General features: G+C 43.6%; 5 protein-coding genes across 8 annotated transcripts in view; 3 read left to right on the forward strand and 2 right to left on the reverse strand.

The window, feature by feature from the left end:
- Nucleotides 1-18,782: 18,782 nt before the first annotated feature.
- FAM89A (family with sequence similarity 89 member A) lies at nt 18,783-33,060 on the forward strand. Of its 2 annotated transcripts, XR_003987386.1 has the most exons (3): nt 18,783-19,222; nt 23,594-24,001; nt 32,878-33,060. XR_003987386.1 is itself a non-coding variant. In XM_030447975.1 (2 exons), exons 1-2 carry the CDS (start codon nt 18,971-18,973, stop codon nt 23,750-23,752), a joined length of 411 nt encoding a protein of 136 aa, XP_030303835.1. In that variant the 5' UTR covers nt 18,783-18,970; the 3' UTR covers nt 23,753-25,604. The 2 variants fall into 2 exon arrangements, 1 of the variants encoding a protein (XP_030303835.1); XM_030447975.1 differs by lacking the exon at nt 32,878-33,060 and having other exon boundaries at nt 23,594-25,604.
- Nucleotides 33,061-38,408: 5,348 nt separating this feature from the next.
- Nucleotides 38,409-51,766, reverse strand: ARV1 (ARV1 homolog, fatty acid homeostasis modulator). Of its 2 annotated transcripts, XM_030448362.1 has the most exons (6): nt 51,714-51,766; nt 51,346-51,495; nt 42,538-42,657; nt 41,027-41,180; nt 39,580-39,804; nt 38,409-38,982 (listed from the first exon to the last, which is right to left on the reverse strand). In XM_030448362.1, exons 2-6 carry the CDS (start codon nt 51,442-51,444, stop codon nt 38,876-38,878), a joined length of 705 nt encoding a protein of 234 aa, XP_030304222.1. In that variant the 5' UTR covers nt 51,445-51,495; nt 51,714-51,766; the 3' UTR covers nt 38,409-38,875. The 2 variants fall into 2 exon arrangements, with proteins under 2 accessions (XP_030304222.1, XP_030304221.1); XM_030448361.1 differs by lacking the exon at nt 51,714-51,766 and having other exon boundaries at nt 51,346-51,518.
- On the forward strand, nt 51,646-91,633 carry TTC13 (tetratricopeptide repeat domain 13). 2 transcript variants are annotated; one of them, XM_030448360.1, is made up of 23 exons: nt 51,646-51,911; nt 56,816-56,910; nt 59,125-59,200; nt 61,565-61,635; nt 63,799-63,864; nt 65,789-65,881; nt 67,950-68,066; nt 68,837-68,947; nt 70,516-70,598; nt 71,631-71,772; nt 73,686-73,860; nt 74,263-74,419; nt 76,180-76,310; nt 76,632-76,764; nt 77,228-77,320; nt 82,386-82,469; nt 83,098-83,182; nt 85,560-85,666; nt 86,302-86,437; nt 87,095-87,174; nt 88,328-88,406; nt 90,498-90,577; nt 91,397-91,633. In XM_030448360.1, exons 1-23 carry the CDS (start codon nt 51,692-51,694, stop codon nt 91,518-91,520), a joined length of 2,538 nt encoding a protein of 845 aa, XP_030304220.1. In that variant the 5' UTR covers nt 51,646-51,691; the 3' UTR covers nt 91,521-91,633. The 2 variants fall into 2 exon arrangements, with proteins under 2 accessions (XP_030304220.1, XP_030304219.1); XM_030448359.1 differs by having other exon boundaries at nt 85,557-85,666; nt 91,397-91,619.
- Nucleotides 91,634-97,437: 5,804 nt separating this feature from the next.
- Nucleotides 97,438-118,746, forward strand: C3H1orf198 (chromosome 3 C1orf198 homolog). The gene is made up of 4 exons (XM_030448580.1): nt 97,438-97,880; nt 104,530-104,580; nt 114,626-115,177; nt 116,974-118,746. The coding sequence occupies exons 1-4, from the start codon at nt 97,533-97,535 to the stop codon at nt 117,028-117,030; spliced, it is 1,008 nt and encodes a 335-aa protein (XP_030304440.1). The 5' UTR covers nt 97,438-97,532; the 3' UTR covers nt 117,031-118,746.
- An 18,232-nt stretch (nt 118,747-136,978) lies between these two features.
- CAPN9 (calpain 9) overlaps nt 136,979-141,263 on the reverse strand; it is a 24,154-nt gene continuing 19,869 nt past the window's right edge. The window contains exons 16-20 of the mRNA XM_008502397.2: nt 141,201-141,263; nt 139,732-139,810; nt 138,996-139,112; nt 137,899-137,957; nt 136,979-137,104 (exon numbers count right to left, since the gene is read on the reverse strand). The exon at nt 141,201-141,263 is cut by the window's right edge and continues 6 nt beyond it. Coding sequence (XP_008500619.2) covers nt 137,078-137,104; nt 137,899-137,957; nt 138,996-139,112; nt 139,732-139,810; nt 141,201-141,263 — 345 coding nt within the window. The 3' untranslated portion in view covers nt 136,979-137,077. The remainder of the gene's footprint in view (nt 137,105-137,898; nt 137,958-138,995; nt 139,113-139,731; nt 139,811-141,200) is intronic.

The following is a 141,263-nucleotide window of genomic DNA, read 5'->3' on the forward strand; positions in this document are numbered from 1 at the left end:
GAAGGGATTCTGCCCCTGTGCTCAGCTCTGGGGAGGCCACAGCTTGAGTCCTGTGTCCAGTTCTGGGCCCCTCAGGAAGTTCAGGAAGGAGATTGAGGTGCTGGAGCAGGTCCAGAGAAGAGCAAGGAGGCTGTGAAGGGATCCAGCACAAGTGCTGTGAGGAAGGGCTGAGGGAGCTGGGGGTGTTGAGGCTGGAGGAGGCTCAGGGGAGACCTCATCACTCTCTCCAACTCCCTGAAAGGAGGTTGGAGCCAGGGGGGCGTTGGGCTCTTTTCCCAGGCAACTCTCAGCAAGACAAGAGGGCACAAAAGGTCTCAAGTTGTGCCAGGGGAGGTTTAGGTTGGAGATGAGAAAGAATTTCTTTCTGGAGAGGGTGATCAGGCATTGGAATGGGCTGCCCAGGGAAGTAGTGGATTCTCCGTGTCTGGAGATCTTTCCAAAGAGCCTGGATGTGGCACTGAGTGCCATGGGCTGGGAACTGCAGCGGGAGTGGATCAAGGGTTGGACTTGATGATCTCTGAGGTCCCTTCCAACCCAGCCAGTTCTAGGATTCTATGCTCATTCTTTTGGCAAAAGAACAAATTGTCCAACAGATCCCTGCTCTGCTCCCTCTCCTGCCTGCTTCAGGGCACCAGGTTATTTCTGGCCTTGCTGGCAGCCATTTCTGCTCAGAGGGTGACTGTGGGTAGCAATGCCAGCTCTGACATTCAGGCTTAATTGACCCTCATCCCTCAAGGACACAGAGCAGAACAAAGAAATGCTATAAATACACTGAAATAGGACAAGCATCCTTGTCTGGAGAGTCCTTCATCTCTCCTGTCATTATCTTGCCCAGGGCTTTCATCAGATTGGAGGTTCTTGATGTGGTGCCTGTCCCAGGCTGAGGAGCAGCCAGGGGGCTTTGGAGCCCACCTCCAGCCACCAGAGATGGCTCAGCCCCATCACTGGTTCCTTCTATTCCCTCCTGAGTGCTGAAGGACATTCCCCTGGTTTTCCTTCTCTTAGGAATAATTACTAACCCTGGATGGCTCACTTCAGGGCTGTGTTCAACCATTTCTTCAGTGGAAGCCATAAATACCAATATTTCAATTTAAAGTGCAGCTGCCACCAGCAAACATCACCCCCTCAAGCAAAAAACAGGATTTTCTAGGCTAAAACACTGGGAATGCACGGGATGGCCTGGATCTAGAGACATCACAGATGGCCCCACATCTAGAGACATCATTGGTGAGGTAATTATTTGAGACAACAGAGGGCTCAGCATATTAGCTGATTTTTTTATTATTTTTTTTTATGTAAACCTGTTCTACGTCAGCACACCTGACATCCCTGCTGATCAGCTCCAAGGAATTTCACCCTGATTTCCCATAGCTCCATCACAACCCCGAGAAGGTGGATGGGGATCAAGGGTGAGTGAGGTCTGCAGGAATTCTGGAAGAGGCTGCTGGGGGTTTTCCCAGTGAGAGCAGAAGGTCACTCACCTTCCACTTGCTTCTTCCACTTTAATATTTTAAATTTCTTTTATTTTTACTGAACCATTTGTCACTTCACTCCTAATAATTACAGTGAGGATTACAAGACCACTGTAAGTTTTAAGTGTGTTTTTCTAGTGTTCTAAGAAGCTCAGTTGAATGGCATTCAAGAGTAAGAAATCCAAGCCAGTTTTCCTATGCATCTTTTTAAAAATTATATCTCTATTTAAAAAGTAAATCTAGCATGCTTAGAGTCTGTAATTTGAAAAAGTGTTCAAGCAATACACATACAGCTTGGCAAAATATATATATGTATAAATACACCCCTCCCACCCTGCACAGCTGTTAATAAACATTTATCTTCTATTCAGCCAGCAACTGCTGCTCAAGGTTTCTCTCCAGATGCTGAGGGACAAGTTAAACATCCCTTTGATTACAGGGTGGTGCATTCCCCATATCAAAAGCTCCCAAAAGGAGCTCCTTTGCTAGCCAAAGAGACAGCCAGGGCTTATTTAAACAAGCAAATGCCCTGGGGATGTGTTTTTTGAAGTGAACTGCAGACCCTGATCAAAGCACAGGTGATGTGAGCAACATCAGGCTGATAGGAGGAAATCCTGCCTTCTATTAGCCCAGCAGACACTCTTGGAGGAAAAAACAGGCATTTTTTGATAAAAAGATCTTTTTTCTGGTCTAACAGTCTTGTGTCTCCCTACCTGTGTGGCTTCTCTTGTTCCCAGCCCACTGCTGAGCCAAGCCTCCTGCTGCTCCAGCAGAAATAATTCTGCCTGGCAGATGTGATTGATGTCACACCAGCTCACAGTTTAGGGGAATAATCTCAGATCTTAATTTTTCAGCACAGAAACACATCTCCCAAGGAGAATTTCTATGAATTATTCAAAGAGAGCTCTGTCAGAGGAAGAAGATACAAGCAATTGAAAGACGTGGCTGTCAAAGCCCAGCACTTCTTTTACAACTATGGTTAAAAAAAAAATAATAATATTTTCCAACATGGTGAAGGCTATCACAGAGTGAAGCTGCCTGAAATCTCTGTCTCATAATCTCTGGCTTTGTGCAACTTTATTCTAGTGACCATTACATGACTTCAGATATATTTTTTTTTAATTTCTTCATCTGTAGCTACACATCTCCTGCCCTACCTGGCTGTCTGATTCCTGCCACATTGAAAAAAAAAAGATTAAAAATCCCTTCTGCTGCTTTCTGAGAGCAAGCAGAGGGCTGAGAAGAAACCTCTCCAGGTCATGTTTGTCAGGGGTCCACTGCTTCCCAGCTTTTCCTCATCTCACAGCAGCAGCAGCTCCTGCCCCCTGAGCATTTGGGAGCTCCCCAGGGCAGGAGGTTGAGAGAAGGGAAGGGGGAGGTAGAGAGTGGGACAGGGAAGGAGGAGGGAAAGGTGATGAACTGAGGTGTGAATTTCTGCAGAGAATCATGGAATAGAATCATGGAATCATTCAGGTTGGAAAGGATCTCTAAGATGAGTCCCAACACCAACCCAGCCCCAGCAGCCAACTCAACCATGACCTCAAGTGCTACAGGCACATTTTTTCTGAAAACTCCAGGGATGGAGACTCCACCACCTCCCCGGGCAGCCTGTTCCAGAGCCTGACCACTCCTGATGTTAAGTTTTTCCTAATATCCAATCTGAACCTCCCCTGGCACAACTTGAGTCCATTTCCTCCCATCCCATCACTGGCTACACGGGAGAAGAGACCAACCCCCCCTTCACCCCAGCCTCCTTACAGGTAGTAGCAGAAAGTGAGAAGGTCTCAACCCCCTCTCCCCCAGATTAAACAATCCAGATTCCCTCAGACAGTCCTCATAAAACTCCTCAGAAGAGCCTTCAGCACCTTTGTTGCTCTTTGGAGATGCTCCAGCACCTCCATGTCCTTCTCCTGCACACAGTATTTGAGGTGCATCCTTATCACTCTGAGTTGAGGGGACAGTCACCTCTGTGGTCCTGCTGGCCACACTGTTCCTGATGCAGGCCAGGATGCTGGTGGCCTCCTTGGCCACCTGGCCACACAGCTGGCAGCATCTGACATTGAGATGGGCAACAACCTGGGGAAGGAAAAGCTTCAGGTTCATGTTTGGGCTATCCAAGGACATAAAACTGGTTTGGGGAATGGAATTGATTTATCCTTAATGTCAGCTGGGTGCCTCGTAGAGTGGGATTGAACTGGGGGGAGAGAGGAACAGGTCCTGGGAAGGACTCTTGGTGAGAAGAGTTCTTGGTGAGCAGCCTGTTTGGAAGTCCCTCCCTGTCCCTGTGGTGTGTGCAAGGAGCAAGACAGGGGTGAAAGGGCCAAGACATTAAGCCAAGCTTTATTTTTGTTTTGTGCTACTAAAGGAACCCTTTAGCTCAATATTTTTGCTGAAGGTCAATCTGCCACTTTGCTTCCAACCCACCTGTGATCAGAGAACATTTTTCACCAGATTGCTCCAGTGCCAGGCAGGGGGGAAAGCAGGATTGAGACCAGGAGGGGATGAATAATGTCCAAATGTCAATGTTTGCCTTCAGCTCTCCCAGTTTTCCAGAGGCTGCCCCTTGGTGAGGGCAGTGCCTGGGGAAGAGCATTGCTTTTGCTCTCAGGACACTGGCTACCAAAGCAGAATGCAGGATCCTCAGTAATTCCTGAGGAAAATGTCTTCAGCTGTTTCTTGAGAAGCTGCTTGGTTGGAGTTTTTTTCCAGTCTATTATTTAATATTGTCTGAGAAGCTGCTGCAAAATCCTCAGCAAACACCACTTGTACTTCCCTTGTCAGTGAAGAGCTGAGCTCTTGTTACAGATCCCAGCTTTGTCCCAGCAGGTGCCTGTTTATTCCTCTTACAGGCAGATAAGGTACAAGGTGTACAACACTCCAGAGAGCACCTCTACAGTCTAACAATAACACATAGACAAAGCATTCCCTCTCAGAAACAGGAGAAGAGAGTATTTCACAAAATAAACACATCCCCCAGCTACTCAGTCTTTCCATGTTCCTGTAGACAAGGGCCTGGGGAAAGAGATGACCCTGTAGCCTTTCCCTGACAGCCACCCCAAGCTCCTTGCCTGACTAGGATAGGGTACAACAGGACTAGCACTAGGAAAAGGTCCTTCCTGGGCATATTTTGCATGACTAGAACATCAGCCCTGGGCATATGACTTGGGAACACTCTCTTAATGAAAGAAGGGTGCTGTTTTTCTCAACACTGTTTGCAGCAAACTTTTGTTTCCCTTTGCCACGTGTTTCCTTTTATTTCTTTCTTTCTTTTCTCACTGGTTACACCCCTCACCCTTCCACTGGGGTGATATCCCCCAAATGCACACTTCAAACCTGCCTCTTCCTCCCTGTGATCTTCACTCCAGATAAAGCCCAAATGATCTTTGAACTCAGGTCAAAGAATCATGGAATGGCTGAGGTTGGAAGGGACCTTAGAGCTCATCTCCTCCAACCTTATGTCCATGGGCAGGGACACCTCTCATCCAGCCCAAGTTGCTCCAAGCCTTGGTTTCCCAGCACAAATTAGAATCATAGAATCATGGAATGGTTGAGGTTGGAAGGGACCTTAGAGCTCATCTCCAGCCTCATGTCCATGCCCAGGGACACCTCTCATCCAGCCCAGGTTGTTCCAAGCTTCATCCAACCTGGCCTTGAACACCTCCAGGGAGGGGACAGCCACAGCTTCTCTGGGCAATCTGTTCCAGAGTCTCAGCACCCACCTGCTGAAGAACTTCTTCCTGACATCCCATCTAAACCTCTTCTCCTTCAGTTTCAATCCATTTCCCCTTGTCCTGCCACTGGACACCCTTAGGAAAAGTCCCTCTGCAGCCCTCCTGGAGGTTCCCTTCAGGAACTGGAAGGCAGCTCTAAGGTCCCTCTGGAGTCTTCTCTTCTCCAGGCTGAACAATCCCAGCTCCTCAGCCTCTCCCCATAGCAGAGCTGCTCCAGCCCCTGGATCAGCTCTTCACTCCCTGCTGACATCTGAATCACACAAGAAACTCTTTTTCTCTCTTTACCTTTTTTAATTTTCTTTCACTGCTGCTTCTTCCAGTCATTCTCTCTTTTTTCACCACCAACACAACCACCTCAAAGCTGCCCCTATGCTCCTTGTCTCCCAGCCTCTCCTGAGACTCTCCTCACCGGATTTCCCATAAGGATCCCTGCGAAGATCAGAGGAAAGGGATGGAATATGCATGGACTCTCCCTGAGCTGACAGCAATAGCCCCTTCCAGCCTCCCCTGTCACTCCTGAACTCTCTGCTGTTCACATGGGATCCTGCAGGGACAATAAACTCAGCACGGGCTCCTGCAGGGCAAATAAAAAGCCAGAAGGGCTCCCCTGGGGCTTCACATCACACTGAAGCTTCAAAAACCTCGGGTTAAATGTATTCAACCTTTGCAAGAGGAGAAAGCACAGGAGAATGTTGCAGAACGGTTCATGTAAAGGAGTGGCAGAAATGGGGAGGAAATGCAGAGCCCTGGGTGAAGAGAAGTGATAGAAACACAAAGACAGAAGAGATAAAAACTTTAGAAAACTTCAGAGAAAAAGCAGATGGGAAGGAATTATAGTCTGGAAATTCAAAGTTAGCCCCAAGTGTTACACATCCAGGCAATCAGGACTGAGTTGGCTTAGGAAGGATTAAACCTGTCCCAGCACCTGGCTGCTCCAGGCTCTCTCTGATAATAATATTATAATAATATCTATAATATAATCTATTATATTATTATTATCTATATATGTAGATTATATATATATAGATAATCGATAATATATAGTATAATCTATTAATATTATAATCTCCATAAAAATAATATTATATATCATATATAAATAATATTCAGTGTTTGTCCCCAAATTATAAAGTATTTGATCAGTACTATAAGTATTTGACACCCTGAGCCCTCTGTAGCTTCATCAGTTCCTTGGCCCACATTACCAGCATCCTAAACTAGGTCTAGCAGAACTGAAGTTGCAGAGGACACACATCAGGGAATATCCTTGCCCAGAGGGCTGTAGCCTTTTTGGAAATGATAAAAGCTTGAAGTAGTTTGCAGTTTCCCAGGCAGTGACATCAATAAATTATCCTAGGAAAGTGGGTTGGAAATGAACTGAATCTTTGGAGAAGAAAAAGAGGGCAAGGAGACTGCTGGTGTCTCATCAGAATGAGGGCAGGAGAAAAAAACTGATCTCCTGATGGTTCTTGGGATGGTTTTTAGGCACAGCTGGCTCTGGGGCAAGGGTGCTGAGCAGAGCTGAGGAGTAGGAAGCCTGACCAGCCAGCTCCTGGATGTGTCTCTCCTCCTGCACTGACTGCAAACATGGGACACGTGGCACCACCATGGGCATCCTGGGCATTGCCCAGGTGGCCAAGAAGGCCAATGGCATCCTGGGCTGGCTCAGGAACAGCGTGTCCAGCAGGTCCAGGGAAGGGATTCTGCCCCTGTGCTCAGCTCTGGGGAGGCCACAGCTTGAGTCCTGTGTCCAGTTCTGGGCCCCTCAGGAAGTTCAGGCAGGAGATTGAGGTGCTGGAGCAGGTCCAGAGAAGAGCAAGGAGGCTGGGAAGGGATCCAGCACAAGTGCTGTGAGGAAGGGCTGAGGGAGCTGGGGGTGTTGAGGCTGGAGAAGAGGAGGCTCAGGGGAGACCTCATCACTCTCTCCAACTCCCTGAAAGGAGGTTGGAGCCAGGGGGCGGTTGGGCTCTTTTCCCAGGCAACTCTCAGCAAGACAAGAGGGCACAAAAGGTCTCAAGTTGTGCCAGGGGAGGTTTAGGTTGGAGATTCGAAAGAATTTCTTTCTGGAGAGGGTGCTCAGGCATTGGAATGGGCTGCCCAGGGAAGTAGTGGATTCTCCGTGTCTGGAGATCTTTCCAAAGAGCCTGGATGTGGCACTGAGTGCCATGGGCTGGGAACTGCAGCGGGAGTGGATCAAGGGTTGGACTTGATGATCTCTGAGGTCCCTTCCAACCCAGCCAATTCTAGGATTCTATGATTCTATGATCCCTGGGTGCAGTTGATTTTGCATGAGCAGTTTTGGGAGGTGAAGCTTTTGCTCAAAGCTGCCTGAAAATGTAGCTTGTTTTCTCCACAGGCCCACTGGAACAGTCAGCCTAAACTTGATTTTCCCCCTATTTTTATATAAGCATTTGCTTCTACAGCAGAGAACAGCTGATGCCTTCCAAACATGAATTTGGGCTGATATGACACCAGTGACTTCAGTGGAAATGAAATCAGTGATGTGTTCAGCCTCGTTTTTTACTGTTCCCTACCTTCTGTTTTTGATAAATTAATCAGTTGCAATCCTGGGTTTTTAATAAACTGACAAGGTCTAATTTCTTCTTAGAGCTGTGGGCTTTCTACCTGGTAAGCATAAAAGAAGACTTACCAATACCACTATTTTTAGCCACCTTTTAACCTATATTTTTGTTGTTTATATTTCACTTGAGTGTTTTGGGTTTTTTATTTATGCATTATTTTATCTTTTTTTTTTTTATTTATTTTGCCGAAGTAGAAATAAAGCAATACATGATGATTCAGGAAAAACTGGTTCAGAAAAAAAAACTTATTCAGAAAAAATTACCATACAAGCAATGTTTAAAAGTATGAAGTTTAACAGTTCTGTAAAGTGGGAGGAGAGGAAGAGCCAGAGGGGAATAATCCTTTGTTCTGGGTAGGTTGTCTCTGTCATCCAAGAGGACAAAATGAAGCCAGTAGGGCATTGCCAGGCTGCTCTTCCACTGCCATCTGAGAAGTGCCCAAGGGCAGCTGTGCTTTGCTAGCTCGAGTTATTTTCCTTCCCATCTGCTCAAGTTGATTTAGAGAAGTGCATTATGCAACCTCTCTGCTGTTCTGCTACACAGAAGTTCAAAGAAGAAGATTTGAGGAAAATGAGTGATTCTGTCAAAGCAGGTTTTCCAGTCTGCAGTGGTAAAGGTACTGAGATCAGGGAAAAAAAAGAAGAGGAAATAAAATAAAGACTTGAGGAATGCTGAAAATTAAAACTGTGAAAGGCTGAAGTACACTTAACTCTATCAGCAAGAAAAGGTAATTGCATGAAACCCAATCAGGACAAGATTAAAGCCACATTACCTGCACAGCTTGGGAGTTTGGCAGCAAAACACTGATGTTATCATCCACCAACAACCCAGGGCATGGTCACCTGGGCACAGTCACTCCTCCACAGCATCTCATGTCACCATCAGGACAGGAAGTCACACCTGCAAATCACACAGGTTAAGTGCTTGCCCTTAGTTAAAGTAAAATAAAATAAAATAAAATAAAATAAAATAAAATAAAATAAAACAAAATAAAATACACAATTGGATCTTTGTGAAATGTATTTATAAGCTACCACTTGTTTATCTTCTGATCTATAGCAATTCACCAGAGTGATGTAAAATTATCATCTTCCCTCATGCTGTCTCAAAGCAGTATCAGAGCAAAGAATGATTCAGCAAGAATAAAGTTGGTAAATAGAAATGTTTTCATCCAAAGAGCAATTGCCTGAGGAAGCAAGAAACCCATTTTCAGAGCACTGACAGAATCATGTCAGCTCTATTCTGAAAAATTTCATAATGGTTGAAACATAAAAAACTTCTTCTCAATGCTTTTTTTTTTTTTTCTTGCTTACAGTTGAAAACAGACATGAATTTGCAGATATCTTAAAGTTATTTCAGGTCACTGATATTCCAACAAGTTCTGAAAGCTCATAATTAATTAAAAAGCAATTGCACTCTGCAAAGGGACTGTGTAAAAATGTGAAGTTGAACTAAAAGCATGATTTGCACTCCAAATCTTATTGCTCATTGCAATTTCAGTAAATTAGATTGTAATTGTGTAAATTACATTGGGTTTACCCTAGAACTGTTTTTTTTTTAAAGAATCTGTAAGTAGAGTGAGAGTAAGTAGAAAGTAAGGAGTGTGAGGAAGAACAAAGTCCTTTTGCCTCTCAGATCTGTAAACTTAAGAGCTGCAGAAGATCTCCAAAACTTTTGTCTCCCTTGCACTCTTTTGGGATCAAAGTGGAAATCAGGTTATTGATGGATCTTAAAACCAACTCTTAGGATGTATTTTTTTACAGTTACCTCCATTTCTACACCAGTCCAAAGCTGCTGGTTACTGAGGCACTATGCACCCAGAAAAAAAGGAAGAGGAGTCCAGGAAAGGTTGTGCTGAGAAGACACAAGAAATGTGATCTCTTTGTTAACGTTATTTGTGCTTGTACAATGTCACATTATCAAAAATTAATTTTCATGGCACAGGTTGGACTGGTCAGCAAATTCCATTTCTGATGGTCCTGTTCAGGCAGTCTCTGTAGGCTTCCATCTTCCTCGACCAATTCAGCAAATCAAGAATCCTTTAGTTTGCATCTGCCCAGGTAGAATGAGTCTTATTTTCTTTTTTTTTTTCAGACTTGCAAAACCTCTTGCAGAAATCCCTGCTCTTTCCTTCTGACTTGTTTGTATAGCTGCCTGTTGCTGGCTTGATCTGCTCTGCTTCCCAGCACAGATGTTTGCTTTGCACAGCTTCCCTTCTTTGTGGGTATTTGTTATCATATTTCCCCATGGAAATGCTTTGTTCTGTTTGGTTTGCTTTCTTTTAGCCTTTTGTTTCCTTTTGCAACCTTAACAGAGACTGCAAACAGCTTTTTGGTTTACAACCACTTGGTTTAAAACCAAGTTGTAAAATGGCAAAGAAATGACTGACCCATCATTTGGTTTGGTGCTGCCTGAGTGTCTCCCATGATCCAAAAGGAATCCACCTGGCAGGGATGGCTGTGGGCATTGCAGTTCTTCTGCCAAAGCGTTTGACACCATCTCCCACAGCATCCTCCTGAAAAAGCTGTCAGCCCACAGCTTGGACAGGGGCACTCTGTGCTGGGTTAGGAACTGGCTGGAGGGCCGGGCCCAGAGAGTGGTGCTGAACGGGGCTGCATCAAAATGGCGGCTGTGGTGTCCCCCAGGGATCAGTGTTGGGCCCAGTGCTGTTCAATATCTTTATTGATGATTTAGATGAGGGGATTGAGTCCATCATCAGCAAATTCACAGATGACACTAAGCTGGGGGGAGTGTGGATCAGCTGGAAGGCAGGAGGGCTCTGCAGAGGGACCTGGACAGACTGGAGAGTTGGGATGATCCCAACGGGATGAGGTTCAACACGGCCAAGTGCCGGGTCCTGCACTTTGGCCACAACAACCCCATGGGGAGCTCCAGGCTGGGCACAGAGTGGTTGGAGAGCAGCCAGACAGAGAGGGACCTGGGAGTCTGGAGTGCCAGGAAGGTGACCATGAGCCAGCAGTGTGCCCAGGTGGCCAAGAAGGCCAATGGCATCCTGGGCTGGCTCAGGAAGAGCGTGGCCAGCAGGTCCAGGGAAGGGATTCTGCCCCTGTGCTCAGCTCTGGGGAGGCCACAGCTTGAGTCCTGTGTCCAGTTCTGGGCCCCTCAGGAAGTTCAGGAAGGAGATTGAGGTGCTGGAGCAGGTCCAGAGAAGAGCAAGGAGGCTGTGAAGGGATCCAGCAGAATTCCTGTGAGGAAGGGCTGAGGGAGCTGGGGGTGTTGAGGCTGGAGAAGAGGAGGCTCAGGGGAGACCTCATCACTCTCTCCAACTCCCTGAAAGGAGGTTGGAGCCAGGGGGGGGTTGGGCTCTTTTCCCAGGCAACTCTCAGCAAGACAAGAGGGCACAAAAGGTCTCAAGTTGTGCCAGGGGAGGTTTAGGTTGGAGATGAGAAAGAATTTCTTTCTGGAGAGGGTGATCAGGCATTGGAATGGGCTGCCCAGGGAAGTAGTGGATTCTCCGTGTCTGGAGATCTTTCCAAAGAGCCTGGATGTGGCACTGAGTGCCATGGGCTGGGAACTGCAGCGGGAGTGGATCAAGGGTTGGACTTGATGATCTCTGAGGTCCCTTCCAACGCAGCCAATTCTAGGATTCCATGGACACAGGAATAGGTTTTATTTTAAAATACTGACAGTATTTTCAAGTTATCCCTTTGCCTCTGCCATCACAAAAGTTGATTGCCCACACTCAGCCTTGTTGCTGTTTGGGTCCACACACTCAGAGGCTGCAAGAAGCAGTGGTTATGGCTCAGCTGGTGGAACATCTGCCTCAGGGCCAGAAATTACCAAGTATATTGAATTTAGGGGTCACTGAGCTGCTGAATGTGCTGTTCTGGTATGAAATATGAAACAAAAATTCTAATCACTCGTTGGCCATTAAATAACTGATGGCATCTTTCATCAGGCACTCACAATAGCTTTGCTCCTTTAACTGTGCCAGGTAATTACCTTCTCTATACCTAAATGAACTTTCAATTACAGGGAGTACTTTTCTCCTCTAAACTGTTTAGCAGTGATGTTATGCACACTTAAATTATTGCCTTTGTCCCACCTCAGAGGCACAAAACAAAGAGATCCAGGCCCATACAAGGATGGTCCACAAATGCTGTGGCTCAGCCTCAACTCAGCTTCTGGATGCTGCACATTGCTGCAGCCTCACCCACATATGGAACCATAGAATAATTTAGGTTGGAAGGGGCTTCTCAGGGGCATCCAGTCCAACCCCTTGCAGTCAGAACACCCTCACCCAGATCAGGGTGCTCAGCACCAAACCTCACCTTGAGCATCTCCAGGGATGAGACCTCAACCACCTCCCTGGGCAATCTCTTCCATGTTCCACTGCCCTAAAGGTAAAGAATTTTTTCCTAATATCCAATCTAAATCTCCTCTAATTTATAACCATTGCCCCTCATCCTATCACTCCAGCCCCTTGCGCAGAGTCCCTCTCAGCCTTCTGTAGCCCCTTCAGGTACTGGGAGGTCACCCTTAGGTCTCCCTGGATCCTTCTCTTCTCCAGGCTGAACACCCCCAGCTCCCTCAGCCTGGCTTCACAAGAGGTGTTCCAGCCCCCTGAGCATTTTTGTGGTTCTCCTCTAGACCTGCTCCATCAGATCCAGAGGATCCTTCCTGTATTGAGGGCTCCAGAGCTGGATGCAGTCCTCCAGTGAATGAAAAGATCCTGCTGGAATGTGCTCACCACTCCCCCCTTTTGAGAGCACTCTGGTAGGAACAGGGACTGTCTGCACCAATGTGACATTGGCATTTGGCCCAGCTGAACTGAAAGGTATGAATTGGTTTTCTTTTTTAAAATTTGTTTGTTTGTTTTTGTTGGTTTTGTTTCTGTTTGTTTAATTTATTTTTCTTGTTTTGTTAATTTATTTTTATGGCCTCTGTTTTGCACTTGATTATTCAGCACTTCAGTTCAGGCACAAATCTGTCTGCTTTCCCTGTGGGAAAGAAACCCATTTTTCAAGAGCACAGGTACCTCTGGGTATAAAATTATGCTTTTCCCCCCCCATCAGAAATCATCAGAGCCACTCACAGCTGAAGTGTTTATTTCCTGAGCAGTGTAATCTACATCTGTCTTGTGGAGATGCATTATCTTACAGATTTCCATACTCAGCTCAAAAAACAGTTTTCATATTTACACTTCCTAAAGGGAGAAAGCAGAAGAAACAAGAAATGTGATCTCTTTGTTAACATTATTTGTACATGACAGCAAGAAGAAACTTCCCTGTTTGCTTACAACTGACCATTTTGCAGCAAAATAAAGAATTATTTTTAAAAAATTATAGACTACTCCTCCTCCTCACTTAGAAATGTTTCAGGGCAGTTATCAAACACTGGAGAATCTGCAATATTTTGCCCTCTGCAAGCACAAATCCTTCTTTCTTCATCTGCAACCCCCAACCACCCCTGTTGAGCAGGGCTTGCTTCCTGACAAGCAGTTTTGCCTGGCGATTTAAAACTCCAGTTCACCTCAAACGACCTCAGCCCAGCTTAGAGAGCATCCCCCAGCTCTGCCCCTGATGCAGAGCTCACTGAAGGAAAGGGGCTGCTCTGTGTCACTGGGATAATGAGACAAAATACCCCTAAAGCCCAGGGCTCTGATCCCTTTTGCTATCTGCTTTCAGTAATCAGATTCCAGAAAGCTGTTGCTGGAAGGCAAGTGGGTGCTGCTTGGAGTAAGAAGAGCTGGGAGGCTGAGAAATTCAACTCACAGCAGAGCAGCAATAACAAACAACCCCCTCAAGGCATCTTTTTGAAGAGACAAACACTTAGCAGAACTATATTAAAAAAAAAAAAAAAAAAGGAGGAAAGGGGTGGGGGAGAAGTATCAAAAGGAACCTTGGTGTCCTTTTCTTTCGTATTTTTGACCCAGTGAAAGGAGATGAAGGGAAAGATGTTCAGAGACACTGAGAGCGGTGGGCATGAGGCTACTTTATTACATCCTGACATCTGTTATTCCAGGTCTGGAAAAAGAACCTGAGGGTGCTGGTAGCCACCCAGATGAATATGAGGCAGCAATGTGCTCAGGTGGCCAAGAAAGCCAAGAGCATCCTTGCTTCCATCAGAAATCATGTGTCCAGCAGAAGGGAGGTGACTGTCCCCCTGTACTTGGCACTGGTGAGGCTGCACCTTAAATATTGTGTTCAGTTCTGGGCCCCTCACTACAGGAAGGACATTGAGGGGCTGGAGAATGTCCAAAAAAAGAGCAACCCAGCTGGTGAAAGGTCTGGAGGAGCAGATGAGGGAATTGGGAATGATTATTTTGAAGAAGAAGAGGCTGAGACCTTATCACTGTCTACAGCTCCCTGAAAGGAGGGTGCAGGGAGGTGGGTGCTGGGCTCTTCTCTCAAGTAAATAATGACAGGACCAGAGGAAATGGGCTGAATTGCACCAGGGGAGGTTTAGAATAGATTTGAGGAAGAATTTCTTTCCTGAAGGAGTGGCCAGGCCCAGGGATGGGCTGCCCAGGGAGGTGGTGGAGTCACCATCCTTGAAAGTATATTTTTTCTTTTTGGGTGAGGCACTTCAGGACATGCTGTAGTGGAAATGGTGGGGCTTTTTTTCTGGGTTGATGGTTGGATCTTAGAGATCTTTTCCAACCATGACAATTCTGTGATAATTATCTCACAAAACTCTGCTGGGTTCTTTCATGCCTATGATCTGCCAGATAACACTGAGATGATTAACTCCTACAACCTATAATTGCTTCTCATTTAATTTTGGTGGATTTGCTTTGACAAAATGCAATATTAAAATGGCTTTCTCTCTTAATTACAGCAGAAATCCTGAAGAGAAGAATATTGCAAGAATATGAATTTGGTGTGGTTTAAATGACAACTCCTTTTTCTGATAAAATTCACATGATGGGGAAGAATCTATGAGACTGGAGAGGTAGGAAAAAAAAAAAAGACTTGATACCACTACACCTCATTTAATGAAATGAGAGGACAGAGTGAGACTTTAAAACCAATGTTGCACAGCACTGAGTGATGTGCTGTGGAAAAGATTTATAGTTTGATCTGAGGTTAAGCAGAGATGTGAACAAGCCAGATTTTGCCATCATCAGGAAAATAAATGTTTGGTTACCTTAACTGCAAGTCCCACCAGCTCCACTACTGAATCAAATTCTTTCTCCTCCTGAGCATGATCCTTCCTGTAATCCTGAACCACAACTTCTCATATGGCAGCCCAGACTTTGAGTCTTTTCTCCCCTTCACAACACAACTTAGACCCCTTGTCACTGCAGAAATGTGACTGCCTGTTTGCCACATCTCTGTGCTCTTCAGGTTTCATAGAATCCTAGAATTGGCTGGGTTGGAAGGGACCTCAGAGCTCATCAAGTCCAACCCTTGATCCACTCCCGCTGCAGTTCCCAGCCCATGGCACTCAGTGCCACATCCAGGCTCTTTGGAAATATCTCCAGACACGGAGAATCCACTACTTCCCTGGGCAGCCCATTCCAATGCCTGATCACCCTCTCCAGAAAGAAATTCTTTCTCATCTCCAACCTAAACCTCCCCTGGCACAACTTGAGACCTTTTGTGCCCTCTTGTCTTGCTGAGAGTTGCCTGGGAAAAGAGCCCAACCCCCCCCTGGCTCCAACCTCCTTTCAGGGAGTTGGAGAGAGTGATGAGGTCTCCCCTGAGCCTCCTCTTCTCCAGCCTCAACACCCCCAGCTCCCTCAGCCCTTCCTCACAGCACTTGTGCTGGATCCCTTCACAGCCTCCTTGCTCTTCTCTGCACCTGCTCCAGCACTTCAATCTCCTTCCTGAACTTCCTGAGGGGCCCAGAACTGGACACAGGACTCAAGCTGTGTCCTCCCCAGGGCTGAGCACAGGGGCAGAATCCCTTCCCTGGACCTGCTGGCCACGCTGTTCCTGAGCCAGCCCAGGATGCCATTGGCCTTCTTGGCCACCTGGGCACACTGCTGGCTCATGGTCACCTTCCTGTCAATCCAGACTCCCAGGTCCCTCTCTGTCTGGCTGCTCTCCAACCACTCTGTGCCCAGCCTGGAGCTCCCCATGGGGTTGTTGTGGCCAAAGTGCAGGACCCGGCACTTGGAATGTTGAACCTCATCCCGTTGGGATCATCCCAACTCTCCAGTCTGTCCAGGTCCCTCTGCAGAGCCCTCCTGCCTTCCAGCTGAAAATTGCTCCTCGCTGCTTTACACTGGGCATAAAATCTGTTTAAAAAATCTGCACCATCCTCATTGTGAAACACAGAGGAAACAGAGCTCTGCTTTTTGTAGCTGCCAGTTGCCAAGAAAAAGGAAAAAAAAAAAAAAGGAAAAAGTCTACAGAATTGCTGTCTGGAAGATGCCTTTAGTGGTGAAACTGTTACAAGCAGAAAATCACATGTGAATATGCAACTTAAAAATTCACCAGAGCAAACTTGTGTGAGGAAATGGTATGAGACACCTTTCTTCTGGCAATTCCTAATTCTTTATGACATAAACCACATGTATTTTTAATGTAGGTTCTTTAAGGTAACATCCTTAGCAAAGACAAGTAACATGTTTCTGTAGTTCAGTTTAGGAACCAAGACTGAGAGGTTTATACAGCTGACAAAAGCTTCCTCTGTGACAACAAAACAGAACTGCAAAAGACTCCAGCTGCCATTATCACCATGTTATAAGTAGGTCAGACTAAATAAAGCAGCAGATTAATATTTTAAAGGGTAGTTATGAATTTAATATGAATGAAGGCTACATAGGGTTGCCACCTGAGAACCCAAAAATGATGTTTTTTAGTATTAGTTTTCAGGTGACAAAGGTGAGGAGAAAGCCAGGAATGATTTTTTGCAATAGTAAAGCTATGGCAACAAGGTGTCTAAAGAACCTCAGTGTGGAAAAAATGCACCATTTTTATCAGGCAAGCTGAATAAAATACTTAAGATAAACCAGCTTAGATAAAAGAGGAATATTCACAAGATTTTCAAAATAGCTGCCATCTGGAAAAAAAAAGAAAGGGGGGGAAGGGTTGGGAGGAGAACAAATAAATGTATTTGCTTTTAAGCAGGAATATAATACAGAGCTTACACCCTCAGCAAACTGAATGAGTATTTTTTCCACCAGGCACCCTTGGCCTGGAAGGATGAAGGGCTTGTTGACACTTTTAATCTAGAGTAGGGATGATTTTAAATGCCTTCAGTTTCATAAAAGCTATCAGCACTGTTTTATTCTTCACAATAGAGCTGGGCACAAGTTGCACTGTGAGAAACAGAGGCAAAAAAAAAAAAATCTTTTTGATTCCAGTGTAGAAAACAATAAAAAGCACATCAGGTTGTCTGAAAAAAGTCCTTAAAGTAGCATGGAGACACAAATGAAGATTGGCAAAAGCTTCCTTTCCTCTGAGTGGTTTTAAAACAATTGTCAGAGTCTGATGATATTTAAGCCATGAAAAAGCCACGAGTCTGAGAACATAGCTGAAAATAAGAGGCTCAGGTCAAAATCACTGTACCTGCTGGTTATTTCTTGAGAAAAGCCTACAAAGAAAGCAGTGTTCTGGCAACAGGGGGGCACCTCTGAACAACCTCTTTGCAAGGGCAGGGCGTTCCCAGAACTCCAGCTTCATATCCTGCTTCAGTTTGGATTTTGAACCACCCAAAAATCGCTGTATTTATTCAGGAGGGTCCAGAGATAGGCTAAAGTGTCAAGGGAAAAGAGGGGGAGGAAATAAAAGGTGAGGAAATGCACTTAGAGCTTAGAAATAAACCAGAGAATTCAATGCTAAGGTTGAACTGTGACACCGGAGCTGCACTGGGAAGCTTCAGGGCATTCCTGGGCAGCATCCCCCTTGCCCAAAAATCCCCCTGCCCTGCATCCTTCACCTCAGAGAGGGTATTTGTGCAAACCCATAGCCGTGAACCACCCCTTCCACCCCACACAGGGTATCTCTGCAGACCAATACAGGCGAATAAACCCGGGATAACAGCAGAGAGCAGTGTCTGGGATGGAGGGAGCTGATTCACTCAGCAGCAACACCGGAGCTGGATTAGCTGCAAAGCTCGGAGGGAAAAGACTTTTGACACAAAGCCTGGGTGTGAAGGGAAACACCTCGGTGGGAAGGGCAGGGCGCTGTGGTGTTCCCAGGTGACTGAAACAACGCCATCGCCACACCGGAGCTGCCCACTCCCCGCCTGAAGCCTTTAATCGGCTTTTCGCCTTGCCTTTCACTGCGCCTCACCTCATCCCAGCGCCTCAAGACCCAGCTGGGAGGCTCAAGGGCTTTCCTCCTCCCCCTTCTCTAGGGCAGGCGGTTACCCAGAGCTGTTTCTGCCCACCACAGACCCTCCGGACACGGCCTCAGAACGCCGGGCCTTGCCCAGGGGGCCGCGGGCCTCCTCGCCTCAGACAAAGCCGCTCCGCTCCGCTGCAGCGAAACCGCCCTGACCGACACCCCCCACCTGCGGCCCGGCCTCCCCGCAGCCGCTCCGGGCCCCCTTCTCCTCCCGGAGCCCCCTCCTCCCTTCCTCCCCCTCCCTGAAGCCCCCTCGCCCCTCTCCCTAGAGCCCCTTCCTCCTCCCGGAACCCCCTCCTCCTCCTCCCTCCGGAGCCCCTTCCTCTCCCGGGAGCCTCCTCCTCTCCCCGGAACCCCTTTATCCCCCCGGAGCCCCTTCCTCCTCCTCCCGAAGCCCCCTCCTCCTTCACCTCCCGGAGCCCCCTTCTCCCTCCCAGAGCCCCTTCCACCACCCCAAAGCCCCCTCCCACTCCTCCCGGACCCCCTTCCTCCTCCCAAAGCCCCCTCCTCCTCCTCCTCCCCGGAGCCCCTTCCTCCTCCCCGGAGCCCCTTCCTCCTCCCCAAGCCCCCTCCTCCCCGGAGCCCCTTCCTCCTCCCAGCGCCCTTTCTCCGTCCCGCAGCCCCCTCCTCCTTCTCCCTCCCGTAGCCCCTTCCTCCTCCCCCGGAGCCCCTCACCCCCCCTCCTCCTCCTCCCGAATCCCCTTCCTCTCCCGGGAGCCCCCTCTCCTCCTCCTCCTCTTCCCGTAGCCCCCTCCTCCGCCCCGCCCGCCGGGCCTCTGCCCCCTCCCTAACCCGTAGGCGGGGCGGGCTCCAGGCAGCACCTCCCGCAGCGGGGCTGAACCGTGGGGGTTTTTTTGTTGTTGTTGTAGTTTTTTGGTTTGGTTGGTTTTTTTTTTATCCTCCCCGTCGGTTCTCGGTGCAGGATGAGCGGGCCGGGTCTGTTGGGTCCCGGTGGCGGTGCGGGGTTACCGCCGCTTCCTAAGAGCCTCAGCGGCTTGCTCAACTCCTCCTCCTCCGGCGGCGGAGGGCAGGGCGGGCGCTGGCGGGACCTGGAGCGGTTGTACGCCCAGAAATCCCGCATCCAGGACGAGCTGAGCGGAGGAGGAAGGGGTTCCCCGCGTCCCCCAAAACCTCCCAACCTGGACGCGGCGCTGGCTCTGCTTCGCAAGGAGATGGTGAGCGGATGGGGCGAAGCGGGGGTGGTAGACGTGGCGGGGGACGCTGCTTGCTGATGCTGCTACCGCCGCCCAAGGGCCTCCCGGTGGATGTGGGCCCGGGATGGTTCGGCCTCCGGTGAACGGGGAGCCGGAGCGGTGTGGGTTGCGGGGGAGAGGAGGAAGCCGCCGGGCCCCTTCGGCAGCGGGGGAGCCGCGTAGCAAAGCGCCCGGTTCCGCGGCGGCCCTTGGGACCCGGCACCCTTCCCTAAAAATAATATATAATACTCTTAAATGTATAGATACATATATATATGTATAAGAGGGGGGCAGTGGTACTGATGCACTCAGCCCAAGTGAAGCGCAGTTCAGCACCGTTTCCTTCAGGGCTTTGTTTGGGTTCTGGCTGCGACCCATCGAACCTTTAGGGTTTCGGTGCTCGGCTGGTGCCAGGTCCCTGGCCGTGGGTAAGCTTTGTGCCCTTCAGGAGTTCCGAAGCTTCTAAAATATTCAGGTTGCTGAAAACCTGCCTGTTTGAAGGGCTTTTTTTTAGGCTGAAAAGGTGCCTGAGCACATGAATCTGCTGCAAGGCTTCTCTGGGGGTTTGGGACAAGAGATGATGCTGAAGTCTTGGTTTCAACAAGCAGCTGGAAATTCATCCAGAATAGGGTCTGAGACACTCCTAAAACTCTCTGTTAGAGTTTGTGGTGAAGCACGGGGAGCACAGGTGGCTCCTGACCACCGGGGCTTTTTTCTACAATGCTCTAAGGGGATGCAAGGCTATGATCTGTCTTAATCCTTTCCAAAAAATCAAAGCTCCCTCGTTATGAAAGGCCGATCTGTTTTTCCTAATGGAAAATCAAATGAGGTCCTCCTTGAAGTCAGTTGACAGCTTGGCTTCCCCTTTGATACTCTGTTGTCCTTGCTGGTAATTTGATGAAACACTTCTGAAGAAAATGCCTCTGAACAACACATCAAAAGCTTTCAAGCAACAATCTCCTTGGTTCCAGGTGCACTCTTTTTCGTGGCCTGTACACATTAGAGAGACTCTGGCTTACTAATAGGCTGCCTTTCATCAAGTAGATGACAGCACTTGATGTTGCACACTGGTTCTTGCAGCAGTCAGAGATAGCATTTCTCCTGGGTAATGAGCTAGCCTGAAATCTGCAATAATAAACGAGGAAATGTTTAGCAGCATCTTTCCCTGCACGATCAAGCCAGGACTCTGCATTATAGATTTTCATGTAGGTGCTATGATAAACCTCCAGTCAAATGCACATTGGTTGGGATTAAAATGCTTGTGCCAGCAGGCTTGGACACTTCTTCAGGCTTTTGCTACCTCAGGGATCATACTTGAAAGTTGTGAAGAGCTGGAGGCTGCATTTTTCTCAGTAGAAAATAAACCTGCTGTTTGTGTTTGCTTGCTTGGCACTAGTGGCAGCTACAGGAAAATGTGATATCAAGCCTAAGTATTTAGTGTTCAGGCTTGCTAAGTTAATTCTGCTGATCAATTTCTATCTTGGATTTTGTTCTGGGTGTAGAACTGATCTTTGCAGGAAGCACTGATGTGTTTTATGGAGCTGGAACAGGTGAGCTCCTGGCTAAAACTCTCATGCTTTCCTCAGGAGATGAAAAGTCCTGTTTCCAAGTTGAGTTTTTTTCTCAGCTCACTCCTCATGGCTCTTTGGACTGTTCTGCACCGTGGCTTTGTCCTTCAAACATTTAGTTCTGATGGGTCTACCTGGTGGGTCTCCTGTTCATATGCCATAGCTTCAAGTCCAGCTTCACCTCATCCTTCCTTACCTGGGGCAAGCAGTTTCTTTAGGTGGAGCAAGCCAGACTTCATCAGCTGCCACCTCCAAGGGTTGATGTTCAGATTTTATTCTCAGGCAGGTAAATAGTCATTAGCTTGACAAGAAGCTTTCTTTCTGTAAAGAAATTACTCCAGCAGGGCTAGCTGGAGAGATCTGGATATGGTACAAATCCCTCCCTTTTATTTTACCTCCTTCAGTCTTGGTTGGTTTGTTTTTGTTTTTTTTTTTTTACAAATAAGGAATTTTACACAAGTGCTGGTTTCCTCTTGCAGAACAGAGCAAGGAAGAGCAGCACATGCTTAAACAGCAAGGGGAAAGTTGTTGTGTGAATCCAAGAGGGTGGAAAGGCTTTTCTGTAACCTCGTGGCAGCTCCTGCAGTGTTCCACATCTTGTTCCATGTCTTGTCCTGAAGTCCTTGTTTTGGGTCTGTATGGGACATCATATCTTGGTTTCTTGACCTTACCAAGTAATTTGTGTTGATCCTGAAAGATCCCATCTCCTATTTTCCAGAGTTTAATGGTGTTGAGGTGCATGGTTGTTTTATTTGCCTCCTTCCATCTTCAGAAAAAAGGGTTGGTAGGATAGTTCAGCCATGCCAAAGGAAGATCTTCATCCTACTTTCTTGCAGGCTGTTCTGAGTGTGTCTTTAGAATTTAGACACATAAGGAGAGATTTTTTTTGTGTGTGTAAGAGTTTCCATTCTAGGTGTATCGTGTCACTCAGGCTGCAGTAACAGCTACCAACCTTTTTATTTATTTTTCTTTTCCCCAGATTATGAGTTGTAGCAAAAACTTCTGTTTGATGAAACTGAGGCTCACTAGGAACAGCCTGTCAGCTTGACACTTACTTAAAAATGTAGGAAGAAATGGCTGCTTCTTGAAAATGGTAAATTGGGGAGTGGTTTTAATTTACTGCAACACAAAACCCACATTTAATTTGATCTGATTTGGATAGGTGACAATATCCATTGACTCTCCATTTTGTTTGCCAGAGAGGGAAAGTCCTTGGAGTGAAGTGGCTTTATTTTGCTTTGCTCTGTAACATTCTGGTTTTCTACCTGCCATAAAGATGCAGGCTGTGAGATAACCTTTTAAAAATATTGTTCCAAATATCAAGAAGCTCTGGAACTAATATTTTAGAAGTTTGGGGACCAAATTGTTTGGCACTGGATTATAAATCAAGCCTGTGCTTGAGTGGCACATGAAAATATTCTGAAGACTTGCAGGCTGCAACGTGTGTCCTTAACTCACTTCTGCTCTACTTTTGCTGCCTTCAAGTAGTGTGCTAGAATGTGCTAGACAAATGTGGGAGTGTCAGATGCTTATGTAGGTTGATAGAGAAAAGAAAATGAGAGTAGAAGATGCTTGGCAGGGAAGTGGAAACCCAGACAGAGCTCCATTTGCAGTTATTAATTCAGGGCATTTAAAACAAGAACAGAAACCCTGTGAGACTGTTTCAGAAAGAGGTGTGCAAGATACAGTATTACTGGAAAAGGATGTCTCCTGCCTAGTGAGGAAGAATTTATCAGTTTATCTGTGATGCTTTGGATGGGTGTGAAGTGCTTGTTGGAAGTTAAGCAAATATCATTGTGTCATAGAATCATGGAATGGCTGAGGTTGGAAGGTTGGAAGGGACCTTAGAGCTCATGTCCATGTGCAGGGACACCTCTCATCCAGCCCGGGTTGCTCTAAGCCTTGGTTTCCCAGCACAAATTAGAATCATAGAATCATGGAATGGCTGAGGTTGGAAGGGAGCTCAGAGCTCATCTCCTCCAATGTCCATGCCCAGGGACACCTCTCATCCAGCCCAGGTTGCTCCAAGCCTCATCCAACCTGGCCTTGAACACCTCCAGGGAGGGGACAGCCACAGCTTCTCTGGGCAATCTGTTCCAGAGTCTCAGCACCCTCCTGCTGAAGAACTTCTTCCTAACATCCCATCTAAACCTCTTCTCCTTCAGTTTCAATCCATTTCCCCTTGTCCTGCCACTGGACACCCTTATGAAAAGTCCCTCTGCAGCCTTCCTGGAGGTTCCCTTCAGGAATTGGAAGGCAGCTCTAAGGTCCCCCTGGAGTCTTCTCTTCTCCAGGCTGAACAATCCCAGCTCCTCAGCCTCTCCCCATAGCAGAGCTGCTCCAGTCCCTGGATCATCTTTGTGTCCCTCCTCTGGACTCATTCCAATAGCTCTGTGTCCATATGGTGGGCACACCAGAACTGGACACAGTACTTGAGGTGGGGCCTCGGAAGTGCAGAAGGGCTGAATCACCTCTCCTGATCTGCTGGCCACGCTCCCTGTGATGCAGGGAATCCATTTTGTCATGCAATAAAAATCTCAAAGAACACTTTGCTCATGTTCTGCTCTGTCACCTGATGTTCCTCCTTGTTCTTGTGTCCGGTGTATCCCCTGGGGAGTCTGTCACCCCAGGAGATTAATTACACTTCCACATTTCATAACTGTTCAAGGCAGGAAGAAGCTTGATCCCCTGGTGGAGCAACAAAAGACAGCTGCCATTCTATTGCCAGTAAAATCACAATTGTAGTAACTGTTTGTTTCTTTGTTTGGAATTCTTTCCCCCTCAGGTTGGCCTTCGTCAGCTGGATATGTCATTACTGTGTCAGCTCTACTCCCTCTATGAGTCCATCCAAGAATACAAAGGTGCCTGCCAAGCTGACTCTAATGCAGACTGCACTTATGCTCTGGAAAATGGGTTTTTTGATGAAGAGGAGGAGTATTTCTAGATGAAGGAAGATTCTGGTGTCTTTCTCTCCCTGTAACACACCTCAGCAAGAACAACTGGAATCTCTATGGATCCCTCTTCCCCAGGAGGAACAACACCCAGCTACCCCAAGTTGTGTTAAATTCACTTGTTTTAGCAGGCTGTCAGTACAAGTTTCTCATGCAAATACCACTTGAGGAGAGTGCTGTTCTCTCACTTTCCAAAAGTCCTCAGACATGCTTGACAAGAGCTTTTCAATTTAATTTGCAAGGTGGGTGTTTTCAACTTACAGAACGTTGGTAGCTTATAACTGGAATTTTAATTGTGGAAGATGGCAGCACCTTCCTGAGTTGTAATAAAGGGGGAGGGAAACCTCTGCTGTGATGTAAATAGCTATAGGTGGTTTGTTTCTTTTGGTCAACTGTATTGATAAACACCTTTGGAACAGGCATCTGGATGCACACACATCCTCAGCTCTACTAAGCTAGTTCTGCTCTTACCAGCTGTACCCAGTTTTGTACTGGGTGGATTGTTTACACAGTTTAATTTAATTATTTTTTTTCTCCTTAAGCAAATTTTGACATTTCCTCATTCCTGGCTGACAAGCTGTACATGTGATAATGAATGTTATCAGCAATTTTATTTTATTTTATTTTATTTTTCTGCTGATCTGATTCACCTTCTTGGTACTGCCACTTGGCATTAACTTTTATACTCATCTGGATTGCTCCCATCAGCATAGCTCTTTGACCTGCTAAACTCTGCCCTGAAATGGTTTGCTTAGCTTTTACTGCACTGCATGGTAAAAGCACAGATCCAAACATTGTCTGTCTGCCACTGTGTGGCTTGGAATAACCTGAACTCTTGTGCAATTGTTCTCAATCATATGAAGACTAAAGAAACCTCTCATATGACACAATGGGACAAACTGCAATATTTTATACTGGGTGAACTTTGTTTTTCTGTAAGGTAGACTACAGCTCTTTTTAACAATGCAAAAGAAGTATTTTGAGCACGTACTTTGCGGATGGTAAAACTTTTTTATACTAACTTGTTCTTTGAAATATAACTTATTTTCGTTTGCAGAATTTGCTACAGCACTTGGTTTAGTTTTTATTATTTCATACTGCATACATGTGATGCTTAATCAGCTTGGAAATCAAGTTGCCAACTATCTCGAGTCTTCACCCTTCTCTGTTTTCAGTAAAATCAGCTCCCAAATGCAATTTTAATTTCTTAACTTTAATCCTAAAGATTACTGTAAAGCACAGTGCCTGAGTCTTGACACAAGCTAATAATTTAAGGGCTTAAATCTCAAAGGGTTTTTGCATGGTTCCTGGCTGGCATGCATGAAATTTTACAAAGTTTACAGAAAGAATTGGAGATCACATTCTGGGGTAGCTCCTCTCAGAGTTTTTAGCAAAGCCTAAAGGCACATTGCAGTGATAAAAGCCAAAAAAGCAGTTTTTGTGCATTCCCTCTAGAATCAGCTTATTCCAGTGGAATTCAAAGGCCACAAGAGTGAAAACTGTGCTGTACTTGTGTATGTGTAGAAGTTCTGAACCTAGTCTGTGGCAATGGTTGGAATTTTTTCAATGTTAATTCTTGCCTAAAACTAAAATGAATGATAAGGCAAACCCACAAATAACCCAAATGGCTATATTTAAAAAGCTCTGTGTGTGTGTGTGTATATATATATGAGTATATATACACACAGATGTACATAGAACTTTATGCTTTGACTTAAGAATGTATCAGCTTTGAATATAATTTGCTGTGCTTTTCATCTTTAGATGAGGCTTTTTCTAGTCTGTCAAAGTACTGCTGTTTTCTTGCTCTCACCCCAAAAATAAAAAGCATGATGTTTAGCATAACTTTTTCATGTTGTATGTATTTTAATTTACCATTTCAGTGAATCCAAACCCTCTCAGCTTCCCCCTAAAAACCCTAGGGCTAGTCATCACCTGAAACAAGCAGTTCTTAAATGACAGTGGAGAAGTTCTACCTGCCTAGATTTGGAATGGGCATTTCCTCCTTCTCTGTCTTAGTTGGATTTAACTTGCTTTTCAATTCAGCAGCAAAATTCCTGCCTCATCCAGAACTAAAGCTCTTGTTTTACAACTCCTTCCACAGTGCCCTTCATTAATAGTCCCACTTGAGCAAAATTCTCAGTGCTTTCTATGAATGAAATGTAAAAATCAAATTATTTATGTTTCTGATTCTGATGCAGCATCCTTGTGAGCTGGGGCATGGGGAAGGTTTGCTTGGGATTTGCTGTACTAAGAGAAGAGTCTCAAGGCATCACTCCACAAAGCAAGGATCTTTTTCTTGGGATCATGAGTGCTTTTTGGTCTCTTTTATTTCCAAGGCTGTGGAAGAGCTGTATGGTATCTATACTGAGATACAAGAGGTATTCAGATACCTAATGCAAATGTTTTCAAGGATACCACTTCATAATAGAGTGGAATGCAATAGGTGACCATCTGAATAACTTGTAGAAAAGATTAGTTGTTGCTTCAAACAGAGTGCTGTCCATTAAAGGAAGAACAAAATTACACTTTGTTTATGGGGAGCTTGGACTAAAGCTGAGTTCATAGTACTCAGTATAGACACCTGAAATTAAAAGACTTAAGAGAATGATTGGGTAAAAATGCCTACTATTACACTATTAGTAATTAATTTAGTTCCTGATCACAGGTAATTTTGCATAACCTTCTAAAATAAGTTGGTTTTTTTTAAAATACATTTTTTTGTAAATAATGCAGACTTCTAAATGCAAGAGAGAGCAGCAGACACCCAGCATCTTTATAAAAAAGTTGGTCCAGTTAGTACCTATTTACAAACCTAAGATATTTAGTTCCTAAGGAAATAAAGCTTATGAAAGCTTTACAAGCTGGAGAGTTGGGCAGAGAGAAACATGATGAAATTCAACAAGGGGAAGTGTAGAGTTTTGCATTTGGGGAAGAACAACACGATGTCCCAGTATAGGTTGGGGGCTGACCTGCTGGAGAGCAGTGTAGGTGAAAGAGACCTGGGGGTCCTGGTAGACAAGAAGATGACCATGAGCCAGCAATGTGCCCTTGTGGCCAAGAAGGCCAATGGCATCCTGGGGTGCATTAGAAAGGGTGTGGTTAGTAGGTCAAGAGAGGTTCTGCTCCCCCTCTATTCTGCATTGGTGAGGCCGCACCTGGAGTATTGTGTCCAGTTCTGGGCCCCTCAGTTCAAGAAGGACAGGGAAGTGCTTGAAAGAGTCCAGCGCAGAGCTACTAAGATGATGAAGGGAGTGGAACATCTCCCTTATGAGGAAAGGCTGAGGGAGCTGGGTCTCTTTAGTTTGGAGAAAAGGAGACTGAGGGGTGACCTCATCAATGTTTTCAAATATGTAAGGAGTGAGTGCCAGGGAGATGGAGTTAGGCTCTTCTCAGTGGTGACCAGTGATAGGACAAGGGGTAATGGGTGTAAATTGGAGCACAGGAGGTTCAAATTGAATATCCGGAAAAATTTTTTTCCTGTAAGGGTGACAGAGCCCTGGAACAGGCTGCCCAGGGGGGTCGTGGAGTCTCCTTCACTGGAGACATTCAAAACCCGCCTGGACACGTTCCTATGCGAAGTGCTCTAGGTGGCCCTGCTCTGGCAGGGGGGGTTGGACTAGATGATCTTTCGAGGTCCCTTCCAACCCCAAGGATTCTATGATTCTATGAAATGACCCTGGTTTTGTCAGTCAGTTTGCTGAAAACCCCACCTGACAGAAGTCAAAGCTGCTCTGTTTTTACAAACCTTGTAATTAACAGCTGGAGGAGGAGAGAGAGACTTTGTGCTCCTTCCACAGCCAGGAATCCCAGGTAAAACTTCCCTTTGGAATTCTGTTTGGCCACCCAGCAGCTCTGCCATCTCACCCGTGGTGTGGGAAGGAGGGCAGAGTCTTCAGGAATCTTTTAGGGAGTGAGGATAAAAACTGGGGATACAGCCAAGGGTCTGGGGAAGACTCCAGGTGCTGCCTTCAGGACTATTATGACAGCTTTGGGGGATTTTTCAAGTTCTTTTTTGACTCATTTCAGACTCTGAGTATCCTCTGCTTGTTACCTATTTACGTTGCAGTCATTTGTTGCAGGTGCAGAGTTTTGCTTAATGGAGAAGAAGGAGTTATTTGCCTGGCTGCCTCTGTAAAACCATTCATCTTGCTTCAGGAATGAGGTTGCTCTGAGGACAAGGGGAAATAATTCCCCCACTCTTGCATTCAGCTGGCCTGGGGAGGAATGTGAAATGGGAGGATTAATCTGGTGCATGCCAAAAGGAACCCTATCAACAGGTTTTTCCTTCAGCTTTGTGTCCTCAGCCACTTCCAAAGAATTGACTGGGTTTTTTTATGATCTTGTCTGTAGAGGTTATATTACCACAGCACTTTGAGGGTCACATTCCTTTTCATCTACTACCTGCATTCTCTGAGAAAACAACCCCTCAAACCTACACCCTGCCACCCATTGTTGGCTTTGGTTGGCTTGAAGCTACTAAATTGAAGTCCTGACAACACTGTATGGCTTAAGAAAACAACTAGTTTGTTTTCCTAGGAAACTAGTGAAAAGCTCTGCCTTATTGGCAAAGTCACCTTCTATGGATTTTCACTTTTTCTGCAGATTTCCAAGCTCCCCAACTAAAGCTAAAGCTTCCCAACTGGCTCTTCTGGGACCATACCAACCATAACCATGCAGTCAGCTTTGCAAACATCCCAGGGCTGCTGCAAGGACTATTTTTTGCTTTGGGTCAAAGAACCTGGAGGGATCTGTATGGACTGGGCTGTGCATGGTGATAAAGTAGGGAAGGGCTGAGGTGGCTCCAAAGAATCCTCGTGTGCTCCAGGGCAGGTGTGATACAACCACAGATGAGATTCCATGTGCTTCCAGTAGGATTAGCAATGGGCTTGACCATTCATTTTGGAATAAAAGAGGAACTTTGGAGGGGGGTGAATGCTCCCAGCCCTGTTTTCCTTACTTTCTTTGGCTCCCCTTCATCTTTTCTATTCAGGAAAGTTCATTAGCTGGATGTGAAAACAACCAGGGCTGAGTAATGAAGCTCCAATCTGATTGCAGAGGAATGTGCTTTTAGCAGTAGAATTCCCATCTCTCAGATAAGGCTGGTATGCAGCTTAAGAGACAAACCCAATTTGCTGTTGAAATACACACAGCTTGTGACTACAACTCATCACTGAACTTTGGCTTGGGTTTCAAATGTGTTCATGCTAAAACATTGTTTAAATAATGTCTTCAAGAGAATGTAATAGTTGAGAACTCCTCAGTTTAAAATGAAAGGAGAAATCTCATGCTAATAGTGGGTTATTAGAATTTTAAAAAATTACCAGAGCAGAGTGGTTATAACTGTGGGTATATAGAGGCTTCCATCCTGTATCAAACCACTGCCTTAAATTCAGGTTAGCAGAGGCAAACCAATGCTCCTTGCTGTGCTGACTCCTCTCAGAAATCACAAACATTTCTTCCCTGGGTCAGAAACATCCCTCTGATTATCTGTACAGAGTTTCAAATCTTCCTTTTGCTCAGGCACTGTCACAAGCAATCAAGTTGCCTGTATGAGCCCTGCCAGCTCTTGCTTAACCCCTTCTGCCTTGTCAAACAGCAGAACCTTGTCAATCAGTCACAAAATGGCAAGGTAATAAGGTCATTGTTTGGGTTGTTAAAGCCCCTGGATGGCAGAAGCAGTGCATTTTGTTATTTTTCTTCTCAGCAAAAAAACCCTTTCTAGTGTCTTCAGTTTAACTGAATCTGGAATTAAACAAAACCCTGTGGCACAATGCAGTTATTTGTACTGAAAGCCCTCCTGGCCTACAGTTTTGTTAGGATTGCTTAAGGTAGTGGGAAGTCGAAGCAGGGCATGCAGAGGTGAATTAAAAAGGAGTGAAGTGAAGTTTTGAAGAGGTGAAGTACAAGCTTGAACAGCACCACGTACCCATCTTGTTCCATTACTACCCAGAAAACATCCCAGGCTGTTCATATAATGGAATAAAAATCTTTTTCTCTTAATCCTGCATTACACAAAAGGTAAATCAAATATTCAAATAGTTGTTTGGATTAGGAGAAGGATATTTTATCAGAATTAGCTGAAAGAAAAACACCCCACATCAGGGTGAGCATTCATTTCTCATAGCACAGAGTCTTGTTACCACTTGGTTTTAAGTCTGTCTGAAGACAGCATGTCTGTACTCTAAGAGCCTCAATATTCCTTTATTCTTTTGTTTGATATTGTACAAATCATACAGAATCTTGGCTTGTATCTTGCTCTGATACTTAAGTCACATTGCTGAGCATTTCCTCAAATACCCTGCATCCTGCACTCTAACCTGTAGAGAAATGGAATATAGAGCATATATTCACTATATCATTTATACCCGAGTGCATTTTTAGGAGAGGAATGACATTTATGAACAAAAATGTATTTTTGGGGCCATCACTGTGCTTGCATAAAGGATTAAATTATAATAATAAAGGAGAGAGGTAGGAATACACAGGAATCTCTGTGGGGAAAAGGAATTCTGTTTTGTGCTTTTCTTTTATCCTGTCTCATGTCCTTCTTGGTAAGATTTGCTTGAGGTCTGAGTTTTCATATGTAAATAGATTTGTCTTGTCTCCAGAGCTTTATGTGGTTACACAATAGGACTTTTTTCTCCTGTGCCAGTCATTCAAAAAGTCCTTTATATTTCTGTTGCAAATGTGGGACTGTTCTAGGCTTTCAAAGTCACCTCTCAAAGAGAATAAAACTCTTTTCTGTGAATTTAAATGCAGGTGTAGACAGACAGAACATGTCAAACAGAGAAGCCAAACATCCCTCACTGTTACCACAGAGCAATTTGTAAGAGTCTGCTTAAAAGTGTGCTGACTCTGGAAGAAATGTACCCTGCAATTTATTTTGCAGATTAGAAGGGAGTCTGTATGGATGTGTTTCTCTTCCAGGAACAGCTTCACACCACTCTCAGCTCACCATGCTCATTTTCTCCTTCCATTCTGAGTGAAACAATTTAGTTGCAAGGCTGTGATCTTATTTTTCTCTCAACTTTTGTGTCACCCAATGTGTAAGCCCTTACAAGAAGCCTGTAGGAACATACAAAGATGTGCAGGCTGCCTTGTAGATCTGAAAACCCTAAATACTTTGGAGTCCTACAGCCAAGGAATCTGATGGATTCTCATGTTGCTGGCAAGAGGTTAAGCAGAGAATTTGAAGGGTGCAACCTGGAGAATAAAAAGAAGACACAAACATAACAGAAAGATCAAGCCACCACCTTCACAGGGGATTCCTTAAGTAAAAAATTCTATTTTCACAAAATCACAGTGCTGGAATAAATGGTTGTTATTGAAAAGCTGAAACACACCTGGGCATCAGACTGCCACTGCACACAGGGAGAGCTGATGGGGCCCTGTGGTTTAGGAAAGAAAAATTAGGGCTGGAGAGAACATCTGTCAGCAGTGCCCAGCTGGAGGAAGGCTCAGCTGACCTCCCAGTTCACTTCCAACCCCATCCAGTTCTCTGAAAATAAAACTTCCCATGGGTGGTGGCAGAGGCAGCTGCCAGCTCTGGACAAAGAGCTGAGCCTTGAGGAGCAGCAGCCACCAGGAGTTTGGAGAAGGCAGCACCCTTTGGGAAAATGGCATGGAATCCTAGAATCCTAGAATTGGCTGGGTTGGAAGGGACCTCAGAGATCATCAAGTCCAACCCTTGATCCACTCCCGCTGCAGTTCCCAGCCCATGGCACTCAGTGCCACATCCAGGCTCTTTGGAAAGATCTCCAGACACAGAGAATCCACTACTTCCCTGGGCAGCCCATTCCAATGCCTGATCACCCTCTCCAGAAAGAAATTCTTTCTCATCTCCAACCTAAACCTCCCCTGGCACAACTTGAGACCTTTTGTGCCCTCTTGTCTTGCTGAGAGTTGCCTGGGAAAAGAGCCCAACGCCCCCCTGGCTCCAACCTCCTTTCAGGGAGTTGGAGAGAGTGATGAGGTCTCCCCTGAGCCTCCTCTTCTCCAGCCTCAACACCCCCAGCTCCCTCAGCCCTTCCTCACAGGAATTCTGCTGGATCCCTTCACAGCCTCCTTGCTCTTCTCTGGACCTGCTCCAGCACCTCAAGCTCCTTCCTGAACTTCCTGAGGGGCCCAGAACTGGACACAGGACTCAAGCTGTGGCCTCCCCAGAGCTGAGCACAGGGGCAGAATCCCTTCCCTGGACCTGCTGGCCACGCTCTTCCTGAGCCAGCCCAGGATGCCATTGGCCTTCTTGGCCACCTGGGCACACTGCTGGCTCATGGTCACCTTCCTGGCAATCCAGACTCCCAGGTCCCTCTCTGTCTGGCTGCTCTACAGCCACTCTGTGCCCAGCCTGGAGCTCCCCATGGGGTTGCTGTGGCCAAAGTGCAGGACCTGGCAATTGGCCTTGCTGAACCTCATCCTGTTGGAATGGCACCTTCCCTCCTGGCATGACAGCAAGGAAGGAGCCATCAGGTTGTAGAGATTAAAAACACCTGTCTGAACTTTCCTATCAAAGCATTCCTGCAGATGAATTTAGATTGGCATCACTCTGCTGGTATTTTAAAATGAAAGGAGATGAGTAACAATGAGAGAAGGGAGACCTGATCTGTACATCTGTCTGATACTGTTTTATCAAGGACGTTTTTTCAAACCTGATAGAATCTGTCCTGTTGCACAACAGACAAAGTGTTGTGGGAATAAGGTGGTGCTTTCCTTTCAGGTGGCCTTTTCTTTCAGTGTAGGGACCACTACGTGGTCAGGAGCTGCACAATTTCATCCACAGAGAAGGCAGAAAGTGCAGAGGATAGAAGATTTAAAATTTACCTTCCCTTCCCATCTACACCCAGGTGTAGATAAATGGCACAATTGAACTCAGCAGGGAAGTTTTCAGAGAAAAATGCCCTCAAACTTCAAAAGAAGTGTAAAAGAAAGTTTGAAAAGCTGTGAATTTTAATACAAAGTGAGATTTGTCAGCTGATTATATGAAGAAATGTATACCTGCCATTGTGGTCATGCACAGCAGAGTTTATCTGTTTTTCCAAAGGAAAGGTTTTGAATCATCTGTCCAATCTTGCTAAAAAAATCTTCACTAATCAGCACTTATTTTCATTTCTCTCAGGATGGAATGACTAAGAAATGGATTGTGTTTCCCCTGTTGTGCAACCCACCTGCCATTTCCACACTACCAAGTAGGAAAAATGTCTTAATTGGGGAAAAAAAAAAGATCCCTGTTGGTAAAAGAATTAATAAGGACTATGCTCAAAATGATCCATTCACTTTTGCTCCCTTGTCCTGCAGAGTCCAAGCCCTTTTTTTCTGGTGCTGGTATGTGGCACTGTGTTATGCAATGCATGCTCTCAATGGTGAATGTTTTTGTCCTAGTTATTATTTCATTTTTGTTGGCTTTTGATTTCTGGTGATCAAAAGAATGCTGTAGCCCTGCTGAGAGAGAGAGATGCTATCTCTGCTGTAGCCAAAACATGATACATCAGTGGCTTTGAAGGGTAGAACCAAAGCTTTACACTGGAAGTGAGAGACCAAAGAAAGGATCAAAGTTAAGGAGTGAGGCAGAGGTGACAGCATCAGATGGGCTGCAGCATGTGTGGCAGGGAGTTGCTACAAAGGTAACACCCACAAAGGCTTAGAGTGTGAATCAGCTGTTCTGAGAGGAGAATATGGGGTGAGCAGAAGCACTTCTGTCATGTTGAGATTGTTGTTTTCTTGTTTGAATTTGTGCTATGTTACTGGATTAATTTCCTGAAAAGATTATCAGTGGTTTCTAATTATTTTTTCATTTTTATGCAAGACCTCCCTGTGCTTTCTACCTCAAAGCCTCCAACAGTGAAATAAGAAAGCTTCATTTTCCTTTCAGATAGCTGAAAGTAAGAGCAGTTAATGTGCCAGCTCCCTCCTCTCCATGTTTTTTCAGCTAATTTCAGATTTATTTTGGCACACAGCAGCTGCAGTAACTTCAAGATCATGATAAGGCATCCAGGATTTGCTGGCTGAAAGTCAGGTTAATAAAAATACAGGTTAGAGAACTGCATGCCAGCAAGGGTCAGAATTAAAGCTTCTCTTAACACAACAAAGAATTCCTCAACCATCTCACCTTCAATATTCCTATCCTCTGGCTCCCAACAGGGAGTTGAGTGACTCCCAACAACCTGCAGCTGAGAGGACTTGATGCTTTTCATCTTTTTAAGCAGGCATCAGCAAATGAATCCTCCCCAAAATCCTGTGCTGTGGAGGTGCAGTCACTTTATGCAGCCACAGACCTGACTTCTGCAAGGGGCACAGCAGCACTTGGGTTTTAGGGCTTCATTCAGGTCTCCTCTGATAGCTATGGCAAGCACTCCTGTGCAGCTTTGTTGTCCATAAAGCAGGTTTTTTTGGCCTAAAAATTTACTCAGATTTATAGATAGAGATTATAATAAATTATGGGGGGTCATCTGGCTTTATTTCTGCAGCAGCCAGTCCATGTGCAAGCTGTGTGAGTTTACACTCTTAACACTACATGTAAAAGAATTTAAACCACATTTTTACCCAGGAAACCACCCCCAAAACCAAATAGTATCTATTATCCTAGTGAATCTCACTTCAAACATCACTGGTACTGCTTTCTAGCTGCTTTTTAGACCTCCCTTGTATTTATAAAGGGCTCAAAAGAGCTTTACAAAATTAGGACAGGAGGTTATGTTTAGGGAAAAGATTTGATAAAGCTCCTCATGTTCAGATTTTCTCTGTAGCCACCTCAGTAATAAGGCATTACTGGAAAGACTGAGAAGGTCAGAACAGCATTATAAGAGGCAGGAGAGAAAGCAGGAATCCTGTTACACCTACCTACAAATTCTAAGTGCAGCAACCTGGGCTTCAAATAAGCTCAGCAACAAAATTGATTTTTAGAAGCAGAGGAATGCATTCACTATGTCTTTTTCTACTTTTTTTCTGAACTCAGCCAGGCTATTCAGAATAATCCCAGCCTGCAGGACTGTTTATGTCTTAAACAAAGAGATGCTGTGCTAAAATAATTTGCATTTTGTAGCTTTTATTGGTGCATGTATTGAATTGACCTTGACACCAAGCATTTTGTGAGGTGTTTTTCATCACTAACTTCACTCTGACATTTCTCCAAACTGAAAATGTTCATTTTAGAAGCCTGGATTTGTGATTTCACAAAACCAAAAAACATAAAAACTGATCAAAGAATCTGTGCTCACAGTGCTTTTATATCCCTCCTCCTGGTTTTAGAAACAATACTTCTTTACTTCCCCAGTCCAGATGGCACTGTGACACTTAAGCTGCCCAACCCGGGGAGAGCTGATGGATTGCAAAAGCATCTAAATTCCTGAAAAACAAGGGCTTTCTTGTTTCAGGAGAAATCAGCTGCTAAGAGTCTTCCAGTGCAGATGTCCTGTTTTACTTTCAGTTGGGTGAAGCCTGGGACAACAAAAGGCATTTAAATGCCTGAGATACTTGGAAGAGGTCACAGGGACAGGAGCCTTTGCCTCCACACTGCTGCAGGATGGAGGGAGAGGCTCTGCTGCTCCTCAGCTTTTGCTCCCAGTGACCAACTCTGCCCCTGCAGAATTGGAGATTCTGCTCTCAAAAGTTTTATTTTCAGCAAACTTACCAAAGTCAGGAGGTGATCAGTAACATTTCTAGGGAAACTCCTTGACTTCACTGCTTGGCAGGGCCTTGGCCATTTCATGTTGTCACTTAGACTGTTACAAAAACATCTGTAATAAATAATATTCTTCCTTAATCCTTTGAAAACTAAAGAGTAAGATGTTCAGATATTTGCTTAATCACAGCCTCATACTAATCTATACTGCATCTTTTACACACTAATTTTTCTTGAGATTCTATCCTATTTTTGTAGTCTTCTCAGCCCTTTAATTTTGAAGAAGTCTGCCTGACACCCACATTATCCTTGAACCCTTGCTAGCTTATACTCTAATTCTCTGATTTTGTCTGGAGTATTTTCTAAATACTTGTTCCTTGACCTCTGGACACAGTTAAAGTTCTCAGCTCCCCCTGCACCAACACCAGACCATGACTCAACCCAAGTCTGAAAAACACTCAGGTTCTTCTCTGCATTTCATCTGACAGAATTCTGGCATTTGCTCCCCAAAGCCACAGATTTCCCATAGGCCACAACATCCCTTTTTGATTGCAAGAAAAACTCCCAAGATTTTACATGAGCTCATTTGCAAGTTGTTATATTTTTAATCTAAGCAAAAAAAAGTTAAGGAAGCAAATGAAGATAGCTAGAAAGGGGGGGTGATTTGTCATCCATCTTCCAGCACAGATGGCTTTTCCACTACAAAGAGTTTAAGAAAGAGGAATTCAAAAGGCAAAAAGAAATAAAAGTGTGAGATGACTCTTTTAAAGAGGCAGGAACTTAAATAGGTTATGTCAAGCACCACATGGAATTCTTTTCCCTCTCCCAAAGGCATCAAAACTACACACACTCCTGCCCAGAGAGTGCATCCTCAAGCACCTCCCAGAAACATTTATGAAATGTTAAGAGTATTTGTAGCTGTCCTGTCAATTCTGGTAGGTAAGCAGCCATAAAACCACACCAGGCAGAACATCCTACAAATAATGCTGCCCCTGAAGCCTGAAAACCTGGACTGCACCTGCTTTCCTTCCACAGCTCTGGAGCTCTTTATTTCCTTCTCCATCCTCTGAGTTGCATTAAGGAGAGTGCTGACTCCTGAGAGCACTCCAGAGTCCACAACCCATCTGTCACCAGCACTTGTGAAAGAACAGACAAGCATTTCTTCTTTTGGGAAGTGCTCATGTCCATTCTGAATAAGACTCTGAAAATGTTCTAAAAGAGTTTTTTAAATAGAAAATAAACTTTAATGTAAGAAAACTGTCCTCAAATGAAACATACATACATTGTATTTACAATTTTTCTGCTGACTGGGTAATATTTACATTACATGTAATGCAAAAATCTTCCCCTTGCAATAGTCACACTTAAATGTGCTCCACTCAGCCTTTAGAGCAAAAGCAGTGCCAGAGAAGAAAAGGGAGAAATTTCTGAAAAAAAAGAATATTTGTGTACAACCATGACACCTAAGATTAATTAAAAAAAATAAATAATCTAACCCGAGAGGAACAAACCAAAACACTGCTGTTTCATCATTAGCAAAACAAAACTGACAGTAGAAAGAATGAAGGACACAGAGAGGGGTAACAAAAGTTCATCAGAGGCAAATGCTGAGCTCATACTGAAATGAACAGAGAGCTGGCTAAAAGCCAGGTGACAAATACAGTAACAATTACTTACTAACAATCAATTTGCCCTCTTAAACTCAGGGCAGAAGGTGAAGGAGCAAACCAAAAGCAGGCCAGAGCAGCACCTAAAAGATCTTCTGCTCTTTCCCTCTGCACCTTCTAAACCTGCAGCCTCTGTTGCAGCTGTGCACAAAGCACCTTTGGCAACATCCTGGTTTTAAGGAAGCTTTTGGGGATAGAGTATCTCCCCAAATCTAATTACACATGCAAAACATGTTCAGGGTGCCTAACTGCACACCTACACTGACTGACACCAGGACCAAGGTTTTTTGCCTTCTCTACATCCAGTTGGCCTAGTTGGCCTCCAGTCACCAGTGGTGTCCCCCAGGGATCAGTGTTGGGCCCAGTTCTGTTCAATATCTTTATTGATGATTTAGATGAGGGGATTGAGTCCATCATCAGCAAATTTGCAGATGACACTAAGCTGGGGGGGAGTGTGGATCAGTTGGAAGGCAGGAGGGCTCTGCAGAGGGACCTGGACAGACTGGAGAGTTGGGATGATCCCAAGGGGATGAGGTTCAACATTCCAAGTGCCGGGTCCTGCACTTTGGCCACAACAACCCCATGGGGAGCTCCAGGCTGGGCACAGAGTGGTTGGAGAGCAGCCAGACAGAGAGGGACCTGGGAGTCTGGATTGACAGGAAGGTGACCATGAGCCAGCAGTGTGCCCAGGTGGCCAAGAAGGCCAATGGCATCCTGGGCTGGCTCAGGAACAGCGTGGCCAGCAGGTCCAGGGAAGGGATTCTGCCCCTGTGCTCAGCTCTGGGGAGGCCACAGCTTGAGTCCTGTGTCCAGTTCTGGGCCCCTCAGGAAGTTCAGGAAGGAGATTGAGGTGCTGGAGCAGGTCCAGAGAAGAGCAAGGAGGCTGTGAAGGGATCCAGCACAAGTGCTGTGAGGAAGGGCTGAGGGAGCTGGGGGTGTTGAGGCTGGAGAAGAGGAGGCTCAGGGGAGACCTCATCACTCTCTCCAACTCCCTGAAAGGAGGTTGGAGCCAGGGGGGGGTTGGGCTCTTTTCCCAGGCAACTCTCAGCAAGACAAGAAGGCACAAAAGGTCTCAAGTTGTGCCAGGGGAGGTTTAGGTTGGAGATGAGAAAGAATTTCTTTCTGGAGAGGGTGATCAGCCATTGGAATGGGCTGCCCAGGGAAGTGGCTGAACATCAAATGCAGAAGCAGCTCTATCTCAAACGCTGGGGATCAGAGTCCTTTTCACTCTCTTTTCAGCTTCCATAAGATCACAAAATGTCAAGTTGAAACTACACCTCCTAGACACTACTCTAGTCCTAGATATTTTGTTATTTCAGATTGTTACATAAACATTCCACACAATGCAACTTAGTGTTGCTATTTCTCTTGCCATTCAATTTTCTCTTTGAAAACTTGTTTTTGCAGAAGTACAAATTGTAGCTTTCCCATGTTTCCACTGACTCCTTTCCTTCCTCTCAAGGGAATAATTCATCCTCCTCTTTCTGCCAAAATGCAATGATGAATTTTTTTTAGTGCACCTTTCTTTGTTACAGCCATAGCTATGCTGCCAGATTCATAAAGCTGTAAGGACAGTGACACATTCTTATTTTTGAACGTGAAAATAAACAAGCTCAGTTTTATGGCTCACCACACTAAATAGCAAACTTCTGAAATGTCTCATTTTAAGTCACCCTAAAACTGTCTACACTCACCACTCATGCAAGTTTTTCTTATCTATCACCTTCTTTATTGCTATGGAAGTAGTGTCTTTGGAGCCTGCTGGCAGACATCATTCCTAGCAAATGATCAGCATGTGGTTTCTCTTTCTTCAGGTCTGGGCTGATGTTTCAAACATCCAATCCCATTTTCTGGAAGAAGCAGACCACACTGTTCTCCAAAATTAATCCAAAGAAGATGGCCAGCCAAGGGAGTGTTCTGTTTAAGTTCAATGTAACTGCAAAAGAAAACAGAACAGATTTATCACTTACCATTAAAGATCATAGAAACCATGTGAGAATTCAGATTAACTTGTATGTAGAAGAAATCACACAAATCTGTAGAAAGTCTGCATTCCTAAGCCATGCATAAAATTAACATGAAAAAAGACTGGATGTGGCACTCAGTGCCATGGTCTAGCAACTGCTCCGGTGGGTCAAGGGTTGGACTAGATGATCTCTGAGGTCCCTTCCAACCCGGCTAATTCTATGATTCTATGATTCTTTTCCTGGACACACAAAGAACTCTAATTTCATGTTTCCAGGATCTGTGATGAGTTGTCTCAAATTCTACCTGATGCATCTGGTGGATATAATACCACACACACAAGGAGATGATGGTGAGATAAGAAGTGCTTCCCCTTTTTTAATAAAATGTTTTGTTTCATTCATTCTCTGAAGTCTAAATAACAGTTTTAAGCTTGAGCTATTTCAGCTGCATAGCTAGGACAGATTAATAAATATTACAACAATAATAACAATGACTGCTGTAACAACTGCATCCTCTCACACACATTCTATACAAATGATGTAGTAATAAAAAAGCAAAAACCTACCTCTAATTGCCTGAGAGTTTGATATCAGGACAAACACTTTTATAAATGCAAGGCACAAAGGTGTGTAGTCATGTTCCCAAATTACAGCTGGAATCAGCAACAGCTTTCCATAGCTGGACAAGAGCAGAGCTTTGAGCAGTAAAATGAAGTCAGACTTTGTCTTCAGCATCTCAGGTCTCATCCACCACAGGGTAAGAAAAATGCCAACCAAAAATGAAGTTTGTTCTAAGAGGAAATAAAAGGAGTTGGAAAGAGGGAATGGAGAGCCAAAGCCAAGGAAAAATTTGGGGAAGGAATTTCAGTGACACGTCCAAAATGCAACTGAGCCACTGCTGTTTAGAAGACACACTCAGATATGAACATGTCCTCCACCTCCTGTGTTCATCTTGCTTTTACTTAAGCTAATTCAGGATCATGACATTCAGCAGGATTCTGTCACAGAATTTTATTTGTAGGGTTGTCATACTCATGATTTCTGACACCACACACATCACAGAAGTTTAGCACAAGAAACTCTTCACTTTTCTTTTTTAACAGAAGGAGAGATTTTTTTTTTCCAACTGTTTGATAGCCTGGTAAACCAAAATCACTATCTGCCCTCTTTAAAAAGGTCACCATCAATGAACCCTTTCCATCCAGCAGGAGGAAGAACACTAAGGTGAAGATACCACTGAGCTGTTAAGACTTTTTCTGACACATTGTCCCTGTGTAACATTGGGATTAATGCAGATGTCAAAGAAACTCTCATGACAACAGCAACAGATGAATTAGGACTGAAAAAAGGGTTCCAACAGTTTCACTGACATGTTCTGAAAATCCACATAGACCTTAGGCAATAAATGCCTTGGGTTTACCACTGGATGTCAAAGAGAAACCCTGATTTGTAAACACTATAACCAGAAAGAGTTTGAGAATAAAGGTATTAAACAAAATAAAAAAACCCCCAAACTTCCCCTGCCTTCAAATGTTGTTTCAGACCACAGAAGTCCTCATTCCTTACCAGTGGTAACACTGCTCTGTATTTTTGTGTATTCATTTAAAAAACCCCAAACACTCAGATACAATAACTGTTTACACCTGTAAGGACCATCCTTAATGTTTTATCATCTTAATGAACAATAAACCTTGAAGACAACATGAGATGTGGAACAAGGCTGAGCTCTACAATGGTCTTCAAACTATGTAAAGGGATTCAGATTCCTGAATATTGACACTTTTCAGTGTTTTGATATCTAAGCCTGATCTTATCAGCCTGAGCTGCAATCAGGATCAAAATAAGTATCTGCCTTATCTGCTAAATTATAAAGTCTGTGTATAACTAACCACACAGGGTTCAAAATGCCATTTCTTCTGTATAAATTTCTGCAATATGGGCTTGCTGACAGACTCCTGAAGTTATTCAGTGCTTGAAGAGTAGCAGGTGACATGAACCAACCATCAAACTTACCTAAAGAAGCTATACCAAACATCTGATAAAAATCCCATTCCTTGGCATATCTGATTAAGTCATCAGGATCTGAATTTTGGCTTGAATCCTGTAGCTGCAGCCACCTGACATAAGCTTCACAGAGCAAGCAGAATATGCAGAGCTTCCCATGAATCTGGTAAATGAATGAATAATAAAAGAATAATAAAAGCATTGGTATTAAATCAGCATAAATTAAAGCATTGCTATGAAACTGGTACTTAAAATGCACTTCCAGAAATCACTACCTAAATGAGCTCTAGAGGTTTATTATTCTTCTTGAGAAATATCAGCAAGTTTCTTCTGTTGATACAGTGATTGAGCACATCATCCCTTTAACATCAATTAACATGATATGCAAATTAAAGGCTGCAGAAAACTGCATGAGGAGTTCCATCCAGAGGAAGGTATTTAACTGTGGTTCCTAAAGCCTGCTTTATGTTTGTTGTGTTGTTTTTTTTTTTTAAAATTGGCAAGTCTGATTTGGTCAGAAAAATAACAAAATTGTGCCACAGTCTGTAGAATTATATGATCAAAAATTTCAGTTTAAGGGCAGCTACTCCATCCAGTGGACTGGCCAATAACTTTTGTTTCTTTTTCCCTGGGACAATCTCTGTTAGGTTAAACTGTTTGTGTAGATACATCAAACATTTCTTAGTTCAGAGAAATATAACAAAAGTGTAAAATATTCTCTGAAGTGACTGTGAAAAGGATGTTGTGAGGGCCAGCAGTTTCCACAGTGAACTGGAAACTCACTGTGTGCATGTGGGGTGAGTTCTGATTTTACACAGACTTAAACAAACCAATGCAATTTCTCTGCATGGATTCTACTTTATTTTTTTCCCCCACTAGTGTCTGGTTCTGCCAACTGCACATCCATGAGGCAGTTTAAAATTCATCTCAATTTATTTGAACAGATGACATTTCCACAGATGGCAGAGTTTTTTCCAGAAAGCTCTCAGAAAACATAAGTACCAGTCTCCAGAAGGACTGAATTAATTAAAAGCCTTGAGTCAGATTAATGCTGGAGAGATGAGGTGAGTGTATTGATCTGTGTTGCTTAACACTGGACTGGCCAAGAGGGAACAGCATGAACACAGCTCTTTTAATTTGGAAATTATTTGAAATTACATCTTTCTCTTCCAGGGTAGTTATGTGCCTACTTCTTTTAACATTAATTAACATGGTAGGCAAATTGGAAGGTCTAGAAAAATGCAGGAACAGCTCCATACAGTTGCTTCTTTTTAACATTTAGGATGACTGCTGTATTTCCCAGTATCATGGCATAGTGAGTGAATAACTTTCTTAGTAACAGCTGGAATTTTAGATTTTCATGTGTTAAATACATGATATAACCACCTCAGTTTGCTGGAACCTGTGAAAGGGCAAGAGAAGAACAGTCTTTAAGATTTTACAGCTATTATAACAAATCTAAATATATATTTAATAACAACAACAACAAAAAGTCATAGGATATGGTCATGTCAACTTACATTTATCTTGGTATTGAAAAGGATGTGCCTGTATGCTTGTGTTTTACATAAAACAGCATTAATCAATATGATAACAGGATCATACTCAATGTATTTGTCCACAGGTTTCTGGCAGGATTTCTGAAAGTCACAAAGTAACAAGGATTAGTGGGGGGGAAAAAAGAAATAAAGCAAGAATTAATGAAATGTTCCCCTTTTCTTAGCACAATTGTATAAATCCACATTAGCTTGTTCAATTTTCACTGGTATTTCCTTAATTTCATGTTCAATTTCAGTAAGTTTTTAATCCATCCAGGAAATCTGCTTTCCCTCCCCTGACACTGCAGTTGACACACAGACTTCCCTTATAAAAAAGAAAGATAAAACAGCAATTTTTAGAGGCTTCAGAGTAACACATATCATAAACTACAGATGCCAAAAAACCCAACCTTCTCAAGACTCAAGAAATGCACCATGATCTTGTTAAATCTTAACTGACCAAGTATTTTGGTGATTTTTTTTTTATTTCTTCTATTATAGAATCCTAGAATGGTTTAGGTTGGAAGGGACCTTAAGGATCACCTTGTCCCAACCCCCTGCATGGGTAGGGACACAACCCACCAGCCCAGGTTGCTCCAAGCCCCATCCCACCTGGCTTTGAGCACTCCCAGGAATGAGAAATCCACAATTCCTCTGGGCAACCTGTGCCAGCACCCTCGTAATGAAGAATTTCTTCCTAATATCTGATGGAAATCTCCCCTCTTCCAGCTTTAACCCATTCCCCCTTGTCCTGTCACTCCATGCCCTTGTAAAAAGTCCCTCCCCAGCTTTCCTGGAGCCCCTACAGGTACTCTCAGGCTGCTCTAAGGTCTCCGTGGAGCCTTTCCTTCTCCAGGCTGAACCCTCTCATACTGGGAGAGTTGAACCCCAACTCTCTCATCCTTTCTTCACAGGAGAGTTTCCCCAGCCCTCTGATCATCTTTTTGGCCCCATCTTTCAAAGATGCTTTATCATCCTATCCTCTTTTTCCTTTCAAGAAGACAGTAAATATTTTTTTTGCTTCCATACTGATAAACTATGTCCATATTTCAACTGATTTTCCCTATTGAGCAAGCACCAACATTTTCAGAGTACGGATAATGTAGTTTTCACACACCAGTCTGGCTCAAGAGGTAGAAGCTGCTGCTAAACAGTGATAGACCACTACTTCTCCAGAATATTTGTTGGCTCCTGTTTTGCCCTGTTATTCCACCCAGACCACTGGGGACTGCTTGTCATCAACCCTGTGCTCAGCTCTGGTGAGGCCACAGCTTGAGTCCTGTGTCCAGTTCTGGGCCCCTCAGGAAGTTCAGGAAGGAGATTGAGGTGCTGGAGCAGGTCCAGAGAAGAGCAAGGAGGCTGTGAAGGGATCCAGCACAAGTGCTGTGAGGAAGGGCTGAGGGAGCTGGGGGTGTTGAGGCTGGAGAAGAGGAGGCTCAGGGGAGACCTCATCACTCTCTCCAACTCCCTGAAAGGAGGTTGGAGCCAGGGGGGGGTTGGGCTCTTTTCCCAGGCAACTCTCAGCAAGACAAGAAGGCACAAAAGGTCTCAAGTTGTGCCAGGGGAGGTTTAGGTTGGAGATGAGAAAGAATTTCTTTCTGGAGAGGGTGATCAGGCATTGGAATGGGCTGCCCAGGGAAGTAGTGGATTCTCCGTGTCTGGAGATATTTCCAAAGAGCCTGGATGTGGCACTGAGTGCCATGGGCTGGGAACTGCAGCGGGAGTGGATCAAGGGTTGGACTTGATGAGCTCTGAGGTCCCTTCCAACCCAGCCAATTCTAGGATTCTATGAACTCCTTTAAAATAATATTGACTGACATGCATGGATGGTCACTCCTTGACTGGAGTTACATGAGAAGGGCTAGCAAAAGGCTATTCAGAGAAATCACAGAATTGTTATGGTTGGAAAAGACCTCAAAGATCACTGAGCCCAACCACCAACCCAGGAAAAATCACCATGTCCTGAGGTGCCACACCACAGGCTTCTCCAATCCCTCCAGGGATGGTGACTCCCTCACTGCCCTGGGCAGCCACAAAGTGGTTAAATAAAAGTCTGGCAAAAGACCCATCCAGCAGCCCCGAGGGGGAAATAACTTCTAGCAGAAAGCAGAGAGGCAGCAGGAGTTGATCACAGCAACCACTTCAGCTCAACCAAGGGTGCTGGCAGCCAGGTGCCTGCCTGCAGATCAGCTTTCTCCTGCTGCAGATCCTTCCAGCTCAGCTCCTTGCTTTCTCCAACCTCTCCTCAGCTGATCCTTCCCAGCAGCTGCCATGCTCCCAGCACAACTGAGGGAAAACATCTCAATTCCCATTTTCCAGCATCCCTATTCCCATTTTCCTGAGTGCTGCCAGAAGAGAAAGCCATGCACACAGCTCTGCTGCAAGTCAGCCCTGCAGGACTGGAAAACACTCAGCTCTGACAAAGTCCCAGGACAGACCAAAAAGGTGGTATTTAGGTGTTTTTTTCCAATTTTATAGGGATTCCTTGTGTCCAAAGTTAACTTTCCCTTGCTACTGACCCAAATTATTATTGAGGAATTTGAGGATGCAAAAAGTCACCATTGAGTTGGCTCAGAAGTCCAACATCTGTACTAAGAAAAACATCCAAACAGATGCACAAGTTGAATGGAGCACCCAAGGGATCACTGATCAGTGGCTCTTGGTCCAGCTCAAGGAAAAAAAACCCAGCAAATTCATCTGGATCAGAAAATACTGTGTGTAACAGCACATGAGTTGGAGGTAATGAATTTAAAAAATTAACTCAATGAACCACCAGTTTGATAGGTCTTAAATCAGAGTGAGATGGGAGGAAGGACATCAGGAACAGACCACCAGGGCTGCAGGATTTAATAGACTGAAAAAGAAATTGCAGCTCTAATTAAAGGCAGTGTCTTGCTTCATTTCTTTGTACAGGGAAACCATGAGCAGATATTCTCATAGGTGGTAATTTACATGTCAAATATCTAGCTTAATGTAGCACAGGAAAACTCCAATTTTTTACTTATTCACACCAGCACTGGCCAAGCACATAAAAAAAGATTGTTTTTGAACATAAGGGTGTCAAAGGTTAGATGAAGGATATCCTACATACATAGAATCATAGATTAATAGAATTGGCTGGGTTGGAAGGGACCTCAGAGATCATCAAGTCCAACCCTTGATCCACTCCCGCTGCAGTTCCCAGCCCATGGCACTCAGTGCCACATCCAGGCTCTTTGGAAATATCTCCAGACACGGAGAATCCACTACTTCCCTGGGCAGCCCATTCCAATGCCTGATCACCCTCTCCAGAAAGAAATTCTTTCTCATCTCCAACCTAAACCTCCCCTGGCACAACTTGAGACCTTTTGTGCCCTCTTGTCTTGCTGAGAGTTGCCTGGGAAAAGAGCCCAACCCCCCCCCGGCTCCAACCTCCTTTCAGGGAGTTGCAGAGAGTGATGAGGTCTCCCCTGAGCCTCCTCTTCTCCAGGGTGAACAACCCCAGCTCTCTCAGCTTCTCCTCATAGGGTCTGTGCTCGAGTCCCTTCACCAGCCTGGTTGCCCTCCTTTGGACCTGCTCCAGCACCTCAATCTCCTTCCTGAACTTCCTGAGGGGCCCAGAACTGGACACAGGACTCAAGCTGTGGCCTCCCCAGAGCTGAGCACAGGGGCAGAATCCCTTCCCTGGACCTGCTGGCCACGCTCTTCCTGAGCCAGCCCAGGATGCCATTGGCCTTCTTGGCCACCTGGGCACACTGCTGGCTCATGGTCACCTTCCTGTCAATCCAGACTCCCAGGTCCCTCTCTGTCTGGCTGCTCTCCAACCACTCTGTGCCCAGCCTGGAGCTCCCCATGGGGTTGTTGTGGCCAAAGTGCAGGACCCGGCACTTGGAATGTTGAACCTCATCCCGTTGGGATCATCCCAACTCTCCAGTCTGTCCAGGTCCCTCTGCAGAGCCCTCCTGCCTTCCAGCTGATCCACACTCCTCCCAGCTTAGTGTCATCTGTGAATTTGCTGATGATGGACTCAATCCCCTCATCTAAATCATCAATAAAGATATTGAACAGCACTGGGCCCAACACTGATCCCTGGGGGACACCACAGCCGCCATTTTGATGGCAGCCCCGTTCAGCACCACTCTCTGGGCCCGGCCCTCCAGCCAGTTCCTAACCCAGCACAGAGTGCCCCTGTCCAAGCTGGGGGCTGACAGCTTCTTCAGGAGGATGCTGTGGGAGATGGTGTCAAACACTTTTCTGAAGTCCAGGTAGACCAGGATTTATTATGCTTTCAATTTGTCCTATAAAAGAACATTTTCAGACCAGGGTGAAAAATCTCCCTGAGGAGAGCAGGACTGAAGAAGGCCCAGCTTAAGAAACCTGAGCTTTTTCATTGTTCTTTGAGCTTTCTCAAAGAAATTCCTCAGTTCTAAAGTGAGAGAAAGAAGTAACTGGAGTTCTCTGTGCTTTTAACCAGTTTTTAATTTCTTCCTTAAACATCATCAGATGTTATTTATAATATATATAAATACATATATATAAACACAGAGATGATAAGTGACATCAGAAACAAGATATAACTGGGATCATCTCTTGAAAAAACACACCTTATTCTGACTAAGAGCTACTTTCAGATTATGTTGCTGAAAAGAAAATTCAAGCTTGGCATAAGTTCTATTTACATATTTCATCTTCTAAAATGGTAAATTTAAGGAAAGTAACAAGTATTTGACTCACAGAGGCCAAATAGACCCTATTCTTGCCTACAGAAGTGTTTAATACATGTCAGTATTCTCATTAATTTAAAATGGATATAAGTTTAGAGACTGCCTAATCAGATATTTAGGAATATTTGGCTATGCTTGTCTGTTGTTTAAAAAATAAAAAAATCCTTTCTCCAGGGTTTGGAGCTTGGCAAAATTAAGCTACTGGTTTTTGCTGGACTACTCCTATAGCAAATTTGAACATTTACAGAGCTTCAACAGGGACACAGGTCCACAGGGCAAACTAACACAGACTCATCATCTTGCAAGAGTGCCCTTAATCCCAGCTGCACCCTTAAACATCCAAATGTAATTAGCTGAGCTGCTTCCAGGAATGGGTTATTTATTAGGGATGTGGCTAATTGCTATAATAAGCTGGCAAAAAGAGCTTCAGCTGCATTCCAGTTCAGACAACTGATATTAAAAATACTGCTATAAGTTTTTCCTTTCTGTTTTCCAGTAGGGAGCTGGTCTGTAGACTGAGCAATGCAAACAAGAAAAATAATATACTTTATTTTCCAGGATGACCTCTGTCCTCTTGACAGCTTCCTTACCTTACCACATAAATGCTTTGCATTCAAAGCACCTACATCTTCTCTGCCCTGCTGCAATAAAAGAGCATTTCAATTATTTTTTAATTGCAGGGAAGCTAAATGAAGTGTGCACTGCTCAGGCAATTTGGCTTTATTACAAAACACAAGGGGAATCCTGACTGAGCTCTGCAATGGATTTCTTTCCCTTTGTCAGGATTTAGAACAATTAAAATTTTTGAAACTTACCTGCTTAGCTTAAATACAGCAGCAAGTATGTAATTTAAAATAGCATGGTTTTCCCTTCTGTTTTTGCATGTTTGCCCATTTCCATTTATATTGACTGCATTTTGATGCAGGATTTATTCCATCTTAGCTCAATGTGAGCTTCTTTTCCCTCTAGGATTAATACTACAGTGGCAATGTCATCTGAACAGGGTTTTTTGTTACTGTTAATGGTTGGTTTGTAACATTCTCAGTAAAAATTGCTCTATTATTGACAGATCATTTACATTTTAAAGATCTCAAAATACTTAACAAAAATCCCCCTCTGAAGAACCACCTAGGTGTACTTTTACCATCACTTCTGGTCCAGAAGAGGGAAAATATCAGCATGTTCACAGCACAGGACTAGAAACAGAATTTTATTGTCCATTTTTAAGTGCCTTTAAGTTCTTTTAAGGAGCACCAGTCCACCTCTCTCTTGTAATTGCAGGGTGAGAAAAAGGTTCATTCAATAAACGTGCATCTGGAATGCACCCAGAGATGAAACTGGTTGAAACTGGCTTTAATTTAAAAAAAAAAACAAACTAAACCAAAATCACAGCATGAATATTAGGCTGATTTTCCCAAATTGTACTCAAAATATTGTGGGCAGGAAAGAGATGTTTGTGATGAACTTGGGACCTCAGTCTTTGTTTCTCCCTGGGATGTCACAGCTCTTCAGTCCTCAAATGGTTAAATGCCAAGAGGAAGAGGTGCCATCTGCTGGCTCCCCGTTTCCCTCAGAGATTATCAAATTAATAACCATAATTGGTGACCTTGGTTTACAAGATGTGCTAAAATCTTTCGTGATATGGCTGCAGGCATAAGCTTTGTACTTGTCCTTTTGTATCCAACTTGCCCTTGATTTCAAAGATGAGTTTGAAGCTCCACATAAAAAGCTTCAGAGAAAAAGACATTTTTATCATATTCCAATGATGAATTTTGACTCCGTGGTTTGACTACCAATGATGTGATGGAGTTCATACCCACTCCTGAAAAAATACATTACACTAGTGCTAAAAAAAACCTAAAAATCAGTTTTGCCTTGTGGTGTGCATGTCTAAAGCCAGCAGAAATCCATCTCTCTGGCTTTGTTTCTCTTCTACCTAAGAAAACTGCTCACCTCTCCAGGTTCTGAAAAGTCTGTTGTGATTTTTTTCTATATTTTGAGCTGGGTTATATTCTCTACAGCAAAAAATTCTTTTAGCTGTCTGCTGGGCAATGAAAAGAGGGATGTGAATCAGCTCTTTCTACTATCATCAGTGATTTGTACATATCTTGTTTCAGGGCTCCTTGTTGATAATAGAAGCTGAGATCTAAACATCCATATATCTCAGCTTAGTGTTAAGCTAAACACTATTTCCCCAAACACAGACCCCTATGATCTCTATTTTTGATCTCAGAAATGCTTGAATGACTCAAAGTTATGAAGTAAAGAAGGAATTCATCATTGGTCTCACACAGAGCTTTAAGGTCATGTTACATCTATAGCTTTATGGTTAGCAAATTAACCAATCTTCTATCAACATTCTCAAAATGCCAGGGGGCACCAAGCTGGGGGGTCACAACCACAAAGGCAATTTGGATGATACCTAACTAATTCCTTACAGAATATGAAGTGTTTAGCAATTGCTTGAAGCACAAGGTTTCTTGGTTTTGTAAGGAGCAGCCGGAATGCTATCATAGAATCCTAGAACTGGCTGGGTTGGAAGGGACCTCAGAGATCATCAAGTCCAACCCTTGATCCACTCCCGCTGCAGTTCCCAGCCCATGGCACTCAGTGCCACATCCAGGCTCTTTTGAAATATCTCCAGACACGGAGAATCCACTACTTCCCTGGGCAGCCCATTCCAATGCCTGAGCACCCTCTCCAGAAAGAAATTCTTTCTCATCTCCAACCTAAACCTCCCCTGGCACAACTTGAGACCTTTTGTGCCCTCTTGTCTTGCTGAGAGTTGCCTGGGAAAAGAGCCCAACCCCTCCCTGGCTCCAACCTCCTTTCAGGGAGTTGGAGAGAGTGATGAGGTCTCCCCTGAGCCTCCTCTTCTCCAGCCTCAACACCCCAGCTCCCTCAGCCCTTCCTCACAGGAATTCTACTGGATCCCTTCACAGCCTCCTTGCTCTTCTCTGGACCTGCTCCAGCACCTCAATCTCCTTCCTGAACTTCCTGAGGGGCCCAGAACTGGACACAGGACTCAAGCTGTGGCCTCCCCAGAGCTGAGCACAGGGGCAGAATCCCTTCCCTGGACCTGCTGGCCACGCTCTTCCTGAGCCAGCCCAGGATGCCATTGGCCTTCTTGGCTACCTGGGCACACTGCTGGCTCATGGTCACCTTCCTGTCAATCCAGACTCCCAGGTCCCTCTCTGTCTGGCTGCTCTCCAACCACTCTGTGCCCAGCCTGGAGCTCCCCATGGGGTTGTTGTGGCCAAAGTGCAGGACCCGGCATGAAACCCAATTACAGGTAAAACCAAAGTCTTAGTCAAGATGTATTTGCAGATCCCTGTATTCCAAAATTCGAAATTCCAGGGTGCTGAGTGATCCGATTTTTTAGACACAAAAAAAAAAAAAAAAAAACCAAACAAAAAACCCAAAACAAAACAAAACCACTCAAGACAAGTCTACGAGGACCCTATGAAAACAGTAATTTAGAAATAGCTGAAAATACTGACTGAAATAAGTTGTTTTGCTGTGGCTGTGTAGTCTCCAACAAAACGCAGGAGACACTGGAAGCAAAGACATTTTTTAAACATCATGAAAATGCTATGGGGTCAAAAAAAAATTACTTCAGAAGTGGCAGAGAGAGCAGGGAGAGCCCTGAGCAGCCTGGAGGATGAAGGAATCATTTCGGAAAGCACAAAACGGGCTAACAGCAGCCGGGGTACCACAGCAACCCCTCATCTAGCATCCGAATACCCAACCCTCTGCCATTACCCAACATCGGGCTCCCGCCGCTTCCCGCCCTCACCACGGCGCCATCGCTCACTTCGGGCCTTCAACGCCCTGAACAGAACCCGGGGACAACGCTGCCAGGCAGGTGACCCCATGGAAGCGGAGGGAAAGGCAGTGGGAAGCCCGGGAAGTCGGCTCCTTTTCCCGGTCCCCGGGAACGATCCTGAGGTAACGAGGAAACAACCCTGCCCGCGCCGGGCGGCAGGGGGTGCTTTCCCCGCGCGAGGCCACGTGCCGCGCGGCCCTGACGTCGCACCCTGCCCTCCCCCCCCTCCCGACCTCACAGGGCTCCGCCACCCCGACTCACGCAGATAGAGATGCGGAGCACCCCGCGCCGGTAATCCCGGTAGAGCTCCGCCGCCTCCTTGTTGCACTCGATGCACCGATAAGCGCCAAGCGCCGCCATGGCAAGACGGAGCACCCCCCGGCCTGTCAGCACTACAAACAGCCTCGCTTCCTGGTTCTGGGAGAGGAGAGGGGGGAGGTCGCCGCGGTGCTTTCTGGGAGTTGTAGTTTTCCACGTCGCGGCGTGGCCCAGGCGCCTGCGGCGCCAAACTCCAAATCCCAGGGGGCATCGCGGCGGCCGCCTCCTCCCTACCCGTCCCGCGGTGGGGTCGCCCTCCGGTCCCCGCCGAAGCGGGGCTGCGGTGCGCATGCGCACTGGGAAGATGGCACCTGCTGGGGGTTCGGAAACCGTCCGGGGTCCGTGGGTGCTGCTGGCGGGGTTGGTTCTGACCCGGACCGTCCTGACCTTGACCGAGCAGTACCCCACCTTGTCCTTGATGAAGCAAGAGCTGTACCGGCAGCGCCATGGCCCGGCAGGGGGCTGCGCCTCTGCGGGGGAGTGGGCAGAGCAGTATTCGGCCGAGTGCGGTGAGTCCGGGGGCGTGACCGGTACCGGGGCGGAGGTACCGGGGAGCCCTGAGTCCGGGGAAGGGCTGCTTCCTCTCCCCTCTCTCCTACGGAGGGCGGGAGGGAGCAGAAGGGGAAGCGCGGCCGAGCTGCGCCTCAGAGCGCGGGTGGCTGAGGAGAGGCCGGGACGGTACCGGGCACCGGCGGTGGTACCGGGTCTGCTGGGCCCGTTGGAGCCTTCCTGCTGCTTAGCTGACTGATACCGACGCAGTTATCTGTCTGTCTGTCCCTCCCTCTGTCCGCTGCTCTGTCGCTGAGAAGCTGAGGGAACTGGGGGGGGGGGCGGAGAGGGAAGTGCCTGGGCGGGAAACCCACTGGGCCGGCGGTACCGCCGGGGGAGTCCAAGCTGGGAATTCCATAGAATCCTAGAACTGGCTGGGTTGGAAGGGAGCTCAGAGATCATCAAGTCCAACCCTTGATCCACTCCCGCTGCAGTTCCCAGCCCATGGCACTCAGTGCCACATCCAGGCTCTTTGGAAAGATCTCCAGACACGGAGAATCCACTACTTCCCTGGGCAGCCCATTCCAATGCCTGATCACCCTCTCCAGAAAGAAATTCTTTCTCATCTCCAACCTAAACCTCCCCTGGCACAACTTGAGACCTTTTGTGCCCTCTTGTCTGGCTGAGAGTTGCCTGGGAAAAGAGCCCAACCCCCCCCTGGCTCCAACCTCCTTTCAGAGAGTTGGAGAGAGTGATGAGGTCTCCCCTGAGCCTCCTCTTCTCCAGCCTCAACACCCCCAGCTCCCTCAGCCCTTCCTCACAGCACTTGTGCTGGATCCCTTCACAGCCTCCTTGCTCTTCTCTGGACCTGCTCCAGCACCTCAATCTCCTTCCTGAACTTCCTGAGCGGCCCAGAACTGGACACAGGACTCAAGCTGTGGCCTCCCTAGAGCTGAGCACAGGGGCAGAATCCCTTCCCTGGACCTGCTGGCCAAGCTGTTCCTGAGCCAGCCCAGGATGCCATTGGCCTTCTTGGCCACCTGGGCAAGCGTATAATCCAGCATCTGGGTCCTTGCTGATCCCTGTGCTGAGTGGGTCATGGGCACTCCACGCTTGGGTTAATTTCCAGCTGCGGTTGTGGGTATGTTGCTGGGGGGCTGCTGGGTAGGGTTTTATTATTATTATTATTATTATTATTATTATTAATTTTATTTTTATTTTAAGACATTCGAGTCCAGGTAACTGATTTGTCCTTCGTCAGTTGATGGCTTGTGATACTGGCACAGTTAGAGCTGGTTCTATGTGCTTAAATGCTTGTTGCATCAGGATCGTGTGGCTTAAGTCTGCTCTGTTATCACCTGTGCTGGTGAATGAAGTGTGAGTGCTGTGCAAAACCACAGTCACAATGTGCATGTCATGCAGATGAAGCAAAATATTTCATCATCATTGCAATATAGACCTTCAGTTGTTTGGATGAGAATAGCCAGTGGTGTACTTAGCTCTCTGCAGGGCTGTGCCTTTCCCCCTTATTCCATAAAATCTGTGCTCCTATCAACAGCTGCTGTGGTCCCTGAGGTGTAATCCACTCAAATCCACAACAAGCTTTCTAGAAATACCTTGTTATGACTTTCCTGCTTTTTTTCCCTCTGTATATGTGCCTTTGTCACCATAGCTTGAAGTGTTTTAGTTAGTTTTAATCTGTATCATCTCTTTTAAGTACATATGTTAAATTAGCTCTATTTTTTTATAAGGATCATAAACACAGGGCCCCATAGGACATAAACATTAAATCATAAAGTTATCTCAGGTGACCATTGCTCTGTGTCATTCAAGATTAAGCAAGAAGCCAATAAAACTTTCACCCAGAGTTGAGAAAATAATCTGGATACCTTGCAAGTTAATAAATGGCAAAACATTTGATTACACCTGTTTCTAAGACTCAGGATACTCCTTCAGACACGTGTTGGGAAGGCTGGATTTTGATTTAATGGTGGATATTGTTTGGAAGAGATCAGTGTAACTGGGATATATAAAAGCAACTCACATCCTCAGGTATCTCAAGTACTTTGCATACACTTATTTACAGGACAGCAAATTTCCCCTGGCACAGCTGTTTACCTGTTCACTAAATAATTAATCAGTTGAAAAATTCCCTTAACCTCTCAGTCTTTGTTTTAGTACAGCATTCCCAGAAGCTGAGAATCCTTTTATCTCAAGTAGTTCCTCTTGTAGCCTACTGCAAGCTCCAAGGTCTGTTTGTCAGGTTGGTGTTTCTGCTTTTTCATCATAGAATCATAGAATCCTAGAACTGGCTGGGTTGGAAGGGACCTCAGAGATCATCAAGTCCAACCCTTGATCCACTCCCGCTGCAGTTCCCAGCCCATGGCACTCAGTGCCACATCCAGGCTCTTTGGAAATATCTCCAGACACGGAGAATCCACTACTTCCCTGGGCAGCCCATTCCAATGCCTGAGCACCCTCTCCAGAAAGAAATTCTTTCTCATCTCCAACCTAAACCTCCCCTGGCACAACTTGAGACCTTTTGTGCCTTCTTGTCTTGCTGAGAGTTGCCTGGGAAAAGAGCCCAACCCCCCCCTGGCTCCAACCTCCTTTCAGGGAGTTGGAGAGAGTGATGAGGTCTCCCCTGAGCCTCCTCTTCTCCAGCCTCAACACCCCCAGCTCCCTCAGCCCTTCCTCACAGCACTTGTGCTGGATCCCTTCACAGCCTCCTTGCTCTTCTCTGGACCTGCTCCAGCACTTCAATCTCCTTCCTGAACTTCCTGAGGGGCCCAGAACTGGACACAGGACTCAAGCTGTGGCCTCTCCAGAGCTGAGCACAGGGGCAGAATCCCTTCCCTGGACCTGCTGGCCAAGCTGTTCCTGAGCCAGCCCAGGATGCCATTGGCCTTCTTGGCCACCTGGGCACACTGCTGGCTCATGGTCACCTTCCTGTCAATCCAGACTCCCAGGTCCCTCTCTGTCTGGCTGCTCTCCAACCACTCTGTGCCCAGCCTGGAGCTCCCCATGGGGTTGTTGTGGCCAAAGTGCAGGACCCGGCACTTGGAATGTTGAACCTCATCCCCTGGGATCATCCCAACTCTCCAGTCTGTCCAGGTCCCTCTGCAGAGCCCTCCTGCCTTCCAGCTGATCCATACTCCCCCCCTGCTTAGTGTCATCTGCAAACTTGCTGATGATGGACTCAATCCCCTCATCTAAATCATCGATGAAGATATTAAACAATTATTAAATCAATGAAGATATAAAACAGCTGTTAGTGAGGCAGTGGAGTACAGATTTACTGTGTCTGCCTTGCAGACAAAATCAGATTAATTTTTCTTTGAGTGAAACTATTTGTTGCCCTAAGAACTGCAAGATTTGAAAGGTTTTTTTTTTTCCCCTCTGTAGTTTTTAACAGATGGGCTGTTCTTACTCCTTTCTGCTACATTATAGCCTTGTTCTTATCCTTGCTGTTATGCAGAGAGAACTCTGGATGTAGGTCAGGTGTGTCTGCACCTCTTTTTTTTTAATTTATGAAGCAAAAACTGCTCAGTGAGTCCAGAGCAGGGGCTCTTCACTGACTTTCAAGCCCCAACCCAGAACAGGTAAATATGTTCATAACTGAGCACAGTTTGTCCAATGTAAGGAACAAAGGGAAGTGTTGAAAGATTGTACTGGCAATGCTTTTTTTCTGGAAAGCATAGGTGTTGAGCCTCTGTTCTACCAGGACTTGCTGAACTTTGATCTTCTGCTTTGCACCACTCTCATTTCCATTGTAAAACTTCTCCCAGCACTGATTGTTTGTGGCTCAACTTAGTTCCAAGTTTATGTTGACAGGGATTGATTTTAGAAGCTGCTCTGACATCTCTTTGTAAGATGGCTTTCCCTCTTTTTTCCATTGCAACCTTTATGTAACCAAAATGTTTGAATAGCACTGCTAAAAGGGAATTGGAAACACACACTGCCCCCCAGCCTTTCAAATTTAGGGTTTAAGCTTTATATTTACAAACATGAGAAGATCTCTTAAAATGTGGTGTTTGACTTGGAATGAAAGAGATGATAACAGTTGTTTGCTCTTTCTTGTCTACCCTTAACTTCAGTTAACTTGTATTTCAAATTCTAGAAGTATTCAAATTATATATAATATATATATCCAAATTTTAAAGTATTTCAAATTCTAAACATTTTAAAGCTAACAGGTTAGGGACAGCAGTTAAAGCACCATGTAGGTGAGGTAGTCACTTGTCTATCAACCTGGGGGGGTTTGTTGATTGTTTCCTTTGTTAAACTTTTCCTCTGCTCTGCCAACAAACTGTGTTTGACTTTCCAGAAGTCAACCTTAAACTGTTTGTGATGGCATTCTCAGTAACATACCTGTGAGGGCCTTTGTATATGTGTTTAGTCAATGTGATTTACTGTTCTGTCTGCTTTTTACAGTCTTTATCCCTCTGTTTCCTGGACTCCCAGTACCAGCTCTTTCTTTACCTCTGTATGACCCATTCTATTTATTTTCTTCTCTGCTTTTGGAATGAGAATTTTGTCTTTAATTTTTGTGCCAGAGAATGGAATCATAATGCTAAATGGGGGTGTGCCTATCCCATACCTTCCTTATGTGCTTCCATCTTTCTCCCTTTTTATTCCACTCACTCCTCCCTTTTTTCTGCAGCTTCATTTTAATTTTTTTCCTATGTATTTTTAGCCCAAAGTGCATGGAGAAGCAGTGATGAAACTAACCCTAGAAAAGCAGTCAAGTCAACTGCTTCTTCCCTGGCTGCCTGGATGCAGTGCTATGGGAAGCACTCCATGAGGATTCTCCCTATGGATTGCCCAATGAGGAAGATGAACACAAGGAAATGTGAGATGTGATAATAAAACATAGATGTAGCTCTCTGAGTTCATGAAGGTATTTTCCTCTCTTTTCCCACAGATTCCTCATTTTTACACTTCCGTGAATCCGACTGTGACGTGGGGGGGACTTCATCTTGTGAGTCTGTGCTTTCCCTCAACACAGAAAAAATTCTGGTATGCTGTCCAAAAATACAATGCACAAACCCACTGTTAGCAGATTGTTGAAGCTGCAGATCACTGTAGCTTCAGAACAAGTTAGAATGAAGTTCAGACAAATAACTCCAAATCCAATCAGCAGTAGGAATTGGTCTCCAGAAGGCTGAAGTGTGAATGAACTCAGGCTGCTTGTGAAAGTGGTTTCAGAGGACTCTTTCATGAGTTTCTAGGGCTGTCAGCAGCTTCACCTAATTGTGATGTTTCCACTGAAGGCTGACTTCCACCTGGATTAGTCTGCCCCTTATTTTGTTTCATTTTTAGGAATGCAGAGGCTCTGGCTGACTGAGGGAAAGGTGTGTTTATTTTTACCCATATTAACTACTTAAGGAGGTGTAGGAGTAATACAGTAAGGAGGTGTAAATAGAATACAGTCATGGTATGTGGAGACTAATGAAAGAAGAGTATCTCTGCTGGTAAAAAGAGGATTATTTTTGATTATTGGTTTTCTTGCAACACAACTCTTAGTCTATTGATCTTGAACAAATACAATCTTCAGTCTACATCAGAACACAGAGTTTGATGTTACTTCTTCAGTCAGTAGAGTCACAGATATTGAAAATCTTTTAATGTTTCTCATATGAATATGCAAAGAAGCCTTGCAAATTTATAGATATTATTTGCTATTGGGAAGCATAGAAACAATATTCTAATTTCAAACAAGTTCTGCAATGGTGACACTTAAAAATAAAGCTGCTCTATTGCATCAAGACAATTCTTTACCTTGAATGTTCTCCCTCAGCATTCCTTGATTGGATATTGGTCAGATCTTCTGTCTGGTCTAGTCTGGTGGTACCAGCAATTCTTTTTAAGGGCAGGAGATGTATATTAGTTTGTTAAAAATCTCTGTTTCAAAAAAGAAGTTTGTTTTGAAAAGAGCAACAATTCAGCCCATGGAGTTGATGCTGGGCTAAAAATTCTTCTCTCATTTCTTGAGAACAGAGGAACTCCCAGTTTTTGCATGTTGTGCTGCAGGAATCTAACCTATAACTGGATTCAGAATGTGTTAAAAGTGTGGATCTCCTCCCTCCCCTGCAAGGCAGATGAGAACTGGGAGAAAACAATGTGGTGCTTCTCTTGCTGAGTGCCCCTTGCTCACACATGATCTCTAATTTCAGTAAAATCAATAGTCTTAAAATACTTTTCTTAATTTCCTGTACCCTACAAAATACTCAAGCTTTAGAGCAGACCAAACTTTCCTGTAATTGCTAAGATTTTTAAATGAACAGGGTAGAAACTGTGCCATGGGGTTTGGCCAGTGACTTTTCTGCTTTATAGTATCATTTAGTGCCATGGACACAAGCAGTGAGGCTATTTTTCATTGAACAAAAAAAGTTGAAGGGAGAAAGACAAAGTGCAGTCCTCTCATTAGAAGTGATGAATTTAAATATATTAACTGAAGTCTAAGGTGTTTAATTGTCTTCTCTGAAGTTAAAGATGTTCCTGTGTGCTGTTTAGCTGAAGTACAAAGATAACTGAGCTGTGAGAGAAGTTATTTTCCCCCTCCTTGTTTCCTAAAGGCCAATTAATTCCATGAGCACATTGTATTTTTCTAACAAACTTCTCTGGTGGGCTCACAGCTGCCTCTGGAAGATACTTGTGAAAATGAACAGAGTAGAGAATATTTCTGAGGGGTTTTATTTGGGGAACAGAAACCTTAGATGAGGCTTTAATTAGCTGAAGAAAGTCTATAACTAATAGGAAGCTACAGTTAAATTGACAGCCTTTCTACTTTAATGTGGCACTAGAGTTAAACTTCTCTTTATTGCTGGAGTGATTTTCCTTCCAGTGTGTTATCCTTGGGTAGTTCCTTCCCTTTAAAGGAGGCAGTGGTAATTAATGGGGTAGAGAGCATAAACTTTCCTATGATTTAGGCTTCCAAACTACAGGTTAATCTGTAGAATGTAATGTAGAAACATCAGCCCCTGGAAAAGTGCTGACAATTTCCTTTCACCTGGAGGGTTTGGTGAGACTTATTTAGAGAGGATAAAAACAGCACCTGACTGAAGAGCAGTTTTCCTCCCTGTGGAAGACTTAGGAATTAATTTGTTTCCAGTTACCTTAAAGCAGTCACATTAGTTTTAGCTTTTTGATTTAAGGCATTCTCTTATGGGTTTAAGACATGGGTTTTCTATTAAATTCTGGTTTGCTGACCACATCCCTGATGTTTTACAGAGTCAAGCAAAGCTGCTTGCAGAGCAAAAACGATTTCCATTTGCTACTGATAATGACAACACAAATGAAGAATTGGGTAAGATGCCTTATATAAGGTTTGTGCAGGGAATTATCTGCTAATTATTAGCACTGAATGTATTCAAACAAGACTGGTGATTTTTTAAAAATCTCTTTTGTGTGGTTTGTTAATTTTAAAGTGATTCTACTAAGTCTGAAGATGAGTGTTCTCTGATTGCACAAAGAAAATCTGTGTTGCTTTTACTAAAAATCTTTTCTCCTTTGCTCACTGGAATTCTTCATCATGTCTGCTTAAGCATTTTGATAAAATCCTATTTAAGCTATTTCTTGTTTCCCTTTTTCTGCCATTATTGGTGAGTAAAACTATTCAAACATCCAGAAAATTTTACCAATGGCATATGCTTTCCATCAAGCATAGATCTGTGATTTCTTTTGCCCTAACCATGCACTCTTCCCATCAAGGCTTAGAGGCAGCAGGAAGGCTTTCTGAATTATGTCCTTATACAGGCTGCTGCTTGATGTTTTTCAGAGCACTCTCAGTGCAGAAAAGGAAGGCACTTCAAATAAAGTTAGCAGGAAATAATTTTATTAAAGAATTGAGAAGTCTGGATTGGTTCAGCCTTGAGAAGGGAAGGCTCAGGGGAGATATTATGGTGATGTTCCAGTACCTAAAGGAGGCTTCAAAGAAGATGGAGACTCCCTGTTTCCAAGGAGTCCCATGGACAAGACAAGGGGCAATGGGCACAAGTTGCTCCTGGGGAGATTCAGATTGGACACAAGAGGAAAATTTTCCATGTGAGGACAGTCAGACATTGGGATGGTCTCCCAGGGGATGTGGTGGATTCCTCCACTTTGGAAAGTTTTAAGTCTCAGCTCAAGGGGGTGCTGAGACATCTCAGATAAACAATAACATGAGAAGGGTTGGACCAGGGGATCTTTGAGGTCCTTCCACCCTGACTTTCTGTGATTCTGTGACTTGAGGAAGGGGTTACCTGTGCTGCTTCTCCAAACTGGTATCCTCTGGAGGAAGCAGAGGTATTATGAAGCAGCAAAGAGATGGCTGAGAAGGCATACAGTGATACTGTGAACTCTGTAGCCTTGGAGGAAAACAAAATGAAAATTCAAGAGCTCCTCAACCTGTCCTTCAATTTTCTTTCCTTTTTTGGCAATTCTATTTGTCTACCAAGTGAAGCTCTTTATGTACTGAGGCAAAAGCTTGTCTTGCACACAAGCATTTCCTCTGCATGATAGAAATACTCTAAGAATGAGGCAAGCTCTGGATTAAATACATTTTCTTATTTCTCTTTCATCTTAACTTGTTCTTCTTTAATGAACACTGCCAAAACAATGTGGCTCTGCCTGCATGGAAGTGTCTGTGTCCTGTTAAAAAAACCTTCCTTCCAACTCACTTCATTTTCTCTTCTCCTGTTTAGTAAATAATTAAGCTGATAGGCACCTCTTCCATTCTGTTTGAATGACTGCTAAAACTCATTAAAGTATGGGGAAGGGTGAATTCCCACTCTTAGTTCCACTCTTTGCCATTCATGCCAACTGCCTGGGGAAAAGTTAAAGTATAACTTAGCTCTGGTCTGCAAGATAATTGTCTTTTGTGGGCAATGTGGACAGAGTTTTGTCCAGATTTAAGAACTGTAAGAGATTAAAACATGCAAAATGGAACAATCTTGAGATACTCAGCTGTGAGAACTGAACTTCAGTCATGCAAGCACAACCACAGCTTTCCAGTCTTGTGACTTGGCTGTATTTTTATCTCTTGTGGAGATTACAGGAACATGTTTCTAAACCAGTGGTCTGTTTCTTTTTCCAACACTTAGCTTCTGCTCCAGAGTGAGGGGATATGGAAGAACTTTAAAGCTTTTTTATAGTTTTAACATGGATTCTGTAATTTTCATCTCATTTTTATAATTAATGGAATCACTTTAGTTGAGGTTTTTTCCTACATAGTTCAGGTGAAGGAAAAACTTACTGTGAGCTGGTCAAGTTTATGATTATGTGTGCAAACAAACAGAATTAGATGTCCTCTGAGGGAACTGCTAAAAAACCAAAAGTTAGCCAGTGGTAGCCAGGCTCACTTATAATTCTGAAAGTATCTGGGTCTAATAAATGGGATTATGGCATCTTCCACAGTCCTAAGTCATTTAGAAGCAAACATGGACCCTTTCCTGAACAACTTGTAAAAAGGAGAGAAAAAAACCCCAAACCAGAAACCCCAATTCTGCTGAGCAGAGTGTGAATGGAATAATTAATGAGTGCTGGGTAATGGTTGACAGATATCATTTGAGTACTGAAATCTTCAGTGCAAGGGAGGATCTTAGATTCAAAACAGCCAAATTGTGAAGTGTATTTTTAAAAAATGAGCTTTTTTCCCCCCTGTTTTACTTACATTTGTTATTTATTTTGTTAGCAATTGCTTATGTGTTGATTGGCAATGGTTTGTATGATGAAGCCATTCGACATTTTTCAACCATGCTGCAGGTAAGTTTTCTGCTTGAACCCCTAAAAAAAATCACTCTATGGAATTATCCATTACAGCAAAAGCTTTGACTAAAACAGATTCAAGTAGGGTTTTTTAAATGAGAATAATTATGCTAGGAGAGTCATTATTCTATTAGTTGTTCATTGTTTAGGTGCTCTTAAAATCAGGATGTTGGTTATTTGGGGAGTATTTTTCTCATCTGTAGAAACAATTTTTTTATGGCACTTCAACCCCCCAAAAAAACCCAACCAAACCATCTTCAGAAATCTGCCCTGTGGAAAACTGAAGTTCCTTTAATTGCCCACTTAGTGTATAGGTTGAGATACTTACTGTGGGGTTTTTTGGGTGACATTTAGCCTGTTGCCAGTAACATCAGAAAAAAACCTGACAGAGATCTTTTCTTGCTAGTGGCAAGTACCACACTGCTTTCATGATGATAAATGATTATGTGTGCTGGGTTTATTCTTCTTCAGTGGCAAGCAATAATGAATTGGAAATATAAATAAAATATGATTAATACTTCAGTGGCATTTTTTTTCTGTCCAAGGTAAAAAATTCAGAATTTTCTTTTTTGAAGTGAAAAGTAGCCAGACTGAAATGCAGTTTTAAATCATAAAAGCTTCAACTAAATTAGTTTATAGCTAAGAACCCTATAACTGCCAGAAGCATGGACTTGCTTTTTGATCTAAACTGATTGTTGTACACAAATGCAAGCTGAAAGTAATACTGTAAATACTAGAATGTATATTTTTTTAACTCAAATATCATGTGGCTTGTAGTTAAATTGAGTGAAAATGTGGTAATTTACTGGAATTATTTAATGGGAATTATCAAAGGGCCAGAATGTTTTGTGTTGGTTGGTTTGGTTGGTTTAGGTGTTTAGAGATCTCTTTGTTTTAAATATTAGGACTGATTTTTTTGTTTGTTTGTTTACTTGGTTTTAACCTTAATAAGAAATAATGTTACTGGACTGGTGTAATGTTTCCTGCCTTCTCCTTGCCAAGAAGGGAGCTTAATATAGATGAAAATGAGCAAGATAGAGCAACTGTAGAAAGATACTGTGATAAATGTGTGTATAGTAGAGTACCCTTGCAAGGCACTGATCTCAGTTAATATCATGCTTATGCCTGAAAGGCTGTAAAGTGGTGATAATTGTTCACTCTGCCTTCCATAAGGCAATTTTAAATACATATAAAGTGATTATTAAAACCTGTAACAGGACAAACCAGCCTTGCTTGGCCACTCTATGAAAAGGAGGGAATTTACCTGCACTTGACTTTGCTGGGCTTGGAATCAACTCAGGTCTGGCAAACTTCCAGCATTGAGGTGCCAGGCAGCTGTTTTTTGGTCAATGAAGGAATTTGTTGTTTCCTGGCAGTTTTCCCAGGTAAATGAGGCCAGGTCTGTGCTGCAAACTTTGCTTGCACAGCTGGTTTGGTTGCAGGTGTGAAGATGGAGGTTTGGTTCCTGACTGCCTTGGCATTGCTGTGCCAAAAAAAAATCAGTTTGGCTACTATAATTCCTCAAATTTGGATGAGAAGCCACAGCTGAGATTGAACAAGAAATAGTTTAATTTTTTAAGAGATGTATCCCCTTAAGTGCCTGAGTTGGAAAGCCACAAAGTGAAGCCTAACCCAGGGAAAGTTTCCTTGGATTTTGTGGAAGTGTTTTGGCAGAATACCTCTAATTCCAGCTGCTGTCTGAGTACAGGTTTCACCAGGATATCACAATTTCCTGCTTCCTGATTTTAAATCTTAAATTTAGATTATGAGCAAAACAGGCTTTGAATGGCTGAGTTGTATTTGTTTATTATCACTTCAGGGTTGTTTGACAAAAGAAATGATGCAATAACCTGTTAGGTTACAAGTAATGAAGTTTGGACAACAGACTATACTAATGTGTACAGATTTTTAGGTAGGTGGTCACTGATGCTTTAACTGCACTTTGTTTTGCTCATTTCCCAAACATTCCAGAACAATGCCAGTAAATTAAACTGGAAATGGTGAGCATGGGAAAGTATACACTGAAATACAATGATTTTACCTCACAGCTGTGACTGTTCATTGCTTACTACTTAAGATCAGCAAGAATTAAATAAGTGTTGAAGAAAGATACCTTAAAAAAAAAACCCCACAATTGTATTAATTTTTAACTCTTAACAGGAAGAACCAGAGCTGGTTAGTGCAATATATGGACGAGGGATAGCATATGGAAAAAAAGGACTGCATGTGAGTACATAATTATTTAAATTAGCATCTGACTGAATTATTTGAACCCAGACTATAAGAAGGCCTGTAACAGGAGGAGCTAGATGTGGTTTACTGTGTCCAGTTCTGGGCCCCTCAGGAAGTTCAGGAAGGAGATTGAGGTGCTGGAGCAGGTCCAGAGAAGAGCAAGGAGGCTGTGAAGGGATCCAGTACAAGTGCTGTGAGGAAGGGCTGAGGGAGCTGGGGGTGTTGAGGCTGGAGAAGAGGAGGCTCAGGGGAGACCTCATCACTCTCTCCAACTCCCTGAAAGGAGGTTGGAGCCAGGGGGGGGTTGGGCTCTTTTCCCAGGCAACTCTCAGCAAGACAAGAGGGCACAAAAGGTCTCAAGTTGTGCCAGGGGAGGTTTAGGTTGGAGATGAGAAAGAATTTCTTTCTGGAGAGGGTGATCAGGCATTGGAATGGGCTGCCCAGGGAAGTAGTGGATTCTCCGTGTCTGGAGATATTTCCAAAGAGCCTGGATGTGGCACTGAGTGCCATGGGCTGGGAACTGCAGCGGGAGTGGATCAAGGGTTGGACTTGATGATCTCTGAGCTCCCTTCCAACCCAGCCAATTCCATGATTCTATAGATTGATTAGAAGGTGATGGGTACATCCCAGAATCTGTCCTGCTCTAAGGATGTGTCTATCCCTTGGCAGGTCCTCCAAAATAGAGGGGGATTTCATGGATTGTACTTTTCCAGCAAATATGAACATTTGCTCTGTGGGACTGTGGAAATAAAGCAGCATGAGGAGAATATAGGCACAGTTGGGAGTGGTGGGTACAGAGCCACAGGCACTCAAAAGTTATCTAAAAAGATCCCAGCCACTGTCTTGCCTTTGAGATGGAGGTTTATGAAATCCCACTGAATTTTTGACCACATCTGAGAATTCCAAAGTCAACAGACAGTTTGGAAACATTGTCAACTCTTGCAATCCAGTAGGCTTTATATTGTTTCTTGCTTGCCTGTGACTCTGGGGGTCTATACTACCTTGAATTTGTTCAAAATAATTCAAAATTAAATTATTTAGTTATAGTTAGTTACTACTAGTTACAGTTAGTTAGTTAGTTCTCAAATTATTCCCAGAGCAAAAAAAAATTCCAAAGGAGGCTGTGGTCCTTGTAGTTGGAGTTTGTGGCTTAATGATGTGTGATTACAGGCTTGCTGGAGTTCCAGAAGAAAGAATAATTGAGTAGCTCTTTGAAGATTTCCTTTGTGAAGAATATTCTTCAGTGGTGCTGACAGGAGCTTGGGGTCCTTCATATTTCCAACTTTTTAACACCAGAATTTGTTTTCTTAGTTTGGCTGGGTCTTTAGACAGATCCTCTTCATAAAAGTTTCTGTGAGCAGCACTTTGAAAACACAGAAATGATGTTAAGCACATGTAAAATTCCTTTGCCTTGCAAAACAAGAAGATCAATGAACCTATTGCATATCTTGCCATGTACCAGTTGGGTTTTTTTTCCCACTTCACTAACTGCTTCCATCCTTCAATCTATTGGGGCCATATAAAAATTTAGGAAGGTAAAATGCATCCTAATTAAGTTGGATTAAGTTACAGTGCTGATGAAAACACTGGTGGGTGATAGGATGCAGGTGTGTCTTAAGATCTTGAGCCCTCTTTGCTGCCAGGAAAGGTACTTATGGAGGTGTAAGCTTAATAATTAGTCAGTTATGTTGTTAAATTATTAGCAACAAGACACAGACAAGCTGACAAGTTGAATTTTCATGTGTTTTAGCAGGCAGGTGTTTTGTTGTGAGGGTTTTTTCAGCTATTTGTATTAATGTTACAAAGCAAGGGTGTTAACTGATGCAATTTAAGAAACTTTGGTTGTCTTTCAGTCTGAGAGCATCATTACTCTTAAGTATGCACAGTTGCTTACTTGATTTATTTTTCTCTTTTTCAGGATATGAAAAATGCTGAGCTTGCTCTGTTTGAGCTGAGTAGAGTGATAAGTCTGGAACCAGATCATCCTGAAGTATTTGAACAGCGAGCAGAAGTGAGCATTTTTTCTCTTGTTTTTTTTGGAGAACCTAAAATTACACAATGTTATCAAGTATTTCTTCACTGATTTAATGACTAAAGCTCTTATCTGTGTTTTTCTGTGAAAATTCCTCCTTTCTTTTAAAATAACTGTATTTACTCCCAAGCAGTGTAACTTGTGGAATGTTTATCTGTGAAATGACAGAACCTGGGGAGCTACTGTAGCAAATAGAATAGAATGTATCATAGAATCCTAGAATTGGCTGGGTTGGAAGGGACCTCAGAGATCATCAAGTCCAACCCTTGATCCACTCCCGCTGCAGTTCCCAGCCCATGGCACTCAGTGCCACATCCAGGCTCTTTGGAAAGATCTCCAGACACGGAGAATCCACTACTTCCCTGGGCAGCCCATTCCAATGCCTGATCACCCTCTCCAGAAAGAAATTCTTTCTCATCTCCAACCTAAACCTCCCCTGGCACAACTTGAGACCTTTTGTGCCCTCTTGTCTTGCTGAGAGTTGCCTGGGAAAAGAGCCCAACCCCCCCTGGCTCCAACCTCCTTTCAGGGAGTTGGAGAGAGTGATGAGGTCTCCCCTGAGCCTCCTCTTCTCCAGCCTCAACACCCCCAGCTCCCTCAGCCCTTCCTCACAGCACTTGTGCTGGATCCCTTCACAGCCTCCTTGCTCTTCTCTGGACCTGCTCCAGCACCTCAATCTCCTTCCTGAACTTCCTGAGGGGCCCAGAACTGGACACAGGACTCAAGCTGTGGCCTCCCCAGAGCTGAGCACAGGGGCAGAATCCCTTCCCTGGACCTGCTGGCCACGCTGTTCCTGAGCCAGCCCAGGATGCCATTGGCCTTCTTGGCCACCTGGGCACACTGCTGGCTCATGGTCACCTTCCTGTCACTCCAGACTCCCAGGTCCCTCTCTGTCTGGCTGCTCTCCAACCACTCTGTGCCCAGCCTGGAGCTCCCCATGGGGTTGTTGTGGCCAAAGTGCAGGACCCGGCACTTGGAATGTTGAACCTCATCCCGTTGGGATCATCCCAACTCTCCAGTCTCTCCAGGTCCCTCTGCAGAGCCCTCCTGCCTTCCAGCTGATCCACACTCCCCCCAGCTTGGTGTCATCTGTGAATTTGCTGATGATGGACTCAATCCCCTCATCTAAATCATCAATAAAGATATTGAACAGAACTGGGCCCAACACTGATCCCTGGGGGACACCACTAGTGACCGGCTGCCAACTGGATGCAGCCCTGTTCAGCATGGTTAGGTTTTGACATGCTATTTAACAAGATTGTGTGGGGTTTTGGTTTTGTTTTTTTAATATAATGAATCAAAACATCAAGTGTCACCTCACTAAATTTGTTGTTAGGACTAGTTGGTAAAATGCCAAACTTGTAAAGAAGGAGTTTTTAATTAAACATTTTAGCTTTATATTTTTGCATGCAAGTTAAATATCATTCCAATACACTGATGTTTTTAATTTGGAAAATCATGTTTTGTTACCTTTCAGAAACTGGATTTCAAGAAGCAGATGTGTAGACCAAAAGCATAAATATTTCTAGAAGTCAACATTCTGTCTAATAATAACTGCCATAATATGAAATGTTAATTCACAATTTTCATTATTTTAATGATTTTATAATACCTATAGAAATAATCTTGATGTAAAGTAGTGAAAGGCATTCAAATACTGGGAAAATAGACTTATTTTCCATTGGGGAATATTTTTATTTTAAAAGCTTTATGAGATTAATTATATTTTCAACCAAATGTGTTGAAATAACATGAAATAGAATATTTTGCTTTGGCTGACTTGTTTTTATTTGGGATATAGATGCTAGATTTCTGCAAATGTTATTGGTGATATTAGTATTCAGTGTTTTGGGGGGAATAACACTTTCCCATTTTCCCTTTCATAGGTGTTTAGAAGCAATAAATACTGACATTTCAAGTAGAATTTTCCCTCCTCTTCTAGCAAACACAGTTACTCTGTTACAGCTGGACATAAAAAGGAATAACCTTCATATTTCTAAAATAAATCTGGTTGTTCTAAACTCTTGTTTTGGTTTTATACTCTCAGATATTGTCCCCACTAGGACGAATCAGTGAAGCATTGTCAGATCTCACCAGAGCTCTTCAGCTGCAGCCATCAGCAAGGCTCTACAGGCACAGGGGAACTCTTTATTTCATATCTGAGGTTAGTGGATTTTGGGGGGGATTCTGTTTGGTTTTGGCTGTGTGGATATAGCTGATTATTTTGTTGCTCCTGCCAGTTGTTTCTTTTCTTCAAGAGGTTCTTTCCTATTTAAATTAAAAACCAAAATAACAAAAGCCCTGGATCTCTTGTAATTGACTTTCTGGAGATGTATTCTTCAAAGATTTCATCTGCAGATCTGTTTAATTTAGAGTTGGAGGGCAAGTACCTTGTGTGCACATCTCAGAGTGTTTGGTCTGAGGAGTAGAACATGGATGAATAATTTGACTTGATTTATAACTTGCAGCTGCTTTTAAATAGTTGTTTAATGCCAGTCTGAATAGGAAAACAGTCATAACCAAGGTTGTAACTGCCCTATAAACTTAAAAACCCCCCAAACACAGAGCTCAACAAATAAAAACCCTATGAAACTGCTAACATCCTATTTTGCTGTGTAATCTGTGTGTGTTGTTCTTACACTGCAATGTAGAACAGGTAATAAAGATTGTGTGAATGCTAAATAGCTGCTTTTCTACTTTTTTCTTCTAATTTCACTGTTTACAACTCTTTATCCACTTATTTTACCATATTTTTATGTAGCACTTTCTGTAAAAGTTCTAAGTATGTTGTGCACTCTTTGATATTCTGACTGGCAGGGAACAATTGTTGCTGCTTAGCCCTCAGACTGACCTCAAATATTTACCCACACCTGTAATTTACCTTTATGAAAATAAGATTATGTGTTCCTCTTTATTTGTATGCTTCAATCACAGGATTATGCAATGGCCCATGAGGATTTTCAGCACTCTTTGGAACTGAACAAGAATCAGCCTATAGCTATGCTTTATAAAGGCTTAACCTTTTTTCACAGAGGACTTCTGAAGGTAAAGCTGTTAAATAATAGTTCATGTAGCACTCTCTTTTAAGTTAATAAAATAGAAATATGGCTGTTGATACATTTATATTTTCTGGTGGGTTGGAAACTAAACTACACAACTTTAATGAAACAGGAATGATAAATAGGAAAAATGACTAAATCTATACAAATATACAGGAAAATGGATCCCACATTCCTCCCCCTTTTCCCCCAATAACTCTCACGTCAGCACCGAGGCTGCAGGGCAGCCCTGGGAAAGTCCAGGCTGGAATCCTGGGGTCAGCAGCAGTTGGAGCTGGAGGCAGGAACACACAGATATGGGCTGGGATGGATCAGGAGCACAGGCAGAGGAATGGATGGAATCCTCCCAGGATGCCGGGTGAAGGAAGGGAAGCAGGAAATCAGGAAATCTGGCTCGGCCCTCGTGATGCCTCAAATTTATCCTGAGTATGAGGTGTATGGGATGGAATCCTCTGTTTGGTCAGTTCTGGCATCTATCTTGTCTGTTCCTTCCCAAAGGAGGCTGCAGGTGGGACCTCTTTATTCCTTCTGGAGGGTAAAAGTTTTCCTCAGAGCTGAGCAGTGTCCTTGGCTCTGCACACCAGGCTCCAGCAGTAACTCTAAACATCAAGTGTTATCAGTCCTAGAAGCACACACTGTCTGACAAACTTGCTGTTAATTTCAGCAAGTGCAACTACTTAAAGAGACTTAGCTAAAAGCAAAAGTTCAAGACAGAAAATCCCCTTTATCCTTGCCCAAACCAGGACACAGCACTGAATTTCTTGCATTGTGGCCTTCCTGGTACTTTTCAAGCATTCCTTTACAATGTCAACTAGCTGATGATTCCATCCCTAATGCTAAATCTCACTACTGCATTTCCCAATTTATATAGCCACTCCAGTTAAAAAACCTGATTTTAACCAAATCCCTCACAGAGGAAGATTTCTTTGGGCAGGTGCATGTAATTACTTCTAACTATTTTATTTTTATTACATTGCATTCCTCACAGCAGCAGAGGATGCAGCTGTGTGAAGATGATAGCTTACTTTGTAATCCCTCAAGAGAGTGTTTGCCACCTGTACAACTAATACAGAACTTAGTAAAGCAATGAAAGGCAAAATACAGATCTGAAGGAGGCTTTTGGGCTGCAAAAATTAAGAGGTGTATTCTGAATAAAGAAGGAAGACTGTGAGGAAAGACTTTTTTTTTTTTTTACTAGAGACCAGATTGAGTTTTGAAAGCAATCTCTGAATTCTATGAAAATGATAAAAGAATCACTATATCCCTTCTATGAACATGATAAAAGAATCACTATATCCCATAGCATCTTAGGAAAAGGAATTCCAGCTAAATCTGTCATAAACCATGACAAATTCACTATAAAGAATGGTTTAGCATTTCATTTGGTATATGCTGCTTATTATTCAATATATTTTATAATAAATTCAAACCTTGTTTGTTTCTTCCAAAGATTTGATGAATAACTGTAAATCCATGCTTAGTAACTGCTGAGGATGCTCAAATGAAATGAATTCTGTAAGTGAACAAAAAAATTCTGTTGGTGCCTTTTTGTAGGAAGCCATTGAGTCGTTCAAAGAAGCTCTGAGGCAGAAAGCAGACTTCATAGATGCATATAAAAGCCTGGGGCAAGCCTACAGGTAATTGCATTCAGAAATAGTTTTAAAGTCAGTTTTCTATCTTATTGTGCTCTTTAAAATGCACTTTTTAAGTTTTATGCTTTTGTTACAGAGCTTGATAGCAGTGTCAATTATCTGTTTTGTTGGTTTTTTTCCTTTGTGGGCTTATCCCTTATTTACCACAGTATCTAAGTTCTGAACTCAGTTCTGAACTCATGCTTGCTTTCTTCTACATCAAATAAGTGTCAAATGGAAGGCATAAGATGCCTTTTAAAGAATTCTTTTTATAGGGGAAGCAGACAATTCATAGTTTGATTTGTGCTTCTGTACATCATGAGTTACAGCATTTTACCTTTTAATTCCTGCTTCAAATTTAGTGACTTCAGCATTCATGCATTTATTTGAAACTAGAGACCTCAGGAAAGCCACTCTTCTGTCTAAAAATTCTTTTTTGGCAAATGTATTTAAAACTAGTAAATTTTTTCTCCCTAGCATTGCTTTTGTTTGGATTACTTCCCCCTACTATAAGTTTCATGTGGAATTTCATTATCAGAAAAAAAATAAAAAATTAGTGTACTGGATTAAAAAAAAAAACTAAAGAAAAATTAAGTTGTGCACTAATTCTAGTTTGGGTTTTTTCATGGTTATTTATCTGGCTGTTTTTCAGTAAAAGCTGTCCTGCACAATGAGTAATTCTTGTCAGTATGGTTTGGGTTTCAGCATGCACACTGCCTACATTTTCTTCTTATTCAGCATTTAAATGCTTAGTGTATTTTTTGAAAAGTCTTTATTTTTAGTTTAGGAACTGAAAATACCTGTGCTATATCATGTCACATATGATTTAGTCTGCTGGGAACTGTAAAGATTTATTTTCTTGTGGGGCTGTGGTTCAGAGAGCACCTTCCTGGGAGTGAAAACCTCTGTGCCACTGTTCCTTTGTTATCACTGAATAAAAGCTGCAGCAACACTGCTTTTGTTAAAGGAATTTTCAGGCAATTTTGAACAAGTAATTTCATTGCCTCTGCTTTTTCTGTTCTTCATGGAATCCTCTAGAGAACTTGGCAACTTTGATGCTGCCACAGAGAGCTTCCAGAAGGCTTTGCTGCTAAATCAAAATCATGTTCAGACATTACAGCTCAAAGGAATGATGCTGTATCATCATGGCAGCTTAGATGAAGCACTGAAGAATTTTAAGGTAAGCAAGCTCCAAGTAAATAAAAAATGTTTTAACAAGGAGTAGCATTCAACAAGTGCAGTAAGACAAAGGTCTTCATTCTCAATGTCTGTGTGCATTGGAACCAAAATTGGTTTTGGTTTTTTTTTTGTGAAGTTTGCCTTAAAAGATGTGTGAAACCCTACAGTTCTTAATTAACAACAGAATATTGCTAAAACTAAAATAATTCCTGTAGCTTTATGCATTTCTAAAACTAAACTCTGGCTGAAGTGTTTTATCTGGTTTTCTTCAAACAAGTAATTGTGTTCATGCTAAAATGCTGCTTTGAGTTGAAACCTAAAGATTTTTTCATATTTCAGAAGGAGGAGTGTAGTCTTTTTTGTAATTTTAAGATTAAAATAAGCAAAATTCCACTTTATGTAATTTTTCTGAGGTGTTTTCTTTATACTGAAAAATTGAGAATAGGTTGTGATTCATTGAGGCTGTAAAAATGCAGGTGTTTCCACGGGTAAACAAAATCTAACCTCTCTCCATGAACATTAAATGATGGCCTCAATTTGCTGGCAGAACAGTAAAAGCAACAATTAATCATATTTCCATATCCTTAAAACAAGGAATGAAATAAGTTATGGAAACAATTTTATCCCTTTCTGAGTGTGTGTGTGTGTGTGTGTGTGTGTGTGTGCTCCTCCCAAGGAGAGCACTTCATGGGCATGAGCACACATTCACCTTCTGTAACACAGTTTGTAGGTACTGGTGTCTGTGAAAAGATCTCTCATCTTTTAAGAGAAATGCTCTTCTAAAGACATGTAATTGCTGGAAAAATCAGAGCATTAATTCTTGAATGATAAATATGAATTTTATCTGTGTTCAGCATACAGTAAATAGTTGGCTAATGTAATGAAGTGTGAAATAAAGGAGATATGGATGAAAGAAATGGCACACATATATATAATTATAAATATATCTGATGTAATAATATGTTTATATATATATGTACATATATAGAATCCTAGAACTGGCTGGGTTGGAAGGGACCTCAGAGATCATCAAGTCCAACCCTTGATCCACTCCCGCTGCAGTTCCCAGCCCATGGCACTCAGTGCCACATCCAGGCTCTTTGGAAATATCTCCAGACACGGAGAATCCACTACTTCCCTGGGCAGCCCATTCCAATGCCTGATCACCCTCTCCAGAAAGAAATTCTTTCTCATCTCCAACCTAAACCTCCCCTGGCACAACTTGAGACCTTTTGTGCCCTCTTGTCTTGCTGAGAGTTGCCTGGGAAAAGAGCCCAACCCCCCCTGGCTCCAACCTCCTTTCAGGGAGTTGGAGAGAGTGATGAGGTCTCCCCTGAAGCCTCCTCTTCTCCAGCCTCAACACCCCCAGCTCCCTCAGCCTCTCTTCATAGGATCTGTGCTCGAGTCCCTTCACCAGCCTGGTTGCCCTCCTTTGGACCTGCTCCAGCACCTCAATCTCCATCCTGAACTGGGTGGCCCAGAACAGGACACAGGACTCGAGGTGTGGCCTCACCAGGGCTGAGTACAGGGGCAAATATATGTTGAGCTAGCCAAAAGTCTTGCTACTAAAACTGCCAGGAGTATGTTTTGTCTCATGCCATTCAACTCAAGTTGATGTTTCTGTAGTGCTAATATCATTAGAGCAGACACAATCTATTTTCATAACAAAGGGTGATCAAAAGTATATTTGCACTGGCAGTTCCTTTTTTTTTTTTTTTTTTCCCCCTTTCATGAAGCTGAAAATAGTTGTTTCTTACATTTGCTGGCAATTTATATGCTCAGCATCATTTGAAAGAAAATTGTGATGGAAGGTAAAATTATTCATGGACTCTTCTGACCTAACAGGCTCAGTTTATTTGAAGATATTCTTTCTCTCTCTTGATTTATGGGTTCTTTGTTCCCTTAATCTCCTAGAGATGTCTGCAGCTAGAACCATACAATGAAGTATGTCAGTACATGAAAGGTCTCAGCCATGTTGCCATGGGACAGTTTTATGAAGGGATAAAAGCTCAAACTAAAGTTATGTTAAATGATCCCCTACCTGGGCAGAAGGCCAGCCCAGAATATCTCAAAGTCAAATACCTCCGAGGTAAGCTGGAATTGTTTGTCTTTTTAAAGATTTTCTTCAATCCTTTGAGAACCCTAGAAGGGGAAGGGTGCTTACAGCTGTGGCCATTTCACAGAAACCATCCTACAGTCTCATAGGCACTGTTGAAACAGGTCTATACTGATTCTCATCTGCTCATGCAGCTAAAAACAGGTCCCAGAAATGAAATATAAATTTTTTGAATAATGGTAAAGTGTGATACATAGTTGAAATAGTCTTATTTCTTCAATGGAATTTAATAGCAAAATTAAATTGTGTAAGAGTAATGACTTATTAAAGTCCTGTTAGATAACTGACAAACATATAATCTGATTTTTGTTTTTATGTAGTTACACAAGTAGACTGATTATGCAAACAGTATTTAATGTGATTTCTTCCCACCAGAGTATTCTAGATACTTGCATGCCCATTTGGATACTCCTCTTACAGAGTATAATATTGATATAGATCTTCCTGGAAATTTCAAGGACCACTGGGCAAAAAACCTTCCTTTTCTTATAGAAAATTATGAAGAACAGCCAGGGCTACAGCCACATATAAAGTGAGTAATTTTATTTAAAAAGCCTACTCCAAATGTCACGTTTTTACAGTTCAGCTTTTAAAGTGCTCTTCTGAAGCATTATGAATGAAACTTAGGATGATTTTCTTCACTTCTGTGTTTGCATAACCAACAATATTCATATAATGTTTCATATTCTATGCCCTTACTGATTGTTTCTTTTTTTTCTTGCAATTGATGTTAAGAAGTTAAGTTGGAGATGGTCAGTGTAGTGTTCTGTAGCACCCTTATTAGAGTTCCTTGTTGTATGTTCTTGTTATAAATGTGATTTTCTAGATATCTAGAGATTTTTGGAGGCATCTGGGGTCTCACTGGGAAAAAATATTCTCTGGAGTAATTTAGATAACCAGTATTTTAAGAGGAGGGTGACTCCAGTCAACAAACCAGGGCATTGGGTTAAACCAGGCTTCAGCCAATTTCTCTTGCTGTAAACTAATTTCTAGATGTGTTGTCAAGTATTCACTTTATCTGTGTAAGTTAAAATTTCATGGCTTCTGGGTGTATGGGCTAGAGTCTGCCTTTTTAGCACAAGAAGCTTTTATAGAATTAAAGAAGTTACAGAGCATGGCTTCCAGTTTCTTACACCTTTTCTTTCCTTAGTGTTGAAGGAGTAAAACATTTGTCACGGTTTAACACTGGCCCGGCAATTAAACCGAATAACAGATGCTCTCTGTTAATCTCTCTCCTTGATAGAGAAAGGAGAGAGAATAAGGGAGAGAGACTGATGGGTTGGAAACTAAACTACACAACTTTAATGAAACAGGAATGATAAATAGGAAAAATGACTAAATCTATACAAATATACAGGAAAATGGATCCCACATTCCTCCCCCCTTTTCCCCAATAACTCTCACGTCAGCACTGAGGCTGCAGGGCAGCCCTGGGAAAGTCCAGGCTGGAATCCTGGAGTCGGCAGCAGTTGGAGCTGGAGGCAGGAACACACAGATATGGGCTGGGATGGATCAGGAGCACAGGCAGACGAATGGACGGGATCCTTCCAGGATGCCGGGTGAAGGAAGGGAAGCAGGAAATCAGGAAATCTGGCTCGGCCCTCGTGATGCCTCAGATTTATACTGAGTGTGACGTATATGGGATGGAATCCTCTGTTTGGTCAATTCTGGCATCTATCTTGTCCCTTCCTCCCCAAAGGAGGCTGCAGGTGGGACCTCTTTATTCCTTCTGGAGGGTAAAATGTTCCTCAGAGTTGAACAGTGGCCTTGGCTCTGCACACCAGGCTCCAGCAGTAACTATAAACATCAAGTGTTATCAGTCCTAGAAGCACACACTGTCTGAGAAACTTGCTGTTAATTTCAGCAAGTGCAACTACTTACAAGAGACTCAGCTAAAAGCAAAAGTTCAAGACAGAAAATCACCTTTATCCTGGCCCAAACCAGGACAACATTGAAGGATAATTTATTCTCTGTGAACTTTACTTAGCAGCACTTACTATGAGCAAGTCTGAAAGCAAAATGCTGGTTCTGACAATAATGAATTTATGCTATTTTATTTTATTTTATTTTATTTATGCTACTTCAGACCAGGATTTAATTTGAAAAAGAGTGTAACTGCTGTGGCCTGTGTATGTCCAGTGGGGTTCTTGGAAGAATGAGTGTTCTTTATACTGCTTTTAGGTATTTCTCACCCAAATGGTATTGATTATCAGACAAACAGATCTATGTTTTACAGCTTCCAGGACTTTTGTTGCCAACTTATGTCTGATGCATGTTTTTCTCCTCTATAAGAGATGTGTTATTTCAGAATTTTGAAAGCTATAAGCCTGATGTGCAAGAACTCATATGTGCAGCTGATCATCTGGGTTCCATGATGCAGTATGAGACACCAGGATTTCTTCCAAATAAAAGAATACATAGAGGTATACTTGAAAATCTGTAAATTTGGGTGGAAAAAATAAATAAATCAATGTGCTGATAATTTAATGCTATACCTTTGCTACCTGCAAATTAGTTTTTATTGTTCTGTTCCTTTCAAATCAGATAAAAAGTTTAAAATGAAAGTGTCAGTAGTTTCCTGACCTATTTGGGGACTGGAAATCAAGATCCCTCAGAATTTATTGATGCTGACAGTTCTTTTCCTATAAATACATCAATTTCCTGCTTCATTTTTCCCCACCTGTCAAATACCAAGTGTTTGTTTTATGTTTTTTATCCTTTTCTCCTCTTTCCTGGCCTCCCAGCAATGGGATTGGCCACTCTGGAAGTCATGCAGGCTGTGCAGAGGACTTGGGCAAACTCCAAGGTTCGGATGAATGGGAAAACCAGGCTGATGCAGTGGAGAGATATGTTTGATATTGCTGTCAAGTGGAGAAGGTAAAGAAATAAATAAAAGAAAAATAATAAAAGAGAACAAGACCTTCTAATGGTTACAATAGTGCTGCATGCTTCAGTTATCCAAGGGGCTGAAGAGAAAATAAGAACACTTGCTACCACTCTGTAAGTGGGAAGTATTCCCATAAGAGATAAGGATGGTTTAGGTACCAAGAGTTCACTTCTGAAAATATTCCATTTTTTCTTTTTTTTCAAAAGAAAGAGTTGGAAATAGCATTTTTAAAGCTGTGAAAGACCTTAGGATACAAAAGCAACCAGTTGCAAGCTCCAACAACATGGAATATTCATGACTTGGGTTTTTTCTTAGGAAAATTGCACATCCATTAAAATAAAGTTGATTTTTTGTGATCTCTGAATTCTACCTTTTGCCTGCAGTTGCTGTATGAACAAAGCTTAATTAAAAATACTACATGGAGTGAAATGTTAATGTCCTCTGTCTTTGCAGGATAGCTGATCCTGACCAGCCTGTGCTTTGGTTGGACCAAATGCCTGCCCGGAGCCTTAGCAGAGGTTTCAATAATCACATTAATTTAATCAGGTAGGAGAGTTTTACCATACAGCCTTCTCCCTCACTCTAGAGGATGTTGTACCAAAATTTACTGGCTGTTCATGAAACAGCAGATTACATTATTGAATTTTTTTTTGCATTTATTGAATTTTCATGTGCTTGTTGTCTTGTTTCAATGTTTATTTTGCATTTTACAATGGAACCTGGGGGGGTTTGTGCACTTCAAATTGTCCCTTGTGACGTTTCCTTTTTCTCCTGACTTTCAGTTGTTCAACTGATCTGACTAGGATCCAGAAGATGTGGGTTTTTTTAATGTTTTTAATACCCAAATTACCTTAATTATACAAATTAGATTAAGTTAATCACAGTTGTAATTTTTACAAGTGCTGCTTCACAAAAATAGTGGCAGCAGTAAGGAAACACTGCTGTCCTTTTAGCTTTAATACCAATTTACAATAGCAAGGACAAACAGTTCTTGTAGTGGTTTTCAAAGCAGGCCAAAATGAAGAGAAGAAAGACAATAACCTGTGAAAAGTAAAACTTTCACCTTTGAACAAGGGTAAAATTTAACATTCAACCACTGTTGTACGTTCCATCTTCTCCCATGCTGCAAGACTCAGAACTGTAGCTGGTGACAGTGCTGCCTCCCATGAAGTGGTAGAGGTTTGAGAGACTCAATGTGGCAGCATCACTGTCAATCACAGGAGCAGAGTGTGTTTGTGTAAGTAAATATGTAGCCAGGTTTCATCCTACTCCTTCCCATCCATGGGATGCAGTCAGTCTTGGATCTGTCAATCTGCTTTTTGTATTTATTTCTTTTTTTGTGTGTGCTCTGGAACAAGGAGGAGAAGGGAAGCAAAGCCTTCCTAGGAATTTCAGGCAGAGAAAAAATCCAGTGCAGCATTAAACTCCCTACAGATCAGTTGCAGGACATGCTGTTCTTCATCAGTCTTAGGCTCAAGCTTTTGTCTTTCTTCAAGGCAAGTGTTCAATTTGATCTTTAAGCTCTGTCCATCTTTTCTAACACATGATGCAGCAGAAACCACCACTCTCTGTACTCTGAGACAAGAATGTTCCATACTTCATCTGTTTCTTCTGTTTCTTCCTGATACTGTTTTAAATGGAAGAGGAAAAGCTTAATTTCTAGGTGTGACCAGGGGAATTGTGTCCCTGAGTAGGATCTCTGTCTCAGCAGCTCTCTTTTTCACTGCCCAAAGTTCTTGACTTGTTTTTCTCTTTTCAGAGAATGCCAGCAAAACCCATGACTTACTTTCCAGTGGTTTTGCTGATTTCATAGAAAATGGAAATAAGCTTCCTCAAGCATTCAGCAGGACAGTCCCATAGTGAATCTAATTCTAACTTTTGTTTTCACATCAGCCTTGATTTTCAGGGATCTCACTGGCAGTTTGATCCCCCTTTTTCTGATTGCTAGGTAGTGGTTCTCTGAAAATTATTGATTTGGCACTTTTGGGGAAGGAACAACAGATCTGAAGCATTCTAAATACTGTTGCCTGAAGATTTAGTGGTACTTTAGTGCTGCATGGTCACTGCATACTTTTTGATTTTAGAAAAACACACGTTTTGATCATTCTGCATCCCAAGTAAAAGCTGCTTCCACTGGTCAGCTTTCCAATAGTGACTTCTTTCTGCTTTTGGAATCCCTCCCTGTGATTTCACATGAGGTGAGGGTTAAAAGAAATCAATATATTAAATGGTAATATACTAATAGGTTTATTTTATTTTTATTTTTGAAGCATGTTCAAGTCTATTATGATTTCAAAATGAGTTTGCTCTTAGTGGATTGTACTGATCTGTATAATCTTCTTGCATTACTCAACTGCAAAATGGCTGCTGGTTGAAAATATTAATAGGCTACAGAGCTAACACCTTTTTTTTTATAATATTTGAGATAACTTTATGGGCTTTGGACTCTTTTTCAGGAAGTTGTATGTTGATTTATATTAGGTTTATGATTTGAAAGTTTTTCTCATCACTGTATGACTCCAAGGCTGAGCATGGCTGCCTGAATCCAGGTGTAACAGTGGCAAATGGCAGCCTTAGGGGTTATTAAATATACAAAAATATAAACTGTTCAAATAAGTATAACAAGAGCACTCGGGTGTTCTTTTAGTGTTCATATTGTATCTAGTCATGCTGAGCTCAAACTGTCAGAGTTTTGCTTGGTGGATGCACTGTGCACCAGTAATTTCTGGTGTCCAAAGATATTTGGAGTGGCTATTTGTTAACTTTTCTATTTCCTCAGACTTCTTTGCACTTGAAAGTCCATTCTTGTTCAATGATTCAGTGAGTCTTGGCGTGGAGGCACTGAATTCAAGTTTCTTTTCCAGAGCAGCAAAATGTTTGGAGAGCAAACAGAAAACAAAAACTTATTTTGTTTAGAGTCAATTTGGGGACCTTTCATTAAAGGATATATTGAGGAGCATCTTGCACTTCCCAATGTTTGACAGGCTTCCAGTTATTAATGTTCTCAAGATACAAGTATCATCTGTCAGTGCTTCTCCATGGGTCTTACAGATTTACCTCCTTTGTGGCTTTAAGTGGTCAAAGCTTCCAAGTGTCATTTAAAGCAGAGAAAATGTTTTTTGCAAGCTGAAGTTATTTTCAGAGGCAAAACACCAATTTCAGATCAGCCAAACAGTGATGTTATACTGAATATTCTCATTAAAAAAAAAATGAAGACACTCTTTGGAACACTGCTACTTTGGAATTCTTGGTGGTAGTGTTGTTTTAAATAAGTGGAAAAGTGGGAATAAACACAGAATCACTTCTGACTACCCACCAGCAGCCTTTTCTTGGTATTATCATGGAATGGGCTGGGTTGGAAGGGAGCTCAGAGATCATCAAGTCCAACCCTTGATCCACTCCCGCTGCAGTTCCCAGCCCATGGCACTCAGTGCCACATCCAGGCTCTTTGGAAATATCTCCAGACACGGAGAATCCACTACTTCCCTGGGCAGCCCATTCCAATGCCTGATCACCTCTTCCATAAAGAAATTCTTTCTAATCTCCAACCTAAACCTCCCCTGGCACAACTTGAGACCTTTTGTGCCCTCTTGTCTTGCTGAGAGTTGCCTGGGAAAAGAGCCCAACCCCCCCTGGCTCCAACCTCCTTTCAGGGAGTTGGAGAGAGTGATGAGGTCTCCCCTGAGCCTCCTCTTCTCCAGCCTCAACACCCCCAGCTCCCTCAGCCCTTCCTCACAGCACTTGTGCTGGATCCCTTCACAGCCTCCTTGCTCTTCTCTGGACCTGCTCCAGCACCTCAAGCTCCTTCCTGAACTTCGTGAGGGGCCCAGAACTGGACACAGGACTCAAGCTGTGGCCTCCCCAGAGCTGAGCACAGGGGCAGAATCCCTTCCCTGGACCTGCTGGCCACGCTGTTCCTGAGCCAGCCCAGGATGCCATTGGCCTTCTTGGCCACCTGGGCACACTGCTGGCTCATGGTCACCTTCCTGTCAATCCAGACTCCCAGGTCCCTCTCTGTCTGGCTGCTCTCCAACCACTCTGTGCCCAGCCTGGAGCTCCCCATGGGGTTGTTGTGGCCAAAGTGCAGGACCCGGCACTTGGAATGTTGAACCTCATCCCGTTGGGATCATCCCAACTCTCCAGTCTCTCCAGGTCCCTCTGCAGAGCCCTCCTGCCTTCCAGCTGATCCACACTCCCCCCAGCTTAGTGTCATCTGCGAATTTGCTGATGATGGACTCAATCCCCTCATCTAAATCATCCATAAAGATATTGAACAGCACTGGGCCCAACACTGATCCCTGGGGGACACCACAGCCGCCATTTTGATGCAGCCCCGTTCAGCACCACTCTCTGGGCCCGGCCCTCCAGCCAGTTCCTAACCCAGCACAGAGTGCCCCTGTCCAAGCTGGGGGCTGACAGCTTCTTCAGGAGGATGCTGTGGGAGATGGTGTCAGTTTACTGTTTCTAGATGTCCTTACAGAGTGACAGGTCCTGGTGAGATGTATTTTCTGCAATGCCACTAAAGGAAAATCCAGTTTCTTACACTGACAGGCTTCTGCCTGTTGTACTGATTTTTATTTTAATACAGATGGAAAGTGATGGGACGTACAACAAGGGCAAATCATGGGTTGGGGTTTGTCTTCATCCTTCTGCTTTCCCTACCTGCCTTTCCTGTGTGCAGAGATGTGGATGTGTTCTCAGTCTGTTCAGTTTTTAAAGACTGCTTCTGACATTATTTGGAGACAAAGCCTCCTATGGGGCTGTTGAGTGAGATATTAGACAGGGACTTAAGCTGCCAAAAATTATTATAAAGGAAAAAAAAAACCAAGCTACATGTAGACACCTTCCTGTGATTGACAGTGGTTTTGCTTCCTCAGAGAGAGGTAACATTTGCTTTATAAAATCTTGTTTTGTAGACTGGGAGAAGAGGAAGGAGTCCTACAAATGCAATAATGGTATGTAATTTTTCCTCTCAGAGTGGTTGTAATCCTAGCAGCTTTCCACCAAGTTTTGAGTGTTGGGTTTTTTGTTTTTTTTTTTTCCTTAGTAGCCCAAGGGGAAAAAAACAAGACCTTTTGGATGTTTCTGTTTAATAGTGACTGCTTGTAGCTGTTAGGAGAAAAAGCAAAATTATTTCAATATAGAGGGATATAGGTGAATGAAGAAAAATATTTGTGGAGTCTCAGAGAAGATCAACATCTGTTTTACAGATATCTGAACTGGAGGGTGTTGGGTCTCAAATCCATGTGCAGATAGAGAATTGCCTCAGAGTTCTGCAGGTGTAAATAATTGTCCAAGAAAGAGAATATCCTTGTAGAAATAGATAATTATCATGCAGAGAAGATGTACAGGACACAGGCCCACTGAAAATGGGGAAATAAACATGAAATTTAGTTTATCAGAGAACACTCATGGAATAGAGTTCACTATGGAATCTATATTCAAAATGAGGGATGAGCAGTTCACCACTTCAGACAAACCTCTCATTCCTTTTATTTATAAACCTTCTGTGGATAAAACTCTGATGAGCAATATTTGTGTCTTAGTGCTGGAATGTTGGATTAAAACCAAGACTTTAAAAAAAAACCCTTTTCTTTCCTTTTCTTTCCAGGGGACAGGTCATTAACATGAGGTACCTGGAATATTTTGAGAAAATTCTTCATTTTATCAAAGATAGGATCCTGGTTTATCATGGGTAAATTACAGATACATTTTTTTCTCTCTGCTTCAGTTCCCTGGTAATACTGATTTGAAATTCACATAATACTAATTTCAGAAAGTTTGAGAGATGTTTTCTTAATTTTATTATTTTCTAGGCTATTGAGTATCTCTAATTTTCTTATATCCCTTTGGAAATGCAAAATCCTATTCACAGCCCAGTAAAGAAACTTAAACTAATAGGAAAAAATATTGTGAATATGGGATACCTGGAAACTAATCCTGTTTGTTCATGCTTTTGGCATGAGTGAGTCTCAGTTCTTCCTAAAAAATAGGATTTATTGAAGGTGTTGAGTTTGCTCCTGGTAAAATAGATTACAGTTTCTCTCAATATTCACATTCATTTATTACATAGTTGTAAGAGCAAGCAAAAAAAAGAAAAGATAAAGCTGAAGTCTGAAGTTGAGGTTTGAAGCTAAAAAATAAGCTGAACTGATATAAGAGGAAATTACTTTTTGAAGAATAGAAGAATGTGTGGCCAAGTATGAAGGAACTAAATTTCAGAAAAGAAATAACAATTTTTAATAACTCATCCCAGCATAGCTAGATGGATTTCCAGAAATGATGCTTTCAACCATTGTGATAACCTATTTAATTTTTTCCAGGGCTAATAATCCAAAAGGACTCTTAGAGGTTCGAGAAGCTTTGGAAAAGGTACACAAAGTAGAAGATCTTCTTCCCATAATGAAGGTAAATTAAAGAGAAACTTCAAAATAGGATAAAATAATAAAATACATTCTGGGAGATAGCCACTTCCTCAGAATATGAACATTGAGTATAAGTTTAAAGTGAATAAAAATAAATGAGGAAAAATTCATAGAAAGGCTTTGAATATATTAAGAGCAAAGTTTTTTATACTCTTATCCCAACTAAAATATTAACACTTGAGCTGGACTTAAGGAAAAAGTCTTCCCCCTCTCCTCCCACTCCAAATTCATCTAGGATGAGCAGTGTGCTAATATTTGGGTTTGGGGAAACACTGTTACAGAATGTTTAAAGGATTGGACAGGGTTTTGTTTAGACTAGAATAAAATCTGGGAAGCAACAACCATTCTAAACAAAGACAAACTCCTTGCTTTCTTATCAGCTGGGTCCACACTACAATTTCAGATTTTGGCAAAGCTGAGGGATTGCCATAAAACAGAGCTCTCTAAAGATACATTGCTGCTACTACTGGTAGACTGGATTTGTTCATGGTAGTACTCATAGAATCATAGAATCCTGGCATTGGCTGGGTTGGAAGGGACCTCAGAGATCATCAAGTCCAACCCTTGATCCACTCCCGCTGCAGTTCCCAGCCCATGGCACTCAGTGCCACATCCAGGCTCTTTGGAAAGATCTCCAGACACGGAGAATCCACTACTTCCCTGGGCAGCCCATTCCAATGCCTGATCACCCTCTCCAGAAAGAAATTCTTTCTCATCTCCAACCTAAACCTCCCCTGGCACAACTTGAGACCTTTTGTGCCCTCTTGTCTTGCTGAGAGTTGCCTGGGAAAAGAGCCCAACCCCCCCCCTGGCTCCAACCTCCTTTCAGGGAGTTGGAGAGAGTGATGAGGTCTCCCCTGAGCCTCCTCTTCTCCAGCCTCAACACCCCCAGCTCCCTCAGCCTCTCCTCATAGGATCTGTGCTCGAGTCCCTTCACCAGCCTGGTTGCCCTCCTTTGGACCTGCTGCAGGACCTCAATCTCCTTCCTGAGCTGAGGGGCCCAGAACTGGACACAATAGTAGTAGTGCTCACTTGTGTCAAACAAATCCCTGAAGAGAAGCTACGTGGCTCCAGGACTCAATTTTTCAGAGTTTTAAAAATATCTATTATTAATATAAGTGTCTTCAAAGTACCTACTTCCATCTTGGAGGTCCTTTTTATGTTATTGTCTTGTTCTTGGGCTTGAAAGATGAAGCCAGAAGGATGCTGACTGAGCCTTAACAAAAAGATTGATGAAGAGGTAGTAGATGTTGTGGTGGGGAGACACTTAAGTGCTCCCTGTTGACACAGAAATGTGGAAGCCAGGGCCCTCTGGAGCTCCTGGTATGGCTCCTGTTGAGTTGTGGGCCAGAAAAAATGCTATTAGTGGAGTTAAAATTCTAAGTTAACTCCAAGAGGATGATGAAAATGTGTAAACATAGTGGGCAAGATGTGACTTATTTCAAAATTGATGTCTCAGCTGGCAGGAAAATATTCTTCCTGCTTTTCATAACCTTTACATTTTGCTCTGGTTTGAATCTCCTGCATCACGTTCCAGACTGTCTGGAAGTGGAATGCTTTTTCTTATTAGAGGCTTTTAGATTTGTTTCTTTAAAAGAAATGCAGATTCTCTTTAAACAAAACATCCTGGATCACAAGTTCTATCTTAAAATAAATAATTCATTCAGCACCATTGCATAAGAGTCATTAATAGTGTCTGTATAAAATGAATGTCTTCTGATATTGATGGAGTTTGGTTATTTGGGTAGCTGGGGAATGTTGTATGTCAAAAAGCTGAGCTTTGGGCTTTAGTTTTTGCCTGATTTATGCAACTCCCTGGCTCCAGTGCTCCACTCAAACACTGTAGCTTTGTAAGGTTTTTGAACTTTGTGATATTTTTCCTCCTGATGAGGATAAACATTAATGGAAACTGGATGACAGTTAAGAAGCTGCTGTGAGCTGTGTTCTGGAATCCCCACTTAGGCTAAAGCAGCTGCTCCTCAGTGTAAACATAAAACAGGCTCTCATAATTCCTCCTTTTGCATTTGCATTGTTACACCAAAAGGTTCCTATCAACAGGCAGCTTAGGGATCACTCTGTACATCTCAAACTGGTTTGTACAGTTGCTTTCTGTAAACAGGGCTGCTTTCTGTTCACTGGATGAAGTTGGATGCCAAGGAGCCTCATTCTGTAGCTATGATTCCCATTCAGTAGGAAATAAAGGAAAAGTGCAAGAATGGAGTTGACATTCTTTGTCCTGTTCCCTCAATTTGTCCATTTTCATTTCTGCTCCAGATATTTTAGGTCTTTCAAAGCAATAGCCAGGCACTCTGTTCACTCTAATATTACTTTTTTTATTTTTTTTTTTCTTTTGAAAGCAGTTTAACAGTAAAACAAGAGATGGGTTTACTGTGAACACAAAAGTCCCCAGCCTCAAGGATCAAGGGAAAGAATATGATGGATTCACAATTACAATAACAGGAGATAAGTATGTTTGCTATTTTTAGGGGTTCAGGGACATTAAATAATGAAGCATTTACTAGCAACTGATTTTCTGAAATGTAATTTCTACTTGAATAAAGTGGATTTTACTTTTCACTAGTGGCAATTTGCAAATATATATTTTTTTTCCACTTAGGGAGTTCTGATTCCTATTTTTTCCCTAGGAAAGAAGGAAGATAGATAACACTGATGGAGCAGGCCTAGTGGAGATGATTCTCTTAAAACTTAGCACTAAAGTGAAGCAAGATCTTGTTACTCAAAGTGCCTAAGGGAAAAAAATCTCAGTTTTATCCACATCAAAATAGAATTGTTGTGAAACTTTGTCTGTTATGGGGGCTGAAATTGATAGAATGGCCCAGGTTGGAAGGGACCTTAGAGAGCATCTGCTCCACGCTCCCTGCCACTCAGTTACTGAATGGAGTGGACATGTCTGTGATCCTTCTTTTCACTAAAGAATTGTTTTGAAGAATGACAGGAGACAGTTTATGAGTGGTGTTTATCTGCAGTACATTTGTAATTTACCCTGGAGCTTAAATGATGCATCAAGTTCTTGTTCAAAAAAATTTCTTACCTCTGTTTTTGTGTTGTTTTTTTTTTTCTCCTGTGTCACTTACTTGGTAGAGTGGGGAATGTATTATTTTCAGTGGAAACTCAGACAACAGAAGAGAGAACACAGCTGTATCATGCAGAAATAGATGCACTATATAAAGATCTAACAGCAAAAGGAAAGATTCTAATTCTGTCTGCAGAGCTGGGGGTAAGGCTGATTTAAAGGAAATCATGAATTCCTTGGTAAAACTTTTTGTAATATCTTCTGTTTAATACTCACTGTTAAAATAATTTTTGACAGAACTCTGAATAAAGTCAGCTGCATGTTTAAACTCAATTATGACAAATACCATAAAGAAGTTACCATAATTATATCAGTTACTTTAAAATTTGCTGTGTTTTGCTGCAGGAATAGAGACTCCAGGCAAGCTCACTATCACAGCATGTTCTGTTCCCTCTCCCCCCTTCTTTATTTTATTCCTGGATCTCTGTTCACTGTTTCATTATCCTTATAACCATTGCTTAGGATTTGGCTCATGGTGGCTACATAAAAATAAGAAGTAATGTGAACTCATGAGAAGCTCTAGAATTATCTTAGTTTTGATTTGAATTGCACTGAGAATCTGACCACGCCTCAGCTTGTACATTTTCTTCTTTTAACACAGTGTAGATGATTTGTTTTTCACCTAGATGTAACAAACCAATTTGCTTAAACACCTGTTAATCAGACTTCAACTTCTTAGCTTGACATTTTCCACATTCACTCTTTAAATATAAAACCCCAAATCACAGTCCTGTGTACTTAAATAGTACTATCTGACTGCTAAATGATCTTTAATTCACTTTTTTTTCCCCTCTTCCTTAGGAAGTAGATGCCATTTGCAACCTGATCCTGTCATTAGTTTATTACTTCTATAATTTAATGCCACTTTCAAGAGGATCTAGGTTAGTGATTGTCTTTATCATCTCTGTTTCAATGGATGCATACTACAAAATGCTCACGTGTTACAGTATCTTTATAATTATTATTTTTTTAATATCAAAAAAAGCTTTGGATGGAGCTGTGTGCCCTGCACAGTCTCATGTTGTGCTGCCATGACAATGGGCACTGACCTAGCACTGTTTTAAAAGCTAATTTGTAATTGCTGCTGGTAACTATTTCTAGCTGCATGTATATTTAGCAGGATGAGAAGTCTGTATTTATAGGCTTCAGCTCACAGATTGAAAAGTGTAATTTTTTAAATGGTAATGCTTGGGTTCCTAATCCATATTATGTTACAGCACTGTAATTTGACTCAAATTTTACTGAAATGTAAGATGAAATACACTTGGAGATACAATGCTAATAAAATAAACTGAAATATTATTTTAGGAATTTATTTCAACTGGTAGGGTCACCAAATGAAATCCTAGAGTGAAGTCCTATTTCTCACAGGTCTTTTCAAATGAAATTCTAGTTTAATCCAAATCTGGCTGCATCTGAGATTATTATTAATCTCTGTTCCACAAAGCACTGAAGATCTTTAAGCTTGTTATTAAGCACAGGCCAGCAGAAAATAAAATTTTAAAAAGTCCTGAGACTTGATTTTTATAATCAGACTTTGCCTTTTTCTTGCAGAATGTATTTATTAACAGCAATTATGTCTGAGTTTCACAATTAAAAATGAAATAAAATTAAAATATTGAATAACTGAACAGCTTTACAGTGCCTCTAGCTCTGTTAGAGCAGAGCTCATGAACTCTGCTGGGCTACAGCTGAGCTTCCTGGGAAAAGGATTTTGCTTTGTTTTCAGCTTTGTGGAATCATAAGAACTCAGTAAGTCTGAAGTGATGATTCTGAGTACTGCAGAAATGATGCTCTTCAGTAGTTCAACTCCATAGCATCTGAACTTCATTCCAGTGCTGTTGGAAAGTAGCAGTGACTTCAATTTTTGTTTCATGCTTAGTTTTACCTCTAAAATAAAGTAGATATCACAGTAATTTTTACTCTCCTATGGAACCAAACTAAATTCTTTTTGGTTTGTAGTCTGAAATAGCATTATGGAAAGACTTCTGCTGTATTTTGTTGATTTATATATATATTTTTTTTTTCTTTTAGTGTGATAGCTTATTCAGTCATCATGGGAGCACTGATGGCAAGTGGAAAAGAAGTATCAGGAAAAATCCCTAAAGGAAAGGCAAGTATCAGAATAGACTGGTTCAGTCTTGATGGACAAAATAATATTTGTAAATGGAGAGAGGAGCTGTAAGAAGGGAAAGGAGCTGCATGCTTGCTGACTGGAGATGGGGTAGCTGCATACTGTGGTGTCTTAGAGCCTGAAAGAGTTTTAAAAAAACTTCCTGGCCCCAGAAGGAAAGTTGATCTCTTTTCAGTTATCCACTCAGGGTGTGTTTTCTTCAAAACTTTGCTTCTCACTGAATTTCACTGACTGACAATTCATTAGAGACAGAGGTGCTCTCATCCCAGGCATACTGAAAAGGTAACCCAGCTAACAGACCAACAAGAAAAAAGGGAAACCCTTTATTAAGCAACTTGGGATAATATTCAGCTGCAGTCACTAGAAAACTAAGACTTCAGATTGAGCAGAATGCAGAAGGGAAGGAAAAAAAAAATCAAGAGAAGCTGCTCTGGTGAGGCAAATTGTAGCCATTTGCCTCCCCCTGTAGTTACATATTTTTAGCAGAATTTCTTCCCATCTTTCTTTAAGAAGGGTTCTGAGAATGCTTGGGCAGAATTAGAGACTTTGCTGCTGCTCAACAAAGATTCTGTCCTTGCTCTCAGTGTTTTTCAGAGCATTTGGGGCTTGGTCAGTGGAAATGTATTTGCAGCTTCTCTTGATTTTTTTTTTTCCTTCCCCTCTGCATTCTGCTCAATTTGAAGTCTTAGTTTTCCAGTGACTGCAGTTGAATATTATCCCAAGTTGCTTAATAAGGGGTTTCCCTTTTTCCTTGTTGGTCTTTTAGCTGAGTTACCTTTTCAGTATGCCTGGGATGAGAGCACCTCTGTCTCTAACGAATTGTCAGTCAGTGAAATTCCAGTGAGAAGCAAAGTTTTGAAGGAAACACACCCTGAGTGGATAACTGAAAAGAGATCAACTTTCCCTTTTGTTCTAGAAAGCCCTGAAAACAAGGAAGTTTGTCTTTTCAGTACAATTAACTCCTAGTTGCTTTTAAGAGCAAATTGCACTTGCTTAATAGCAAGGAAGTTTCTTTTTCAGTATGTCCTTAAGCTGGGATCATCACCCTTCTGTGGGAGCTGAAGCTAAGGTAAAAGACTCAGTGGGTTTTCTTAAGCATCATCTTAGGGCTCAAAAGGATATTTCATTTTCCTGACTGATTTTCTGCAGGCTACAGAGTTTCAGTATTACTATAAAACACCATTTCTGACTGACAGGAAGCTTTGAGGATATTTTGCATTTGAGTTTGTTGTATTTTTTTTACTGAAAGAGAATGCCTGAAGTGGAACAAAACCATTTTTTCACCAGCTGGATGAAATTGTTTTCCCTGGCTGAATACTGGGATTTTATTTATTTAATTTCTTTTTAAAAAACAAATTCCTTAGAAGGGTGTTTCTGATCCCAAGCTTATGACAGCATTCATCATCACACTGGTGTGAAGACAAGAGTGCTTTAATAGTCCAGAGCCTCATTATTGCCTGTTAGGTCACTCACTAGCCACAGCCAGTGTTACTTCCAGTATTGGATGTGCTGAGGTGTGCAAATCCACAGAGTTTTAGTGCCAGGGACAAAGTACTCTGGGCACAGGCTTCTCCTGTCTTACCAAGAATATAGGTAGCATGCTCTTGAGCCCTTCCTCAAATGCAGGAAAAGTTCACTGAACCACAAACATGTCAGCTGAAATGTTCCAGTCCTACTGCACCAATGTTTTTCACTGAACCTGGCTCTGCTGAAAACTTTTTAGCCATTGATAGGAAGTTGCACAAAAGTTCTTGGCCTAAAAGTGGTTGAATTTGTCTGAAAACTCACTGTGGTTGATATAGAATGCCTGGAAAGTCCAGTATAAGTCTACCAGCTGTGTGACACAAGATTTTGCACAATACACTCAGTAGAAATGAGGAATATCCTCATTTTATTTGGATGTTGTAATTTAGGGCTGAAAATATTATTTTCTATCACTGGCTCATTAGCAAAAATAAATGGATTTCGTGACAAAAGGAAGGACAGGTCTCCAAAGTCAAATTTATATGTCAGGAATATTTCAGGATGAACTCCTCTGATTTCTAAAGGTCTTTTTTATTTCATTTTCAGCTAGTTGATTTTGAAGCTATGACAGCACCAGGGTCTGAAGCTTTTAGCAAAATAGCAAGGAGCTGGATGAATCTAAAAAGGTAAATCTTTTTGTTCAGGGAAGGAAATAAAAGATGAAAGAGCTTAAATGTAAAATTTAAATCTCCCAATTTATATACACAACCTCTTTCTCTTAGTCTTCTGATTGTATTGGTTGGTTTTGTTTCCTTTGGGTTTTTTTTCCTTTGTTTTTGCTTTTTGGTTGGTTTGTTTGTTTGTTTGTTTTCAAGAGGTATCTTTACCAAAAGGGTACTCCAAGGAGCAAAGTCAGCTTAAGTAATTTCAACCCTACCTATGTGTTTCAGATCCTCTTAAGTTGAAATTTGTGGCAATCTGTAGCAGAGCAGATCAGGAAACTGATTTGTGTTAAAAATAATCATGCCAAAACCAAAATTGTTTTTAACTGAGATAATTTCATAGCCCAGTCCCTCCAGCAGTGCTGCTGGCTCAAATGGGTGATGTGTAATGGGCAAGGAATGAGCCATAAAGTGCTGAAGTTGAGCTATTTGATGCTGAGAAAAGTATTTCTAGAACCACAGCCCAAAAGACTTGAAGTAATAATACAAAGGCAATTAACTGGAGTGGCTAATTCCTCTGTGGCAGAAGAATAAGGTAAGTAAGAAGACTTAAAGCATTGAAATTCTGCTTTAACTTCTGTTAAGCCCTTTTATGTAGTCATTATGTTCATTCTGTGTAGTGGGAAGCAAGAGCTGCTTGTGGGCAACAGGTTCTTGACTTCAAACCCCAAATTTTTTTGGAGGAGGAGGAGAGGAAGAGAGATAGAAGCAAATGTGTTAACTTCCAGGTAAATCATCAAGTTTGTCAAAGGAGAAATAATTTTCCTTTTTTTCTTCTCTCAGTATATCACCTTCTTACAAGAGCCTGCCATCAGTATCAGAGACTTTTCCAACCCTGAGAACAATGATTGAAGTACTAAATACAGATTCATCTCACTGTCTAAAAAAAACTATAGTTGTTGTATAATTTATACAAATAAAAGGCCAAGAGGTACTGCTTCATAAATTATTATGAGGGAAAATTATGGTCAAAATGTTTTGGATTTGGGTTTTTTTAAGAGAATAAACTTATTTGAACAGTTATCACAAGAATCAAAGGGAATCTTTCCATTACCAATAATGTTCAAAAGGAAAAAAAAAAGGACAACAAGAAACTTCCATCACTGTTATGATCTGAATATATTGCTGGTGAGATTTATTAAAAAAAGAAAGAGAGGGAAAAGTAATCTGCCTTGGAAATACCACTGTACTACTTCCCATTTGGTTTTTTCCCAAAGCCTCTGTCTTCTGCATGGAAAACTTCCTGAGCTGTGTGATTAATTGGTAAGTACCCAGGCACCTCATGTAATACAACCCAGGGAAGGGACAGATGCCAGTTTAAAAGAAGGGGCTCCAGGAAAACATTTGGAAAGAAAACCAAACCAATGACCTGTTTGGAGTTAAGCTGTTGGGGAGTAAATGTCAGAAAAACACAGCAGCTCTTCCATCAGTCTCCAAGTGCTCATTGGTGGTGGTGGGTGGCAAAAGATTCCATGGATGGATGGATCTTGGAGAGCTTGTTCAGTTCTGGGCCCCTCAGTTCAAGAAGGACAGGGAAGTGCTTGAAAGAGTCCAGCGCAGAGCTACTAAGATGATTAAGGGAGTGGAACATCTCCCTTATGAGGAAAGGCTGAGGGAGCTGGGTCTCTTTAGTTTGGAGAAAAGGAGACTGAGGGGTGACCTCATCAATGTTTTCAAATATGTAAGGGGTGAGTGTCAGGGAGATGGAGTTAGGCTTTTCTCAGTGGTGACCAGTGATAGGACAAGGGGTAATGGGTGTAAATTGGAGCACAGGAGGTTCAAGTTGAATATCCGGAAAAATTTTTTTCCTGTAAGGGTGACAGAGCCCTGGAACAGGCTGCCCAGGGGGGTCGTGGAGTCTCCTTCACTGGAGACATTCAAAACCCGCCTGGACACGTTCCTATGCCAAGTGCTCTAGGTGGCCCTGCTCTGGCAGGGGGGTTGGACTAGATGATCTTTCGAGGTCCCTTCCAACCCCTAGGATTCTATGATTCTGTGATTGTTAGGGCTCCTGGAGTTGTTTTTTTGGGAAGGTCATGGAGGTTTCTGCACTTCTGGAGGGCAGAGCTGATTCATTGCAAACAACATGGACAGTAAATACCATGGGCCAATTTCTGATAGTGGTGGTGGTATTTCTGGTGAGTCCTAACTGAATTATACTCTTTTTAGCTTGAACTCTCTGATTTTAGAGTTCTTTGAGTTATTTCAGAGACAACAAGTGCTGGTGGGCCAAATGTCTGCTATCCTCAGTGGCTTTGATCAGTTTGGTTTTGCTGCCTGAATCTGTTTTTTTCTGAGTATTTCAGAAAATGTACAAAACTGTTCTGGTTTAGATACAGCTTTCAGCTTGCTCAGTACTGATAGTCTGAGCTGTGGTTCTGTTGCTGTCATCTTTTACATAAATACTCTGTTCTTTGCTTATTTCCAACTTCCCAGGGGGTAAGGCTTTTTTGGGGGCAATTGCAAGTATCTGCCTTACCTATGCAAAATGAGATATGCTAACAAATAATTTGTTTTACCAAGAGAGAGGGGAAAACAACCTGTATGCCCCAAGCTTACCAATGGCAGTGGTGAGGTTGCTTTTCTCTGGTTACAGCACAGGGCAATCTCAATCCTCTCTTTAGTGAAGAAGGAAATGCAGCAAGGCATCAGTGTTGAGACAGGGGACCTCCTTCAGCAGTGGGACTGGTGGATTATTGGATGGAGGGGCTTTTCTTAAGTATTCCATGCAAATATTGATGTGGTTCAAAGAGTCTCTGTGTGTGTGTGTTTAAGTTCAGGTCTGGAGTTTGGTGGGGGGAAGTCCAAGTTGTCAGGGTTTAACACTGGCCTGGCAATTAAACTGAGTACCAGACGCTCTCTATTAATCTCTCTCTCCTCCCTGATAAAGAAAGGAGAGAGAATAAGGGAGAGAGACTGATGGGTTGGGAACTAAACCACACAACTTTAATGAAACAGGAATGATAAATAGGAAAAATGACTAAATCTACACAAATATACAGGAAAATGGATCCCACATTCCTCCCCCCTTTTCCCCCAATAACTCTCACGTCAGCACCGAGGCTGCAGGGCAGCCCTGGGAAAGTCCAGGCTGGAATCCTGGGGTCAGCAGCAGTTGGAGCTGGAGGCAGGAACACACAGATATGGGCTGGGATGGATCAGGAGCACAGGCAGAGGAAGGGATGGAATCCTCCCAGGATGCTGGGTGAAGGAAGGGAAGCAGGAAATCAGGAAATCTGGCTCGGCCCTCGTGATGCCTCAAATTTATCCTGAGTATGAGGTGTATGGGATGGAATTCTCTGTTTGGTCAGTTCTGGCATCTATCTTGTCTGTTCCTCCCCAAAGGAGGCTGCAGGTGGGACCTCTTTATTCCTTCTGGAGGGTAAAATGTTCCTCAGAGCTGAGCAGTGTCCTTGGCTCTGCACACCAGTCTCTAGCAGTAACTAGAAACATCAAGTGTTATCAGTCCTAGAAGCACACACTGTCTGAGAAACTTGCTGTTAATTTCAGCAAATGCAACTACTTAAAGAGACTCAGCTAAAAGCAAAAGTACAAGACAGAAAATCACCTTTATCCTGGCCCAAACCAGGACACAAGTGAAGTTAGAAGCTGCTACTGACATGCATAGTAAGAAAAGCCTTGTTGATTCCATGTTAGATTTCTCTTGCTGGCAGAACAGGATACAGATGTGTAGCTGGAGAGCTGGGTGTTTACATGTTTGAAGGATTTCCATAGAGATGGAAAATGAATCCCAGAAAGTGGATGCATGCTGTGCTTCCATGAGCATCCCACTCAGTGTGAGTAGCTTGCTTCCTGCATTGGAGCCAGTTCAGAGGAAATCATTATGAAATGGCTGCTAATTGCATTTGGAGTGCATGTTAGGAAGGGATCATCCAGTTTGGACAGCAAAATGAAAGTTGTGTGAAGGAACAGGAACATTTTTTGTTAGAGGCTTATAATCCAGACTCTGGTATGTCTGAGGATAGGTCTGGAATCAACTTCAAAATTTGCATGGACCTTACTGGAGCTACTGTGATAACACAGATACGGCTTAAAAAGAGTCACCCACCTCCTAGCCAAGGAAAAAATGATCTAATGTGCAAATATCTTGATTTATAGAAATCAGCATTTGTTTTGCAGCTATCAGAAGCAAGTGGTGTGCTCACATCTGAGCCCATTTTTCCCTTCTGCTTCTTCAGAGGGGAAGTTAAGTTGAGGTGCATATATCTGATCAGGGGATGCATCACAGGTGAGTGCCCCAAATTCAAGGAAATCTAAAAAAGCTGAGGAAACCTGGCTTCCAAGTTGTTAGCCAATGCACTCTGTAATGTTGCTAAGCATTTGGAAAGACAGGTACAATTTTCAGTAAGACTCATCAGGAAAAAAAGGCAGAATTTCATATGCAGACCTAAGGTTCATTAATCAAAACCAGTAAAGGCAAATTTGACCATCTCTCTGTCTGGTCCTTCTGAACATGCATTTGAAACTTGATCAGAATTTATGTAAAGGACAAACCCAGGCATTTCTTTTCAAGTGAGGATAAAAGAGGCAAAGAATTTTCACTGTAAGAATTGGGTTGCTGTCCAGTTGTGACTGAAATCTGCTTGTTCTTTAGCTTGAGTACCTTTCCCTACCCCACTAGGAATTAGCACTATTTCCTTCTATGTATAAAGGTTGCAGAAAGAGGATAAGTTGCAGAAAGAAGTAAGTATATAAGTTGAAGAAAGAAGTAAGTATATAAGTTGCAGAAGTAAGTATATAAGTTGCAGAAAGAAGATAATTTCCTGGACAAACAAACCATATACAGCTCTCTGGGTTTCCTTCTAATCTTTTTTTACTCCTGTGACTGCCCCATGCTCCTGCTGACAGACAAAAAGCTGTAGTTAATGGGAGATGAAGGTGTATGACACCTCCATGAGTGTGCATGTGTCTGTAAACGTGTTTCAAAGGCTTCTTTCTCTGGGCGTGATACAGATGACTAAGGAAGAAAGCAAGCTCAAGTCAAATGCTTTTAAACAAGTTTAACAAACAAAACAGGATTATATAACTGGGCTGGTATGCAATGACTTGGAGAACTGTAATTACCTCCTAAGAAGCAGATATGTGGAGAAATCTAACTAGCATTTTCCATCCTCTTCTGTGTCACCTTCGCAATTGATTTGAACTCTTAAATGGCAACACTGTTGGATTGCAGTCCCAACCCTTCAGCTATTGTGAATAATATTAAAGAGAGGAAAAAAAGACACAGCATTGAAAAAACCATCAGTCTGAACGCTAGGGAGACTTGTATGATCTTGAAAATATATTAAAAAAAATTTTATATGACTACCTAGGACAAAAGGCAAAACAGATTTAATGTCAAATACATCTTCTGACATATTTACCTCTCTTTGGTAAGATTGCTTTGTTGTTGTGGAAAGAAACTGTGCTTTGGTGGTCTTTTAGGGGTTTAGCAAAGCATTTGCTGAGGTATCACACATGAAGTTAGGGCTTGATACAGGGAATGAGGAGCTATCTGAAAGATTAAGGTTAGCAGTGTAGTTTGCCAGTGAAATTTGCAGGAATGGAAGGTTTGGGTGTGTTAAGAAAACGAAGCAGAGAAGAGCAAGTAGGAACAACTCAACATCTGAAAGTCCCTGAAAATATTTTATTGAATACGGTGTAATCCCAGGTATTTTGTAATTTCCAAATACCAAGTTTGGGTAATACAAGTTGCAACTAATAAAATTTGCCACGATAGGGTAGCTGTGGAAAAAGCACACGGAAACCTTTACCTGTGCCAGGAAAGATAGTCAAGGATTATTATTTTTTTTTTTAAGATGTTACACAGCACTGATGGGCTGTTCTTTGCAATATGAGTGTTCTGGTGGACAACTCTGTCCACCCATGGTCAATAAAGATGACTTCAGACAGCATCAAACAGGGAAGAGAGCCAAGGGTGTTGAAGTAAATGTTGATTTAACCGAGGATTTCCCTGTAAGTAAATTCGAGTTAAGGCTCAACAGAACCCTGCTCCTGACACAAGCTGCTCACAATGCTGGTGACTTGATACCAGAAAGCTGGAACAGTTTGGCAATGAAACGTCCTGTTAGGATGTTAGGGTTGTGCTGCAGTTATTATTCCACCCTCTACTTTCTAACTAATTCTCCTAATTCATTGAACATTTACAAAGAAGCATCCCCTCCTCCTCCAGCACACCTAAGCCCCAAAACCCCGGTTATTTCAGGCTAGGGGAAGTCTCTTACTGAGATGAAACTACAACCTGTTCGTCAGCTTTGGGCTGCAACTTTTTTTACCAAACTAAGCAGGATGCTTTGGACTGCCGAACCTGGCGAGTTGGACACAATAACCCATCCCGGGTGCGATGGGTCGGAGAGGGGCTGCTGGACCTTCTGTGGGGTTAAGAAACAACCGAGACCCCTTTAGGAGTTGGGAAATAGAGCTTCTTGGCCCTGGCGCTGCCGTTCCCTGGTGCCTATCCCGGGAATTCCGCCGCTTTGTCCCTCTTGGAGAGGAGGATGAGGGACCCGCGGGGCCGGGGCGGGCATGGCCGGAGCTCAGCCCCAGGCTACCGGCGGTACCGGTACCGAAGCAACCCCAGGGGACTGCCCTCCGTACCGAAGCAAAGCCAGAGAGCTGTATCCCTCCTTCCCTCCCCCGCCAGCTGCCAGGCAGAGAGGGAAAAGCCGCCTCCTCCCTCTCGAGGCCGCGGGGGAGCCCGGCGGGCACTGGGCGTGCGGGAGGCGGGGAGTGCGGGGCGGTGGCCCGGCTATATAGGGAGGGAGGGAGGCGGTGTTAGCAGGAAGGGAGCTGAGCAGGGAAGAGAGGAGGAGAAGGAGGAGGAGGCGGTTCCTGCTCCCATTCCCGCCGTGCGAGTGCGGCCGGTTCGGTGCGTGCGGGGCTGGCGGCGGGGGTGGCCATGGCGTCCATGGCGGCGGCGATCGCCGCTTCCCGCACGGCGGTGATGAACGGCAACCGCCCGCTGGACGAGCGGGAACGCAAGCGCTTCAGCTACTTCTCCTCGCTGAGCCCTATGGCCCGTAAGATCATGGCGGAGAAGGAGCGGATCCGTGAGCGTTACGGGCCCGAGTGGGAGCGGCTGCCGCCCCGCCAGCAGGACGAGATCATCGACAAGTGCCTGGTGGAACCGCACGTCCAGGCCCGCTACGCCGCCCATCGCGGAACCGCCCGGCCCGCTGCCCAACCCGCCTCATACCCCAACCTCCGCCTCAACACGGGGCAGAAGGTCGTGCACTTCGGAGATGAGGTACGGGAGGAAGGGGACGGCGGCCCCGTTCTCCTCAGAGCCCCGGCGGTGCCTGAGGGGAGCGCCATGGCGGGGCCTGAGGGAGAGAGGGACGATCCCGAGCGGGGCTTTTGTCCCGGTTTCTGGGGGGGTTTGTGAGGGTTGTGGAGAGGTGCTGGGGGTTGGGAATAAAGGGGGGGTTGTCTGGTGAGGGGGTTGGGGCAGCTCGAGGTAAGAGAGGAGATAGAGAGTGCTGAGGAGGACAGTGGAGGTGGTGGAGGAGGATAAATCTCAGGGAAAAGGATTGAGGGAGTTGGGATTGTGTGGTTTGAGGAGGCTGAGGGGAGACCTCGTCACTATAACAACCTGAAAGGACATAGTTGAGGTGGGTGCTGGGCTCTTTACAGAATCCGGAATCATTTGGGTTGGAAAGGAGCTCTGGGATCATCAACTCCAACCCTTGATCCACTCCCCCCGTGGTTCCCAGCCCATGGCACTCAGTGCCACATCCAGGCTCTTTTGAAATATCTCCAGACACGGAGAATCCACTACTTCCCTGGGAAGCCCATTCCAATGCCTGAGCACCCTCTCTGCAAAGAATTTCTTCCTAATATCCAACCTAACCCTCCCCTGGCAGAGCTTAAGCCCATCTCTTGTCCTACTGATATCTGCCTGGGAGCAGAGCCCAACCCGCCCCTGGCTCCAACCTCCTTTCAGAGAGTTGTAGAGAGTGATGAGGTTTCCCCTGAGCCTCCTCTTCTCCAGCCTGAACACCCCCAGGCCATCAGCAATAGACCAGGAGGGGAATGGCTTCAAAGTGCAGCCGGGAAGGTTTAGACTGGCCATCAGGGAAACATTTTTCACAGAAAGAGTGGTCAGAGACTGGAATGGGCTGCCCAGGGAGGTGGTGGAGTCACCATCCCTGGATGTCTTCAAGGGTTGTTGGGATGTGGTGTTGGGGGATGTTGGTTTAGGGGAGAACTTTGTAGAGCAGGGGTGGTGGTTGGACTTGATGATCCCAAGGGACTTTTCCAACCTGAAAGATTCTAGGATTCTATGAGGTGTGTTTCTTTCCTCCTCCTCCGTGGCTGTGTGGGAGGGTGGGATGTTGCAATGTCAGCCTGGAGCCTTGGTCTGAGGGTAACAACAGGAGAGGGACCAAACCAGAGTTTGTCTGAGGTAAGCAGGAGTAACTCCAAAGTGGATTTGGTCAAATGGGGACTTGGAGCTCAAAGAGATTGTTACTGGCTGCCCCTGACAGCAGCATGGCTCTGGGTAGCTCTGGAAGTCATCCCCCCACTGAAAATGGGCTGTAGGAAATGTTTATGCTGAATTAAATCTCTTCCTTCTTTCTAATTTTAGACACAGTTCAAAATGCAACACTGAAGACATTCCAGCTCTTGATGTTTTTGACACCTTAAAAAAAAAAGCCCAAAGCCCCACGTAGACTGTTCCATGTCACATACCAGGAAAACCAAGGGAAGATAGATGGCAGAAAGTATGGAATTTGACCTGTCTATCTAAGAGAAGTGTGTTAGCCCTTCTAGAAACCTGCAGGTGTAAGGGTGCCTGGCCCAGAGCTGAGGGTCACGTTATGAAGTGTGTTCCCTTGAAAAGAGAAAAGTCTGGCAATGTTTACAAAGACCTGAAGGGGCTCTTCACACTCTTTCTCTCTCTTATTCTGCATATGAGATTTCCTTTGTTTTGTCTTCTTCTGCATCTTGGTGTGATTGCAGAGCTGTCATGTTTCACTGATGCAGTATCATAAAGGGACCCATTGTTAATCTAACTTATGTGGCTTCTGCCAGGGAAAAAAATAACCTTATTTAAAAAATAACACAGATCTAGAGTTAAAGAACACAGTCAAGCTCAGTTTTGTTTAGTCCATGATACTAAACATTCTGGGTAATTTTTTGCTAGTAATAGACCATAACACCTTGTGAAAAAGGTATAGGAGGATGCAAGACAGCTCATTTGGTTGTGCAAGCAGTCCTTGAAAGGAAACCTAAGCCTAAAGTTAGTTGCAAAAGGACTTATGTTGATGACAGTGGAAAGTAGGTATGTTCAGCTTTTCCATTCTCAGACAGCTCTGCTTTCTGCTTTGAATTATGTGGATCTGGAAGGGAATCCAGCATGTTGGAGGTCATTGTGCTGGATTGTATGGAAGCAATAATTTTCTTCTTGAACAGGACAGCTAGAGAGTCCATCTGAAACTTGGCAAGTTGTTTTCTTACCCCTATTCCCCTAAAATATAGCTACAGTACAAGTAATGCTGTTAGCATTTCTGTAGTAGCCATTAACCAAAGCATAGGTCATCAAAATACTTGATGCCAAGTGTTTAATTTGGGAAGCATTTGCCTCCACTGACTTCCTCCTTGACTTCCAAGTTGAAGTTAATATAAATTGTATTTCTGAAGAAAAGAGATTCCACTCCTTTTGGCAACCTCCATTTCCATTTTAGTTCTTCCAGCAGCACTGCTGAGCCTTGGAGCCTTTCCTGGCTCCTCATCTGATAGCTTCCTCTCCCCCTGCTCTCTTGCTGGCATTCAACCTGATTCTTGGACATTTGCCCTGGCTCACTAATTGTTCCTCCTTGTCCTGCTGTTTCAGAGCCACTGCAGACAGTCCCTGGCTATTTCAGTTCAACTTTCCAGGTTTGCAAATGCTTTGCCTCCACAGCTTTATTATTTTCCTGTCTTCTCCTCCCACCACTTACTGAGCTCTCTGTAGGACATAATTGCTGCATCTACCCTGCTCAGCAAGCCCAGTTGGGTTGTCCCTGGCTGCTGGTCTCATGATTTGGGTTTCCTGAGGCAAGAACAGAGTAGTCTGGAGACCTCAGAATCACTTGTTGGAGTTGCAGCACTTCCAGTGCAAGAGTTTTGCTCTGATGGTGTTCTTGCTGACACCTGCTCTAAAGGTTTCATGTTTCCAGCTGCAGCTCCTCTTCCCTGTTAACTGATGTTGAAATCTGTAGTGACCTGTGCTTGCTTGAGCATGGAAAGTTGATCCCTTTCACCTCATGTTCTTGAGAGGACTTGGAAGAAAGCAAATCAAGGATGCGTGCTGAAAATCCTGATTTACCCAGCCAGGACTCTCAGTCCCACTTTTCATGGGTCTGACCACTTTGCTGAGGTGATCCAGAGGATAAATCTTGTGGGTTTGTATCTCTGGACAATTCTTTCTCACCCCAGCATTTCCCATGGATCTTTCCTAACACCAAATCCATCCCCTGAACTTGTAGCTGAGGACTGTCAGTTCTCCAAGTATAAGCATCTCTTAATATTTTCAAAACACCTTCTGGTATGTTGGCTGTGTGGGAAGGCTGTGACACAAAATTGGTGTGCAGTAACAGATCCTGTAGCCATGATCCAAGCATTTCAGAGGTTTGGAGCACTTGCAGCACCACGTGTGACTCCAGAACACACAAATTCAATCACCTTGACAGAGCTGCAGACCTTGGAATTTTCCAACACCTCCTCCTAGTGAATAGGGGCATTTAACACCCTCATAAAAGAAGTTTTGTCCTGTTTGTTGAAGACTGACTTGCTACCATCACACATCAGCACAGCATCTGAAGACTGTTGGGTGCTTCCCCATCATTTTTTGGGTCTAAGCAGAGGTCTTTTGGAGGCTTCAAGCAGAGCTTCCTCTTTCCTGACAAGCCTCCAACTGCTGACATTCCTTCTTTTATGTCTAATGCTCATAGTGGTAGAAAATAAAGTCAACTTATCTGGAAGGGAGTTGAAGAAAATCTGGAAGTGTAATATAAATTTAATATAAATGGGCTCTTTTTAAATGTACCATAAGTGATGAGCCATCAGAAGGGGAACAGATGGAAAACCAGCAGTGTGGGAGAGGATCCCAGCCTTTGACCTCTGTGGTGATCTGATCAGATGTTGGTGCCACTGCATCCTCCCCGTTCAGTTCAGAGAAAGACAGTTCAGATATTCAGTTTGCAATAAGTTCTCACTCTTATATTCTCCCTCTTTAACCCCAGCTGTGTGACATATACTTGGATTTAAGGGCTGGGGGTTTTTTATCCTTTCTTTTAGTTCTTTTTAGTATTTGAGCAGTATTCAGCAGCTCAAAGAATCAGACTTGAAATAACTAAGCTTTTTTTTTTTTCACTTCTTAGCTATGAAAGTTGTTGCACAAGGCCCTTTTTCTTACAAATAGGTTATTTAACACTGGTGAACAAAAGTTAATTTATTTGCCTTCTTTCTGGAAGAAGGCTTTGTTGTGTGCTGAAAACAAAAGCTGATCAGAGATGGACCTCTGCTAATCTGTGTTGATGATACATAGCCTTGATGCCTTTTTCTTCAGAATATCCACTCATAATTTACTTTTGTGAATGTTTAAATAGCTTATACTTTTGTTCTCACTTTCTTCAAGCATGTGAGAACTTCTTTATTCTACAGAAGACAAAGTGATTTTCCAGATAAGCATTTGGGTGCCTCAGACAAGGAACTGCTGAACTGAGGTGTTCTCCTGCTTCTCACTTGGTCCTTTGCTCGTCCTCTGTGTGAGGAGGAGGCCACAAAATTCCTCCCCTGACAACAGACCTGACAACTGTGTCCTTCATCCCAGCCTTAATTATACTTCAGATAACAACAGACATAAACTCCTTGAAGCTTGGTACCCTCAAACTGTCTCTTACCCTGTTTTATCCTTTTCTAGAGCCCATGGAAGATCTCTTGAATATGGATAAAGCTCCTCAGACTTCCTGGCTCTGAGGCACACTGCCCTGTGCAGCCTGAGATGCAACCAGCCATCCTTTTAAGTGGAAAAATCTTTGGTCCTTTTCTTTCAGGGAGCTGCTTCTGCCTAGCAAGTGTCTGCCCTTTCTGTCCTTTGAAATAATCTGAGATAGTCTTAGATTTTTATCTCTGATGAGAACTTTTTAACAACCAGTTCCAAAACACCACCGATTCATCTCAGGAGCTTTTTGGTCTGCACAAGCTGGAGCCTGAGGTCACAAGCTGGGGTGTCAACAAGTGCAGTGGTGGCTGAGGAGGCATCAGTTTTTCTGGAGTGGGAAGCTGCCTCACTCCATCCTGTAGGGAATGATGCATCCTGGAACATGACAACCTCATGCCTTCACTCTGCTTTCCCCATGCTGCTTTTCTGTCCCTCTGCAGGCAGCTTGGCTCCCAGCAGTGGTGTCATTGCTGAGTTGAGGCTGAAGAGGTGTCCCTCCCAGTGCTGTCTACACTTGCCAGAAATACAGGAGATCAAGAGCTGTCTCACATCCAGCACGAGGGTGGTTTTGGCTCACTCCCAACTTTAAAACTGATCCACAGCTTGTTTGCCCATCTTATAAGTGGCAAGAAGTCAGAACATCCTTTAATCTCTATAGGTAAAACCCACTGACAGCTGTGACAGCACACAGAAGTGTCACACTGTTTGCTGAACTCCATTTCTGTCCTTCAGTGCTGTGGAAATTAAGGACTGGTTTGCCCAGACCCCATGTGGACAGCAGGGTTATGATCCTGCCTTGTGTATCAGACTCAGTCCAGGGGCTGAGCTCTCCCAGCTCTTCTCCCTCCCTCCTGGACCACAATTCCTGTCATGCATGCTTCAGAAATTAAGTGCTAGATCCACCACTTTCAGAGTCAAAGGATACAACCCACAAATAATTTTAAAATAATTTGACATTCACCTGATCAGAGGCATCCCACCTAGGAGACAGGGAGTTCCCCTGTGCTTAGCAGTGCAGATACTGACAGAAGTTACAATAGATGCTAAAAAGCAGATTTTTCCTCCCTTTGTTGCCCTTAAACTTTAAAGATTATCCATTTCCTGGAATGATATGACACTTGTGTTCTTGACAAAAACTTCCTGTGCTGAATTTTCTCCTGATTCAGAATGTGTGAACCAGCAGAGCCCAGACCTCTCCTTTTTTAGATGGTCACCCCAGTTGTGTTTCAGAGCATGGGACCCCCCTCAGATCTACCACAAATCCTTTCTGGAGGGCAGGGAGGTTGCATTTATTTCTGTGTGTGAAGAGATGATTTCAGTTTCTCTGATTGTTAACAGAAAAGGAGCTGCTGGAAAGAAGCCAGCTCAGCTTGGGAGTTTGATGTGGACATGGTAGGGTTCTTTCAACAGCACTGAACACTTCTTTTCAGGCTGGTTGTCACTGAAGTGGTGTCTGGTCAGAGTTGGATCCAGCTGTGGCTGGGCAGCTGTTCTGCTGGCACATGACTGCCTGCTTCCACATGTGCTCTTGGGTCTAAAGAGGGGAAAAAATGAGACTTTATTTTCCTAAAACCCCACTCCTTTTGGTGTTGTCCCTGTGTGTTGCTAGTGACTACCAAAAAAAAAAAAAAAAAAAAAAAAAAATTAAAAAAAAGCCTGGTTGAAAACTGGAAATTGAGGTTTTAAAGCTATTTCTAGAGAAATCACTCCAAGAGTTTTCAGCCAGGTTGAACCTTCATATAATTTATATGTTAAATTGGCATAATTTTCCCCTCAGAGAATAGGGTTTTTTCAGTCAGTTTTAAAATGTAATGAGAGCCATCTCTAAGTTGTACCCTCACTTAGCAGCAAGTTCTGTGGTAGTGCTTGTTATGCTCCCAGCAGAGCTGCATAATGGCATCTGTTATGCTGCTCCTGAGCAGGTGAAGCTGCTCCTCTGATTTTCAGTCATTCTTGAATTTTATTTCAGGACATCACTTGGCAAGATGAACACTCAGCTCCCTTCTCCTGGGAAACCAAGGTAAATATGCAGCAGTTTTTAACGTTGGTTTGTCATTTTTATGCTGTTCCTTGTGCATTTATAGCTTGTTTTCATTTTGAGGCTTCACACACCAACATTGCCTTTGTTCCTGTAAGTAGGCCCAGGACTGATGTGCTTTGGTTTACCTCAAGAAAAACAGAAAATGTACTCCATGAACTCATGTTCTGGCTTCAAGTCCAGGTGTCAGACTGATTCCTTACAAATGATACAATTTTTCACTGTAAACCTTTTAAACAACCTTCCATGTTGAGCAACACCAATCTCTCAGACGTTGTACAAGCTGCATTTCACTTTGGAAGTAAAGTAGCCAGGAAGTAAATTCATTGTATTCTCTTAACTTCATTTGATTCTTTCTTAAAGCCTGTGTTTTCCTTCATCTTTTGGTTATTTACTAAATGTAGTGAAACTTGTTAACCCGGGGCTATGTTTGAAGCATTGTGTTACTTCCACTCCAACAAGTAGCTCTTTCAAAGACTGTTTTCCTGTGGCAGGTTTTTTTTTCCCCCTCACTTCTGTTATTTTGTAAAAACATTATTTACAGCAGGACACTCTTGAGCCAGAGTTCCCCATCTCTGTGGACCTGCAGTGGGAGGAAGCCTAGTTGCATCAAATTTGGGCTGGGAAATCAAGTTCAGTTCTTCTGGTTGAAGAAAATGTGGGAGTAAAACCCCAGCTCATTGCCTTCCCCCCCTGGGGATGGTGGGGATGTTAATTCAGTCACATGTTTCAGAATTTGGCTTTTCTGGCTTTATCTGTCAGAGAAAGCTGCTTCTCCCCTGTTTCTTCCTTTTTTTTTTTTTTTATTTTTGCCCTTGAACTCTGTAGATAATCATGTAGGAGCTTATGAATATAATCTGAGCCTAATGCAGAGTAATTATTTGGAAATGCCAGGGAATACTAAATTAATCTGGTTGACCCTAGACTTCTGGCAGCCTTCCTTGCCCAAGGTGACTGCCTCCAGCTTGCACCCATCTGTGCTTGGCAGATCCTGATTAACCTAGAGCTTGAGCTGACTCCCTGCAATCCACACTGCTCCAGTTCCAGAGAAACCAGTACCAGTCTTCACTTAAAATTCCCTTACAGCTGTGGTGCTTCAGGAGGACTTTCCACAGCAGAAACCTTTCCAGGACCCTCAGAAGCAGCAGCCACTGGCTTTTAGTATAACACTAAAGAGGTTTTTAGCATGAGTGGATTTGAGCCAAGCTATCAACAAAAGTAATGTAGTGAGAAGAGTGTGGACCCCACTGACAGGCAGGTGAAATAAATCAGATGTTGCAGACAGCAGCATTGTCTCTCTCCTCTTTTTGGTGCAAACCCCACCATTTTGGGAATGTGACAGCCAGAATAGTATTTCTAAGCTCTTTCTTGAGTGGATTTTCTAAGTTCTGAATACTTCCTGGAGATAAGGTTTCAGGTGTGCACTGAGTAGTGACCCATGGTAAGATGGATCTGCACCCAAAGGGATTTTCTCTTTAATGGCTTTTCTACTAAATATTTATTTGTCTAGTGAAGTGTTCTTCAGCCCAACCTGTGAATAATTCTTGGCTGATTTTTTTTTACTGTCCTGGTGTCTCAGAATGAGAGATGGCAAAGGATAATGCTGTAGTTTCATCCTTCTCTGGAATGAATGGAGGATGCCAGGAGGAGAGGTTTAGTTTGAGAACACTGGTGTGGACACTGCTGAAGAAAAGTGAGGTGGGGAAAGGGTTGCTTTAGAAATAATTATCTGAGCTAATCAAACCTCCTGCTTTCTCCACTCCTTGCTGACCAGAGAAAAAAGCTGCCTTTAGAAAAACTTCCAGAAAATTTTAGAAAAACTTCCAGAGGATTTTTGTGTGAGTGGGTTGGTTGGTGTGGGTTCTTCCCCAGTGCCTCATACTCTGTCAGTTTTCCAACCAAATCCTTCAGCTGCTGAGTCTTTTATTTCTAAAAGTGGTGACCTTGCTTCCTGCTTATTCTTTGATCTCTTCCCTAACCAGTACTTTAACAAGGTAATCCTGGCAGGCAATTTCTCCATGAGGAAAAATTATCCTTGCCCAGTTGGTCCAGTGTGGGGAAACAGTGAAAAAACCTGAATGAGCTGTTTAATAATATTAACATTTTGTCATGTATGTTCACTGTCTTGTGAGCCAGATTTGTCAGGGTTTTTCCATACCATAAGCTCTTCCCCATGATGAGTTAATATTCTTTTCCCTGATCTCCTTTTAATGAAGAGTTTTTGGTTTGGTTTAGGGTTTTTTTTTTTTGCATGTTATTGCTGAGATGATGAAATTCCTTTGTTCTGTTGCAGCTTTGCATGAATGTTACCCAAAGAAGGGAATGTGGTGCATGTGCCCTTTTTGCTTTTGCAGGGAAGGAGAAAGGAGAGATGTAAATCAGTAAAACCAATAATTTTGGGTTGGTTGGGTAAGTTGGGTTTTTTTAAAGGTTGACACCAAGAAAAATAAAGCAGCCAAATCAGTAATTGTAATTTGTAATTAACTTCTGGAGTGCAGAGAAAAGAGGGAAGGGCATCTCTCTTGCAAGTTGGAGCTTTTCTCAGCTGTTACAGGTGATCCAGTTGGTTTGGTTAAATACAGACAATTTTTTTTCTCAGTGTAACTAATGCAATGGATTCCTTAATCCCATGGCTGTCAAACTTCCTCACAGAACTGTGTACTAAACTGCTGTTATTTTGGGTAGAATGCAGCTGAAGGGCATGGTCACTTTTGACAAAAATTCTCATTTTTTACCCAAACAGAAGATGTGGTTCAACTCCGTATCACAGCAAACACTTCCCTGAATATCTCCACTCCTTTCAGCTGGGTGATGTGTATTTAAAGTTCTTGCCTTACCTCTTTGTAACCCACAGAGCAGAAATACAGCACCAAATTGCTGAGTTAGGATTTAAAATGATAATATTTTTAGTAGAAAGCTTTGCTGCTACTTCTCAGAAGGAGGACAGCAAGGAGTTCCTATGGCTCTACAAATAAGGTGACATTTTAAAACCAGAGATTTTATTGGGAGTGTTTTGGTTCATGGGTGGAGCCCCTCTGAACATTAAGACATCTTGAAATGTGGGTTACATTTTTAACTGGAGCTAAAGCCAGGTTTATGAATTTAGGGCATTCTATTTATGGCTCCAGGTTTAAGTGGGATGAAAGTTGACATTTTGGCTGAGTTTAGCCTTTGAGGTTTCTTGGTTTGTTTGAAGTAAAAACTCAGGGAAACTCAGCACGGACACCAAGATATATATGGAAAAAAAAGAATCCTGGCTGGGGTTGTGTGGAAAGAAAATTTCTCTCCAACTCTTCCTGCACACAAAACTTTCTGGGTTTGGTGTGGGTTTTTATTTAAATAATTATTTAATAGTGGGCAGAAACTCTGATTTCAGTCAGCCACCTCAGCTAACACATTGAATGCACAGAGCAGCTTGTCACTAACTTGAGATCTATTTCTAATTCATGCCATTAACCAAAACAGGTTTTTAGTCCAAATGCTCAAAACTGACACATTTGCATCTAAGAATTTGTTTGTCTTGATACAGATAGAGTAGTTGCTAAGGTCCTTTTTGTACTTTTTTTTTAACTCCTGTTTTTTTTCCCCCTTCATCTCTTTTGTACTCTCAACAGGCCCTCAGATATTTGTTGAAAAGAGAGGTCTTCAAGGTGTGTTTAAAAATAAACAAACAAACAGAAAACACCCAAAAGCAAATAAGTAAAAAAACCAATCAAACAAACAAAAAAAAACCCACTAAAACAGAAAATGTCCAAATTCAATCCCAAGTTGCTGCCTCCCTGCCCAAATTCCCTAATTACATTGCTACAGAACTGATCTAATCCCTGTGGTGATTTAAACAGAAAAATATGATGTTGCATGTCAAAATAGTTTACAAACTGTTTCCTTTATTTAAAACTGAGAGGCAGTCTTCAGCATTCTTTTATTCTTCTTTGTACAACTCCTAGAATTTTGCATTTGTTTTTTGTCTGGTTTTTGTCTTTAATAGGAAGAAAGTGGCAGAATTTTCTCCCCTCCTTCCTTAGCAGCCTGATATTAGAATTGTTTGTTAAAAACTCTACTTCAGTGTGATTATTTTCCTCAAGCTGGCATAAATGACAGTGTTTCCTTGGGAGGAAAGAAGAGTGATTCCTGAGGTTTGGGCTTTTCCCTTCCCTTCCCTTTTTGATCCAGACTCCAGGTGTTTAAAACCCAGTTTAAAACCTCCTGATCCCTCTTAGTTCTTGAGCAAAAAAAAACCCCAAACATCCAGCTTGTGGTAGCTGTGTTCAAGGTTTATTTTAATCTGCAAGGCCAGATGTTCTTGGCTGAGGATTCAGTCACCTGCATCAATCTTGAGAGAGTTGGTTTTGAGCATAAAATCATGCATAAAATCATAGAATCACAGAATCATAGAACTGGGTGGGTTGGAAGGGACCTCAGAGATCATCAAGTCCAACCCTTGATCCACTCCCGCTGCAGTTCCCAGCCCATGGCACTCAGTGCCACATCCAGGCTCTTTGGAAATATCTCCAGACACAGAGAATCCACTACTTCCCTGGGCAGCCCATTCCAATGTCTGATCACTCTCTCCATGAAGAAATTCTTTCTAATATCTAACCTAAATTTCCCCTGGCACAACTTAAGACCATGCTCTCTTGTCTTGTTGAAAGTCATCTGGCAAAAGAGACCAACGTCCACCCGGTTACACCCTCCTTTCAGGGAGCTGTAGACAGTGATGAGGTCTCCCCTGAGCCTCCTCTTCTCCAGGCTGAACAGCCCCAGCTCTCTCAGCTTCTCCTCATAGGGTCTGTGCTCGAGTCCCTTCACCAGCCTGGTTGCCCTCCTTTGGACCTGCTCCAGGACTGCGATATCCTTCCTGAGCTGAGGGGCCCAGAACTGGACACAGTACTTGAGGTGTGGCCTCACCAGTGCTGAGTACAGGGGCAGAATCCCTTCCCTGGACCTGCTGGCCACGCTGTTCCTGAGCCAGCCCAGGATGCCATTGGCCTTCTTGGCCACCTGGGCACACTGCTGGCTCATGTTCAGCTGTCCTGTTGCTCAGAGTTGCCAGCAGCAGTGGCAGACTGGAATCTTGGTCACATCTCCAAAGAGCAGATGACAAAATCTCCACCAAAACTTCACACTCTGGAACTTTGGCATTTTCTTTCTGTATGGACCAAAACAACTTAGATGGGTTTTGAATGCTTTGCTCTTATTTTTGTCCTTATTGGTCTCTGCTGAGTTAAGGCTTTCTGAGAAGATCCTAAAAACACCCACGGTGTGCACAGGAAACAGAGCAAACTTTGGAACTACTTTAGGTCCATTCTTTATTTTGGTTTTGTCCATTCAGCAAAGCAAATTCTTTTAAATATTTTAATTATTTAAATGATTTTAAACTTGGCTTTTTTACCTCTGCATAGATCAGGCCACGCTTAAAACAAGTTGCTTCTGACAGTGTTTCTGCAGTCTTTGTCTCAACAATTTAGATTTTTCAGACTGCCAAGCAAACCAATTTGTTTTGGCAGTGTTTGCTTGACTTTTTAGTAAAATACTACACATTCCTGGGGAGTGAGTAAGCTTTAAAAAAAAATAATAAAAAAAAAAGCTCCTGGGTTCTTCATGGTCATCTTGTTTTTCATACAGACTTAGGAACTGAGACCTGATTTTGTAAAGTGTTATTAAATCATTAAATTCTTAGGGTGTGGGGCCCCTCTTTTAGAATACACTGTTTCCTATAAGTACATAAAATCATCACAATTTGGTGGATTATCCCTGCCTTGAGGTTGAAGTTAGTTTTTTTTAATCCAATAAATAGTTTCTAAACAGTTCAAAGTGATGCTTTTTTAGGAAAGATAGACATGCAGCTTCCTAAAAACTCCTAAATCTTTTAATATTATTTATATTTGTTAGACAGAAAGATGATCCAAGACCTAAGCATCCTTTATTTTAACCTTTGCAGTGGTTGCAGAAAAGAACACGGCCTTCCAGGTTTGCCCTGCCTCAAAATACTACCACTTGCTCTCACATGCATTCTCTCTCTCCCTTTTTAAGTGTTGAGAATATCTTGAAATATCTTGAAAATACTCCTGCTCTTCATAGCTTTTATTTGAATTCTGATAACTTCTAGAAATTACATTTGGGACTCTACTAGCCTGTCTGTAAACCCTTGAGGCTTTCTGGGCTGAACAGTTCCCAGAAATAAAATTTGGACAAATGGTAGGAAAAAAAAAAAAAAAGTATTTTTATTTCATTCCTGAGATGGGGAATTAAAGTACAGAAAATGCAGCTCGTTCAGAGTGATACAAAATCTATGAAATCTGGAATCCCAAACTGTCTGAAAGAGATGAAACCTGAAGGAAATGTTTCATTGGAAGGTAAATGTCTATTAAATGTTGGTTCCTTCCCTCCCTGCTGACCCATCAGTTGCCACTTGGCAAGCTGGTGGAAGAAACTGAGAGAAGAGTAATTAACCTCAAATTTTAGTGACTCGTTAGGATGTACAGTGCTCCTCCTGACTGAGGTGTCAGCATGGGGTGTTTCACACATGGATCTTCTCCATCTGTACTTGTAATTAACTCCCTACTTATGCTGCTGATCTGTGGGGTTGTGGGTTTTTGGGGGGAGGTTGTTGATAGTATTTTATTGCTAAATTTGTGACTTGAAAGATACTGCATGTTAATTATCTTATCTGCTACATTTCTTAGAGGTTTGGATGTCTTTAGTAACCTTGAAAGTTAAATGGGAGCATTATCTAGCTCAAGGGAAATGGAATCACTTGTGACTGCTCCACAGAAGTTCTTGGCTTCTGCAGCCATGTGCCAGAAGCAGAATTCTCCCTCTGACCTCTCAGGGCTGTGTTCTCATCATGCTGAGATGCAGTGAGTGCTTCCAGCTCCTCTCAGGGCAGTCATAGAATCATAGAATCCTAGAACTGGCTGGGTTGGAAGGGACCTCAGAGATCATCAAGTCCAACCCTTGATCCACTCCCGCTGCAGTTCCCAACCCATGGCACTCAGTGCCACATCCAGGCTCTTTGGAAAGATCTCCAGACACGGAGAATCCACTACTTCCCTGGGCAGCCCATTCCAATGCCTGATCACCCTCTCCAGAAAGAAATTCTTTCTCATCTCCAACCTAAACCTCCCCTGGCACAACTTGAGACCTTTTGTGCCCTCTTGTCTTGCTGAGAGTTGCCCGGGAAAAGAGCCCAACCCCCCCCTGGCTCCAACCTCCTTTCAGGGAGTTGGAGAGAGTGATGAGGTCTCCCCTGAGCCTCCTCTTCTCCAGCCTCAACACCCCCAGCTCCCTCAGCCCTTCCTCACAGGAATTCTGCTGGATCCCTTCACAGCCTCCTTGCTCTTCTCTGGACCTGCTCCAGCACCTCAATCCCCTTCCTGAACTTCCTGAGGGGCCCAGAACTGGACACAGGACTCAAGCTGTGGCCTCCCCAGAGCTGAGCACAGGGGCAGAATCCCTTCCCTGGACCTGCTGGCCACGCTGTTCCTGAGCCAGCCCAGGATGCCATTGGCCTTCTTGGCCAAGAAGTATTTCCATGCCAGGTTATGAGCTGCTTCATCTCCAAAGCACCCTGTGAGATGCTCTCAGGTGCTGGGTGGTCCTGCCTGCTGAGATGGGAAGGTGCACCCCAGGGTCTCTCTTGTAAAAAGGCAAAGAGGACATCTTCTCCATAACCACACATCCCCAGGTGGGTTGGAAAGGGCACAACTGAAGCTGTAGTGTCATATTCCTCTCCACTAGAAGCAGCTTGCTGCTTCCAAACAGGGCCTCTGGGTTCATCTTTGGACCCCCACAAAACCCTATAAAACATGACCACAGGCAGCACCAGAACTTCCCAGCAGGGCTGGCACTGCTTGTCTGCCTTGCTGCCATTCAAAGGCAAAGCCATCTTCTCGATTTTCCTTTCTCTAATTTTCTTTTTTGCTTCCCTTTCATCAGGGTTTGCCCTGGATTCTCATTTCCCTCTGTCTTGGGCTGGGGATGGAGGAACCATTTTACTGAAACTGCTGTTGTGGTGCTTGGTAACTCAGCTCTAGCTCAAGCCCTGGGGTGGCCCACTCAAAAGAAGGAAGGCTGTTGAAGGATAGAAATTAGCACTGGTTTAATTCCTACATGACAAGGTATTTAAGTCTTCCAAGATGAAAAAAAAAAAAAAGGAATTAATTTCCCCCCACTCCCCTTTGGGGGAGTACAGGTCTATTTTGTATTGTGGGGGATTTTTAAGCTGGGATTCTGTCAGTTCTGGAGTCTTAAAGCATCTTAAGTTCAGCGTGGTAAATCTCTATTAAGGGAATATTGCCAAATGAGCTTAGGGAAATAAATCCTTAGATTTTAATATAGGGTATGGCAGTCACTGTAAATAATCCTCAACACCATTGCATCCATAGTTTGTTTGTGCAGAATTTAATTTATCTAAGGAAAAATCCTGCTCAAAACTTCACATCAAGACTTTTGTTTTAAATAAAGTACAATTGGAGCACCCAGTTTTGTTCTTCTTGGATTTTCTGGAGGCAGGGTGTGGGGTATGGAGCCCCTTGGCAAGGGTTTCATGTATCCCTAATTTTAGCTGAGCAAATATTGCTCACAGCTTCTTGATGTGCTGAGGCTTTGGGGGGCACAGTGTATTCCTCATGGCAACACAGAACTTGGTGCTTCCTTGCTTATAACCTTGGAAAAAAAATATCTACTGTATCCAGTCCTTTGGAAAGGTCAGATATTAGTGTGTGAATCAAACTGTGTGTTTTATAAATAACCACTTGCTGAGTTAACATTTGCACTTTGATGAGAAGCTTCTGAATATCAAGTGCTCAGCACCTGAGCTGGATCTTCACTCCCTTTGAACTTGAGGTGCAGAATTATGTAGGACCTGAGATCAAACACTTGTAGTGCAAATGAGATGCAGCTGGGACTTGATTGAGACTCAGGCCCACAGGTGCTGTTGTGGTGTGAGTCAGGAAAGGCTGAGAAAAAAAGCAGAGTGGGGAAAGCATCACAAATCTGTAATGTATCAAAAGTATCTTTTCACTGCTGGTAGCTAAAGCCAGGGCTTGAAACATCCTCTGAATTATTTCAAAATTAATCAGGCTCATAATGGAAACACAATTTATTTTTTTAACTATCTTTTTTCATCGTTTGTTCCATTTTACAAACAGAAATCTAGATGTTAGGTTGTTCTTTATCTGGTTTTTTTGCTTCACTGCTGTGCTCATAAATACAGCAAGGCTTACGTGTTCCTCAAGAGTGAAATAAACTTTTATTAGGCTAAAAATATCCAGCTAGAAGACAAGCAAGATTACTGCCTTGGTGAGTAACTTGGTAAGATTTACTTGGTAAGGAAAATGAACATCTTGAAGTGCTGTTCTGTCATGCTTTCACTGTGGTCACTTGGTTCCTTGACTCAGGAGTGAGTTCAGTTGCCTGCACTGCAAATAGAAACAAAATGCTCTGCAATAAGGGAAGAAGTGGCACTGCTGGAGTTGTTTGTCTCCTTCAGAGTGGCTTTAGTTCTGTAAAAAAACACTTTTTAATGTCTGCCCATTATATCTGATCCTTTATCTTGGGAGCAGATGGAGTTGTAACACGTTGCAAAGGATTTCAAAGGCTGCAATGGAGGATTGCCTTTTAAACTACACTCATGGAGCTTTTTTTTGAGTTTTAATTTCATGTAAAACATCTGTGGCTTTCAAAATGCTCCCAAAAACTCTTCTAATGATGTTTGAGTGCTGTGCACTGCTATCTTGGGTGGCACTGAAGAACTCAAATACAATTGCTTCCTCTGACTGCCCTGCAGCAGGGCTGGGATTTCACCTTTGCTTGCAGTTCAGACTTTTAAAATCAGTTCTGTTTTTTATGTAGCTACAAAGATAGCCATTTACAGAGAAATTAAGTTGGCTTTGCTGTGGTATCCACTATCTGGAAGTTGCCTAGCCACGAGCAAAGGTATTATCTTTATGTGCATAAAGAGCAGAAGCTCAGAGTTGTGTCTGGGAAGGGCTTTGAAATCCTGTTTTTCTTTAACCCTGAACAGAGCCAGATGGAGTTCAGTGTTGCATCTCTCTCCATACAAGAACAAGGTGGTGCCCAGCTGCAGAACGAGCAGAGGCAGCCCATGAAAGCAGCACCTGGTGTCCAAGCCCCTAAATCTTCTCAAGGCACCAAGCCCCCTGGCTCTGATGGTTTGGCAGCACCCAGGAAGGAAGAGGAGTCCTCTTTCTGGAAGATAAATGCAGAACGCTCCAAGTTTGAAGGAGACAAATCTGAGTTCCAGTCCCTGACCCCCAGCCAGATCAAGTCCATGGAGAAAGGAGAGAAACCTCTCCCCTCTTTTTACAGACAAGAGTCTGCTCCAAAAGAGATGGCCAAAGCTGAGAAGCCCAGCATCACCAAAGCAGAGAAATCTGTTGCCCCCAGCCTGCCCTCTGTAGCTCTGGAATGGGAGAAACCACGACCCACTCAACTCCCTGTTAGTTCCCTAGATGACTTCTTCCTTCCTGACCCACCACAGGACCTGGCATCTTCTAGGACAAACCAGGAAGATCCTGATGGCACTCTACTTACAGATCCACAAATGCCTGGACAGGTAAGGGCTGCTCCATCCACTCTCCTTAGATTTAATTAACACTTAAAAACTTAACCAGGAAGCCCCTTAAGATCAGGAGCTCCATAAAGCATTAAGCTTGCTGGCTTATTTATTTAAGTTATTTATTTAAGTTTATTTAAACAACATGTTAACTGCCATTGTTTGTTTCAGCCAAGTACTTTTAATGTAGGAAAGTGCATAGGATAAATGCATCATTTGACTAGAATGCCAGAAATGCTGCCATGTGATCATCCCTTGGCTGGCAGCAGGCTAGTTCAGGCTGAAGAGCTTGCTGTATCAATTCAAACGGTTTGGGGTTTGCTTTTTGAATGGAAAAAAAGAAGTTTTTCAGCTTGAAAAGTAGACTTAGAATCTGGGATACTCCATGGGTACACACAGCATCGTGGTGAAGAGCAAAGTTGACCCAATAGCCACTTCCAGTGCTCTGTCCCAGGCAGCTGGACTGCTTTCAGATGTGTTTTCTCTGAAAAGTCCAAAATGGAAATGGAATGAGCTTCCAGAATTAGCCCTCACAGTGCTTTCTGTTTGGATTTGTTTGCTTATGGTTGTGTTGGGGTTGGTTTTTTTTTCCATATAAAAACCCAACAACCAAAACCAACCTTAAGCAGCTCAATAGCCAATAGAAGTTATTAAAAAAGCTGATGCTAAGCTGTGAGGAAAGAAAGGGAAGGACAGCTTAGGACATGAGGAAGGAAAGAAAAAAGGATTTATCTGAAGCCTGAAAACCACACAGCAGAGACAAGGAGTGGTTTCCAAATCACTTTGCAGTTCTGGTTGGAGACTGCAGCATCCTTCTGGCATAACCTTAAGATATTCCTAAACACCTCAAGCCTCTTGCACAGCTCCTGCTCTGCCCTATTTTCCCAGCAGTGATTGTTTAAATTCCAAACAAGATGATGCAAGGTCAGAAATATGCAGGATGAGGTAAATACTTGCAAGGGAAGTAAGTGGCAGCACTTGAGAGAGAGCAATACTTGAGCCACTTCTGGATTTGGAGCCCTATGGTTGTTTTTTTTTTTTTCTTTTTCTGAAGCTGAGGCATAATTATTCTTGAGCTGTTTTGCTACAAATCATGACCACAGCAGTCCTTTAATTTTAGCTGTGGGAAAACAGAAGAAAGCCTTCAGGTTAATGGCTCATTAAGAGTTTTAATTACTTTGTGATTGTGTGCTAGCTAACAGAAATAGTTTGAAAAGCCTGATTTTTCTCTCTGTGGAGACAGAATCCTTTGTGAACAGAGGATCCAAAATGTGATCAGAGGAACAGAGCAGACAATGTGATAAAATTTCCTCTTTTTTTACCTTCCCTGTTCTGGGAAGGGGAGCTCTGCTCTAGGAAGAGAATCCAGAGGTTCAGATGAACACTGAAATCACCTCAAAAGTCCTGGCTAAAAGTGCAGCACTGTTCCTGATGACCCAGGAAAGAACTTGACAGCAAAGTTTAAGGTGTGGAGTGTTCTGGGATCAGCTGCAGTTGTTGAATCAGTGATTCTTACATTCCATGTTTTATTCTCTTTATGAATTTTCCCATGGGCAAAACCCCAACATTTTGCCTGCAGACCACAACAAGAATTTTATTTTTATCTGGAATTTTGGTCATTGTGAGTATTTTTGCCATGTCCAGCATTCTCACAGGGATCCTAGAGCAAAGTGAAGAAATCCAAGTATTGGCAGACAGCTTTTTAAACTTTATTTATTGTAGATTGGCAGTGGTGAGTTTGTAACACAATAATCAGCAACCACATCTTATTTCTTTCTTTTCTTTTTCCCCTGCAGACTAGCACAAGCAATGTTATCTTGAAGACTGGCTTTGATTTTCTAGACAACTGGTAAAAGATACTTCAAAATAGATCAAACCAATTTTGGGGAAGGAGTTGGAATATCTTCCTCCTTGTATGTTTAATTTACTAGCATTTGTGTCTTTTTCTAGAAGTAACTTTCAGACTCTTAAATGTTGCCTTTGTATAAACTTTTGTAATACCATATGAGTTTTGGGTTTGTTTTTTTTTTTTTAAACAGTGATAGAAGTGTGGTTTCATTTGGATATTTTTTAAATGTCTGTTAAAATGTTTAGTAGCTACTGTATTGAGAGGAGGGGAGAAGTTACCACATGCATGTTAAATTAAAAAAAAAAATGAGTCTCCATCTCCTAAAAGTGGAAGCTCCAGGCCCAGGTTGCTGTTTCCAGTTGAAACCTTTGCTTGGTTCTAGATGAGCAAATAATTCATGGACAAATAATTCAGCTAAGTAGCAAGAACAGCTTGAAAACCAAGCATGGGGAGGGAGTTTTGTTGGTTTTCCCCACTCTGTTTAGTTTGAAAGTAACTTCTGTGTATTTGAGAACACTTTGGCAGAGGGCCAAGACATTGCCAAAAGGATGGATCCCAAGAAGCACCCTGTTTGTACCCCACAGATCTGCTCAGATAACAGGAGGGTGTTAGAAAAATGGGATGGGGGAGTGAGAGATGGGTCTGGGTTTTGGATTAATGGCTTGGAGAGTGAGTGGGGAGGGGAATGGGACAACACCTGATGGATGAGTGGGAGAAACTGTCCTCAGGGAACACAAACCTAGGGATTTCACTGCCTCCTCACTGCAGTGGTGCTGGAAGTACAGCACTGGGAGCTGCTGGAGTGTAGCTTAACTTCATGTCAGGAAACCACTGTGTTTGTGGGAGGTCACAGTAGTATGAGGCTTCTTTGTTGTTGTTTTTTATTTTTAAGCAGCTTATTGTCTCAAGGACTCACTGACTTTGGTGCTTTTTCCTCCTTGGTGGGTACATCCTCTTCAGCAGTCCCCACCTGGGTGACATTTTGTTCCCCAGGTGCAGAGAGGCACCTTGAGGTGACCCCTCAGAGCAGACTGGCCTCCAGTTTCTGCTCCCAAATGGTCTTTGTTTGGTGTGAAAAACCCTAGAGAACAAGAGTAGCTGTTGTCTGAACCTGTCATCTCTTGAAAATGCAGCATGATTTACACACTGCCTCTCACTGTGGTTACCTCACCTTGAAGCCTTAATTCCCCCTACTCACAGCCAGGCTCTGCTCTGCTCCAATGCCAAAGCTCTGACCTCTCCCTTTCCCTCAGCAAGAGGCCCCACAGCATTTGTTTGGGGTAGAAGGCAAAAAAAACCCCAAACAACCACAAAGCCCCCACAACACAGGGCTCCAGTAGGTCTAGTGGGTCCCAGCCAAGGCTCTAAGAAGGTCACTGTCTCCTAGCCCAGAATCCTGCTTCTCATGGATTAGCACTTGATGTTTGGGTCAGGGCCAGGGGCTGTGAAATGTGCAGGGTTATTGGATGCTGCAGGGTTTTCTTCTGCCTGGAACAGGAAGGGTTGAAGATGTCCTGGATGGATTCTGGGCTCTAATTGCTGTGCTGCTTGCTCTGACCAAGCAGAGGATGCTGATAGAGCATTAAAATTTACTTGCAGATCAAGGAAAATGCTGCAGGTCATTCCCTTCCCCCCCAAAAAATGAATAGAATGACCAAGCCCTAAACTTCCAGTTTTTTTAGTGTTTTCTTGAGAGGTTTCTTAACCAAAGGAGAAGATTGCAACAGAGTGTAAGTCATTGTGTAGCCTTATTTATAGACTTCTGGAAGCTTCTTTCCATGCTTCCTGAGATGCACAGACTCCTGTAGTTTGTGGGTATTGTCTCTGTGTTCAGCAGCTCAGAAAATGCTTCTTTCTACCAACATGAACTTCACTGCTGGTTTTTCTCAGCTGAACTTTGAACACAAGCCTCCATCCAGCATTGCCATAACCTGAGAACAACTTCAGCACCAATCCCTGAGCTGTGCAGTGGGTACTGACTGGCACTTTCTTTTCAAACCTGAACAAGCTGGTGGTGGAAAAAAGGAAGAGGTTGCCCAGGGAGGGGGTTGAGGTCTCATCCCTGGAGATGTTCAAGGTGAGGTTTGGTGCTGAGCACCCTGATCTGGGTGAGGGTGTTCTGACTGCAGGGGGTTGGACTGGGTGAGCTTGAGAGGTCCCTTCCAACCCAAATTATTCCAGGATTCTGTGAAATGTTAACCCTGGGGTTCACAGTTACCACTGAACCCAGATTTCTGTTCTGCTGAGTCAAATCCAAGGTGAAGATGTAGATTCTGCTCTTTGGTATGGAGAGGGTGTTCTTACTGCAGGGGGATTGGACTGAATGACCTTAAATGGTCCCTTCTAACCCAAATTATTCTATGATTCTATGAAATGTTAACCCTGGGGTTCACAGTTACCACTGAACCCAGTTTTCTGTTCTGCTGAGTCCAATCCAAGGTGAAGATGTGAATTCTGCTCTTTGGTATGGAGAGAGCTGAAAGCAAAGTCTCCTGCTGCTGAGCAGGGTTGTTTGAAACCTCTGCTAAATACCTTAAAACCTCTTAGGGAGGAACCTGGGCTGTGCCTCTCCCATTGGCTAACTCCACCCTAACACACATTGGGACCAGCTGGTAGAACATGCTGCAGAACTTTTTACTTCTCCTGGTAGGTTTTTCCTGTGCTTTGACAAGAGTTGATGCTCCTTCTTTCTTTAATATGTTTTTATTAAACATTCTTACAAAAAAAAAAGAAAAAAAAAATTGTACTTGGTCACATTTTATATTAACAATGTTTTAATAAAGTCACTTTAAATAAGAAAATCCAAGGCTTTTGTGCTGCTTTGTGTAGTGTGCTTTATACTCAGCTTTCCTGGCTGCCACTGGAGTTGTTTGGGGTATCTTGAATCTGCCTGAGAGGCAGCCAAGAATGGTCTAGGATTAAGAAACTGATTTTTTTTCTTCAGATCAGAAAAAAACCCAAATAATCCATACACTGCAGCTCTTTTTCAAACTTTTAAGTCCAGCCAGTCTCCCTCTTGGCTCCTTCAACACAACCTCTGTCCCACAGCATCCTCTCCCCAGTGCCACTGCTCCTCCCTGCTCTCCTCTCTGCTCTTTAAGGTGAAGATTCTGTTCAATATCTTTAGTGATGATTTAGATGAGGGGATTGAGTCCATCATCAGCAAATTCACAGATGACACTAAGCTGGGGGGAGTGTGGATCAGCTGGAAGGCAGGAGGGCTCTGCGGAGGGACCTGGACAGACTGGAGAGTTGGGATGATCCCAACGGGATGAGGTTCAACATTCCAAGTGCCGGGTCCTGCACTTTGGCCACAACAACCCCATGGGGAGCTCCAGGCTGGGCACAGAGTGGTTGGAGAGCAGCCAGAGAGAGAGGGACCTGGGAGTCTGGAGTGACAGGAAGGTGACCATGAGCCAGCAGTGTGCCCAGGTGGCCAAGAAGGCCAATGGCATCCTGGGCTGGCTCAGGAAGAGCGTGGCCAGCAGGTCCAGGGAAGGGATTCTGCCCCTGTGCTCAGCTCTGGGGAGGCCACAGCTTGAGTCCTGTGTCCAGTTCTGGGCCCCTCAGGAAGTTCAGGAAGGGGATTGAGGTGCTGGAGCAGGTCCAGAGAAGAGCAAGGAGGCTGTGAAGGGATCCAGCACAAGTGCTGTGAGGAAGGGCTGAGGGAGCTGGGGGTGTTGAGGCTGGAGAAGAGGAGGCTCAGGGGAGACCCCAGGTGTCCCTCCCCATGGACATTTCCACCTCTTTGCCAGGAACCACTTTTGTTCCCCCCTTTCCCAGCCTGGCAGGAATTTGCCCAAGCACCAAGTGAGATCCTCAAGTTTTTCCCTACCAAAGCTCTCCCCCTTGCAGCAAACACCTGAGTGCCAAAGCCCCAGGAAGGCTTCAGCACTTACAACAAAGTCTCCCAGATGCCTCAGGTCCCATCTCCCTCTGCCAAACTTCTCATGAACTCCTGGAAAAATCAGGGCCAGAAGTATTTGCTGTGACAAGACCACTGGATTTTTGTGGGCATTCTTTAAATATGTTATTTTTATCTCTCTCAACATCTGTGGGGTTTTTCTGGTTGGTTGGTTGGGTTTTTTCTGCCCTTAAAGGGTGCAGAGCCAGTCCCAGGGTCCCTTTGGTGGTGTCAGCCCAGAGATGTGCAGTGGGGACAGCAAAGTCAGCAACCTCCCAGTACTGCCCTTTCCTCCCAGTGGAGCCCAGTTTGGTTTTCTCATTCCAACACTTCTCCCTGAAATCCAAGGACTTTCACCAGTGCAGAGCCAGCAGAGCAGATGGAAAAACTGGACAGTGATGGTAACAGCCTGGGGGGGTGAAGGGGAGGTCACTTGATGGTGAAAAACAGAATCAGGGGTGGGGGGGTTCAGAGTCTGGTCCCAAGGGTTTTACCCAGCAGGCAGTGACTGCACTTAGAGAAGACTTGAACTGACATGAAAAAATAAAAAAAATCCAAACTCCTTTCAACTGTGCAGCTAAAAATCTGTAGAAGAAACAGCACTGAGTCCTTCTGAGTTCATTTGCAACGAGGTCCCCAGGGCACCCCTTCTGCTAGAAATGCCATTAACATTTACTGTGAAGTTCACTGGGAGGCACTTCTGGTTTTAATTATATAGCCCTCAAAATGCTTCCTCTGGCTCTTCTCTTAGTATGGAAAATATGAGCATAGGATGTAGACAGATTTAAAAAAAACAAAACAAAACAACTTCAAACTATTAATTCCAGGACTAACGATGCCAGATCAGTAGAGTTACAAATAGATTTGACTCTGTAACCCAGCCCAAACAGCTGGCTTTGGGTCTTCAGCTAGGAATGTACCAAATATGACAAAAATCTCTTTATCTGGGGGAGCTAATTTTAGCCACCATTTTTGGCCAGGCAGTAGAAATACTTAGGGAAGAAATTATTAAACTTCCAATTTAAAAATGTGGGTTGGTGGTGGGGGTTTTTTTTTGGGGGGGGGGAAGTGTTGCAGGCAGAGTTTCAGAAGCTGTGGATACCCATGGATACTGGAGGGGTCAGGAATTAGCAGTGCCCATCCCTCCTCTCCCCTCTGCTGCTTCCCCTGGCTCTGTAACAGCACCAGCCCAAGCCTGGGATGATCCAGATGGAGCTCTGGCTCTCTGGGTAGTCCTGGTATTTCACAGATAAAATTATAAAGGCAGCAAAAGCAAGGAAAAGGCAGCAGCTCCTGGCACACAGGGGATATGGCTCTATTCCCAGCTGAGCTGCCTGTTGCAGGGCTGAGTGGCTTCCAGCATCATTTCATCCCTGAAATGGGGGAGAAACTGATCTGAGCTCCCAAGAAGAGGGAGCAAGAGCTTGAGGTGCATTCCCCACAGACAGCATGGTAAAAACAGCTTAAAAACCCAGTGATTGTCACCAAATGAGAGGGAAAGAACATGGCACACGAAGAAGTTGTTACTGGAGAGGTGTGTTGGGAGATTCTGGATTGATCCAGAGCTCTGCTGCTGAAAACTTCATTGCCTTTGAGTTGTTTCTGCCACGTTTAAAATCACTTTTGAGTTCACCAACTCACCCTGCAAGAATGTGTTGGGTTCAAACCCCTTCACCTCCTCCTGATCCATTTGTGTCTCATGTGGCTTCTTCCCAGGCCTGCTCACTGCAGGGGACAGCAGGGGACAGCAGGGGTGGTGGCTGCAGGGAAGGGACATTCCTGAAGGACACCCACATAAAGGTGGCACATAAAGGAGGCACATAAATCTCTGTATATTTTTAGATGATAGACACTGGAGCTCAGAAGTGCTCACTCAGGAGAAGGGAAACTGAAACACAGAGGATGTGCCAGCACATCCATCCCCTTTCAGCAAAACTGAGGGGTTGGGGCCAGCTCCATCTGCCAGGCTCTTCCCAGAGCAGATTGCAGCCCAGCCCAGCTCTTGGCTGACTCTGTTGGCAGCAGGGTTGGGCTCCTGCTCTGGTGCTCCTAGGGGTGACCTGGGATGGGTGGGAGCTGGGGACAGATGAGCTGCAGTGAGCAGGGCACTGCTGCAGGATGCAGACTTGGCAGGAGCTCAGTCTGCTCACACTACAGACCTAAGGATGTGGCACTTGATGTCATCCTTTAAGGTCCAGCTAGATAAAGACAAGGAAGGTTTGTTAATTTTTCTTGGTTTTTTTTACATATGAAATAGAAAATGAAAATATTCAGGGAATGGTTTGGGTTGGAAGGGACTTTAAAGATGATCTACTTATGATTTTTCCCTGCCTGGTCAGGCTGCTCCAAGCCCCATCCTCAGCCACAACCTCTCTGGGGAACCTGGGCCAGTGTCTCACCACCCTGATACAAATAGAATGCAGAAATAGAAATAGAAATAGGAATAGAAATAGGAATAGAATCGTAGAATAGAATAGAATAGAATAGAATAGAATAGAATAGAATAGAATAACCTCCAGGCAAAAGCTGTTGCTAATAATGAAGGTAAGGACCATGTGCCCATGAGCCACCTCAGCCTTGGTGAGAGCAGAGTTTCCCTTCCCAAATGGTTCCTGGCCCAGAGTTCTTCCCTGGGAAGAGCCAAAGGGGATGCTCAGTTCCCAGTTGCCTGGATGAGCTGTGGCCCAGTGGTAGATTCAGCAGAATTCCCTTGGAAGGAGCCTCAGGTTGGGAAGTGGAAGAAATGAACCTTTGGAAGCCACTTGGGATGATGGCAAAGACATCAAAATGTCCCTCCCCACCCTCTGACAGGCTTCAGGCTGGGACCAGTTCCCCACCAGTAAACTGGAAACATTCCCCATCCTGAGGTTCTGCAGGAGGAGCATCCACCAGTGTGCAAGGAAACCAAGTGTTTGCTGGAGCAAAGCACCCTCAGTACAGTTTATGGAGAAATTTCCATTCAAAATCCATCAACGAGGAAGTCTGGAGCCCTCAGTTACCACACATACCTGAAAAGGAGTTTTTTTATAGCCCATGGGTGTTTCTGGAGCTGCTTTGGGATGCACTTGCTACTCCTGGAGCTTTAAATTATTATTTTTTTTAATTATTTTTAACCTCCTTTGCAAACCCTGCCCTGTGCCTGGAGCCAGCCCCAGGGCTCTCCAGGGATGATTTCCCACTGAAGGGCAGGTTTGCAGCTTTCAGCTGATCTGCCAGGCAGAACCCTTGGGTCAGGGGATTTCAGGCTCCAGGATAACCCCAGAGCTGAGCAAAGTGCCCTGGTGTGACACCAAGCAGGGCATTTCAGAGCAGAGGAGGCCACTGGGCACCACCAATGCCCCAAAATTGCTGGAACATCTCCTCATAGCCTCAGGAGCACTTCATTAGATGAGGGGATTGAGTCCATCATCAGCAAATTCACAGATGACACTAAGCTGGGGGGGAGTGTGGATCAGCTGGAAGGCAGGAGGGCTCTGCAGAGGGACCTGGACAGACTGGAGAGTTGGGATGATCCCAACGGGATGAGGTTCAACATTCCAAGTGCCGGGTCCTGCACTTTGGCCACAACAACCCCATGGGGAGCTCCAGGCTGGGCACAGAGTGGTTGGAGAGCAGCCAGACAGAGAGGGACCTGGGAGTCTGGATTGCCAGGAAGGTGACCATGAGCCAGCAGTGTGCCCAGGTGGCCAAGAAGGCCAATGGCATCCTGGGCTGGCTCAGGAACAGCGTGGCCAGCAGGTCCAGGGAAGGGATTCTGCCCCTCTGCTCAGCTCTGGGGAGGCCACAGCTTGAGTCCTGTGTCCAGTTCTGGGCCCCTCAGGAAGTTCAGGAAGGAGCTTGAGGTGCTGGAGCAGGTCCAGAGAAGAGCAAGGAGGCTGTGAAGGGATCCAGCACAAGTGCTGTGAGGAAGGGCTGAGGGAGCTGGGGGTGTTGAGGCTGGAGAAGAGGAGGCTCAGGGGAGACCTCATCACTCTCTCCAACTCCCTGAAAGGAGGTTGGAGCCAGGGGGGGTTGGGCTCTTTTCCCAGGCAACTCTCAGCAAGACAAGAGGGCACAAAAGGTCTCAAGTTGTGCCAGGGGAGGTTTAGGTTGGAGATGAGAAAGAATTTCTTTCTGGAGAGGGTGATCAGGCATTGGAATGGGCTGCCCAGGGAAGTAGTGGATTCTCCGTGTCTGGAGATCTTTCCAAAGAGCCTGGATGTGGCACTGAGTGCCATGGGCTGGGAACTGCAGCGGGAGTGGATCAAGGGTTGGACTTGATGATCTCTGAGGTCCCTTCCAACCCAGCCAGTTCTATGATTCTAGGATTCTATGAAAGCCCACTTGAGCTGCAGCACACCTTGATAAATCCATGAAATCCATGCTGCTTGGCTTAAAGCTGGATTTCAGGCAGAAAAGGCAAAGTGTAGAATTTGAAATTTAATTTGGACTGAAGTCTGCCTTCAGGAAGCAGTTACCCAGGGTGCCTGAGGCTTGCAGGGACTGTGAATTGAGAGAGAGACCAAAAAGAGAGAAAAAAACCACCTGGGATATTTTTGTTTTGCTGTCTACTGCAAAGCTGACTGGAAATAAACCTCCAGATTCACCATGAAAGCATGGAAATAATCAGGGAATACCTGCAGGGTGCAGAGTGTCCTTCAGGTTTGGGGATGGACAGCAGGGACAGCTGGATCCTTGTTTCAGGAAGACCAAGCACACCTGGGAGATGCTTCTCCAATCTGCACAGCAAAGGGACTGACTAGGAAAAAAAACACCACATATAAAGATTGGATTTTGTCAATATGTAGAGTTTTGAAGTCTGGTTCCAATGTAGAGTTGGTTGTTACTGAAACTTTGCACACAGACTATTAAAATACATATTGTAAATAAAATTAAAATACATATTTATGTATATAAAATAATACACATATTGTGCATAAAATACATGTATATAAAATTACATGTACAATACAAGATGTAATATATTTATAAGATCCATGTAATATATATATATAAAATCTCCACATGATGATCAGTTATTAATATGCCATATTTGATATATTTTAACTTAATACATATTAATGTGCCTCTGAAGTGGTGGGTTCCCACCTCTCCCTCCCTTATTTGAGGAGCTGAGAGATCATAGAATCATAGAATCATAGAATCCTTGGGGTTGGAAGGGACCTCGAAAGATCATCTAGTCCAACCCCCCCTGCCAGAGCAGGGCCACCTAGAGCACTTCGCATAGGAACGTGTCCAGGCGGGTTTTGAATGTCTCCAGTGAAGGAGACTCCACGACCCCCCTGGGCAGCCTGTTCCAGGGCTCTGTCACCCTTACAGGAAAAAAAATTTTTCCGGATATTCAACTTGAACCTCCTGTGCTCCAATTTACACCCATTACCCCTTGTCCTATCACTGGTCACCACTGAGAAAAGCCTAACTCCATCTCCCTGACACTCACTCCTTACATATTTGAAAACATTGATGAGGTCACCCCTCAGTCTCCTTTTCTCCAAACTAAAGAGACCCAGCTCCCTCAGCCTTTCCTCATAAGGGAGATGTTCCACTCCCTTAATCATCTTAGTAGCTCTGTGCTGGACTCTTTCAAGCACTTCCCTGTCCTTCTTGAACTGAGGGGCCCAGAACTGGACACAATACTCCAGGTGCGGCCTCACCAATGCAGAATAGAGGGGGAGCAGAACCTCTCTTGACCTACTAACCACACCCTTTCTAATGCACCCCAGGATGCCATTGGCCTTCTTGGCCACAAGGGCACATTGCTGGCTCATGGTCATCTTCTTGTCTACCAGGACCCCCAGGTCTCTTTCACCTACACTGCTCTACAGCAGGTCAGCCCCCAACCTATACTGGGACATCGTGTTGTTCTTCCCCAAATGCAAAACTCTACACTTCCCCTTGTTGAATTTCATCATGTTTCTTCCTGCCCAACTCTCCAGCCTGTCTAAGTCTCTCTGAATGGCAGCACAGCCTTCTGGTGTGTCAGCCACTCCTCCTAGCTTAGTGTCATCAGCAAACTTGCTGAGGGTACATTCTATACCCTCATCCAACTCGTTGATGAGGATATTGAACAACACCGGTCCCAGTACCGACCCCTGAGATGCCCAGGAGCAGAGAGGCTGTGGAACAGACACAGGAATGCTGCTTACTTTAAAAAAAAGTTAAAAATAAAAATAAATCAGCATTAGAAAACCAATGTGAGGCCTTTAAATCACCATCTCTCACTCTTTTGGTAGCTTGGTGTTAATGTTTTTCAAGAGCTGGTTGTTAGTGATCAGGGAAGCTGCTAAATTAAGAACTCTGGAGACTTAATTGTCCAAACACTTTCAATCATTTATCAGGGAGGGAAATCCCTGCCTGTAAACAAAGCCAGCAGAGGGTTATTTCATGTCAGGAGCTGTAACAACACATCAAAACATCCACCAGACATGAGTTAGGGCTACTAGGATTATCAACAGGGTTTAGGCTTCAAGCAGTAATAAATTGGGGTTGATCTTCATTTGCATTCTGGTTTCTGAACCTTTAAGCTTTGCTCAATTTTTTTTTTAAGATATTCTCTGCAATCCTCATTTTTTTTTTCTCCTGCAATCATAAAAGCTGAAACATCCAGTAAGAAAACTCCCAATTCCCACTTGCTCAGAAGATTCTGAGAGTCTGTGGGAGGCAGCTGGAAACTGGGAGCAGCAGAGGGGGAATTTCCACCCCCCAGGAGGCACAGGGCAGCTTTCCAGTCACCCCCAAATCCCCACCTCTGCCTTCCCACCATATCCAGGCCAGAAGGATCTTGTCTGCTGCCTCCTGGGGTGGGATATTCCTGGGAGGGCTCAGCTAAGGATGCCAAATTTATCCACAGCTGGGGAAGTTTCTTCCCATCACTGCCCACAGGTGTTGGCCTGAGCAGGTGAAATTATTTTAGCAGAGGGATGAGGTTTAACACAGCCAAGTGCCGGGTCCTGCACTTTGGCCACAACAACCCCATGGGGAGCTCCAGGCTGGGCACAGAGTGGTTGGAGAGCAGCCAGACAGAGAGGGACCTGGGAGTCTGGATTGACAGGAAGGTGACCATGAGCCAGCAGTGTGCCCAGGTGGCCAAGAAGGCCAATGGCATCCTGGGCTGGCTCAGGAAGAGCGTGGCCAGCAGGTCCAGGGAAGGGATTCTGCCCCTGTGCTCAGCTCTGGGGAGGCCACAGCTTGAGTCCTGTGTCCAGTTCTGGGCCCCTCAGGAAGTTCAGGAAGGAGATTGAGGTGCTGGAGCAGGTCCAGAGAAGAGCAAGGAGGCTGTGAAGGGATCCAGCACAAGTGCTGTGAGGAAGGGCTGAGGGAGCTGGGGGTGTTGAGGCTGGAGAAGAGGAGGCTCAGGGGAGACCTCATCACTCTCTCCAACTCCCTGAAAGGAGGTTGGAGCCAGGGGGGGGTTGGGCTCTTTTCCCAGGCAACTCTCAGCAAGACAAGAGGGCACAAAAGGTCTCAAGTTGTGCCAGGGGAGGTTTAGGTTGGAGATGAGAAAGAATTTCTTTCTGGAGAGGGTGATCAGGCATTGGAATGGGCTGCCCAGGGAAGTAGTGGATTCTCCGTGTCTGGAGATCTTTCCAAAGAGCCTGGATGTGGCACTGAGTGCCATGGGCTGGGAACTGCAGCGGGAGTGGATCAAGGGTTGGACTTGATGATCTCTGAGGTCCCTTCCAACCCAGCCAGTTCTATGATTCTATGATTCTTTATAGGCTAAAGATGAAGACAAATGCCCCATCCCCCTCCAAAAATCCATACTCAAGGCTTTGTTTTCCCTGGAAAACTTTCCCTCTCCACCCCAGCTCCACATGCGTGGGCTCTGTGGGACCCTCAGCCCCCTGCCAAACTCCTCTCAAACCCTTGGGGGTAGGGATGGAGCCTTTGCTTCTGCTTTAACCCTGGAGCTTTTTGTGTCCCTCAGGTTTCCAGCACCCTGGCAGAAGGGAGCAGAACATTTGCTCCCCAGTGTGCTGGTTAAACTGGCCTAACCAGTTGCCCAACAGGGCAAACCATTTGGTTGCAGTGGGATGTTTGCAGGCTGGTCCCCAGCTCCCCATGTCCCACTCACCCCAACCCTCATTTTCTTTTTCTCACCCCAAATCCATGTCTGTCCTTCCTAAAAGGAACAGGAACTTCAGCAGCATTGTGGTGACAGAATTAAAGGTGTCCCCTGGACACAGCCTCTTGGCTCGTGGCACCTTCACAGAGACATTTCCCAACCTTTCCTTCATGGCCTCAAAAGTTGAGGAGAAGAAAATCCAGCATACACGACATCCTGGGGAGGGACAGAGAGAAAGCTTCAGCTGGTTGTGCCCCATCCCCTGCCCCTTCCTTCACCAGTGAGACAAAGAAACCCTCCCTGAACCAGGTAAAAAAAAAATAATAAATATTTTCCCCATGAAGAAATCCATGAAGAATCCCCATCCATTCCTTCTTCCTTCCCCAGTGACACAAAGAAACCCTCCTGAAGCAGGTAAAAAAAAAAAAAAAAAATTTTCCTCTTGAAGAAATCCATGAAGAATCCCCATCCCCTTCTCCTTCCTTCCCCAGTGACACAAAGAAACCCCCCCTGAACCAGGTGAAAAAAAAATATTTTTCCACCTGAAGAAATCCATGAAGAATCCCCATCCCGTGCCCCTTTCTCCCCCAGTGACACGAAGAAACCCTCCTAAACCAGGTAAAAAAATAAATAAATATATATATATTTTCTCCCTGAAGAAATCCATGAAGAATCCCCATCCATTCCCTCTTTCTTCCCCAGTGACACAAAGAAACCCCCCCTGAACTAGGTGAAAAAAAAAATAAATATTTTTCCACCTGAAGAAATCCATGAAGAATCCCCATCCCCTGCCCCTTCCTCCCCCAGTGACACAAAGAAACCCTCCCTGAACCAGGTAAAAAATAAATAAATAAATATTTTCCCCATGAAGAAATCCAGGAAGAATCCCCATCCATTCCTTCTTCCTTCCCCAGTGACAAAGAAACCCTTCCTGAACCAGGTAAAAAAAGTAAATAAATATATTTTTTTTTTCCTCCTGAAGAAATCCAGGAAGAATTCCCATCCATTCCCTCTTCCTCCCCCATCCATTCCCTCTTCCTCCCCCAGTGACACAAAGAAACCCTCCTGAACCAGGTAAAAAATAATAATAATAATAATAAAAAAAATATATATTCTCCTCCTGAAGAAATCCATGAAGAATCCCCATCCCCTGCCCCTTCCTTCCCCAGTGACACAAAGAAACCCTCCCTGAACCAGGTAAAAAAAATCAATATTTATATATATTTATATTTTCCCCCTGAAGAAATCCAGGAAGAATCCCCATCCATTCCCTCTTCCTTCCCCAGTGACTCAAAGAAACCCTCCCAAACCAGGTAAAAAAAAATAATAATAATAATAAAAATATATATATATATTTTCCCCCTGAAGAAACCCACGAGGATGGAAGTTTCTGTACAACTTTTGCCTGCCCTCTCCTTGACCTGTGTCCTGCTGACATTCCAGCAAGCTGTTTATCAGGGCAACATCCTGGAGGTGCCAGTGGGATGATGACCCAGCACCACCCCACAGCTGGTGCCAGTTTGTGGGACCTGCCCTGGGCTCAGCTCGGTGCTGACCCAGTTTCCATTCCAGTCTCCTCCAGGGAAGGATTGGGATCAGTCCTGATAAACCCATTCCCTGTGGCACTGGATAATCCCTGGAGCTGGAGCAGCTGCTGAGATCCCATCCTGGCAGCCCTGCTGCTGCCTGATCCAGCCTGGGTGCTGGCTGCACCCCAAAAACCTCGGGGGGCTTTTGCTCCATCTCCCCCTGCCCTCTGCCAGCTCAGGGAGGGGCTGGGGCTGAGCTGCTGGGGCAAGAGAAGCCCCTGGGTTACACCAAACACTGACCTGTGGGAGAGTGCCCTGAGTGGTGATGGGCTGCAGGGCTCAGACAGGGCTTCTATTTATTTTTTTTAATTTATTTTTATTTTCCTTTTAATTTTATTTTATTTTTAAATTTCTTTTATTTTTCTTTTTTTTTCTTTTATTTATTTACTTACTTGTTTATTTTTATTTTATTTTACTTTTTTATATTTTCTTGTTTATTTATTTAATTTTATTTTTTATTTTTAATTTTAGTTTATTTTCATTTTATTTTATTCTTTTATTTTTCCTTTTCTTTATTTTTTTATTTTTATTTTTTATTTTTGTTTACTTATTTATTTATTTTAATTTTAATTATTTTTTTTATTTATATAATTTTATTTTCATTTTATTTTCATTTTATTTTTCCTTTTATTTATTTATTTATTTATTATTTTTATTTTATTTTTATTTTTTATTTAATTTTAATTTTTATTTTATTTTATTTTCATTTTATTTCCATTTTTCTTTTTATTTATTTTTATTTTTTTATTTGTTTATTTTAATTTTATTTTTTATTTATTTTATTTTTTATTTTAACTTTCCTTTCCTTTCCTTTCCTTTCCTTTCCTTTCCTTTCCTTTCCTTTCCTTTCCTTTCCTTTCCTTTTTCTTTTTGCTCTCTTTTTTTTTCTTTTTTTCTTTTTTAATTTTATTTTCCCCACTGCTGCCCAGCACAGACCCAGCTACAGCCAAAGCTGCTGCAAGAGCCAGGTCTGGTTCTTCTGACCCTGAGCTCAGCCCTGAGCAGAGCAGGGAGCTCAGCTGGGACTCCCCTTCCCAGGTGCTGGGACAGAGCCCGGCACAGCCCCAGGAAAACCCCGGGATTAGGGAAGGGAGAAGCAGAGATGGGACCCGGAGTGACCCCACGATCCCAGAGTCACCTCCAGGATCCTCAAATCCATCGTCAGAGCATCCCAACCATTTCCCTGGGGCCAGTTTGTTGTCCCTGTATTTGTGTCCCTGCTTAGCAACTGGATAAAATTGTCACCAAGTGGCAGGGGACCAGGGCAGGAGGCAGGCTATGTCCCCAGGGACCTGTCCTGTGTGTCCCCAGGGAGCTGCCCTGTGTCCCCCCATGTCCCCAGGGAGCTGCCCTGTGTGTCTCTTTGTCCCCAGGGACCTGTCCTGTGTGTCCCTGTGTCCCCAGGCAGCTGCCCTGGTGGATCCCTGTGTCCCCAGGGACCTGCCCTCTGTGTCCCCGTGTCCCCACGGAGCTGCCCTGGTGGATCCCTGTGTCCCCATGGACCTGCCCTGTCTGTCCCTGTGTCCCCAGGAACCTGCCCTGTGTGTCCCTTTGTCCCCATGGACCTGCCCTGTGTCCCCCCATGTCCCCAGGGACCTGCCCTGTCTGTCCCTGTGTCCCCAGAGAGCTGCCCTGGTGGATCCCCTTGTCCCCAGGGACCTGCCCTGTCTGTCCCTGTGTCCCCAGGAACCTGCCCTGTGTCCCCCTTTGTCCCCAGGTAGCTGCCCTGTGTGTCCCTGTGTCCTCATGGACCTGCCCTGTGTGTCTCTGTGTCCCCAGGGACCTGCCCTGTGCGTCTCTGTGTCCCCAGGGACCTGCCCTGTGTGTCCCCGTGTCCCCAGGGAGCTGCCCTGTGTGTCCCTGTGTCCCCAGGGACCTGTCCTGTGTGTCCCCCTTTGTCCCCAGGGAGCTGCCCTGTGTGTCCCCGTGTCCCCAGGGAGCTGCCTGCTGGATGGGGGAATCTCCATCCCCAAGGTGTCAGGGAATTTGGGCCTCCAGTGGTGCCCCCCAGGTTCTCCTCCTGGGAGGCAGACGGAACCTGGGCACTCCTGATCACACTGCCCTGGTGGATCTCAGTGGGTAAATGGTTTTTTTCTGCTCTGAAAGATCAGGGGAAAAAAAAAAAAAAGTTATACTTTGAGTATTCTTATGGAGTACCTGAAAAATGAAAATATTCACCAGTGCTGCCTGTGTATTTTGGGAGGGATGGAGGTGAATGGATCTTACTTTGCTTCAGGGCATTTTAAATAAAAGGAAAAACGTGGTGATGAGGAGTTCTGGCTGTTTATCCTTTGGGCCAGAAGAAGAGCAGGCATCAGGTCAGACATTAGGAAGAAATTCTTCAGTTTGAGGGTGGGGACACCCTGGCACAGGCTGCCCAGGGAGGATGTGGATACCCCATCCCTGGAAGCATTCCAGGCCAGGTGGGATGGGGCTTGGAGCAACCTGGGCTGGTGGGAGGTGTCCCTGCCCATGGGGTTGGAACTGGATGAGCTTTGAGGTCCCTTCCACCCCAACCCCATTCTCTGATTCTCTGCTGTCCTTGCCCTTTTTGACTCCTCTGCCTCCAAACTCCAAGAGGTCCCCAGGCTTCCCAGGAGAAGCAATGCTGCTCCTGGAGATGGAGGTGACTCCCTGTGAAGGGCAAGGGATGAAAATTAATTAATTGTTTTTAGGAGAGCAGTTAATAACACACTGGCTGATGTACAGAAGATATTTGTTGGGAATTGCTGACAGCTTTTGTGTTTACCCCAACAAGCAACTCCTTGTAATCCATTTTTAAAATGCTGAAGCTCCAGGCTTCCTGGGAACACTGCAAACTCCCCTCAGCCCTCTGATGTGCTTCCAAAACATATGTTGTCACGAGTCAGAAAGCACAAAGACACAAATAATTCAGGGGAGATGATGCAGCTGAAATGAAAATCATTTAGGCAGCTTGGTATCTACCCACAAATACTGAATTTTCGTGCTACACAGGAGGTGAACCACCACAGCACTTCTAGCATCTCTCCTGCCTCCTCACCACACGAGGGATGGAGGCTTTGCCAGCAAACTTCAATTTAATTCTTTTCCCTCTCCTCTTCACCCCCACAATACCTGCAGCCCCCCCAAACCTAGTGGACGTTAAAATAGGACTGTGGAAAAATAAAAAATAGCATTTTCTGTGGCAAATACACCCTGGCAGCATTTTGAGGCAGCATGGGATACTTCTGCTCATGCTTGTGCCATTTATTGCCATTACCAAAATGGAATTTTCTCTATTTTACAGTTTCTTCACATTTTTATGGCACTTCTTCATGGTATTTATCACTAACTATAACCCCCCCTGGCCTCAGCAGCAGGTTGGAAAGGAAGCTTAATTCAGGAGAGGAAAACACCCATGGCAAACTGCCCATTAGGGTGGTTGGGATGGTGATGATGGAGAAGGTTGGGACAAACTCCACATGAATCCCCTCTCAGGGGGCTTTCACCTTGAGCTGATGCTGTTCCTTGGAACTCAGCAAGGTGCTGGCTCTGAGCCCAACACCCTGGGGAGCTGAGGCTGCTGAGAAGGTCCAGGAGGGAGAAAACCAAGACAAGATCCATCCCCAGCTGGAGAGGTTTACAGAGATTTTTTTTTTTTTTAGTTCTGTAAAGGAGAAGCATGCTCAGATTGCAACCCTGTAGCTAAGGGATTTTTAGGTTGGTTTTTTTGGTTTTTTCCAGTAGTCTCATACTGAAGAACACCTCTCATGTTCCCCATTAATGTTGCTGTTAACAGGCAGGCAGAGCTCCCAGCATGAGACAGTTCTTGCTACCAAGGTCTGTGTGCACCACATTTAGGGAATGTGCCACTCACACAGCTTCCAGACAGCCCTAAATGATTTCCCATGGCTCCTGTAAGGCTCCAGAACCAAACAGATCTACATCTCATCTCAGGGAGCAAGCTTTAGCTTTCAATTCAAGATCCCTGATTAAAAGAAAAGAAAATCTCCTTGATGGCAAGAAAAGAAGAAGAACAGCAACCCCAAACCCTTGGGTACTGAGTTTCCTCCCTGCTCAGGGTGGGGAAAGGGCTGAGAAGAAATGTTCTGATCAGGATGGGGCTGAAAACCCAAATGTCTCTCACTCACCCACTCAGTCCCTCACACCAACAGTATAATATGAGACAAAAAAACCCCAAAAAACCAACAAACTCTTACCAGAATGTATAATCCCCCATCTTCACATGCACTTTTAAGGTAACTTTTCCCTTTTTAAGGTGAGCCTTCCTCTGATCCATAAAGAAATGCCCAGGACAAGGGGGAGGAGTTGCAGTTCTTCACTTTAATTTCAGCAAAGCTTTCAGAACAGGCACCCATGATACCCTTGGAGCCACAGCTGGGAGATAGGGACTGAGCTGTAACAGCCTTTGGGGTGGCCAGGGACTCACCTGTACAGGATTTCCTGGGCTTACCTGCCCTTCCAGGCACCTCACCTGTGGCTCTGGGTGCTGTGCAGACCCCAGGGTGTGACAGGGAGGTGGCTGGCTAGGAAAGAGGTTTGAGTCATAAAGATCTCAGGTGTTACTTCTCAAATTGTTTGTGGTACAGCATGCAGAACACACTTCAGGTTTTGTGGGGGAGAGGGGGAAGGGTTTTGGGTTGTGTTTTTTTGGTTGGTTTTGGTTTTTTGTGTTTGGGGTTTTTTTTCTTAAATGCATGAATTTTCTTTTCAGAGATATTTACCTGTGCCCCACTGCTCCCCTCCCAATCCTTATCACTTTCTTTGATATCAATCCTGATCCTGCCAAGATATTCCCAGCTCTCTGGAGGAACAGGGAGATGCAGTGGCACCATCAGGAATGGGGATTTCCTTCTGCACAACCTGTGACAACAAATTCTGTATCTCCACATCCCAGCTCACACAATGAACCAATTAAGGATCTTTGGGGTTTTTTCCTGTGATTTTTTTTTTTGTTTGTTTGTTTCAAGTATGTGGCTGAATGTTTATCAAATGTCCAGATTTTAATCCAAACCTTCACAAATTTAAGCAGCTGCCTCCCAGGGCTGTCAAAGGGAAATGCAATCAGCACATCTGAAAATCAATACACCCCCTGGGCCTGAGTATCTCTGGGAGTCAAATACTGCAGCCAGGAGCTTTTGCTCAGCTTCCAGAGCATTTTCTGCATAGTTGTGAGATTATAATTGTTAGGGAAAAAAAAAGAAAGTGGATATTTTTAAACTTCATGATCCCTCTGGTTTTTTTACTGTTTGAACTGTACCTTTACTGCAGCTTGGTTTTCTTTTCCAGAATTGCTCGTTAGGTCTAAATCCAGAGAAAACAAAACCCTGGCTGTCTCAGTGATGCTGGGCAGTAGGGAATGCAAGGCTACTCTTGGGACATCTGTTTCACTGCAAGAAAAGTTTTATTAATAAAATAATAAATCTAGACAGCTGGCTCAATATAAAATAGGCATAAATTGCAAAGATTATCATGGAAACAAACCCTACAAAGACCTCTTAGGTCTCTGGTTGCTATTACTGTTATTTTTTAAGTCAGCACTGGTTACCCATGTCAGAGGAATAATGCTTTGCAAGTCACAGATACAAACCAGCAAAACCTGCAGCAATCAGGGCCTTACCACTGGGTACATTTAATTAATCTAAAGTGATTATAGTTGATCTTCTGGAGGATGGTTGATGTGGGCCACAGCCTTGGACTGTCTGGAGGAAAATGGCCCCACACAAGAGCTCAGTGTCTGAGGGGTGATGTGTTTCTCTGGAGATGAAGGCAAGCTGTGTGCAGCCCTGCAGAGACTGCCCTGTGGGACACACTCAGGGCACAGAGGGAAATCAGAGGAACTTTGTTGGTAACAGAGGAAGGACTAAGGGGAGGTGAAATGCAACAATTTTTCCCTGAACTGTGATGAATGTCAGAGCTTCAACATCCTTCTGAGGAAGCCTGGACCAGGGAGCTCTCTCATAAGTACTCAAGGATGAATTTTCATCCCTACATTCCTTAGTCTTGCTCTGTTTGCAGTCTCTCAGACTGCAATTTATGGGGCTGCAACAGGGGATTTGTTATGGAGCCACACAGCATGTCCAAAAATAAATTCCAAACTGAATAAAGTTTTACACAACCTTGTATTTTCAAAAGCACCTTACAGTAATACAAAGCCAAGCAGCAATAAAGACTTTTAATCACTACAGCCTGTGCTGTGCTGAAGCTAAATACAATCCTATTTCATAAAAATCTCTGGTCACTCAGGGACATCAGTCCCAGTCTGCTTGAGAGGCAGGTGTGCCCCATGTGCCCCATCCAAATGCTTCTCACAACAATAAATCCAGTTTCAGGCTGCACCAAAAATCAAACCAAAATGTGATCTGAATGTTGAACTCATCAACAAAGCTGGAGAGCAGAAAGGGTGGGTAGCATGCATGTTCCTCTGCATGAAATCTCCTGGCAAAGTTTGGATGTGATGGGGACCTCAGCTGTTGGGGCAGCAGTCATGGAGAACCCAAGTCAGATTTCTTCAGATGTTCATTGCCAGGTTGATAAACTAATATTGGAAGAAGGACAAAATTTTTAATAAATGATTTCAGGCCCTTCTCCCTCCCCCTCCCTTTCCCCAAACAAAAGAGGGATGTTCAGAAGCAGTGCCTTGCCCTGCACTGACCCCACAGAGGCAAAAGGATCTTTGCCCACTTGGATTCTGTGTCACTGAGGAAAGACCTCAGCCAGCATTTACTCCTCTGTTTGGAGAGAAGGAGGCAGAGCTCCCCAAGCACTAGATGCTGATAACAGCAGTAATTCCTTCTCCCAGCAATCCACATGGGCTCCCATGTTTGTTCTGCCAGGGAATTCATAGTACTTTGCCCCAGGAAGCTTTGGGTTAGTGCAGAATGAGGGACAAACCACACAGGCAACAAGGAGACAAAGGGGGTGGAAGAAAATAAGAAGCCTGTGCTGAGCAGTGTGAGATGAACAGGAGAGGCTGATCTAAACTCCTGGGGGGTTCAAGGGAGGATGGAAGACACCCTGGCACCATCTGCTGATTCCCTGCTCCCCCACTGAGAGCTGGCACCCAAGGAAGGAAAAAGCAGAGGATATATAAAGGGGGATGGAAAGCTATCAGTACATCACAAGAGCAAGGAAACAGCACGAGGGAAATGTCATCATTGCCTGTGCTGTAAAACCCCAGGCTTGTTGAGACCTAAGGCAGGTGATCCCTGCACTCTCATGGGTGTAGATGTCACCTGAAGCATCATGCAGAAACACCCTGGGTCTTAGAAGAGGACAAAGCTTTAGAGAATCCCCCTCATTTTGTCAGGGTTTAGGAAGCTGTGCTCATACCTCGCCTATATTCAGGTCAATGAACTCCTTGTGTTTCACACTCAGGGCTTGGAATACTCCTGCAATGAAAAACAGGACACCCATGCTAGAAATATTCCTCAGTCATACTCACAGATGAGCTCCCAGCCCCCAGGGATGGGGTGGCCAAGCCAAGGGGAGGAAGAGCCTGGTGCAAAAAAAGATGACTTAGGTTTGCTTGGTGGTGGTAGCTGCTCTGAGAAAACAAAGTCCTTGCAAGAGGAAATGTTCTGTGGACTTAAAAACTTTGTACAAGACTCACTTCTGAACTTGACTGGAAGGGGGTTGTGCTCCTGGATGTGCTCAACAGGCACATTTGGATGCTACTCCAAAGTGGAGCAGTTTGCACATCTTTGTGTATCTCATCTAACTTATCTCTCTCAGTAGTTTAATACTTCTATTGCTACAGATTGAACCAGAAAAGAAAAAGAACAAAACAAAAAGAAAACAGACAAGGAAGTTGATTTTTTTCTTCCCACAGAGTGAGTAGTGTTTGATTTGGATTTGGAGCCACACTTCTGATCACATCAACCTTCACCCATCCATTTTACCTCTCTACTACTGCTGCTCTGGAACAAGAGTGACACAAACTGAGTGCCTCAGTGTAGAGGGAACCCTATCTTCAGCCAAAATTGGACAAGTTATTTAAAAAGCACAGCAGATACCTTCCCAAGCACACACCAGTTATCTCTTTGCATGAAGCACAAGCACTATTTGAACCTTGAACTTCTCTGGGCCCAAATTAAGCTCAGTGTGAGCCACAAGAAAAGCTTTACCATGGACTTTGCCAGCATTCTTCACATGCCTTCTACGTTGCTGCAGAGTTTAGGAAACAGGCTCAATCCACATGGGGAGATTTTCCACTAGCAGCAGAACATTTTTCACTTCACAGGAGTGAAGCCATCCTAAAAGCAACTGCTAAACACAGCTCCTTTCTCTTAGCCTGTACACACTTGATCTTAGATATTGTGCCATATGCTTGATGACAGCCAAAAGTGGAACATTTCTCTTTCTTTTTTTATTTTTTTTTGTTTGTTTGCTTCAAAGGGGAAGAAAACCCAGAGGAAGGAGATACTCACCACTTGCATTCTCCAGGCGAATTAAGCAGTTCAGAAAATCATCAAATTCAATCTGGAACTGATCACCAGAGTATCTGAGGACAATCAGTTGCAGCAGGTGGTTGTTGAGTTGGTATCCTGCCCAAAGACAAAGATAAAATAAAATAAAATAATGTGAGCAACCTCCTAGGCCAGATCTGCAGATCTCTCCTTGATCTTGCCAACCAGTTAATGGGAGGATGCTCTCTGGCACACATTCAACCAGAAAGCACCCTGAACCCCAGAGTTCTTAAAGTTCTTTAAGCTTGCAATGAATGATGAACCCTGAACAAAGAATTTTGCAGTCATTGAAGTTTCTGCTCCATGCTTTTTTGATGTTTGAGGGACCATTCTGTCCCTTTGAATTTTTTTTAGGGATTTCTGTCAAGTCTAGGTGCTTTAATAAAAATAATTTGGGGTGAAATACAAACACACTGACAGCTCTTCATAACAAACATCTTACTCAGTGGTCCTTGAATGGAGGTGGACCCTGAAGTGGTTTGTGTTAGGATCTAACCCTGAACATCCCCACCCCTACTGAGTTTCACAGAGCTCAATAAAAATGTAAAGATTGCTCTGACTGACTTGCCTTGCATGGTTGAGGGTACCTGGGGTAAAATTAGCCAGCTCAATGTGCTCTCTAGGTGCCCAGTTCCTTTCTGGGCTTTAGACTCATCATCCCCAGCTGATCTGCCCCCAAATTCAATGCTTCTCTTACCTGCAGCTTTAAGAGCACTGCGGAGCTCATAGGAAGACATGGAGCCAGATTTGTCAAAGTCAAACTGGAGAAAAATATTCTGGTATGAAAGGAGCACATGGTGAGTTCAGTATTTGCAGAGGAAAGGGAGCACAGCTATGGCACAGAAAGCAAAGTGTTTATCTCTAACTGCATAAGCATTTAAGAAAGCTGACAAGACTGGTCTGAATCCAGCCTGATTTTTTTTTTTTTAACTGAGGAGTAAATATGGGTCCCAAATCTCTTTGTCATATGGAGAAGTTGTTATGAAACTTTAAACAAGCACTGCCAAGCCCAAGCTTTCAAAAATAATGAGTTACCCCTCATAAAAATAATCCCATGAGTTTTAAGAAAGTTATTTTATCTGGGAAGGATGTGTTGTCTTTGTCTTTTAACTCCTAAGTCATGCATTCTCTTAATCTCTTTTAGTTTTTCTCTGTAGTTTTGAAGGTTAGAGTCAAATTGTTTAACATTAAGTTCAGATTGTCACCACCTTATAGGTATAAAAGATCTAAACAGCTACACTCAGGGTACAGCCAAAAGAACTTACACAAACAGTTTGAATTTTTGACCTAAATATTAAATAATTCTTAAGCTGGAGTTAAATTCTGTCCTTTTAATGAGATGAGAAGCACAACTCCCCCTTGGAATACGAGTTATTTAGAGCTGCCATTACATTCAGCTTAAAAGTTCCCAGCAAATATATGTAAAAAATCTTCCTACAGGATACAAGGATTCCTCAAGCCCCTCAGTTAAAAAAACAATGAATCCTTTGTTACAAGAGATGTGGCATTAATACCCAGAAAAAGTGTTTGCCATTTCTGATGGGCTAGACAAGAAGCAGGGAACTGCATATTTTGAATGCTTGGGTGAAGCCTGAATTCAGAAAAAAAGCTATTAATGACCATGAGGAAACAATTATGATGTCTTTATTCAAATATTCAGGCTGTGGCCTGATTCTGCAAGCCTGTTTCTTCTGACTGCCATATACAGTGGCAGGAAAATGTGTTTAAAATTAGAATCCCACTTTCCCAGACTTCAGTAAAGTTGACTCCTGAGAGATCAATAATGAAAATGCAGTGATTAAGGAAATCATTGTTTCCTACTAGTCATGAATCATCACTTTCTTTTTCTGTAAAACAGCAGTAATGGAAACTCTTAAGTTTCATTTTGATTGACTTGCTTATTAGTTCCCATTGCATTCTTTACCCCAAAAGTAGTTGATTTGATTACAAAAAATCTCTATTCTTTCCAGAAAACTGTTATGGCAAGCTAAGAGTGTCTTTGGCCATCCAAAACAAGCCCTCCACACTTTCCAAACATTTGGTTTGAGTTAAAACTTGTGGCTTGTAAATGCTCCCATCTCCATTTTTGTCTGCACATACACAATAAACTACCCAGGAAATAGCTAAGGGAATGGAGAAACAAATACAATGAATAATGTCACCTACTATCCATGTCTTCATTTTTTCCCAGAAAACTTTAAATTCATTATAGTCCAGTTTCCCATTGCC

Source organism: Calypte anna, chromosome 3 (assembly GCF_003957555.1).
Source record: "Calypte anna isolate BGI_N300 chromosome 3, bCalAnn1_v1.p, whole genome shotgun sequence".
NCBI lineage: Eukaryota > Metazoa > Chordata > Aves > Apodiformes > Trochilidae > Calypte > Calypte anna.

What these genes read in the sequence shown, in the direction of transcription:
- ARV1 (XM_030448362.1), bottom strand. Translation starts at nt 51,444, where the DNA reads ATGGCGGCGCTTGGCGCTTATCGGTGCATCGAGTGCAACAAGGAGGCG. An exon ending in TGCTCCGCATCTCTATCTGC is followed by an intron (nt 42,658 to 51,345) that starts GTGAGTCGGGGT and finishes TGTGACTTTCAG; the next exon opens with AAATCCTGCCAGAAACCTGT. An exon ending in GTTTGGTATAGCTTCTTTAG is followed by an intron (nt 39,805 to 41,026) that starts GTAAGTTTGATG and finishes ATTTCCTCTTAG; the next exon opens with AACAAACTTCATTTTTGGTT.
- FAM89A (XM_030447975.1), top strand. Translation starts at nt 18,971, where the DNA reads ATGAGCGGGCCGGGTCTGTTGGGTCCCGGTGGCGGTGCGGGGTTACCG. An exon ending in CTCTGCTTCGCAAGGAGATG is followed by an intron (nt 19,223 to 23,593) that starts GTGAGCGGATGG and finishes TTTCCCCCTCAG; the next exon opens with GTTGGCCTTCGTCAGCTGGA.
- TTC13 (XM_030448359.1), top strand. Translation starts at nt 51,692, where the DNA reads ATGCGCACTGGGAAGATGGCACCTGCTGGGGGTTCGGAAACCGTCCGG. An exon ending in ATTTTTCAACCATGCTGCAG is followed by an intron (nt 61,636 to 63,798) that starts GTAAGTTTTCTG and finishes AACTCTTAACAG; the next exon opens with GAAGAACCAGAGCTGGTTAG. An exon ending in ATTACAATAACAGGAGATAA is followed by an intron (nt 85,667 to 86,301) that starts GTATGTTTGCTA and finishes CTTACTTGGTAG; the next exon opens with AGTGGGGAATGTATTATTTT.
- C3H1orf198 (XM_030448580.1), top strand. Translation starts at nt 97,533, where the DNA reads ATGGCGTCCATGGCGGCGGCGATCGCCGCTTCCCGCACGGCGGTGATG. An exon ending in CCTTCTCCTGGGAAACCAAG is followed by an intron (nt 104,581 to 114,625) that starts GTAAATATGCAG and finishes AACCCTGAACAG; the next exon opens with AGCCAGATGGAGTTCAGTGT. An exon ending in ATCCACAAATGCCTGGACAG is followed by an intron (nt 115,178 to 116,973) that starts GTAAGGGCTGCT and finishes TTTCCCCTGCAG; the next exon opens with ACTAGCACAAGCAATGTTAT.